Here is a 120,491-nt window from a genome sequence, read left to right on the forward strand (position 1 = left end):
CCAGAGCAGGCCAGGGGGTAGGCTGGGCTTTCTTAGGACTTTCCAGTTTTCTCCTCCATAGCTCTGATGGGGGGAAGGGGAATCCCAACTACTTTTTGCCATCACTTAGTTTCATTGCCTTTAAGGCTTACAGGGAAACCCTGAGTTCCAGGAGTGTGGAAGGCCAAGTATGGAATCGTCACTCTACCTTCTTGTTTTAAAATCATACATATGGGTCTTGCCTTTCTGGAAGGGACCACACCCAGGGCAGGCAAGGAACAAAAGATGGCCTAGATATCCCCCCACCCCCAACATTCCAGGGTGGAGAGAGGAAGAACTGAAAGGAAGTAGTGGGGAGGGAACCACAGTGGTGATGTGCCAGCCCTGGTGAAGGTGGGAAAACCGGTTTGGGGCCCAGAGCTGCCTGGCCTCCCCAAGCCCAGGCCCTCCCCTAGTTGGAACCAAGGGGGCCTGAGGGCCTCAATGAGGGAGGGGCTGGGCCCTGACAGGAGAAAAGGGGTTAGAGATCAGCAGAGGCACCAATCTTCACCTTTGGACTGGGGTGCCCCCTGGAGGGCACCACAAAGCGAGTTGCCCATTCTTCCTCAGCCTCTTGGGGGTGCAATGTATCCCAGGAATTTTATCTTCCTCCTGTACTGTCCCCAGGATAACCAGCCACCAGGCTCGGAAATGCTAATCACTGAAAGGCCTAAAGGGCTCCCTCTTTAAGCATCAAAAGTAAACCAAGGGAGGCCCTGTATGTACCTCTGAACTCCAACCTGGACCACAGGAGTTGCCCCAACACTCCTTTTGCTCTGCCTTCTGGCCCCACTCCTACAAGGACCAACTTTAATGGGCTTGATAGGCCTAGTTCCCAGTTCAATTTGGTCCAACAGGGATTGCTGGCTCCCTCCCTTCCCTCCTAGCCAACTGATCCTGAGCTTCTTCTTTCTAACCCCAAAGCAGGATAAGGCCCGACTTCCTCAAACCCAAGGAGATACACTAAAGACCCCTTCCTCCCCAAGCTTGGATAATACTTAGATATGGAGGTGGTCCCTCACCCCAGTCAGGGTGTAGGCTGTGGCCGCCCTCTCAACGCTTGGTTCCATGTCCCACCAGAGCAAGGACCAAAGGGAGCCAGGACAGGACGTGTTCCCAAGACAGACGCAAGCCCAGACCATGAAGGATGCACCCTTGGCTGTTAAAACGTTCACCCCCACAAAAGGGAGGTGGACAGATTTATTGAATTCAGACTGGGAAAGGAGCGGCTGGATGGCTGGACTCTGGGCCCAGCCCCAGGCACCCTGCCCAGGATAGGGCCCTGCCAGAGAGGGAGGAGAGGCATGGGGCCTGCAGCTACCCACAAGGGAAGTGCCCATTATCACTCCCCTGGAGGGCCTCTTGGGAACCTCCAATTTGGAAAGAAAACCAAGGGCCACAGTAACCTGGACTGGGCCAGAGAAAGGGATTGGGAAGATGGGGAAGCAGGCAGAGGCAGGCTCAGGAGCCTGCGGTGAGTTAGACTGTGCTTCTCAAGGCGGCCCAGGGGCAGGGTGGGGGGCTGCCAGCCTTGTGGCGGCCTAGGCTGGACTTTCCTCTGGAGCCCTTCCCAGAATGGCTTTGGGGTCCCCCCCACCAAACACCTGGTGTGGACGGCAGAGGGGAGAGGCACTCTCCGGCCGGGAGCCTCCAGGGCCCAACCCTGGCTGCTACTGTGGCCTAGTCCACTGATGGCACGGTGTGGTAGCACCGGACAGCTCCCCACCCTCCCCACCTGGTCCCCCAAGCCCAGGGGCAAATGGGGAGGAAAGAGGACTCTGAGAAAGAGGCAATAAGCAGGCAGTGAGGCTGACCCCAGCCCTGGACCCTACCGAGGTGGCTGGGCCTGTCACAGGGCCAGAGGAACATCACTAAAGGATCTGGAGCTCCCCATTCTGGCTCCATCCACAGCGGCTGCCCAGAGAGTCCTCTGCCCTGGGCTGGTGCTGCCACATCTGGGTCGGGCATGGCTAGGCCCAGTGGCTCAGCTCTGATGTCCAAGACCCCGAACTCCTGCCTGCCGGGCATGGTTCTTCCTGGTCACGTGGACCAGATCGTGTTCCAAATGAAGGATGTGGCTCTGCACACGGTCATCAATGGGGAAGGAAGTCAGGTACCTCTTGACCATAGCGAAGTAAGCCATGGCCTCCCCAAAGCTGGGCACAGGCACCTCATCACCATCTTCCTCCTCATCTTCATCATCTTCATCCTCCTCATCATCCTCATCTTCCTCCTCTTCCTCACTGTCAGACTCAGAGTCCTCTTCACCCTCCAGGAAATGGAGAGTAGGGCACTGGGCCTCCTCCTGGGCACTGTAGCCCCCGAAGCTGCCACCAGCTTCTACTACCCCCTGGGCCCAGTCCTCAGCCTCCAAGCCCTCAGAGGAGCTCTCTTCCTCCTCTTCCTCCTCCTCTTCATCACTGTCATCAACATCACCCTCCTCTTCCACCTCCTCTTCCTCCCCCAACTCCTCTCCTTCCCCCCCTTCCTCCTCCTCACCCTCTTCTTCCTCCTCCTCCTCCTCCCCTTCACCCTCCTCTTCCTCTTCCTCCTCTTCTTCTTCCTCCTCTTCCTCCTCCTCCTCTTCCTCCCCCTCACTCTTGAGGGCAGTGGTGATGGTGGCATTTGGGCCACCCCCGAAGCCAGCCTCACGAAAGCAGGCAGCTATGTCCGAAGGCTCCACTGCCTGCCAGGCGGCAGCCACGAAGTGCAAGGCTTCCATCAAACCTAGCTGCAGGCCTGAACGATCCTGGCCCTCTAGTGCGGCCATGGCCTTGAGTAGCATAGCCTGGCGGTAGTGGCCCTTCACCTGTTGGACCACTCCCCGCTCCAGCGGCTGCACGGTGCCCGGCGGGAAGAAGGCCAGCTGTACATGCCGCAGGCCGGAGGTATCCAGGGACTGGGCAGCCAGGCGGCCGGCCAGTAGCAGGACTCGGCGAGACTCTGCAGCCATGCGAGTGTCCAGGGCCTTCAGGTACTTGGCCAGGGCCTGCGTGGTGACACCACCCTTAGAGTTGGCGGTGTAGTCGCAAGGCAGGCCGGCTTGGCCTGCACGGGGCTTGGCCGACTTGCCGGCCACAAGCGGGGGCAGCTTCTCGCTACCGTCTGCGTTGGCGCACAGCAGGACGCTCAGGCGCTGGGTGGCCCTGCGCGCCCGTCCATCGCTGCCGCACAGCCCCGCAGCCTGGTCAGGCAGGAAGTCGTACCACAGACTGGTCTCAATGGCGCTGAACACGTCCTGGGAGGCGTAGCCCTCGGCCACCGACGGCGGCTGCTCCTCCCGAGCGCGCCAGCCCGTCGAACCCCCGCCGCTGCCCTCCGAGGGCACCGCAGGTGGGCTGGCGGGAGCCGCTGGGGGCCGGGGAGCAGCACTGCGCGACCGGGCGCGGGCCACACCGCTGCAGGACACCACACCGTGGCGCCGGCGGAAGCGGTCCAGCCAACCGTTGGAGGCGGTGAAGTCGTCCATGCCCAGCTCCTCGGCTATACGCAGCGCCTTCTCCTTGAGGATGATGCCCTTGACGGGTAGGCCAGCGGCGCGGATCTGCTGGAACCAGGCGATGAGCAGCCCCTCGAGCTTGTCGTAGGGGGACAGCTTGTTGGTCTTGCGGCAGGTGGAGGCCACACCGTACTTGCGCTCCGACGCCAGGATGGCGCGCTTGTTCTTCAGGATGGTGCTCAGCGTGGACGGCGGGATGTTGAAGCGCCGCGCGATCTCGCCCTTGCGCAAGTCCGGGTTCTCCTCCACCTCCTGGATGATCCGCGACTTCTCCCGGAACGTCAGCTGCCGCCGCTTGGGGCCCATCCCGGCGCGCCCCCCGCCCCGGGGCCCGGCGCCACCGCCGCCGCCCCGGGGCGGGGGGCCCGGGCCCGCGGCGGGGGGCACCTGGCGGCCTCTCCCGCGCGCCCCGCCCGAGACAAAGCGGCTCGCGGGGCGGCGGGCGGGGCGGTGACCCGGCCGGGCCGGGGGCACCTTCGGGGGCGCCGGCGGGCGCGGCGCCGGGCGGCGGGCGGCAGGCGGCGGGCGCGGGCGAGGGCGGGCGGCGCGGGCGCGGAAGGCAGGAAGTGCCGCGGCGCGGGGAGCAGGGAGCGCGGCGAGCGGGGCGGAGCGGGCGGAGCGGGATCTCGCGGGAAGCGCGGGGACGCCCGGCGCCGCCTCCCCGCCCTCCGCGCCCACCCCCCTCCCCGCCGCCCCGGACCGACCGCGGGGGGGCGCTGCGGCCTGCTGGACCCGCCAGCGCTCGGGCGTCCGGAGACCCGCGGGCGAACGCGCGGGCTGGGGCGCGGTGCCCGGCCTCTGCGCCCAGTGGGCACCGATCTGCTGTTTATAAAGAATAACAACTGTGTTTTGTGGTTTTTGTTTTGTGACAGCAAAATCTGCGGAATCTGAAAAATACAGGAAACTAAAAATCATCTTTCACCCCAACACCTGGAGAAATGCGCAGGTAACATTTTGGTACGTTTCCTTCCAGTCTTTTCTCTAGGTTCATGCAGTTTTCTTTTTAAAAATTTATTGCATAAAACTGGCATCAGATGTATACACTGTATAACTGGCATCTCCTGCTGTTTTTTTTCACCTGGCATCAAGTGATGAGAATTTTGCCACTTGATGAAGTATTGCCAACATGCTTTTTAATAGTTGTATATTGTTCCAGTTATGGGTGAACACTAATCTATGTAGCCTATTGTTACCCATTTAGATTATTTTTACAAGCAGCATTACAATTTTAAATCTATGTGCTAGTAATCCCCAAATCCATAGATGAACACTGGTAACATCTCCGTGTGTCACCTTCTGGACTTTTCCATGCATACAGGCATAAATGTGTTTTCAGCTACAGACATAATGTCGTTTATATATATAAAAGCATACATACACATGAATCCCTGAAACCTCCTCCTGCACCAAACAAATAAAAATGACATATTCTTAAAACAATGAATGCTTTGCAGTAGTTTAAAAAAAAATCTCTTAGAGTAGCTTGAGGTGTGTAGTCAAAGAGGAAGGCTGTGACCCAGGGGGATGGGCTAAGGACCTGGGATGATCTGGATGAGGCTACAAACAAGTGGATGTGTGCAAAGAAGAGGACCAAGGACAGTGCCCTGGGCTCTCCAAGGTTAAGGGTTCAAGAAAGGACTAACAAGAAATTCATGAAAAACAGCTGAAGAGGTTGGAGAACCACCAGGCCTGTGTGCTGTTCTGGAGGCCAAGGGAAGAAAGTGTAACTCACTGCTGTGTTACCGTGTATATTTCTTTGAATGCCATTTGAATGTGAATTTTCTAGTCATACTTTTTGTCCATGTTTCTCTTGTATTTGTCTTTTTGTGGACTTACAGGAGCTCTTCATATGCTCTGAACACAAAATCTTTGTTAAGAATATTGTAAATATTTTCTTCCAGTCTGCTACTTATCCTTTAACTTAGCCTAGGGAATCTTAAATATGAGAAGTTTATAATCTTTAAGTAAGCAGCTGTATCAATTTCTTCCTTTATTGTTTCTGGGTTTTGTGTCTTACGTAGGCCTTTTCCACTCCTGAGACATAAAAAATATTCTTCTAATCACAAGGTCTAGAAGAACATGGGAGATTTTTCCCTACAGGGGCCAGATCAGTGCTTGGCCCATAATGGGTATATGGTTCCTGTGCAAAGGTGAGTGTAAGGCTACGTGTCCGAGACTCCTTGCCACACATTTTCAGGAAACCGTGTCTACATTTTGGTGGTTTCATCAATGTACACATATGTCCCTCCTGCCTCTTCACCCATCTTGGCTTATAATCAATGTGTGTTTGGGTGAATGGACAATGGGTGGGCTTTTTTTTTTTTTTTCTACTTCGCTGAATTTTCCCATAAGCAAGTACAACAGGACCTTTAAAATTAAAAGGAGAGTGGAAAGATTGCTGAGGGGCATGAGGAATAATGATTAGGTAGGTAGAATGGGTATTAGGCCTAGTGGGTAGCTTTGGACAGCCTAGGCCAAGACGAGAGAATGTGGACTGTAGACTTCTCTAAGGTGGGGAATTGGAAAGATGGGGCTTACAGAGGGAGGTGGGGGGATCCCAGGCTCCAGATGGATGGATGTAGGAATTGCTCAGCTGAGAGGGAGTGGAAATGGGCCCTATGCCCTGCTACAGGCAGCAGGTAGACCAGATATCTGGAAATGGCTGTGCTGTCAACACAAGTGTGTGACTTCTTTTTTGTCCTGGAAGTGGCCATACTGGTATTTTTTTGTGGGAACCAAGGATGGGCCTGGAAGGTGAAGACAATGTGGGCCTATTGATACAGGTGGATACAGTTACTAGGACAGAGATTGTCTAGATATTTGAGGACACCTCTAGAGTTTCTAGAGCCAAGAGTCCCAAGATAAATACATTTCTCCCCTAATCTTCCATAATTCTACTCACACTTTCATTTTTTTTTAATTTTGAGAGAGAGTGAGGAAGAGCATGTGAGAGCAGGGGAGGGGCAGAGAGAGAGGGAGAGAGAGAATCCCAAGCAGGCTACACACTGTCAGCACAGAGCCCAACGTGGGGCTTGAACTCATGAAATGAGAGATCATGACCTGAGCCAAAATCAAGAGTCGGACACTTAACTAACTGAACCACCCAGGTGGCCCCATCCTTTCATGTTTTGAAGTTTATTTATTTATTTTGAGAGAGAGAGAGAGAGAGAGAGAGAGAGAGAGCAGGGTAGGAGCAGAGAAACAGGGAGAGAGAGAATCCCAAGTAGGCTCTGCACTGACAGCACACTTTGCTGTCAGTGCAGAGCCTGACTCAGGGCTCGAACTCACAAACCATGAGATCATGGCCTGAGCTGAAATCAAGAGTCAGACACTTAACTGACTGAGCCACCCAGGTGCTCCCCCCATCCTTTCATTTTAACAGCTTTATTGAGATATATTTCACGTATCATACAATTCACTCATTTAGCATATACAATTCATAGATACATGCAACTATCCACCACAGTCAGTTTTAGAACATTTTCATCACCTTAGAAAGAAACCCCTGCCTGGATACTTCATATGAATGGAATCAATAACACATGTCTTTTATGACTGGCTTCTTTCACTTAGAGTCATATTTTCAAGATTCATCCATGATGAACTATCTGTTAGTGCTTTATTCTTTTCTTACAGCTGAATAATATTCGATTGTATGGATATAAGACATTTTTATCCATTTATCATTTGATGGACATTTGGATTATTTCTGTTTTGGCAGTTACGAATAATGCTGCTGTAAGCATTTGTTTGCAAGCTTTTGTGTGAACATGTTTTCATTTTTCTCGGGTATATAGCTGGGAGTGGAGTTGCTGGGTCATATGGTAACTCTTATGTTTAATTGTCTGGGGAACTACCGGATTGAGTACCAGATTCAGGTCTTTGAATTAACTTGAAAATTGTACCTGTTCTTTGGAAAATATTTTAAAATACAGAAGATGTTGAGGGTACAAACATTTAATTCCACTATTCAGAGAATATTCTTGTGGGATACTTTTCTGTGCATATTGTTTTTAGTGGGACCATAGTTGGCATAATATTTTGTAGCCCATATTGTGAACATCTTTTCACGTCAATGATTATTTTCATCAGTGAGTTTCAACTTTTTTTTACGCTAGGAACCCTCTCTTGAAAAGACCATCTTCTGAGAGCCCATTATGTAATCACTCAAATATCAACAATTACTTATTGGGCCCCTGCTGGATGCCAAGCATCCCTGCCTGCCCCCATGCCCATTCTCTTTAAAAGCTGCAGGTATTACACGGTATAGAGGAGTCACCTCATTAGCTGCTCCCCTGTAAGAACACCCAGCTTGCTCTCTGCATTTCATTGTTACTAACGATGACTCAATGAACAAACATCTGTGTGTACTTTTATCTCTCTTTAAGAGAAATCCGTAGAGGTGGGGTATGGGGTCCGAGGCCAACCTTGGCCGTGGGCCCGTACGAGGTGCCTGGAGGTGAGAGAAGAGGCAAATGACTTGGTCCCTGTTCTTCAGCTCAGTCAGCTTGAGGAAGTGACATTCGGGAAAGGGAAAAGGAGATTTCAGTAAATAAAGCTCATATCTTGCAATAGTTCCTTTTTAGGAATTCATTCTGTGTGTGCCTGCCGCATCAATGTAAAAATGAATAACCTGAATTTTCAGCATTAGGGAATTGAGTAAATATATGCCTTTATGGTACTCATATGGATCCACCTCCAAGTAAAAGAAAGCAAGGGGTAAAACAGTGTTTCACATACTGTTTGTTATATCTGTAAAAATATGGACATATGCTTGTACATATATAGACCTACACTGCCCACTGCGGTAGCCACTAATAGCGTGTGATTATTGAACACTGGATATGTGGTGAGTACAAGCTGAGATGTGCTGTGAGTGTAAGATGCACATTGGACTTTGAGACTTGGTACCAAAAAAAAGTATCTAAAATATCTAATTAGGGGCACCTAATCTCACAGCTCATGCGTGGGTTCAAGCCCCGCATTGGGGTTACCTGCTGGAAGCCAGCTTGGGATTTTCTCTCTCTCCCTCTCTCAATCCTCCTCCGCTCATGTGCTCTCTCTCTCTCAAAATAAATAAATAAACTTTCAAATAAAATATCTAATTAACAATTATTACATTGATAATATGTTTAAATGATAACATTTTGAATATATTAGATTAAATAAAATATTAAAATTTCAACTGTTTCTTTTATATTTTTTAATGTGGCTACTAGAAGATTTTAAATTATGTATATGGCTCATATTTGTGCCTGCCATTATGTTTCTATTGCCTAGGACTGTCATAGACTATCTCCAGAATATGCAACAAGTTTATGATAGTGACTGCATCTGTTCTGAATGTTTGTGTGGGATGGAAGATTGACTTTTCACTGCTGTTTTGTACCATTTGAATTTTCTCCTTTGTTCAAATTTTTGGTACCATGAACCAATTTTTTTTAAGTTTATTTGTTTGTTTTTGAGAGAGGGGGGGGAGCTCACGGGGAGGGGAGGGGCAAAGGGAGAGAGAATCCGAAGCAGGCTTTGTGCTGTTAGCATGTAGCCCTACACGAGGCTTGAACCCACAAATGGTGAGATCATGCCTGAGCCAAAATCAAGAGCCCGACACTCAACTGACTGAGCCACCCAGGCACCCCAGTAACATGTTCCAATTTTAAAAAACCATTTAACATGTCACAAGCCATGACGGAAAAGGCACTAGAAAAATGAATCCCATAAAGATGCCGTGTGGATGGAGTACTATGTGGCAATGAGAAAGAATGAAATATGGCCCTTTGTAGCAACGTGGATGGAACTGGAGAGTGTTATGCTAAGTGAAATAAGCCACACAGAGAAAGACAGATACCATATGTTTTCACTCTTATGTGGATCCTGAGAAACTTAACAGAAACCCATGGGGGAGGGGAAGGAAAAAAAAAAAAAAGAGGTTAGAGTGGGAGAGAGCCAAAGCATAAGAGACTCTTAAAAACTGAGAACGGGGCGCCTGGGTGGCTCAGTCGGTTGGACGTCCGACTTTGGCTCAGGTCATGATCTTGCGGTCTGTGAATTCGAGCCCCGCGTCAGGCTCTGTGCTGACAGCTCAGAGCCTGGAGCCTGTTTCAGATTCTGTGTCTTCCTCTCTCTCTGACCTTCCCCCGTTCATGCTCTGTCTCTCTCTGTCTCAAAAATGAATAAATGTTAAAAAAAATTAAAAAAAAACTGAGAACAAACTGAGGGTTGGTGGGGGGTGGGAGGGAGGGCAGGGTGGGTGATGGGTATTGAGGAGGGCACCTTTTGGGATGAGCACTGGGTGTTGTATGGAAACCAATTTGACAATAAATTTCATATATTGAAAAAAATAAAAAAATAAATAAATTTAAAAAATAAATTTAAAAAAAATGCCGTGTGGGAACAGGCTTGGAGAAGCAGAAGGATTTTGCAAACGTGATAATTTTTCCTTCTTTTCTGCCAAGGTACTGGGGTCACACCAGACCCCCTTAAGTGAGCCCACAGCTTGATGTGTACAGTTTAGAGGCACGGTGTTCCTTTCATGGGAAGTGGAGCTTTCTGAAGCCCAGAATTGTCATTGTAACCAGGACCTGGCTGGATGTGGGGAGTTGTTTCTCATACAAAATGATTGCAAATATCTATTTTAGCTTATTTTTATTGACTATCTTTTTTTTTTTTTTTAATTGGGCACGTAATCTGTGATCTAACTGGCAAAAGGAGATGTGGGAAGATACACAGAGCTGATGGGAGGAATGCTCTGGAATGACCCCTCTGTGGTCTCGGGCTCTCCTCACTGGCCCAGAGGTGACCTCTGACTGTGAGATTTCAAAGGATTCAAGAGTGTCACACTCCCCCACCTTTTGTTGATCACACACAGATACACCTTCCCCACACCCTGTAGAAGCCTGTAAGCACATTCGTGTGTGTGTGTGTGTGTGTGTGTGTGTGTTGGGGGGGGGGGGCGGATAACACCAGCTGGGTTGATTTTGAAAACGCAACCCTTCAGTTTTATTTCTGGTCTTTGAAGTGGGAGGCCTCACAGACTGTCCTCCCCCAGTCCCCCATCCTGGGGACAGCCACAGCCTGGACTGTGAGTAGTGGCTAGAGATTGGGAGCTGGACCCTTGATCCAGGGCGGATGAACCTGAAACCTCAGCCCTGTCCAGCACTAAGCATAGCGCCTAACACATCACAGAAGCTGGGCAAAATGTTGGGAAAAGGAAAAGACATGAACCCCACCCTCCTCCTCACCACTCTCAGGTAGGACTGGGGGTCTTTGCATCCCCTTCTTCCGCAAGTCCCTAGCCACCCAACCTCCTACCGCCAGGCCCTCCCTTCTGCCACTCCCACCTACTGCACCTTGGCGGGAGGGATGGGACTACGCAAGAGGCGCAAAGCCTCAGCTCCTGCTTTCCCAGCTGTGCTCCACCCCGCCAGAGGCCAACTCCTTGCTGGGGAGGTGGGATGGAAAAGCAACTTACCACCCATTCACTTTTGGGTGCAGCCTTCCGGTCTCATTCCAGGAAAGCAGGATTGATGCAAAGCGATTAGTTCGAAGGTGCTCAGTTTAAACTAGTGATAAATTCAGTTTCCCTCGTCATCAAAGACACAAATTAAACGATATGATGCCATTGACATCACCTTAGCCAAACCGTCGGTGGGTGTGAGAAACTTCCATTAATTGGGTTCTGAGGTCGTAGACACCTTCTTTGGCCCCAACCGCCAAAACCTATGGCTAGGTCAGGCATTAGAGCCTCCTCTGGGGTTGCTGGAGAAAATTAGACCCCTCGGGGTCACATGTATCGTAGCCCCCCACCTCCGGTGTACCTCGTGTGCGAGGGGCGGGGGAAGGCGGGAGGCTCCGTTCGGTGATTTTGCTTTAGGGATGCCCCGCGCTGTTAGTCGCGAACGCAGGGAGGCTGCAGGAGCGCCTGGGGTGAATTTCTGCTCCACAACTTGCCCGGTGTGACCTTGAACGAGTTAATGAACTTCACGCTTCAACGTCCGGGTCGATAGAGTGGCAAACCCAGACCGCACCTCGTAGCCTTGTCTGGCAAACTCCTGGAGTGGAGCCTTCTCACGGTGCCTACTGGTGAGTGTAGGTGATGCTAAATCTCGGGGCGGGGGGGGGGTGGTCCCTCTGAGGCCACCCTAGCGGGTGTTGGTTCCTCTGAGACCCTCTCGGCCGGGGGTGTGTAACTCCAAACCACATCCCGAGAAGCAGAATTTGGGAAGCCAAGATCCTCAAGTCCTGGCTGGAGGGGCGAGGGGTGGCGCGTGGGGGCTCAGGAGAAACCCCAGTCCCTCAGCCCCAACCAAAGCCTGGAACTCGGCGGGGCCGGGCTGGCTAGCCTCCGCGCCTTTCACCCCGCGGGCCCCGCCCTCAGCCCCGCCCTCCTCTAACCAGAGCCCCCATTGGTGGCGTCCGGCGGCGCGGCTGCTGTTATTTTTCGAATATATAAGGAGGTGGAGGTGGCAGCTGCTGCTTAGAGGTTTCCCGGACTGGTGGCTGGTCCCTGCGTCCCTCCACCCCGCCCCACCCTCCCCGCTTCCCTCTCCTCCCTCGCTCCGGCCCCGTGGCTCTTCCTCCCTCCCTCCCCCCCCCTCCACCCCGGGCCCGCTCCCCACCTCGCCCCGGCCAGCTGTGCCCGGCGTCGCCCTGCGTCCGGCCCTCCGGCCAGCCTTCCGCGGGCCACGCCGCGATGGAGCTGCCCCAGCCCGAGCCCGCGCCGGGCGTGGCTCTCAGTCCGGCCGGCGTGCGCGGTGGCGCCGAGCGTCCCAGCCACCTCCGGGGCCTCCGGCTGGGAGCTCATGGCCTCGTGGGGTCCCCGGAGCGCGCGGCCGCTTCCTCGCCGGTCACCACACTCACCCAGACCATGCACAACCTCGCCGGGCTGGGCAGGTAGGGCGCCCCACCGACGCGGGGTGTTGGGGTGAGAGGCCCGTACTAGGGTGTTGGTCCCCGGCGTGGGAGTCGAATCGAGAGGCTGAGTGGGGAGGTGTCCTGGGTAAGAGCCTGCTTCAGGGACCCGGGACTAGGGCAATGAGGCCAGGTCTGTGCTGCTCACACCCTCCAGGTGACTTGCTCTTGGCAGCACAAGCCTCTGGAGACCACTGTCCCACTTCCCGGCTCCCCCCCCTCCCCCGCTGCCTCCCTAATCTCTGCCCTAATCACCACTATTTTGCCCCAGGCAGGGGATTCTGAGCTTGGAGTGGGAACTTGAGGGTGGCAGAACAGACTGGTTCTCCTATGTCCATGCCCCTGCTCCCTCCACCCCTAGTCCTTTCCCAGGGTTAAGGGGTTAAACACTGGTCCTGCTTCCTGAACAGGCCTGCAGTGTCCAGGCTGGGTTGCCCTCAGCAGCAATAGAGACTAAAGTATTCGTCCTAGTTCCAGAAAGGCTTGTGGATGGGTAGGGGTCTGAAGAGTTCCGATGAAGGCCCTCCAGGGCTCCTTTCCTGCCCTGCCATCCCCCAGAGTGGCCTCCAGCCCAGCTTCTTGCTCTTGCTCTGGGCTCACCTCTTTCTTAATCAACAAAGAAAAGACACTTAGGGCTTCTGCAGAAGGCCCAGAGAAGAGGGTAAGCCCTCAGTGCCATCACCTCTCTGGGGCAGTGGTGGGCCCTTCAGAGGTGTGGCCAGTGGGAACATGGGCCAGCCAGCTCTTGAGCCCCATGTTTACATTTCTCCTTCCCTGGGTCCCTGTTGCCTTCCCAGTGAGACCCCAAAGAGTCAGGTAGGCGGCCTGCTCACACGCCTATCCCTGTCCCGGAGACGAGCATCTGAATCTTCCCTGTCGTCTGAGTCCTCTGAATCTTCTGATGCAGGTGAGTCTCAAGGGACCCCGGGGGGACTTGGGGGGCTGCCTGAGTCTCCCCACTTCCCTGCCAATCACACTAACATTTTCCCCACAACCGGGAGCCTCCACCTGCCCACTTCTGGTGGGGCTCCCAACACCCAGCCCAGACTGGCTGAGCGGGCTGTAGGGCGGGGCCCACTTGGGGAGAAGAGATCTTACCTATTTAAAACCAGGCGCCAAAGTCCCCGAACCACAGCCCCACCTGGGAGGCATTAGGGCTGAAACTTGGTCATTTTATAACATTCGCTTGCTTTCAGCTATAACCTTTTCTTTAAAAAGTTGTTATCTCTTCTAGAACAAATTACTTTAAACCAGTTTAAGAAAAATGCTTAGCAAAATTTTGGTTTAAAAACCCATACAGAGGAGGGGCACCTAGTGGCTCAGCTGGTTAAGCTTCAGACTCTTGATTTCAGCTCACGTCATGATCTCAAAGTTCTCCATGCTGGCAGCACACAGCCTGCTTGGGATTCTGTCTCTCTCCCTCTCTCTGCCCTGTTTCATTTTTTTTTTTTTTTTTTAATGTGTCAAGATCTAAAATAGAAACAGGTTTTTCCTTTCTTGAATAGGGTTGGGACATGGTGGGGGAAAGTGCAGAAGATGGGCACTACTTTCAAACCAAGGTGCTCTGTCCCCTCAGGTCTTTGCATGGATTCTCCCAGCCCCATGGACCCCCAGATGGCAGAGCAGACGTAAGTACAGAAAAGGGATCTCCACTGGGGCACCTGAGTGGCTCAGTGGGTTGAGCATCCGACTCTTGATTTTGGCTCAGGTCATGATCCCAGGGTCGTGGGATTGAGCCCTTTGTCAGGCTCCATGCTGAGCTTGGAGCCTGCTTAAGATATTCTCTCTCTCTCTCTCTCTCTCTCTCTCTCAAAAAAAAAAAAAAAAAAGTGAAAGGATCCTCACTACCAAGGGGTTGGTACCTGCCTTTGGGAATCCCAGTTTCAGCATAAACCCACTGGGGAAGCCTGGGAGAATGCCCAGACCCCTCCTATCCCCATATACCTGGTACTAATTGACCTTTCCAAGTCCTGAGACTTTACTTCCTGTCTCAGAAAAGGGTCTGCTCCTATAGGAGCAGCCAACTGTGGTCTCAGGACCAGGTAGTGGGGATAGTGGCTTCTGGAGCAGTGGATACTTCAGCCAGCCCTTGGCTTGTGGGAATACAGGCCTGGTGTGTGTCCTGTTTTTCTTTTGCCTATACAGATGTTTATTTGTTTTTTTTTCTGTGAGATATAACAATTTTAAAATATGGTCCAATTGATTCAAAACTTTGAATTTGCTATAGACCAAACAAAACAGTTGGGGCAGGTTGGTCCAGCCCTTGGCCATCCTATCAGCAACCTCTGGACCAGGCACTTTATGAGAGAGAGCGTGGAGAGAGAGTTCTGCTGAGGACAGATCCCTTCCCCTTGGTTGTGGGGCATGAGTAGTATCTTCCAGACCACAGCTGTTCCCATCCAGCTGTTAGAGCCCCAGCAGGGAGAGCAGCTGCCAGGGCTTAGTGGGGACAGCTGGGCATCCCCAGACTGAGCTGAGGGACTATGGCTTTGGGGTCAGAGCAGTGCCTATCTTTCCTCCCACTGCCTTTGATCAAACTGGGCTGGGCTACAGGGTTTGTTCACAAACAGGAAGCAGGGAGAGAAATGGGTGGGGGTGGGGGGACTGCAGGTCGGTTTTTGGTGGCAACACAGAGCTGTCCCTGCTTTACTCCCGAGGCCCAGGTGCAGATTGTAAATGAAGCCAATCCAACGTGGTCATTCCTGATGCCAGGTTGTCTGGGCACAACCACTCCCCACCCCTAGGAGTCATCCCCCTGACGCTAGCCCTCAGTGGGCCCCCCCACCTCTGCACCTGCTGTGTCGGTTACAGTTTCTCAGAAAGAAGCATGTGTGTGTGTGTGTGTGTGCCTGCGTTCGCATAGACGCACAAAAGCCTTGCGTGGCAGGTGGTCTCTGGTAACATAGCTAGGGGGTGGGGCCTATCTACAGAAGCTTGTGCCCCAGCCTCAAAAGGAACATCTGTTGGAATTCTTTGCCTGCTGGCCTCTTCTAAGGCAGGAGAAGGGGGTGGGACAGAGGCTGGGTCCTGGAAAATTCCATAGGAGGGAGGAGAGGATGTGACCCTGAACATTTGTCACCAGGGGGTCTGGCATGGCACACTGTGGCTGATCCAGGGGCACACTAAACTAGGCCCCTGTCCTGGGGGGAGCCAGGAGCGCCCCACACAAGGGGAGGGAAGGCATCCAGGCCCTGGAGATACCCACATTGTTGGCCACAGTCTGTCATCATGGGATGGATGGATGCCTTTCCTGGCCACCATATGGCCCCGCTGAGGTGATTTGCATACAGGTGGAAGGCCTGTGGGCAGGCTGGCGAGACCGTTGCCTTGGTAGCGCCTCAGCAACCCTGTGACCTGCCCCAGCTGTCTCTATTGCTGCCATTCTCTGGGCCCTCTTCCATTCAGGGCAGTCTTCAAAATCCCAGGCTGCTTCTCCTCTCCCCCCTCCCCAGTACCTGGACCCCCTCCCTGCATTCTTCCCTCCACTGTCTACTGGCCTGAGTCCTGGCCTCTGGGCCTTATGGACTGGGGGCCTGATGCTGGGGGTGGGCAATGTGCTATGGGAGGAGGTGGGCTGCACAGGACGTTTCTCTCTCTTAGGTTTGAACAGGCCATCCAAGCAGCCAGCCGGGTCATCCGAAAGTAAGTGCTACAGCCTTCCTCAGGCCGGCTCTGGTAGTCTTGGTAGTCTACCTACCACAGGCTCTGTCCATGCTCCCCTCCCCTCCACCCCCCCCCACCCCCCCCCCATGTTGGGTGGAGTAGTCATGGGGAGGGTGCTGTCCCATTCCCTCCCACAGGGATGCATAGGGCTCTGCGGTGGAGGGGCATCCTGCCTGCTCTCCTGCACAGCCCTCTACTCTCCAGCCCTGACATATCCCCGTTTCCTTCTGCAGCGAGCAGTTTGCCATTCGACGCTTCCAGTCCTTACCGGTGAGTGCCCTCTGAGGCCTGACCTTAGAGGCCCAGGCATTGCCCAGGCTTGAGGAAGGGCAGGAGGGATCCAGGGTGGCCTCCCAGAGGGTGGACTTGAAGTGGTCTGGCGTCCCTGGTCTGGCTGTGGGAGATGGGGTTTTGGAGGTGGATGGGCAAGCTGGGGGATTCGAAGGAGGGATGGGAGAAGGTAGGGCCAGGGCTGATGCCAGAGGAATGCAGCCTTCAGTACCTGCTGCCCTACCTGGCTCTCTAGGTGAGGCTTCTGGGCCACAGCCCTGTGCTACGGAACATCACCAACTCCCAAGCACCTGGCAGCTGGAGGAAGAGCGAGGCGTGTGGCCGAGCTGCCCGCAGCTCTGGGGAGGACAAAGAGAATGTGCGCGTCCTGAAGGCTGGAGTGGGAGCACTTCAGGGAGAGAAGGGGGTGTGCTGGGGTGGTTCTCTGGCGTTTGATGACACCCCCCCCCCATCTTGCCCACAGGATGGATTTGTTTTCAAGATGCCATGGAAACCCCCACATCCCAGCCATGCCCATGCTTTGGAAGAGTGGGCTGACCGAAGAGAAGCCTTTGCCCAGAGACCAAGCTCAGCCCCCGATCTGATGGTACGTCAGGAGAGCCAGACCATGCAGGGTGGGCTTGCATGTAGGGTTGGCACCCCTGAAGGCAGCCTGGGGGAAGGTGGAGGGTGATCCTGAACCCTGAGGCAGTGGGAACCTTTTCTCAGAAGGATGGGGTTGGGGGCTGCCCGGGGTCCCCACCCTGAGCAGCTTGTGTCTGTCCCCTGCACAGTGTCTCACCCCTGAGCGGAAGATGGAAATAGAGGAGTGGAGTCCCCCGGCCCGATCCCGCTTCCCCCTGACTGCCACCCAGGGGTCCTCTGAGGAAGATGATGGATTTGTGGACATCCTGGAGAGTGACTTAAAGGTAACCAGTCTTTCCCCAGGATCTCCCCGAAGAGGAAAGCACTGACCTCCTGCAGGGAGACTACACCATCATTCCAATGACAGAAGAGGAATTGGAGCTAATGGAGTCACAGCCTGACCTCTGGCCTACCAGAGACTAGCAGGCGACTGGCACTGGTGATGCACTGAGGGAGGGCCCTGCAGGGCAGAGGGAAGCCTGGCACTCCACCATGGCCACGCTTCTCACGATTCTGTGCAAACAAGTGGGGCCCTGCAATTTCCTGGTTCTAAGGGACCACCCTGTGTGGACATGGCCGAGGAGGGCCATGCTGAAGGACTTAGGGCCTACGCGGTTTGGCCTTTGCCTGCATGTTAACCATATCCTTGCTGATTTGGCCTCAGGATGACAATGTGGTCCCCCCAGGCATGGAGAGCCTCATTAGCGCCCCACTGGTCAAGACCTCAGAAAAGGAGGAAGAGCAGGTGGGTTTCTGGGGGGCCGCTCAGAACTTGGAGGGGTGGAGCCCTACCCTCCAGGTGGGGTTAGTAGGGGGCAGGGGCTGGGCACTCTGACCCCCTACCTGCCACCCCTCCCAGGACCTCATCATATACAGCAAGTGCCAGCGGCTCTTCCGTTCTCCGTCCATGCCCTGCAGCGTGATCCGACCCATCCTCAAGAGGCTGGAGCGGCCCCACGACAGGGACCTGCCCATACAGAACAAGCGGAGGAAGAGCGTCACCCCTCCAGAGGAGCAACGGGAGGCCGAGGAACCTGTGGGTACCCCCTAGGGTGGGGCTAGGCGGACACTGTCCAAGTCCACCCCGCAAGCCCTTCTTGGCTGGGTTTGTGGCAGAGGGAGGGGGCAGGGAAAGAGGTACCAGCTGAATGGGGGCACTGAGGGGCAGCCTCCCCACCCCTGATCCTGGCCACCATCCACCCCACAGAAAGCCCGTGTCCTCCGCTCAAAGTCCTTGTGTCATGATGAGATTGAGACTATCCTGGACAGTGACCACCGAGAACTGATTGGGGATTACTCCAAGGTACCAGCACTAGGGACCCTCCGCAGACTTGACCCCTTACTGTATGGCCCCCCCAAGCTCAGCAGGTGTTTTGGCACCTTCCTCTCCCCTCCCAGCACACTTCCGCCCACTCCCTGCTTTGTCATTTGCAGCTTATCCTTTATTCTTACCTAGAGTCCTCTCTCTGGCTCTCTTTGGTCTCTTGACTCTACCTCAAATCTGTCTGGGGTATCAGTTGTGTTCCAACCTTGGAAAACATTTCCAAACTAACATCTAGCTTGGAGCCACCTCTGGCCTCATCCGGGCGCTTTGCAGAGTGTGGGGGCAGCAGGCAGGGAGTTCATCTCTTCTGCTCTCTTCTTCACTTTCCCCTTGGAAAGGGGTTGCTCCCTGGATGTCAGAACCCAAGAGGCACCTCTTGGTTGCTATCGGAACCAGAGCTAAATTTGAAGGTCAGAGCAGGTGTGGCCTTCTGTGCTTAGAAAAGAAACTCCATACTTACCTGACTCCTGGTCTTGCCAGTTTCACCTTTTTTTCTCCTCTCTCTCTCTTTCTCCCATCTCCCTTTCTCAAACTCTCTCTCCTCTTCCCTTCAGGCCTTCCTTCTGCAGACTGTGGATGGGAAGCACCAAGATCTCAAGTACATCTCACCAGAAACGGTATGTGGGGATGAGCCATTCTCCAGGCACACTTGGGACGTCTGCCTGTTAACCTTTTTTGGCTGGAAAAGGCCAGGGCAGCGGTAAGGTTGGGGTCAGCTCCCACCTGTCAGCCTGACCTGCTGGGACCCACCTCTGTGACCCACAGATGGCAGCCCTGTTGGCAGGCAAGTTCAGCAACATTGTGGAGAGGTTCGTGATTGTGGACTGCAGGTACCCCTACGAGTATGAAGGCGGGCACATTAAGGTGAGGCGGGCTGATGAGGACAGGCCCTGAAGACCCACCAGGTCTGTCCTTCCTCTGCGGGGAGAGTGACTCAGTGGGGGGTGGCTGCACCCTATCTTAGGGAAGGATTCTGCCCAGTAAGAGGTGGGGTCACCTGTCTGAAAGTTGGGAACCGCACAGGGAGGGACCTGCCACCCAGGCCCAGGGCTACTGCCTGACCTCCAGCTCCTCTGGCAGACTGCTGTGAACTTGCCCCTGGAACGGGATGCTGAGACCTTCCTGCTACAGAGCCCCATCACACCCTGTAATCTGGACAAGAGAATCATCCTCATTTTCCACTGTGAATTCTCATCTGAACGCGGTCCCCGCATGTGAGTCAGCCAGCTGGTGTCTGCTCCCGACCTCTGCCCAGGCTCTGGGATGCTGGAGCCATCTGATGCACAGGAGGCCTGAGCCCAGCCCCAGCCCCTCCTAGACCTGGGCCTCTGGTCTCCTGGCAGTGTGTAGCAGACCTCAGCCTCCCTTCCTGTGCATGGCACCTTCCTCCTACTTCCCTCTCCCCATCCTTCCCATCTGGCCTCGTCCACCCACCATCCATTGCTACCCTCCCCCCCCCCCCCCCCCCACCAAGATCTGGTTCTAAGTCTCCAAAAGTGTCCTTAACCTTCAAGGGCCCTGTTCCAAGCCTCGGTGATGTTGACCCTTCCAGGGTTTGACGGATCTTTCTTCTCCCCACCTCTCATCCTCACCAAGTCTTGTCCAGACCTCCTGAACAGATCTCTACAATTTTGTCTACTTCTCTCCTTCCTGTTTCCCCTTTCTTGGTCCAGGTCAGATATCTCTAACAAAGATTGTGAACTATCTTCTAGAAACAACTCCCTTGATTTACCTCCTTTCTTCCATCTCCCCAACCTTTTCTGGACCCAGTAGCCAGATGATCTAAGAGTGTTCTTGTGGCTGACATTCCTTTACTCAAGCCTTCTGTGGCTCCCCATGGCCCACAAAGGGGTGGGTGCAAAGAAGAATAGGTCCCCTGAGGTATATCCCGCTGCACGCCCAGCTCTGACCCCTACACCCCTGCTGGTCTCAGGTGCCGTTTCATCAGGGAGCGTGACAGAGCCGCCAACGACTATCCCAGCCTCTACTATCCTGAGATGTATATCCTCAAGGGCGGCTATAAGGAGTTCTTCCCACAGCACCCGGTACCATGGGTGTGGGAGGGTTGGACTGTAGGGAATGGGTTCTGCCCAAGGAGAAGGGAGGTCTCCTCCCAGAGTTAACCATTCCCTGTATTGATTGACTCTCCCATCCTGCCCTAGACCTTCTGTGAGCCCCAGGACTACCGGCCCATGAACCATGAGGCCTTTAAGGATGAGCTGAAGACCTTCCGTCTCAAGACACGCAGCTGGGCTGGGGAGAGGAGCCGGCGGGAGCTCTGTAGCCGCCTGCAGGACCAGTGAAGGCCAGCGCCAGTCCTGCCTACCTTCTCTTCCTCGTGGCCTGGGTGCCAGCCACCTAGGGCCCTGCAGGGCTGAGGGTCTGCTGCAGGCCCCAGGTGCCATCCAGGGGAAGGGCAGTGAGGGTGTCCTGTCTGTCTGCCCCCAACCCTGGTCCCCATGTCTCCATTCAATCATACTTCAGACCCTTGTCCCACCCCCACCCCAGCCCAGCCCCTGGAGGAGCCCAGCCTGTTGATTTGGTGAAATTGGATTATGTCGAGCTCTAAGGAAGTATTTTGTGTCCAGCAGGGACCTTTTTGCTTTTTTTCCTTCCTTGTTTGAGTTAACCCTTTGTCTTCCCATGTCCAGAAAAGACCCCCCTTTTCTCTAGGGGCTTTGTTTGTATGTGGCCAGAGGAAAGCCACAGCCCCCCAGGATGGGCCAAGGCAGAATTCCTCCCTGTGAGGGGAGCTGGCACTGTGGCCGGGCCCTCTCTAGCACTCCTGGGTGTGTCTGCCGTGTTTTCTTTCTCTTTCTCTTTCCTGTCCCTCCACATGAACACCTCCAGCACAAACATAACCTCTTACTCTTTCCTGTTTCAGTGTTACCCGCACGCTTGATTCATTTGTCTGATTTGTTGCCCATCTCAGGATATTCACAGGCTGAGGATTAGGCTCCCCTCTCCAGCTGGGGTTAGAGACTCTGAACATTAATTAGCCACTTGACCCTAGCTCCTCAGGGGCCCTTGGGCCAGGGCTAAGGCCTGCATCCTGAGCCCCTGGAAGCCCAGACCTCACTGCTGTGAACCCCGGGGCCTGACTGGTCAGAATTTGCTGCTGTCTTGTTGTGGATGGACAGATGGACGAATGGACGGATTATGGATGGATGGATGGATGGATGGATGGATGGATAGCCATGGATGCCCAATGCCTTGCACACACAAACTGCTGAGTTGAAGCATTTCAGTGAGCATGACAGCCTGCGGCAAGAATATATATGTGTCTGTCTGTGTGGACAAAGTCTTTACACTTTAAGGTTTGGAAATATTCAAGATGAAATGTCATAGAAGCAGCGAAGCCAAGGACAGAGCCACGTCCGGATTCCGAATCTCAGGATGTGTGGGGGGCTGTGCTTGAAGGCCCAGATGAGTCATCTGTTTGGGCCTTGGTTCAATAAAGCACTGAGCAAGCTGAGTAACCAGCATTGTGTCCTATGGGCCCTTGACAAGACCATGGCAAACGCTGGTGGCGGGGGGGCGGGGGGGTAGGATAGCCACAGGTCAGTGGATGGGGGCTGGAAGACTCCTGAAGAGGTGGCCTCATGTTCTCTTCCCAAGGCAGCCTTGCCTCTCCTTCGTGTGTCTACTCAAACACCTCTAAGCTCACCCTTTCTAAACTGCACCAAGTAACCAAAGTGACCCTGTCACTGCTCAAGAATTGTCAGTGGCTCCCCACTGCCCTCAGGATAAACTTATCCCTGCATGGCCCTTTAGGACCTGGGCCCTCCCCAGCCCCATTCCTCACCTCTTTTGACTCAAATCCCCATGCCTTGCTCTTCACATTTCCTTCCTTTGCACCTGCTGCATCATCGGGAATGTTCTCTCCCTGTTATTCCTCCTTTGAGACTCAATTTCAGATGTCACCTCCTCCCAGAAGCCTTCCTGCCCTGTCAGAAAACTGACTTTCCTCTCAGCGGCCCCAGCACCCCTCAGAGGTTCCACCACGTAGGGGGATGCCAAGTTCAAGATCAAGAGAGTGGAAAAGGGCCAACCTGGGAGAACGGGTCCCAGGACCAAACCTGGTGTCTCAGGAAATTCCCTCAGAACACCACTGCAGGTGACCCTTGCCCCCAAATGCAAGTCTGTGATTGCCGGGCCTCCTCTGCACACATGTACAGATAAGGTACTACCTGATACAGAGTGTGTACAACATGTGGGGCATCATTACCACTTTCTGTCAAAGTTCATCTACCTTCTGAAGTAGGTGGTGCTAACGATTATTCACTCCATATTGTAGATGGGAAAATGGAGGCTATTTCCTACCAGAGCAATAAAGGACTCCAGATTCCCAGGCTGAGTCTAAACAATGCTTGCCTTGTCTCCAGCTTTTCCTCCAAGATTCTTACGCCCAAAGGCTTGGTCTTCCCTCTTGGTCCAGGCCCCGTGCAAGGGCACAATGCATGGGGGGTGTTGGGGTGTGACTTTGATGGTCCGGGGGCCTGGGCCTTTGCTCAGGGAGGGAGGGGCTCTGAAAGCTCCAAAGCCCTATCTGCTGATCAGGCAGCTAACACCAAGGGTAGCATTTATTCGGGTAAGGGGACTTGCCCCAGAAAAAAAGTATCTGTGTAGACCCCTGAGGAACAGGGAGAAATGGGGAGTGGGGGGGAAGGCCCCGGGCACTGTCCTACTAAGATTTGCTTGCTCCACTCTGCTTAGGTGGTCCCAGGAAGCCCCACTCCCTCCTTCCTGGTTTATAGAGGAGGAAGGCTGCTGGATGCTCAGAGAGGGCATGTGGTTGCCTCCAAGTCACACAGCAGATACAAGCAGAGCAGCATTCCAGCTGCCTAGGACTCTCCCACTTCTCACCTCCTGCCTTGGTCCCAGAAAAGCCAAGTGGGTGGGGCTAGGTTGCCTGGTTTCTACTCTGAGTGTCCTCTTTCCACCCCATGGGTCACGGTCAGGCCACGTGGGAGGAGAGAGCCATGGGTGTTGAGTGTAAACACATAGGCTGTGTGCCAGGTGCTGACATCTGAGACTACATCTGTCCTCATATCCCATCATCGGAGCCATAGTTGTGGTCATGGGGCATTCACACTGTTCCAGACACTTATACGTTGTCTCCTAAGCTTACCAGGTAGGTATATAGCTCATTTTGCAGGGGAAGAGGAGGAGGAGTCAGGGAGAGGGTCTTGGTCAAGCTAGGAAACAAAACTTCCCCCAGAGAAGGTCCTGGTGCTCACATATACCTTGATGGGGGTGGGCCTGAGTCTAGGAGAGGGAATGCCAGAGGTTTGCCTCTCCAACTCGGGCCAGGACCCCATCTATCCCTGGAGTTCAGGGGATGGGGCAATCTCTCCTCCCCCTAGCAAGAGAAGCGGTAACTTCTTTCCTGGATGCTCATGAAGGGACACAGATCAGGCAAGGAAGCAGTTTAAAATCCTGGGCTGCTGGCCAGTTTTGAAGGTTGTTTTGCCCGGGCCAGGGTAGTTAAAGAGCATCATAGGGCCAGGCACAGGTGGGAAGCTGGCCTGTGCCAAGCTGACCAAGTCAGTGGGCACTAGTGGGGTGTGGACACCAGCTGAATCGCTCACTGGGTCACTTGCAAAAACAATTTTAAAAAATGTTTTCTTTTTAAATTGAAGAATAATCAACATCTCATCAAGGGCACACATCTTAAGCAGAGAACACAGACCCGAGGAACCATTACACAGCTCAAGATAAATGACTTTTCTAGAATTCCATGAGGCTCTCTCTTGCTTCCTCCCAGTGCCTGCATCCCAGGGGTCCCCACTATTCTGACCTCTGTCAGGTAGATTCATTTCTCCTGTCTTGAGCTTCATATACATGAAATCATACAGTTCATACCCTTACGTCTGGCTTCCTTCACTCAGCATGACTTTGAGATTCATTTATGTTTCCTTTAGCAGCGGTTTGTTCCTGTTCATTGCTGAATAGTATTCCACTGTGTGACTATACTCCTACATTGACTTATTCATTCTAAATTTTTTTCTTCTGGTTTTTACATTAAAAAATTAAGATACAGGGGTGCCTGGGTGGCTTAGTTAAGCATCTGACTCTTGATCTCAGCTTAGGTCTTGATCTCAGGGTCGTGAGTTCAAGCCCCACATTGGGCTCTGTGCTGGGCATGAAGCCTACTTAAAGAATATATAAAATAAAAGTGAAGATATAATTTATATATATCAAATCCACCCATTTGAGTGTACGATTCTGTGAGTTTTGACAAATGCATACAGTGTGTAATCACCATCACAATCAGGTATAGAACATTTTCATTCTGCCCTTGATGGATTATTTGAGGTGATTTCAAATGGTACCGGCAATATACCCAGGAGTGGAAATGCCGGGTCATAGTGTGTTTGCTCAGCTTTAGCGTTTTCTACCAGCAGAGTGAGAATTCTGCTGCCCCGTATGCTCATCACAATTGGTAAATTTTAATTTCTCTCTCTTAACCAGAAAATGTGACCGTTGTACATAGCAAAGAGCTCTGTTAAGTGCTGAACCTACACGTTGTGGTGTGGCAGCAGCAAGGCTCAAGCATTATAAGCCCAGCCTGTTTTCTGACTCTCCTACATTGAAATATTGGTCTTAATTTCTTCCTCAAGTCAGATTCTCTAAAAAGTTAAAGTGACTCCTCAGAGTCAGTTGGCTGTATGTCATTGGCTTGAGCCCATCCATTGACGACAGCTTACAGCCATCTAGAAAACTTGGGATTTCTAAAAAGTCTTCATATTTGGAATCGAACACGTAGGCGCCCACTTTCCAGAGGCAATGAAACTGTTCGTACAGAAAGGAGGGATGTTTAGACAAGGAGGTCCACGGTCTCATGGAATCTGGAAACAATCAGGAGAGGGAAGTTGAGTAATGACGGGGAAGTTGCTGTTCTGCAGCCAGGAAAGCCATGCCTTGAGAGAACGCTGGAGGACGTGGACTTGTTCACAGCCGATTGTTCAAAGAAGACAGTTGGTTACGGGACAGAAGGTAAGAAGCATTCCTGCCCAGCCCACACAGGAATTGGTGTGGGTGCCAGCCCTGTGCCGCTAGGCAGCCTCCGCCCCACCCAGCTGCACCAGCACACGCCCCTGGGAGGGCTGCCAGGCTCTGAGTCAGCGGGGCCTGAGGCAGCCCAGGGGAGGAAGCCTCACGTGGCCGGGTCCCAGCCGCCTCGTGGGGCCTTCTGGCTGTCAGCCCTGCAGGAAGCGCGGCTGTTTGAAAGGACGAATCACACATGGCCTCCTCCTCCTGGAGCCCAGCCAAGACTACTTCCACGGGGCCTGGGGCTCCCTGAGGGTGGGATGGAGCTCCCAGGGCTGGGTTGTAGAAGGTATGCAGGGCTGGAGTTGGAGGAGGCTTATGGTCTTCTGAAATTTGGAGCAGGGGCTGAGTCAGCCCCTGGGGCCACTGTGAGGGGACAGGGAGGAAGGGGGACACACAAGGTGGGGGGAGGGGCAGGCTGAAATCTACGGACATGCACATCTCCCTTAGCACGTAACCTCAGGAAAGTTACTTGAGTTCACTGTGCCTTAATTTCCTCATCCGTAAAATGGGGATTGTAAATGCCTTCCTTCAAAGGATTGCGGGTTGGATCAAATGAGTTAGTGTATGTAAAGCACTCAGAACAGAACCTGTCTACAGCGAGTGCCATACAAGAGTTGGCTATGGCTGTTACTACTTAGGGCCGGTGTGAGGATTAAAGAACAGACAGGTAAAAAGGATGAGCCTGAAAACAATTAGAAGAAAGGGGTCCAGGCTGAGGGTTTTGTCCCTTTTCTGCACATGGGCAAGCCCCAGGGTTGTAGGAGAAAAGCCCAAATGCTGTATGTAGGCTGGTGGTCTACTGCACCAGTCCAGGTAGCAGTTAGGAAGCTGTGGAAGGGGATGTGGTGGAGACAGAGGAGGAAGCCATCTGTGTGGCTGGTGGAAAGCTGCCCACACAGGACAATGCCATCTGTGAGATGACTCAGGGAGGTGGAGGGGGATGGAAGAACAAGGCTGGCCTGAATTTGGTCCCCTTTATTCTACAGCAGCCTTATCCACTTAATCTCAGCCCGCCTGGATTCTCAAAAAAGCAGATCCCTTCTTCTGCTTAGTTTGCTATTCTACTCTTTGAGAAATGGCTAGACATCCTTATCAGGGAGTCATTCAGAAAATCCACTGCCTGGGGCTGGCAGATTCTACCCAATTGCCCTCCTCACATCCAGAAGTAGGTGGTGGCTCAACTAGTCTGGCCTGAGGACTCAGGGTCTGTAAAGACCTTCAATATGGGTTCCCAGCTGTCAAAAACTAATGGGGCTGTCCCCAGGGAGTGAGTTCCCTGTCCCTGGAGATGTGTAAGCAGGACCTGGGGGTTGGTTCTAACATCTGGGAGAAGCAGCAGAGCTTCCCAAGCCAGGCTGCCCACCGGTGATCAGGACACTGCTACGGCTTGGGTAGGTGCGGAACGGAAACTGCTTTCCAAGTTGAATCAGTATCAGTCACCGTGCACACATCACAGTGTTAGGCACCAAGGGGCATTGGAAAAGGCAGGCACCAGGCTGCCTGCCACCATGGGGTAGGCCTCACCCTGACATGGGTAGGGAGCAGTGGAGGATGAGAGTGTAGGGAAGGGGCCCAATGTAAGAGGGTACAGGCAACCCCCCACCCCAGTTCAGAGGACCACTGAGAAGACCACTGGGGAGTGGGGTGATAGGCACCTCTGCACACAGCCAGAGGGAGCGGAGGGGGAATGATAGGAAGATGTGATCCTGAGCCACTTCCAGACAGGTGGGCCAGGCCCTAAATCCAGCCACCTTCCTCATTCAATCTCCTCTAGTTTTTGTGTAGTGCTTTATTTTACTTTCCTTCCTTCTCTCTTCAGTTTCTCTCTCTCTTACACACACACACACACACACACACACACTCTCCATATCCCACAAACCCACATCTGCACCTATTGTATGCCTGGCCCAGCTGCAACCTGTAGGGTAACCACTATGAAAGGCTCACACACACATGAACATGCAACGCATGTTGCTTCCACCGCACTCAGACTGTTCCATTCTGTCGTGAGGACCAGTCTTATAATTCCAGGAGGCACTGGAAGGTCAGCCTGTCCGTCCCTCTGCCTCCCATCAGACCAGAACACCCCACTTGCTTTCCAGTGCTGACCAACACCTCTCTGACACCTTCTCCTATCTTGCCTCTGTATTAAGGGTTGTCAACATGCATTGATTTACCAAGTGCCTACTATAAGCCAGGCAACACCCTGACCACTTCACGTTGCCTCAATTAGGCATGAATTAGACTGTATGTAACGGCAACCCCACACAGCTGTTTAACAAAATAAATGTGTGTGCTCCTCACTCAGCAAGAAGGCTCTGCAGCATCTTGGGGGACCCAGGCTCCTTCCTGCCTCACTGTCCTCAGCTCATGGCTTTAGACCTGGAAATCACAGGCTGGCTGAAGGCTGCAAAGAGTCAGGCATGGCACCTGAGTCTGCTCTGCTACTTGTCAAGACACTACCTCCATCTGGGTCCTCCAAAGCCCTGCATAGTAGTGGCTCAGGCTAGATTTTCACCGCTGTCTCCTTTACATACCTCGCGAGGCCAGCCCCTCAGTGGCCTGGGACTTGGGAGTGGACTCAATGCCTAAGGAATGGACAGAGGGACGCCTGGGTGGCTCAGTCGGTTGAGTGTCCGACTCTTGATTTCAGCTCAGGTCAGGATCCCAGGGTCGTGGGATTAAGCCCCACATTGGGCTCCATGCTGAGTGTGTGGAGCCTGCTTAGGATTCTCTTTCTCCCTCTGCCCCTCTCCCCCATTTGGGCTTTCTAAAAAGAAAAAAATAATAAATTTAAAAATAATTTTTTAAAAAAGGAACGGACGGAGGCTGGAATACTGTATTCCAGATGCCAGGTGGCCCCAAGCAACCACAGCCCTTGGCCAGGTCTCTGCTGTAATCAGCTGGCAGACATGGGTCCTGGCTGAGCGTGATAGGGACCAGCAACCAGGAACTGAGCCAACATGACCCCAGTCTTGTGACTGAGTTCTCACACGGTCTCTGGGCCTGCCCCTCCATCTACAAATATATGTTGTACATGTGTTCAAAATGCCCCTATGCCCTAGTCAGACCCTGCCCATTTCCTGTAGCCTTCCTTCAATGCTGCCCTGCCCAGGTCCTGTAGCCAATGCATGCCTTGCCCTTGGAGGGTCCTGGCTCCAGGGTCCCCACCTTGGCTGCCCGGCTCTTCATTTCTTCAGTCACCAAGGAGTGTGTTCTTGTCGGCTCCAGGCCTACTTTGTGCATGGCCCTAGGGAGGGAACATGTGTGCCATGGCCTGTGTATACCCCATGGGAGACATCACCACCACAGGCAGACCCTCAGCAATGGGTGCAAAGAGAGCAGCTGAATGCTAACGGGCAGTCCAGGCAAGAAAGTTTCCCCTAAGTTTTGGTCTGAGCACATTTTGAAGGGGAAAAAGCGGGGGAGGAAAGGGCATTCCAGGCTGAGGGAACAGCCAGTGTGGAAGCTCTGAGGAACAGAACACTGGGAGGCTTGAGTGGTTCACTTGCTAATAGGCAAAAGTGTACATGCATGTGTGGGGATGTCCAGGGTAGGCAGTGAGGCTCAGGATAGACCTTGCCGGGTCGCAAACACCTCTGGGCTGAGTCTCTAATTGGGGCTGGAGGCAGATGGCCTGCCAGGCCCCTTTTAGGTTGAAAGAATAAATCTCTTCACTATACCTTTGACAGCCTCCCTCAAAGAGGGGTCAACTTATTACAGGTGGAAGTACCAAAGGAAAAACTGGTCAGCCTACTAAACCCTTCATTGGGGTCCAACGAAGTGACTCACCTGCCAGGAACACAAACTTGTGACAGGGGTGGGCTAGGGGGATAGGGGGGGGGCAGGGATAAATTTGAATCATTCTACTCGAAACCGAACCCTGGCCTTAACCCACCTCAGGAACCCACAACCCTAAACCCTCCCCGAAGAAATGCCTAAATATGCATCTTTGTCCTGAAGTCACAATTTCCAAAAGTAAAGCCCAGGAACCTGCATTTTAACAGGCACCCCACTGACTCCCACGCATAATGGCCAGTTTGAGAACAAGCCCCGCACCTTTAGGCCCCACGAGCCTCAGAAGGTTCGCAGGGACCTCGGCGTCCGAACCCCTCCTGCTCGCAACTACGCGGCCGCCCGGCCTTTTCCGGAAGGTTCACATGCCGGGTCGCTGCGCCCTCTCGCGGTCGACGGGGGCTGTGGCCTGGGGCTCGGCTGGTCCAGGGGCTCCGAGTACGAACACCCATACCCTGTCTGGAAATAATGGGCATGGGCCTTGCTGGGAGCTCGAAGCAAGGGGTCTTTGATCGGAGGGCAAAAGCTGCCCTCGCCGGGGGCCCGGGTGTCAGAACACCGCCCCTCCCCACTCCCGGCGCAGCACTCCGGGCGCGCGGGCCCCGCCCACCTTGCGCGCGTCACCTCGTGCGCGCTCTCGCGACCGGCGTGCGCAAGCGCCCAGGGGCTTCGCAGCCGCCATTACTCTCCCACTGCCGGGTCCTGCGGCCTGTTAGCAGAAGTCCGCAGTCAGGGAAGGAAGGGTGAGTACGACGCCTGGAGGACAGCGGCCCCGGGGCTCAGGAACAGCACACTCAGGGCGGGGTGTCTGGCTTAGGTCTGTCTGACTGGAGCAAGAAACTACAACCCCCCAAATGCCCTGCGCCACAGGGTTGCGCGAGGCAGTGACGTGAGAGTTTTTGTCGCTACCATTTGTGGGCAGGGGGGACGCGGTGGCGGAGGCTGATGACGCGCTCTTCTTGCCGCTGGAGGGTCACCGGAGGTCAGCGCCAGGTCAGCTGGCTCCCGCTCTCAGAGCGCCTTCGCGAACCTTCTTGCTTGACCAGTCTAAACTGACGATCTATTTACCCTTAATCACAGATAACAGATATTTGTTTACTGTGTACCCGCTGCCTTTCCATCCCTGGCTGGCCACTGAACCAGCCAGACACCCTTATTATTAGTATCATTACTTAGTAGTCTTTATTTTTAAGTAATCTGAAACTTACAGAAAATTTCAAGAGTTTCTTATAAAGAGCTATCTCATACCCTTTGATAATTAAGTTAGCTGCAGATACGATGCCATTTTAGCTCAATGTTTAGAGGTATGTCAGTGTGTATTTTCTAAAAATGAGAACATTCTCCCACATTCAAAATTAGGTAACATTGGTCAAGACTATTATCTAGAATGTTTCCAGTTGCCCTACTAGTTCTGTACGTTGAAACTACCCTTTTCTTGGCCGGGAATCCCCCACACACATCCCACACACAGGCAGCGTTCAGCTGGCCTTGTCTCTTTAGTCTCTTTCAGTCTGGAGCAGTGCTCCCCAGCTTCTGTTGACTCTCATGACACTTTTTGAAGATTCCTGGCCATTTGTTTTGTAGTTTTGTAGGTTTGGGGTTGTCTGAGATTTCTTCACTTGACCTTAGCCAAAAGGCAGAGAAGCAATTGAGATTTCTTCACCATTGACTTTGTTGTGGGCAGAAGTGCTGCTGACCAGACACCATTATGGCGAGGCGGGGAATGTGTCTTGGGTGGCTGAGGAGCACCATTGACCAGCCACAGCAGCCTCTGGACATGCTGCCTTGTGGCTGCCCTGTGACTTTAACACCCATCTCACTGAGGTCTCTGGCTTCCCTGTAGTGCCTGCCCTGGAGCTATGGTCCACGCCTTCCTTATCCACAACTTGCGGGCTCCGCAGGCCCAGGACACGGGCCTTTGCCGAGTGCTCTACTCCTGCGTCTTTGGTGCCGAGAATTCACCTGATGACCCACGGCCACATGGTGCTGAGAGGGACAGGCTCCTTCGAAAGGAGCAGATTTTGGCTGTGGCCAGGTAACATATGGGCCTTCACTGAACACATGCCTGATAATGATAGGTTTTCTGCGGGGCACAGAGAATCAGACTAAAGCAGAGACAGAGTTTTAGAGTAGTGTTTCCATGAGCTGTCCACAGTTGTTCACAAGTGTTATGTGAAAAGGGGTTAAAGAAATAATAACAGTACGGTCATCATCGTTAACTATTATAGTTAGCATTTATTGAGCCTGTACATATGTGCTAAGAGTTTATGTTCTGAGCATTTCATGTATATGAACTCATTAATCCTTGTAACTGTCTATTGAGATAGATACAGTTGTTATCCCTACCTTACAGGTGAATAAACTGAGGTACAGAGACTTTAAGGAACTTAACCTGCCCAAGGTTATGTGACTAGAACATGGCAGAGCTGGGATTTGGGTGTGGGCAGGCAGATCCTGGAACATGCTTTGCAGTGCAGGACTTCTTAGGGCCATTAGTATGCCTGTAGGTTTTATGAATCCCTAAGGAGGAGTGAGAATGTCATACATGGGAATGCTGAGCCCAGAGCCTCCTGAAAGCCACTGAAAGAGCAGTGTGTGGGAAATACTGTTCCAGATGTAGTGGCTGGCCTTGGACCTTCCCATCCCAGACCCAGATGGAGCCAGCCAGTGCCAGAATCTCTTGACCTCTCTGCCTTTTGTGTCCGGGGATTAGCATTCTCGAATGGGCAGCCCTGTGTTAGCCTCTTGCCATCCCCTTGTTCCTCTGGGCCTCCACCCCCCTCCTGTAGCACAGAAAATTAAATGCCTTTAAAACCAGCCTGTGCATGGCCCAAATTAGAAAGTGATTCAGGAGGGATCAGAGAGTGATTTCAAAAACCTGAATGGCCAAGTGGACGGTCTTTCTTTTTTATTTGGAAAGGGTTGCAGGATGGTGGTGGAGAGGTTGGACAGGCCAGTTGCATTTCTTCATTTCTCATGGCTTGCATTTCTTTATGTTAAGGAAGCCTCTGTGAAGCTAGTGGTGGCAGGATCTTTTTCCCCTGGTGCCCTTTCCTGGCTCAAGGAGCTGTGTTCAAAACCTGCCTTCTCTTGAACACATGGAGTGAAATGGTTCAGGGCCTGGAGATGGGAGCCTGGATTCCTGTCATGGCTCATGCTTCCTGCTCTGTGGTCCTGGGCAGGTCACTTAGTCTCTCTGGGGCTAAGTTTCTATATCTGAGATATGGAGTTAATAGCACCTCTCAGTTTTAGGGGTGGTCATGAGGATGACAGAAATCAGTGACTCACCCACTCTTCCCAGGCAGGTGGAATCCATGTGCCAGCTTCAGCAGCAGGCATCTGGCCGGACCTCCGTGGACCTGCAGCTTCAGTCCTCAGATGAGCCAGTGCCCCTGCATGAGGCCCCACATGGGGCCTTCCGCCTGGCCGCAGGGGACCCTTTCCAGGAGCCTCGGACAGTGGTGTGGCTGGGTGTGCTCTCATTAGGCTTCGCCCTGGTGCTGGATGCCCATGAGAACCTGCTGCTGGCTGAGAGCACACTCCGGCTGCTGGCACGCCTCCTTCTGGATCACCTCCGGCTGCTTACCCCCAGCACCAACCTCTTGCTTAGGGCTGATCGCATCGAGGGCATCCTTGCCCGCTTCCTGCCCCATGGTCAACTGCTCTTCCTCAATGACCAGTTTGTTCAGGGTCTGGAGAAGGAACTCAGTGCTTCCTGGCCCCGCTGACCCCTCACTGGGATGGGGCTTCCTGAGGGGCAGGGAGGGAGGACAAGGATGGATGGACACACAGCCAGGTGAATCTTGGCATTGGCCTCCTTCCCAGCCTGCTCCCAGCTCTGCTGTGCTACCACATCCAGGACAAGTGGACGGGACAAGCTGGCAGAAAAGAGGGCTGGGCAAAGGGTGGTGAGGAGGAATCCCAGAACATCCTGTGCCTGGAGCTGCCATGTGACTCATTTAGACTGCATAGTGGACCAGTCTCACCTGTCCTTGACCCCAGTTTCTCTCATCCCCGGCAGCCAGCCCCCAAAACAGTCCACCAGTTGCTAGTGTTGGAGCATGAGGAGTGGAACTCAGCCCACTTTCTCCTTCCAAACCCATAGTCCTCACAATGCAAAAGGAACCTGAGACTCCCAGGGTGGGGGAGCTGGTTGCTGTATTTGCACTCACTTAGGAAACATTATCAACAAGGATTTTGTCAGTGAGGACCTGCTCAGTGTCCAGCCCCACCACAGTTCACAAATGTGTCTGTCGTTCATTCAGCAGGGGGATTCTGTAGCTCTCTTTGGGCCCATCCCTTGCCCACCAGGCAACTTCAAGATAATGCTAGGTTTCCTTTGTCTTCAGGGAGAGAAGATACCATCAGATGGGTGCAAGAAGTCTAGCCAGGATGAAGTTGTCTTTCTTGTTTTGAATTAAAAGCACTGATCGTGTGATTTCATTCTTCGTTTCTGTAAGTTTGGATAATGTATATTTGCTCTTATGAGTACGTGTCTCTTTGGCACTGAGCTGGGTATCTGAGCTTTCATGATCAAAGATGCCCCCAAGAAGCATCTTGGGAGGTCTCCACCTCTTGTGCCCCATATCACCCCTGTCGCCTTATGTGCCTCCTTCGGGTGGTAGTACTTGTTTTCTGTACCAAAATGTGGCAGGTTGGTGTGGATCTCTGAGAAGCAGAGCCTGAGACGAGGATTAGAGGATTAGTTACAAGTTGCTTACATGGGAGGTGATTCCAGGAAGTACTGGAAGGGAAGGCAGCCCATACAGGTACATTATCAAGGGTGGGTCGGGAGCTTAGTGCCTCTGGGGGCCTGTAACCCAACAGTCACTTTTGAGTGACCTTGCTTCAAGGGCGAGGGACTAAGAATGTTTGTCTGCCATTCTCTTCAGTCGGTGGTTTTGAGTTGGTCTTAAGACAAATTACCTGGCTCTTTCTGCCCCCAGAAAAAGGCATTGTGGTGCTGGGCCTGGCTGCATGATGGTCAAACCCAAAAGGATATGGGTGGGGCACCAAACTCCTGTTATGAGTCTTTAACCAGCAGCTCCTTGTGGTGGTTTAAAATGATTCAATTGGGGGCGCCGTCTGTTAAGCACCTGACACTTGGTTTCAACTTAGGTCATGATCTCATGGTTCGTGAGCCCCAAGTCGGCCTTCTTGGGATTGTCTCTCTCCCACTTTGTCCCTCCCCTATTTGTGTGTGTGCATGCATGCACTCTCTATCTCAAATAAGTAAACGTTAAAAAAAAAAAAAACTGGAAAAAAATTTCTTTATTCTTTATTGTCAGTACCACGCTGTCTTGAATACTGTTGCTTTAGATAGTAGTAAGTCTTCAAGGCAGATAGTGTCAGTCCTCCAACTTTGTTCTTCAATAATGAGTTGGCTAGGGGTACCTGGGTGGCTCAGTCAGGTAAGCATCCTGACTTCAGCTCAAGTCGTGATCTCATGGTTCATAAATTTGAGCCCCACATCTGACTCTGCTGTCAGCGCTGAGCCCACTTTGGATCCTCAGTCTCGCTCTCTCTGCCCATCCTATGCTCTCTCTCTCAAAAATAAATAATAATAATAAAAGTATTTAAAAAAAATAATGAGTTGGCTAATCTCAGTCTTTTGCCTTTCCATATAAACTTTAGAACCAGTTTTTCAAATGCACGAAATGACTTGTTGGGAATTTAATTGGGATTGCACTGAATATGTAGATCAAATAGATCACATTGGGAAGAACTGACATTTTGACAATATCGAGTCTTCCCATCCACAAACAGGGAATATGCACTTACTTTGTTCTCCTTTTATTTCTTTCATCAGAGTTTTATGGTTTTCCTCATAACAAATCTTGTTAGACTTGTACCTAAGTTTCATTTTGGGGATGTTAATGGTACCTGTGTAAATGGCAATATATTTTTAATTTCAAACTCCATTTGTTCATTGTTGGTATAGAGGAGAGGGAATGACTTTTGAACATTAACTTATATCCTGCAACCTTGCTGTGATCATTTGTTAGTTCCAACAGGTTTTTCTTCTTTTTTTTTTAAAGTTTATTTATTTATTTTGGCGGGGGGGGGGGGTGGTGCAGAGAGAGAGGGAGAGAGAGAATCCCAAGCAGGCTCCACACTGTCAGCAAGGAGCCTAGCCCAGCTCGGGGCTCAATCTCACTAACTGTGAGATTGTGACCTGAGCTGAAACCAACTGTTGGAGGCTTAATTGACTGAGCCACCCAAGCGCCATTCCCCCACCCCAACAGTTTTTTCTTTCTTATTCTTTCAGATTTTCTACAGAGGCAATCATGTCATCTGTGTACAGGTGTAGTTTTATTTCTTCCTTCCATATATATAGCTTTTATTTCCTTTTCTTATCTTCTTGAATGAATTGCACTTCCAGTACAGTGTTGAAAACCAGTGGTGAGATGGGACATCCTTTTCTTGTTCTTGATCTCAGTGGGGAAGCTTCTAGTTTCTTGCCATTGACTATGATGTTGGCTATAGATTTTTGTAGATATTCTGTATTAAGTTGAGGAAGCTCCTCTCTATTCCTAGTTTGCTGGGAGTTTTTTTTTTTAATCATGAATGGATGTTAGATTTTGTCAAATGCTTTTTCTGTATCTGTTTTTATGACCATATGACTTTTCTTCTTTAGTCTGATGGATTGATTACATTAACTAATTTTCAAATGTTGAACCAGCCTTGCATACCTGGGATAAATCCCACTTGGTCATGTTGTATAATTCTTTTTATACATTGTTGGGTTCTATTTGCTAATATTTTACCTCTATGTTCATGAGCAATATTGGCCTGTAGTTCTCTTATAATATCTTGGTCTGATTTTGGTATTGGGGTAATATTGCCTCGTAGAATGAGTTAGGAAGTATTGCCCCTCCTTCCGTTTTCTGGAAGAGATTTGAGAGAATTGGTATATTTTCTTTCTTAAATGTTTGGTAGAATTACCAGTGAACCCATCTGGGCCAGCCTTGAATTTTTTAACTAAATTTTATTTTCCAAATAGGTAACATGGTTTAGAAGTCAGAATGATAAAAAAATTTTCACTGAAAAACTTGCTCTCACCTCTGTCCCATCCATTCTGTTCCCCCCACTATCCCAAAGGGTGATAGCTTTCTATATTTTCTACATATCTATCTCTCTTATACAAATACAAGCAAATACGAACTTGGGTTCTTATTCCACTTCCTGCCTGCATTGTTTTCTTACACTATAGGCCAGCTTGATACAGGGTTCTGCACTTGCTTGTTTCACTTAACAGTGTTGCCTGGAGATCTTTTCATAGCAGTACATAGGATTCTTATTCTTTTTTTAAGTTTGTTTATTTATTGAGAGAAATAGAAAGAGGGGGAGGGGCAAAGAGAGAGAGAGGGAGAGAGAATCCCAAGTAGGCTGTGCACTGATGCGAGGCTTGATCTCACAGTGAGACCATGACCTAAGCCAAAATCAATAGTTGGACATTAACCAACTGAGCCATCCAGGTGCCCCTTATTCTTTTTTATTCTTTACTCATTATATGAGTATATTATAGTTCATTTAACAGATCTAAGAATTACTGTGAAATATCTCACATTTATAAAACGGTGGTTAGAATCATAATCTGAGTACCCATCATTAAACTTGCAAAAGCATTAACTCATTAATTTCTGCCATTTTTATTAAGTCCTTCCTTCTGTTTTCATTTCCTTCTGTTATCTATAACTCTTTAAGGGTGCTTAATTCTTTTGTTTTCAGGTTTTTTTTTTTTTTTAAATTGGTATTTGTGTTTTAAGTTAAGAATTTTCCTCTGACAACTGTTTTAGCTATAACCCATAGGTGCTGACATGTGGTGTTTTCTCTAATGATATTTTCTGGAAAACCTGCAGTGTAATTTCTTTCCTCTTTGATTCCCTATTTTTACATGACCATGTAAGAACAATATTCCTGAGTTCTTGTATGTTCAAAAAAATAATAATAATTTGGAACCTGTATACTTACCTTTTTGGTCTGGGTGCCCCAAAGATTCTTTATTTTCCAGTAATATTACTAGAATATATTTTGTAGTGTAAACATGGTGTGTTTTTTTGTTCAAATGTAGATTGAAATTCTTATTTCAGAAACATTTCCCTGAATTATATATATATATTTTTTTAAGGTTTTTATTTTTAAGTAATCTCTGCACCCAACATGGGGCTGGAACTCACAGTCCTGAGATCAAGAGTTGCATGCTGCACCGACTGAGCCAGCCAGGAGTCCCCCCTGAGTTATATCTTTAATAGTTATTGTATTTCATTGGTTTTGTTCTCTTCAGGGATTCCAGTGAAGCACTAGTTGGCTCTCCTTTTCCTGTTATCCATGGCTATGTTTTTTCTCCCTAATCCTTTTTAAAAATCATTATTGTTGAAGTATAATTGACATACAATGTTATATTAGCTGCAGGTGTACAACAGATTGAGTCAACAATTCTGTACATTATGCATGGGTCCCCATAAGTGTAGATACCATCTGTCACCATACGACGTTATTACAGTATTACTGACTATATGCCTTATCTGTATTTTTCATCTCTGTGATTTACATATTTTATACTGGAAGTTTGTATCTCTTAATTCCCTTTATCTGTTTCACCCATCCTTTCACTACCTAATCTTTGTAACATGGCAGATCCCTGAAAGCATCAGAAAAGGAAAATGACTTTCTCAAGATGTATCTCTTATTTTCCAGTAGGAACAGCAGTGCAGAGGCTCCACTGGAACCAGTTTAGCTTAACCTAGGAGAGAGCTTGCAGGCTATGAAGTCCCTGAGGCTCACCTGTGTGACTCAGACCTCTGCCTTCTGGATGGTTCCAGGTCCTCCATTCTGTGGAGTTGGTGCATCCCCTTAGTATTGCAGTGGCAGTTGGTCGAGCCCTCATCCCACCTGCAGGGGGATACTGAGCACTGAGCACATCATATGTGTCTCTGAGGCATCACTTCTTGTCTTCTTGGCTTCTGTGGTGTTGTCAGGCTCCCTCAGGTCCCAAGACATGTGGCTCTTCTCTTCTCCCTGTCGTGCTGTGTCTGCCCAGACTCCGAATACATGCTCTTTCCCTTGATGCCCCAGAATCAGGCATTTGGGTGGTAGCAAACTTTAACTAAAGGTTAGAGGGATAGAGAGTTTTCCTGTTCTTTAGGAGTTATCCTAAAGAACAGAGCAAAAAACTTAAGATTGATTGTTAGACATTCCTGTTCTCTGAGTCTCTAGACCATTCCCTCTAAAGGGATGTTCTTACTCTCAGTTCCTTCTGGAGCCTCAGCCACCCATCAGCTTTCAGGCTGCTCCCTTCTTTCTTATCTTTTTATTAAAAATTGTTTTTCTTCTTTTTATTGTAAAGTATATATAACATAAAATTGACCATTTTAACTATTTTTAAGTGTACAATTTAGTGGCAGTAAGTACATTCACAGTATTGTATCTGTTCCAGCCTGTTTTCTTCATGTGAAACAGAAACTGCATCCATTAAGCAGTGCCTCCCCATGCTTCCTCCTGTACTCGCTGTTCTTAGCAGCCTTGTTTTATTCGTGTTCATTCCCCCCTGTCCTGTTCATACTGAGCAGTGTAAGGCCTCATTGCCCACCCAGCTTGGTTCCAGCCTACCTGTTGATAGTATATCTGTGCCCACTTAAAAAAGAGAAAGAAAAAGACTGTTCTGGGATTCCATCTGCAGCAACTCAAAGCATATTTTCTTCCTTCCTTCCTTCCTTCCTTCCTTCCTTCCTTCCTTCCTTCCTTCCTTCCTTCCTTCCTGTTATTTATTTATTTTGAGAGAGAATGAGAGAACACAAGCAGGGAAAGGGCAGAGAGAAGAAGAGACAAAATCTCAAGCAGACTCTGCACCATCAATGCAGAGCCCATTGTGGGACTCGAACTCACAAGCCCACGAGATCATGACTTGAGTGGAGATCGAGAGTCGGATGCTTAACTGACTACGCCATCCAGGTGCTCCTCAAACCACATTTTCAATGTTCCGCATTGAACTCACAAACTCTTATAGGAAATGATTAAATTCTCAAGCAAGGCCTCCTTCCCCACTAATCTCTGTAAGCTGAAGGGGATCATAGAAAGATGTATTCTTCCAGACATGAATTATATATTCCCCTTAAGAAGCAGATACAGCGGTTTTATCAGTTTTCTCTGCCTCCCTCCACCCATCACATATGCTTATTTGTGTGTTATTTAGTTTAATGTTTTTTTCCCCATCAGGTTACACCTCCAGGAGGATTTACATTGTGTCTCTTGTTTTCTAGTTAAACATAGCACCTGGCACATAGCAGGCACCCAAAATATGTCAAATGAATGAATGCACAGAATGAATAGGTGGTTTATAAGAGACCCTTGGGGCCAGGGAGTCTGCAACATCACCATGTAACAACTTTTTATTTCTCCTGGGAAAGCAGATAGAAATAGCAGACTGCCTCTGCTATCTCTCAAGGATGGTAGGCCCAAGATCACATGTCCCTCTCCCAGATGATAAGCTACTTGTTACAGCAAAGAAACCAATGGTGTAATATTCGCAAGTTTCCTGCTACGGGCCCCCTGTGTTCAGAACTTCTGCTGGCTTGCCTTCTACACTGCTGTTAACGAAAAGGAATGATCTTTCTCTTTGGTTAGTATTATGATTGGGTGTTAGCATAGGCCTGTGATTTCTGCCCCTAGGAATGGTGAGTAAAAAAGTGGTTAGAACTCCTCCTCTCTCTGAAATAATCGCCTGAGTTTATGAAGCCTAGCAGTAGTCAGAGCAACACCTTCTATGTCCACCCTGATTATGCAGGCCATGGCAGCTTGAGGGTCCAGAATTCTTTGGCCCAGCAAAGACTCTGCCTGAAGCTAGAGCTGGCAGCACAGTGTTTACTCTCTGGGCATTGCTTGGTGTGGACACTTGATCAAGAGTAAAAGACATTAAAACCCTTTGACAGGTTTCTGGCTCATGTGTTCCTATAGTACTCATGTGATGAAAATGAAGTCAGTTCTGGCCAAGAGAGGAGCCTCTCCTGACTCAGAGAGGTTCTAAGGTGACAAAACTGATGAGCAAAATCGGTAAGTTTCCTATGTCTTTGGACGAGGAGTTAGTAAACACAGTGGAAGACATGACCCATTCAGGATAAAGACCAACATAAAATGCCTAGGGTTAGATGTAATTAGGGTTAGAGTGGATCCACACAAAGGTGCCTACGAGACACCACAACTAGTGAGTGAAAGGTTGGTGAGGGCAAGATTTTTATGTAGCCTCGAAGAGCCTTTCTATGGATTACTTACTAATTAAAAATGGGTAATAGTAAATTACAGTGGAGAGACCTGGAGGTGCCCCCTTTATCAAGTGATCAAAGTGAACATCCCCCATGATGGGATCATGCTGTGCCTCCCTGATTGCAGGAAGGACACAACACATCTGAGTGTCAAGAATGCTTAACCTGAATCTGATCAGGAGGAAACTTTAGCCAAACCCAAAGGGAAGGAAATTGTGGCCTGTGCTCTTGAAAACCATCAAGGCAGCGAAAGGCTGAGGAACTGCTTTAGATGAAAGGAGACCACAGAAACATGACACCCCAAGGCAGTGGTGGCCACAGGGTAGACACTGAGTCAGGAGAAACATTGTTACTGTCAGGGCACCATTGAGACAATTATGGGGCCTGGAAACCACAGACCTGCAAAGGATCCATAGATAGAATTCAGGGGATGATGCAGACTTGGGTGGGGGAAAAATTACATCTTTTTCACTAATCACTAACTGGAATTAATATCCCCCCCCCCCTTTTTTGAAGATGTTTGCAGTTGTATCAGGTACAAATGGCATACAATGAGCTGCCGTAAGGATAAATAAATACAATTTTTTTTGTTTAATAACAGGGAGGTAGCTGCTTCTCCCCTCACCTTAGGATGTCACCTTGAAAAATATCAGAGGCCTGACCATTTGGTCAGGAATTCGATAACGTGAGCTGGATTTTACAATGCAGGCCTTCTGGTGTTACAACTCTGTTCGTGGAGCTCTAAGAGCAATTCAGGAGTCTCTTATGAGGGGGACAGGAAACTTCCAGTTTACTCATTTGTCTCCTGAGGGGAGGAGAGAACATTTAAGTGTGTAGAATTTAAGTATAAAATGTGTGAACTGGTCCCTAGGCTTTGTAGTGTCTCGTGATATACCTGCATGTGTGTGAGCTCACTGCCTTTTCAGTAAATGGTATTTTCTGTCCTCTGTGTGGGTGTCCAGGGGTCTTGCTGTTGACAGGATTCTTTATTTCCCAACCACTACACGTATTTTAAAGTGTACAATTTGATGAGATTTGACATAGGTATGTACCTATGAAACCATTATCACAGTCAAGATAATGAACAGATCCATCACCCCCCAATTACAAAGTTGCCTTTTGTAGTTTCCTTCCTTTTTAAATGTTGGCCACCAGCGACGATGACATTAGCAGAATCTAAGACTTGGTCACTAAAAGAAATTACGGGTGTTTTCATATCACAATAAAGATACCTCAGATTATCATTTATGCATAATGCTACTTAAACATTTGTTTAATAGTTTAATGATTGTATTTCAATATAATTGGGATTTTTGGGGGGTAATCCTGTGTATCTTTAATTCCATTAAAAACACTATTCTGTCCTCTGAACTTTACCAGACAATCCAAGGGGTCATTGGCCTGAGCCAGGTTAAGTGCCCATGCTCTAAAGAAACAGAATAGCCCCATACATGAGCTCCTCGTGTTCTAGCCTGTAGGGCCTCCTCTACAGGCCAGTCTGCATCTGGCTGCCCCAAAAGGAAGCCAACCAGTGGATGTGCAGTGAACTTCCCCAGTGCTTTTTATTGCCTCATTCTTAATGCAAACAAAGTTCACCAGAGAGGGGAGAGACTGCAACACAAAAGAGAAACTAAGCTAATAGAAAAAAAAAAAAAAAAAAAGGCTTCAGAGGAAAACCATACAGGGAATATCAGGAAAAAAATTTTTTTTAAATAAAGTTTATTCATTTATCATTGCTGAGAGAGAGAGCAGCCTGCACTACCGGGGGAGGGGCAGAGAGGGAGAGAGACACAGAATCTGAAGCAGGCTCCACGCTCTGAGCTGTCAGCACACAGTCTGACAGGGCTGGAACTCAGGAACCTCGAGATCATGACCTGAGCTGAAGTTGGATGCTTAACCAACTGAGCCACTCTGGCGCCCTGGAAAAAAAAAAAGTATTTTTCAAGACTCTCTAATTGCTACCCTCAGTAATTAGATTCAGGAACATATTACATCCATAAGGCAAAGATGGAACATCAGACAATAAGAATGAATTCTCAGGAAATAAAGGCATTATTGGTTACATTAAAAATTAATTTGAAGATCTGGAAAATAAAGGAACCCAGGAAAAAGCAAAAGGAAGGAACAGAAAAGGTGAGATAGAGGGAATCTTACTGCTTTGCACAGAAAAGGAAAAGGGTACTTAGCATTCGCTGACTAGTTCCAGGAGTTGGGGGTATGGTGTGTGCTGTGGGCTAGTATGGCAGATTGCCCTGACTTCTCATTCTACTCTTTATTCACACCCTTGCACTGTGGCTTTACATCACCTTCTGGAAGACGCAGAATCTGTTTCCACTCACCTTTAACCTTAACAGCCTTAGTGACTTGCTTTGTCCAGCAGAATGGCAGAAGTGATATGCCATATTGAAGCCCAGGCCTAAAGAGCATTTTGAACTCTCTCTTGGAGACCTGTCCGGCCATGATGAAAAAAACAAGTCTAGGCGGGCCTGCTGGGGAATGACAGACCACATAGAACAGAGATGATCCATCCCAGCTGAGCCCATCTCAGGCCAGTCAGTTCCCATCAGAATTGGTAACTGGCATGAGGGAGCCCAAAGAAGATGAGAGCTGCCTAGTTAAGCCCGGTCCCAGATCACCAACCTGCAGAATTGTGAGCTAGATAAATGGTGGCTCAGTTACATTTGGGATAGCTTTTTTTTTTTTTTTTTTTAAGATTTTATTTTTAATCTTTATTTTAATCTCTACACCCAACATGGAGCTGGAACTCACAACCCTGAGATCAAGAGTCACACGATCCACAGACCGAGCCAGCCGGGCACCCCTGGGATAGCTTTTTCACTTAGTAAAAGCCAACTGAAACAAGGCTCCCTCTGCCTCCTCATATAGGGCGCTTTCCTGTGTTTCACAGAGGCTGAAAGGTGGGGAAAAACACCTTCCAGATTCCTTTGCAGCTAGAGTTCATATAAAATGAGATCTGACAATGAGATGCCCCATCAGAGATTTGGGGGATAAAGGCTATCTCTCTAACCACAGCAAGGACACAAATATGTGAAGGCCTAAAGCCAGACTTGGCATTCCTGCATCCACTTGACATTGAGACAGAGCTGTGTGGAGCTGGGGCCTTCTCACTTCCAACTATGGTTATGGTAATGTGGTCTTGAGCTCGGGTACTCCTTTGGGAGCCTCCTGCTGCCTGCAGTCCTCCACCCCTGCCCCCCAACCACCAATTTTGAAACAAAGTAATTCTCTGTATTATATTCCTTCCTGTGGGGTGGTGGGGGTGGGCGGTATGGGAAAGAAACTGGCCTTGTTAAGGGTTGGTAAAGAGCACTGGATTATCACACCTGAAACCATCAATAGATGGCTGGTGGGGGTGTAAAGTGATGAACCACTTTGGAGAATTGCTTGGAAGCTTCTAATTAAGCTAAATATACCCTATTGCCCAGCAATTTTTAAATGAGTGCATAATTTCACAAAAAGATTCCTACATGAATATTCATAGTAGTGCTATTAGCCCAGACCCAGAGAAGCCCAAATATTCCATAGAAAATAGAATGAACACATTGTGGTATATTCATATAATAGAATACTACTCAGCAACAAAAAGAACAAATTCCTGATACATGCAACAACATAGACTGACATCAAAAACATGTTGGGTAGGGGGGTGCCTGGGTGGCTCAGTCAGTTAAGCGTCTGACTTTGGCTCAGGTCATGATCTCACCATTCATGGGGTTTGAGCCCTGCATCGGGCTCTGTGCTGATGGCTCAGAGCCTGGAGCCTGCTTCAGACTCTGTGTCCCTTGCTCTCTGCCCCTCCCCCACTCATGCTCTGTCTCTCTCTCTCTCTCTCTCAAAAACAAATAAACATTAAGAAAATTAACAAAACAAACAACAAAAAAACGTGTTGGGTAGGGGAGTGCCTGGCTGGGTCAGTGGAGCATACAACGCTTGATCTCTGGGTCGTAAGTTGGAGCACCTTGTTGGGGGTAAAGATTACTTAAAAAAAAAAAAAAAAAAAAAAAGATGGGTGAAAGATGCCAGACACCAAACAGCATGTATTATTTGATTTCATTTGTATTAAATTCAGGAACAGGCAAAATAACTATGGTGATGGAATCAGAATAATGGACTGGGGTTAAGATTGATAAAGGAGTACATGGGAACTTTCTGGAGAAATGGAAATGTTGTAGATTTTGATCCAGATGCTGGTTACACAGGTATTTACTTAGATAAAAATTAATCAAGTGGCACATTTAAGATTGATACATTTCACAGAAGGTAAATTATGTTTCAAGAAACAAAACCCTTGGGGCACCTGGGTGGCTCAGTCAGTTAAGCATCTGATTTTGGCTCAGGTCATGATCTCATGGTTCATGGGTTCAAGCCTCGTGTCGGGCTCTGTGCTGCCAGCTCAGAGCCTGGAGCCTGTTTTAGATTCTGTGTCTCCCTCTCTCTCTGCCCCTTCTCTGCTCTCTCTCTCAAAAACAAACAAACAAAAAACGCTTCATGCACAAAATAACTACAGTGGTTTCTGTTTTCTGCACTGAGTTCCAGATCCTAGGGGAGGGACCCTATGACAAGAGACCTCAAAAAGGGCTGAAAGCAAGCAAGGCACCAGCTGTGTGGCAGGAAGCTGGAGCCATGGAGGGATGTGATCAGGGGGAAGGCTTCTGTATTGCGGGAGGCCTGTGAATTTTAGGAACTCTGGCAACTTGGAAACTGTGTCCTGCCCATGTATTCATTTGCTTGTTTTCCCACAAATTTCAGTAAATGTCTGTTGCCAAGCAACTTACGTCAGTGGTTCTCAGAAGGAAGGGTGAGACAGCAGTCCCTGAGTGGCAGGTGACCAGCAACACAATGCCCTGAGGCTGGTGAGGAGGCCGTGCTGACCATGGGGGCTAAGGCCTGGAGGAGCCCCCTGCAGGAGGGACTGACTCACAAGCTGACATGGACCAAGCCCTCTTCTGAGACCACTGAGAGGTAAGGTGAGCTCCTACCAGACCCTGTTATGTCCAGAGATCTCATGTGGTTGGTCAAGGCTTCCTCTGGAAGCCAGAGGACTCAGAGGCCCATTATTTTAGAAAAGAAAATACTAGAAGAAAAGACACCGGAGTGTCGCTAGCAATTTTTCTTGAGTAGTAGCCTTATGAGTACAGATTTTGGTTTTCTTCATCAGGCATTTCTGGTTTTCCCCATATCGTGTATACAAGCATATAATTTTCCTTCAGCTTTACTGAAAATAAATTAATTTTTTGGTAATGAAATTGGCAGTATGAAAAATAAAATAGTTTAAATAATAGCAGTTTAAAACCTTATCTGAAACAAGGTTATAAAGGCAGGGTTTATACTTTATTTTTCAGTCTTGGAGAGTTCCCTGAAGGGACTCAGACATGAGAACATTTCTGTTTTGGGGGCCCTCGGTCACTATTCTCTGGGTCTGACTGTGCTCTCTGGGGGGAAATGTGAGCTGGTGGTTGCTGAATCATCACATGTGAGTCACAGCCCTCCTTGGAGCACTGGCCTGGGGACTTGGGCCACCTGTTAGGTTATGAGCTTTAAAGGGGAGGAGTACTCCAAAGGCCCTCACTGGAGGGGGGTGGTACCTGGGATATAGATCACTCTCTTGCCCTTCCACGAATAAATAGACAGTGATCAATAAACTACTCATGGAGAAAGAGAGAGAGAGAGAGAGAGAGAGAGAGAGAGAGAGAAACCTAGAAACAGACTTTTAACTATAGAGAACAAATTGCTGGTTACCAGAGGGAGGGGGGGACGGGTGATATAGGTAGTGGGGATTAAGAGCACACTTATTTTGATGAGTACTGAGTAATGTATAGAAGTGTTGAATCACTACATTGTACACCTGAAGCTAATATAACACTGTATGTTAATGAACTGGAATTTAAATAAAAACTTAAAAAAAAATAACTCTACTCATGAAATAGGGCAGAATGTAGTCAACAGTAAGAGGTAATTGATATAAATAGCCAGATAGGGTCTAAATGATTTTAAATTTTATTTCATTTAAAATTTTTTCATTTTGAAATAATTTCAGACTTACAAAACAGTTGCAAAAATAATAAAATATTTACATCTTACATAGCCACAGTACGATGATCAAAACCAGAAATTTAATACAGATAGAATATTACTAACTAATCCAAGCCTTAGTAAAATTTCCTCAGTTATCCCACTAATGTCCTTTTTTCTTTTTTTTAATGTTTATTTTTTTATTTTTGAGACAGAGCACAAGCAGGGGAGGGGCAGAGACAGGGATACACAGAATCTGAAGCAGGCTCTAGGCTTTGAGCTATCAGCACAGAGCCTGACGTGGGGCTCGAACCCACACACTGTGAGATGATCTGAGCCAAAGTCAGACGCTTTGGCTACCCACGTGCCCCTTTTTTTTCTGTTTTGGGGTCTGATTCAGGATCCCATATTGTTTTCAGTTGTTACATCTCTTTATTCTTGTTTAATCAGGAATAGTTCCTCAGTCTCTCCCTGTCTTTCCATGGCCTTGACATTTTTGGAGAGTTATTGTGTAGATCACTAGTGATAGAAACGCACAGTATCTGTGCTGTACAACATGACAGCTATTAGCCATACAAAAATAGCATTTGAAGTGTGGCTAGTGGGGCTGAGGAACTGAGTTTTACATTTTATTTAATTTGTAGGAGATGGCTACTGTGCAAAATGGCTAGCGTATTGAACTGGACAAATGTTGAATGTCCCTCATTTGGGGTTTGTTTGATATTTCTTTGTGGTTGGCTTCGGATTATGAATTTTGGCAAGCATATCATAGATGAGATGATGTGGGACCCAGATAAAAGGTGGAAGAAGACTACCTAGACCAGGATTTCCATTGGGGTAACATATACATAACATAAAATTTACCATTTTAACCATTTTTAAGTGTACAATTCATTGGCAGTAAGTACATTCACATTGTTGTGCATCCATCGCTACCATCCATCTCCAGAACTTTTTCATCTTCCCCAACTGAAACTCTCTACCCATTGAACACTAACTCTTCATTCTCCATTGCCCCAAGCTCCTAGAAACGACTACTCTACTTTCTGGCACTATGAGTTTGACTATCCTAGATACCTCACGTGTGTGGAATCATACAATATTTGTCATTTCGTGACTGGCTTATTTAACTTAGCATAATGTTTTCGAAGTTCATCCATGTTATAGTATGTGTTAGAATTTCCTTCCGTTTTAAGGATGAGTACTATTCTGTTATATGTACATACCACGTTTTGTTTATCCATTCATCCATCAGTAGACATTTGGGTTGCTTCTACCTTTTGGTTATGGATGTGTGTATACACATATGCGTTCATTTCTTTGGTATGTATCCAGAAGTAGACTTGCTGGATCATGTCGGAATTCTATTTTTGAATTTTCGAGGAGCTGCCATACTGTTTTCCACAGCAGCTGCACCATTTCACATTCCCACCAGTAATGTACAAGAGTTCCAATTTCTCCATATCTTTGCCAACACTTGTCATTTTCTGTTTGTCTTATGATAGCCATCCTAAACATTTATATCTGCTATAAACCAAAGGTTTATGTTTCTTCCCATTCATATTTTGAAACCTAATCTCCAGTGTGATGGTATTTGGAGGTGGTATCTTTGGGAGGTGATTTGGGCCATAAGGGTGAAGCACTCATGAATAGAATTAGTGCTCTTTTAAAAGGGACCCCAGAGAGCTCCCTTGCCCCTTCCAACATGTGAGGACACCAGAAGAAGATTGTCTGTGAAGCAGCAAATGGGCCCTTATCAGACGCTAAATGTGCTGGCACCTTGATCTTGTACTTCCCAGCCTCCAGAACTGAGACATAAATGTTTGTTGTGAGCCATCCGGTGTATGGTATTTTTGTTATAGCAGCCCAAAGGACTAAGATAATACCTCATTGTGTTTTTGAGGAAGCTGTATTTTTTTTTTTTTTAATGTCCTGGGATGTCCAGACAAATGTAGAGACAGGGATGCAACTGCATTTGGAAGCCAGTCACCACACTTCCAATGTTGTTCCTGCAAGAATTAGATATGAGATCATGGATTTGGAGTCGGTAGCAGGCAGGAGTAACTCTTGAACCAATCGACATTCACTCTGCCTTGGCTAAACAAAGCAGAGCTGGCTTTATTACAGTTAGTTGAGTTCAGATGTGACATTAACAACATTTTTGTAAATGCTGAATGTTGTGAAATATCCCAATAAAGTAATAAAATCTCATCTGAAAGTGTTCACGCATTTTCCCGTGATCTAGTTTGGGAGGACTGGCTTTGGAGACAGGTATGTACTCAGGCATTTCCGTATGATCTCGGCCAAACCTCTTAACTCCTCAGTTGTCATTCTTTCATTTTCAAGTTGTAGTATAAAGCGTAACAATCCTAAGTGTACAGCTGATGAAGTTTTGTATATGCACAAACCCATGTACCCACCACTCACATCAAGATACAGAAGTTTCCATCCCCTGCAAGGGTTCCCATGTACCCCACCACAGAAGTAACCAGTGAATGATTTCTATTTATGTAGATGAGATTTGCCTGTTTTTGAACCTTGCTTTACCTTGCAACTGGAGGAACAGATAGCATGTACTCTTTGTGCTTAGTTAGCCATGGTGCCCATTTATCCTGGGGAGATTCATCCATGTTATGTGTATTAACCGATTGCTCCTTTTCACTGCTGTATACTATTCCATAATGTGAGCACACCACAGTTTGTTTCCTCATTCTCCTGCTGATGGACCTTTGGGTTGTTTTCAGAGTTTGCCTATTGTGAACAAAACCACTAGGAACATTAGCTATTGTGCATGTTTTTAAATTTTTTTATTTTTTTATGTTTATTTTTGAGAGAGAGAGGGACAGAGCATGAACAAGGGAAGGGCAGAGAGAGAGGGAGACACAGAATCTGAAGCAGGCTCCAGGCTCTGAGCTGTCAACACAGAGCCGGGTGGGGGGCTCAAACCCACAAACTATGAGATCATTATCATGACCGGAGCCAAGTCGGATGCTCAACCTACTGAGCCACCCAGGTGTCCTATATTGTGCATGGTTTTAGATGGACACACAGCCGGGAGTGGTGGCTGGGTGATAGGGTTGGCATGTTTCACTTTAGTAAGAACTGCCAAACATTTTCTGAAATCTTTTAATCGCTCTTTAAAACAGGAAAAATAAATCTCTGCCCGGTTATTGTGAGAGTATTTAGTGGACTCTTAAGGTATAAGGCTTCAAGCCTGTACCTGGAGCACAGTGGGGTGTCAATAATTGCTGGCCTCTACCGGAAGCAGAGGAAGGATCAGGCAGTTGGCGAGCACTGTGGGGAGGTACCTGCCCCAGACCCTTGGGCAGAGGCCTTTCCCACACAGCAGTCAAGAACCACACCCAGAAGGCTGGGCAAGCCAACAGTGGCGCCCCTGCCCTGCTCCCACCTACCCAGCCTCCGTCCACCGTGATCCTGCTTCCTCAGGCCCAGCATTGGCGTCGCGCCTGTGCGAACTTTGGTGTCACCCGATATTTATTGAGCACTAACTGTGTGCCAGGCCCTGGGCGCCCAGGTGCAAACGACATAAAGACCTTCACTCCTCAAATTACTGGGCAGGAGGAGTAGGAAGAATGGGGACCACTGACTCCGAGCTCAGCCATCCGCTTGGATTCTAGCCAGACTCTGGATTTCTCCTAGAAGTTGCCCGAGACAAACACAGAAAGAAAATAATTTTATCTTTTGCGCCCCAGCAGGAACCTAGGTCGGTCCGGTGCACCTGTCCGGCAAGTCCAGGCCCCCAAGCCAAGGCCAAGCACCCACCCCCGCCTCCCAGGGGCTCGGGGTGGCCGCGAAGCCCCGCCCCGCCGTTGGCCAATGGCCGCGCGGTCCCGCCCCTCCCCACCCTCCCCCTCCCCTATAGGGGAGGGTTCCGGACTGTCCCGGGAGGTCGGCCTGTCGGCGTGTGGTGGCAACCCGAGGTAAGATAGCCTCCCCGGGCGCTCGGTCCCGTCGGCTCAGGACGCGCGGACGCCTCCCCGGAAGGTGGTCAGCGGCGGCAGAAGCCGAGTGGGACTCGAAGTGCGCCCGGGCGCACGGGGTCTGGGGCGCACGGGGTTCCGGGGACAGGATTGGCCGCGCGGGTCTGGGGAAGGGCTGGTCCTAAGGGCACACGCGGTTCGCGGCAGCGAGGGCTCCACGAGCCTCAGCCAGCACCCAGGGTGGCTCCGGGCGTCTGCTGGCACTGGAGGGGAGGTTGGGCCGGAAGGAGGCAGGCACAGGCAGCTGAGGTCCTCCAGCCGCACCGGCAGGCCGAGGGTGACCCTGGGACGAGGCCTAGCCTGGATGGGCCAACCTCCCGGAGCCGCGGCCGCGCCTAGGGGCCAGGGCCGTCGCCCTCCCCTAGATCTTTACAGTTCTCGGTGATGATACCTGCTCAGAACAGCCTCTCATCCTCCGCGGGCCTGGTCCCATCCAGGAATCCTAGCCAAAGCAGTGAGGCCTCGCCCCTCTGGGCCCGAAGATTATTTCTTTCCGGGACGCACTCAGAGCCTCCGAGGCTGTCGGGTAGGAAATTCTCCTTGCAACGTTGGTCCGCCCTTCTTCTCTGAGACCACAAGGAGGTGCTAGGAAAACATTGAAAAAACAAAACAAAACAACCCCCCACAACAACACGACAAACAACCACGTTCTCCTGCACGCTGTGGAGCCTCAATAACTTCTAGAAGGATAGTCAGTTACCTGAGAACCGTGACTGCTGTAGAGGGCAGGTTAGAATGCTCTCAGCCTTGTCGGAACGATGTCCATTTCCCACAAGACAAGGACTAAATATTGCAGTCTCCCAGGGGCACCCCCACCCAGCGACCCCCCCTCACCCAGACAGTGGCCTTGGTCCCTCTAGTACTGTGAGTCTCACTTGCTGCAGCTGCCCCCATGTTCTGCAAGATGCATGGTGAGCTGCAAGGAGGCAACAAGTCCTGGGTTCAAATCCTGTCAGGATCACGGGTCTGCTTGTGCAGCCTGGCATCATTTCTCCTCTCCTAAATGAAAGAAACCCAGGAGGTGCCTGCCTAAGTGGACCATCAGTATGTGAACAAATGTGGTCTTCCTTTCTTTTTGGTTGGAGCATGTTATATTTCCATACTCCCCTAACTGTGTTACTAAGGGCTGAGGCTCAGGTGCAGAAGAATGTGTTACCTGATTCTGTCCTGGTACCTCCCTGGATGCCATGGGAAAGAAGGAGAAAAGGGTCATTTAGTCACCATAGAGTTGTTCTTTGCTCGTCTCCTGAAGGCTCAGAGGACTCCCACCCCACCACCTCCTTGATCCTCTTGACCTCTGTCATTAACACTTGCCCCACCAGGAATGTAGCACCTGGTGGCTACGAAGGGAGGCAGGCAACATGAGGCTCTGAGGCCGGTAGACAGGACTGTCGCCCCATTTCCCATGTGGTGAGGGACTGGCAGCTCAGCTGTGCTCTGCAGCACTGCCTCCTAGAGTCCCACCCAAGACTGACACCACCTGGCCCTCCCTTTTCTGATTCCTTCCTTCCCAGAAAATCCACTTGGACATCTAATAGCCTCTTAAGCTTTTTCAGAATGGATCTTTGGAGTCCTCTCTGTGCCACAACTTGCCCACCAGATTTTCTGGCTTGGAAAATGGCACCATCCATGCACCTAGTGCCTGAGGAATCACCTTGATTCTTCTCCCTTCTTCACCTCCCACATGCACAACACACTAGGAATCCAGCCACCTCTCACCACCTCCATGGTTGGCATTCTGGCCATACCCTTCACGTGGCTCCCTGCTTTAGCCTCCTGATTTGTCTTCTTGCTTCCATCCTGGTCCCTCCACAGTCTAGCTCCTCACAACTACCAGGGAGGTCTTTAACATAAGTCAAATCCTCTCCCTTCCTTGCTCAGAAGCCTCCTATGGCTCCCCATTTCACTCGAGAGAGAAAAAAGTAAACCCAAAACTCAAAGTCTTTTCCTGCAACGCCCCCATAAGCCACCACTCCCAACCTCCTTGACCTTGATCTCAGCCCCTCCCCTAGTTTTTTAAACCTGGACCACCGGGAACTGATTTCTGTTCTTTAAACATGCCAAACTTGTTTCCACCTGAGGACTTCTAATTTGCTGTGCCCTCTGCCCAAAACACTGATCTCACAGTCCAGAATGGCTCATCTCAAATGTCATTAATCCAGAAAGACTTCCTGACCAACTCTGCCTAGGCAGCATGCCCTTCTACAGGAGTTCTGTCTTCTTATCCTGCTTTATTTTCTTTATAACCTTGATTATTGTTTGGAATTTTTATTTATATGTATACTTACTGATTTGTCATCTGTCCCACCTCAATAGAATATAAATTGGATGATGGCAGAGATCTTATCCCTCTTACTCCCTACAGCTCTCCCTGAGGGGGGAAGCAGGTAAGAAATTTGCAGACAGCCCCATCTATAATTGCAAATTGTGGTAAGTGCTACTTAAGGCAATTGCTTGTAATTGAGGCGCTTGTAAATGTCAAGTTTACTAGGTTGAACTATTGTGTTGTCAAAATAAGCTCTCTGAGCCATTTTAGGAGTGAAGACAAGCCTGGAAAAGACTGGTAATTTGCCCCAGATCACACATAGTGATTGGAACTCAGCCTCCTACCCTAAGAACATGTATGTGGCAAGCTTTAATGGTGGGCCTGCAATCATGTTCTGGAAAGAAACTGATCCTGGAGCCTGATAATTTTCCACTAACTAGCAAGCCCTTATTCTTGGTACTTCATTTTCTTCACCTTTAAAGTAGGATGATCTTATTATTATCCTTTTGGGCTTTTTCCCCCCTAGTACACCCCAAAGAAGTAGGACTTCTTGCTTTCAGCAACGAGGGGCACATACAGACCTTAGGACAATGGCAAGGAGTCAGAACTCTCTGCAATACCAACCAACCTACAAGACAGAAATGGGGCCTACATCTTCTGGATCTTATTTCTTTTGTTCATCAATTCATTTTTTATTTTTTGAGGGCCTCTGGACTTGGGCAGTAATAGAATTGGATGATTAAAGAAAGAAGCAAAACATTCCAAAGAGTTGAGAAAGAAAGAAGTAATTGCCTTTTGTCCGATCCCACTCCCAACTCTGTTGCCATATGTGGTGTGTTTTCTTCCAGTCTTTTTTCCCCTCTCAGCCCATCCTTTTTTGGGCCAGTGCCCTCTGTCACTTCAGAACCTGGACAGCGATGACGTTTGCTGAGGACAAGACTTACGAGTATATCCGCTACCATTACAGCAATTTTGGTCATATTCATGTTCTGGAGATTCTGCCTTATCTGTCCTGCCTCACAATAAGTGACCAGGTGAGCTGGGGCATGACAGCCAGCCACTGACTTGGGCCAGGCTGGGGGTTCAGAGCTTCACCCAAAGCCAGGGCCAACTCCTTCCTTCTTGGTTATTGTCTGCATCCTGCTTCCTGACCTTGACGCTTCTCTAACTTGCTGAATCAAGTGTGGGTCAGGATGGCCTTTCCAACATGGCTGAGCGCCCTCTCGTGTCCATTTGGTGTAGTGCTAAAATATATGGTGCCAGCTGCCTGAGATTTCTGGGCTTCAATCCCCGTTCTGCTTCCATGGGAACCTTCCTTTTCTTCAGTCTGTCTTGTCATTACTCCTCCTCAGTGTTGACTCCGTTCTCCTTGTCATGGAGCTCTGTCCTGGCAGGGAGTCCAGGGCTCAGTTTTGAGAGTTCATGGGAGCCAGACCACCCTCATCTGTTAGAACTGGCTGTGGCCCCAAGTGAAGCGGGGCCAGCCGCCTCCCAGTTTCAGCTGCTCCCAGATGGCCCGGGCCCTCTGCTGCCTCAATGCGGCTGAGGTGGCAGTGGTGAGGTGGCCGTGGCGGTGGAGCAGGCCTGTGGCTGACAAGGTCTGCCCCTGCCCTCCTGCCTTGCATTCGGGGGCTTGTGGGGATGTCTTGTGACCAGTTCTGCAGTAAATGTTTTCTGTGGCTTTTCGTTTCTGCTGTCTGGTTGCTTGTCTGAATGTGGGAATTCAGTCTGTATGTGAGATTTAAAACCTTTGCCGCCCCGAGATTCCCCATCCTCCTGATTCTTAGGTCAGCTGCCTCTCTTCTCCTTTTGCCTCCTTTCATCTCCTGTTCCCTATGCACCCTTTTCCTCCTCTGCTAATCCAAACCCTTTCTTTTTGCTTTGGGGGCTGCATAAACTGAGGAACTGCCAGGTTCCTCACCAGTAGAGTAGGGGTAATGGCATTAAAATAATTCACACACAGCCCTGAGCTCAGAGCGTGGCACACACTAAAAGCCTACTTCCTGGAAGCTGGCTTTACACTTGGGCCCAGACACGGGCCTTGTCCTGGGCTCTGACCTGGTTTCGCATGGCTGCCGCACTCTTGTGGCTACTTGGTGTCTCTCTCTGCAGCTGTCCCCGAGTGGGGAAGGGTCCAGGGCCACCTGGCTTGAACAGGGCATCTGGCTGTGTTCCAGGACCGACTGCGGGCCTACTACCAGCTCTGGGGGAACCAGGGCACCCTCTGGGAGCTCTTCAACAGCCTTCGGCGGCGGACTGGCTGGGTGGAATCCTTCATCAAGGCCCTGAGGATCTGTGAGCTGGCTGGTCTTGCTGACGAAGTGGCCTCTGTCTACCAGAGCAACCTGCCTGGTGAGCTTCTTGCCCTGGCCCTCCTCATGGAACCCCTGTCATTCCCCTGGCCTCTACTCTGTCTGTCCCCTCACCCCTGTACTTCCTGCCTTCCACTGTCCCCTTCCCTCCCATCACTCCTGGGCAGTGGACAAACCTGGGTGTCAATCCCAGCTTAGCCTCTTGTTAGTCATGTCCCTTTGGTAAAGTGCCTTAATTTCCCTAAGCCTCAGTCTTCTTCTCTGTAAAATGGGGTTAATGGCCAGACATCTACGTCATAGGGCTGTGGTGGATACCATGGGACAGTGGGTGGCATGTTGAGTGCTTAGCTGGGACTGGGTGCCTCCCGTGTGCTCAGCAAGTGGGCCTTCTAATTTGTGTGGCTGTGACATTTGCCTCCCATTCCTTTCCCACTTCCTGTCTTCTCCCTCAGTTCAGCTTCCCTCTCTCCATTCCTCTCTTCTCTTCCTCCGCTTCATGTCTCCTCTTTCTCCCTCATGGGTTCCTTCTTCCTTTCCCTCATCTCTTCCTCTCCCCCTAGCATCCCCTGGAGCCTTCTAGGTCCCCCACTCCAGCTGCCCAGTTACTCCTCAGCTCCCTTTCAGTGCTCCCTGCCAGGTTGAGTGCCTGGAGGGATCTGGTCAGGTCAGGTCTGAGGGGATAAGACAGGAAGAAAACTCAAGCCAGCCCTATGTATGTTTTAGACTAGAGACGACTCCTGAGACACTGCTCAGATTTAAAGCCTTAGAACAGCCCTACTCCCCCCCTCCCCCCGCCATTTGCTTTCTTTTTTTCCTCCCTTCTTTCTGAGGAAACAGCATCAGGTCAGGGGTTAGTTAGGGGTGACAACCGCCTACAAGGAGGAGAAGAAAGCCACTGGGTTCCAGAGTGCTGAGGGACAGAGAAGTGGTGACTGCTGACCCAGTCTGGGTTGTGAGAGGCCTGTGAGGTGCCCCGCATGCTCCCCACCCCCATTCTCTTCTCTTCTACCCTTCCACTCCTTCTACCTCTTCTTGTCTTTGTCCTCCCTACCTCCTCTCTCCTTCCTGCCTCCCACTCAGTGAATCTTGTCTCTTCTAAGGAGTACATCCCACCTCAGGACAGCTTTTGGAGCTGTGGGGGGCCTATAGTCATGGCTCTGGGGGTCCAGAAGCATCCAGGCCTCTCCTGTCACTGGGAGTTCCTCTGACTCCTCCTTGACATCACTGTATCTTTGTCTTCCAGGGGTCCCGAAGAACTGCCCCCCAGCCCCACTGGAGCCACAGTTAGCTCCTGCTGAGGTTCCAGGGCCCTCCACACCTGCCGTGGCCCCCAGCACCCCCCACAATGGCTACAGAGAGGAGGAGCCAAGTTTCCCCATGCCTGTCCAGGACACTCGGCCACCAGAGTCCCTAGGAGAGGTGTGTTCTCACGCCTAGTCTGGACCCCTGCTTTTGTGTTCCTGTCTGCCCAGCCTCTAGAAGCTCTCTTCTGCCCCCACCACAAGTCATGCCTAACCTCTGCTCAGAACCTAAGGGCTCCCCCAATGGAGATATGCCCCAAACCAACTCTCAGACTGCTGACTAGGGCTTCACCCTATGGCAACCCCCAACCCTCTTATCAACCAGCTGTGAGGTCATAGTTTGGAGGTCTTTGAAGTGGTCCGTGTGAGATGTTGAGCTGGGTCAAAGGACCGGAGAATGACCACTGGAGGAGTACTGGGGAAGGAGGAGGTGATGGGGTAGAGGGTAGATGGAGTAATTATTGCCAGTAAAGTCAAGTTCAGGGCGAAAATTACTGATTCTATTGAGATGTGATGGGCAGGCAGCAGGGTGTTCAGGAGACCCCAGATCATGGACTTGAAGCCCAAGAAAGGGGTCTGTGCAGTAGCCTCAGAGAGGAGGACATTTGATAGGGCCAGGCAGATGAATAGAGACTCCCCATGGGATGGTGTATGTTCTCTGTAAGGTACGTTCCTGTGGACAGAGGGTCTGGCAATGATCAAAGCCGGGGCGAGGGGCTTCCCTGGTTTCTGTGCTCCATGGCACAGGCTGAGGCCGGTGGGAGATGCCTGCTCCTGGGAGAAGCAGCTGCCTCATTTCCATTTTCCCTCTTGCAGAGTTCAAAGAAAGTCCCACAGACACCCAGTTCTGGGACTGTCCTGAGGAGGCCAGCTGGCCCCCTGGAGCCCTCCTCTGACATGGCAGCCCTCAGCCCTCTGACCTCCAGTGGGAGTCAGGAGCAGGACACAGAACCAGGCAGTGCCCACATAGCAGGTACGTATGTGACCTGGAGCCATAGGACCTCTCGGACCTCCCAGAGGGTAAAGACTAGAGTTGCCCCTCTGGCTTCCTTGGACAGGAGGTGAGGGTGGGAGTAAAGGGAGTTTACCTCAGGAGCAACCCAATTCCTTGAGGGTGTATTAGTATTTTCTACGTAACAACCCATTCCAACATTTAGTAGCCTAAAATAGGACTATTTAGCTCGTGATTCTGTGGGTCAGCAATTTGGGCTGGCTCAGGGTAGTTCTTGGGATCTTGGCTGGATTCCCTCTTGCGTACACACCCGTGTACGCACTGCTTACTTACGCCTGTTGGCGGGGGAGGGGGGAGCACCTTGGTTCTCTTCAGTGAGTCCTCATCTTTCACCAGACAAGTCTGTTTCCTGGCAGCTGAGCAGAATTCTGAGAGAGCAGACTCCTGGGGCAAAGGCTCAAAACTGGCAGTCTTCCCTCCTGCCTCGTTCTGTGGCCCAAACAAGTCCCAGGGCCAGCCCAGAGTCAAGGAGTAGGGAACAGACTCTGTCTCTAGATGAGAGGACTGACAGTCACATTGCAGAGGATGTGGATACAGGCAGGGGAAGAGCATTAGGGCCGTTTGTGGATTCTGCTGAGGGGACCCTGTGGGGTTCACCAGGACCTGGAGGACAGTGTGGAAGAGCTGGGCTACTTACTGGCAGGGGCCCTTAGAGCCCTTAGGTGCTTCCCTACCCCTAGTGGGGCTCAGCTCCCAATGAATCACTAAAACTTCTCAGCCCCAGAGGAAGTATGATTTTCATCAGTTAAGGGCCTGGGCCCCAAAACCAGATCTCAGTTCCCACCCTCGGGAATATAGAGCTGTCCACTCTGACTTCCCGGGATGGCATCTCTCTGCTCCGTTGTTTCCTAAACTGTATGCCATGTAAAACTATAGCCTGACCAGCCTTTGGTGCCCCTGGGACAGCCACAAGGCACCTGAACAGTTAAAGGCTCCGAGAAGCCATCTTAGTGCCCTCCACTCCTTTCACCCCAGAACTCTTCCCCAAGCACCCATTTATACTTTGCAATGTCAGCTTGCCATGGGACACCTTTCAGGAAATGCTGCTGTGGAGCAGGGAGGCAGAGGGCACTTAGATTTCAATACATGCGTGGATACAGGTCCCACGAGGTTCTGTGGTGTCAGATTTTGGTGGGGGTGGGGTGGTACATCAGAATTACTTCTGGCCTTTGTCAGCCATAGGGCCTGGCACATGTATTCTCAGAGTACCACGGGGGATCTGGATATAAATGCCTATATGGACTGTTACCACCTGCTGAGCCATCGTGCTGCCCTTTGCTGTGATCCAGGGTGGCTCCTACTGGTGGGGGAGGGGAAGGTGGCAGAGGGAGGAGCATCCAGAATTCCACCAAGCTAATGAGCAGACACAGGAGGAAAGGGGGGTGTCCCAGGCAGGAGAAGAAAGAGGAGAGGATAATTAATGATCTTCAAGCTCCTAGATGCTGTAAAGGGGAGGAACCATTTCATTCTTATGAGAGAACAGACTTGACTTTAGGTCAAGGACTAAGGCTAGATAGTGCTGAGGATGCGCCTGTAGCTGTTGGACCTTGGGGCCTGGGAGCAATGACCAAAGGGACTGTGGAGACTCCATGGGAGGATGTTGGGGGGCCTGGGTGCAGTAGGGACTTGAGCTGGGGAACTGAGACCCTTCTTCAGCTCTCTGATCCCAGGTGACTGTGCTTTTAGGGTAACAGTCCTGTGGGTTTGTGTTTTCCCTTTTATTTTACCACCTGCAGGCATGGCCTCCAGCCTCACATCACCCCGTGGGCCTGTGTCTCCATCTGTCTCCTTCCAGCCACTGACCCGTTCCATCCCCAGGGCAAGCCGCTTGCCAGGACCCTCAGTATCAGCTCCGCCTACTGGCATCTCCTCCTCTTCACCTGGCTTGGCCTCTTCAGGGGGTGCTGGTGACCATGGTGAGGCTACCATCTGCCCTGGGGCCGGCGTGTTGGCCAGCTCATTGACCACCAGCATGGCACCCTCCAAAGTGCCTACCAACTCAGCATTTGATAGAACGATGCCTTCCAAGTTGCCTGCCAGCTCGAAACCCTCTGGTACAATGTCTACTAATGTGCTCACTAGTCTACCACCATCCAAACTGCCTATCAACTCCACACGTGCTGGCACAGTGGCACCCAAGGTGCCTACTGGCTTGGTGCCTGACCACAGGATGTCCACAAGCACAGCGCCCAGCAAGGTGCCTGCCAACACAGTGCCCCCCGTCAGGAGCAGCATATCCTCAGGGGTGAGTCTTTGCCCTTCTACCAGTGATCCAGGCTTTCCCTCCGAGCCCTATCCTTGGACCCTTTCCAGTCTCCATTCTGTCTTCAGCCTGGGCTGTGCCAGGGCTTCTTTTCAAGGGTATAGGGATAGCTGAGATCCAGCCTCTTCTGGACCCCACACCAAATCCTTTAGAGTACTAATAATCATTAGAGCTCTTGAGTGTGGATTCCTAGGAGGGGTGGGTGTGGCGGCCATCCCCACTGGTCATGTGCATCAACCCGTTTAGAGCTCAAAGCCGTATATTAGGCCTAGCAGCACCATTTTGCAGATGAGGGAACTGTGAGGGATAGAGCTGGATGGCCTGTCTGCCTCAATGTCTTGCTCTTCACCCCCAGGATATCCAGTCTGCTTCTCCATTATCAGGGCTTTGTAGATAGCAGTCTCAGCCTGAGACAGCCACACTGACCCAACAGCCCCCCCACAGCTGCCCCTTCTGGGCCAGCACATCTAGTCCTGCTCCTGTTGTCTGCCTGGAAGAACCAAGTCCAAGGGACCTGTTAGGCACATGGCCAGGCCTCTGACCCTGTGGCTGCTCCATGGCCTCAGCCCTGGCAGAATGTTGAAGTAGGATGGGGCCACAACTGCCAAGGGCTCTAGGAGGGCGGGGGTGAGCTCACAAGCAGGCCAGTGAGTAGGGAGAGGGGTACCTTGGAGAAAGTTACCACTGATACCACTGCAGAGGCTTGGACACCTCCTCTCTCAGTGCCCTCCTGCACCATCATTGGGTTGAGTCTCCAAGAGAGGGTGGCTTCCTCCCATACTGTGGGCTGGGAATTGGAGGGTTGAGATGCTAGTTCATGTATTGGCTGGGAATGGGGCCACCCATTTGGGTGTCCGGCCATCCCCAGTCCCTTCCAGCCCTTCCTTTCTTTCTCAGGAGACTCCTCCAGTGGCTCCAGAGCCCACAGGCACCTCCACCAGAGACAGCTTGCCCAAGCCAGACCACAACTCTGCCACCTGGGGCTCCGAGTTGGAGCTGAGCAAGCCTGGCCGGCTGGTCTCCCACATGGACAGTGAGCCGTTCTCAGGCTGCTCTGCGGACCTGGCCCTCAGCTGCAGCAAGTCCTTGGGCGCAGGGCCTGACAATGTCCCAGAGGAGAATGAGTACCAGTCAGTGGATTCCATTAGGATCCAAGTGGCCCAGGATCCCAGCATTGACCTGGTAGAGGGTAGTCCCGGGCCTCCTGCTGCCCCACAGCCCTCAGTCAAGGACAAGTTTGTCCCGGCCAGATTCTATGCTCCATGGCTTGGGGCAGCTGCAGCTGGGGCTCTCTTCGCCATGCTCTTGGCTGTGCTGTATAGGCGGCGCCTGTGAAGCCCCTAGGGCCTCCCTGTCCCGAGTCTGCTCCCTTCCCTGCAGGACATCTAGCCCAAGCACGGACTGTGCTATCTCCCCATCTTGTCCCTTTCATGGGGCTCGTGGAGCCTGGGCCTGAGGAGAGCCGGGGTGGGGGGGGGGGGGAGGGAATTGAGTGCAGACCAGATTTCTGTCCCAGCCCATGCTTTCCCCATGTACTCCAGACCTCACACACCCCACAATCTGGGCTGTGGCCTTTATTCTCTGGAGGAGGTGAGGTACCCCCATCCAGACCCTGTTTGCTCAAGTCCACAGATGAGTTGGTGCTGCTAGATCATGCAGGGGGTCAGAACCCCCCCCTCCCCCCCATCCTGCCCTGGTGCCTGGTGGCCAGCAGATGTGCAGCGTGGGGGATCCCACAGGACCTTGCTCCAGACCCTAAAAGCCCCAGGAACGTAAGGGTGATCCATTTCCAGGGACCTGGCTGCTTGAGGTCCCCCAAGAAGCGAGGGAAGTCCAGAGGTTCCCCTGGACCCCTAGGGAACCTAAGGCAGCTGCTAGGCCTGAGGACTGTCTCTGAAGCCCCTCTCCAGTCTCCTCACTCCCATTTTCCCTTTCCCTCCCTCTGGTCTCCGTGGTCTTTAGCTTGGTGGTGGTGGGGAGGGGGGTTTGGGAAGGAGAGACCTGCCAGGGTAAGCTCAGGCCAAGGTTTGGATTTCAGTTCCACCCCTTCCTGGGCTGTGTGGCCTTGACAAGATGATCAGACTTCTCTGGTCTTGTTTCCCCACATGGCCAGTGAGTATCATGGCTCATTTCCACTGGGCTCTTCTGAGATTGAAGCACACAAGTGTTTGTCAAGTGCCTGCCTTCCCCAGAGTAGGTGACTGCTGATAGCTGCCCCTACCTCTCCCCTGCCAAGCCTGGTAGACAAGAGGGTATAAGAGGTAGAATGCCCAGTGGGTAAGGGTGCAACTCTGTAGTTTGGGGTGGCCTGGACCTGTACCCCACTCGAACTTTCACTCACTCTGTGCTCTGTCACTGTGCTCTCTATTAACCTCTCTGTGCCTCAGTTTCCTCAGCTGTAAAATGAGGATGAATAGTAAAATTTTATATGTATATAAAAATCTCCTAGTGTGATGAGGATTAAATGAGTTTATCTATATGAATCTTAGAATGGTTCCTGGCATTTATTAAGTGTTGGATACATGGTGCTGTAAATGTGGAGGGGTTGGAGTGATTGGCTACACCTTACGAGGCAGATCCAGACCCTGCTACCTCCCCTCACTCCCTTTATATTTGTTTCTTATTCATCTTGTGCATTGGGGAGTGGGGAGGGAGGCATGTCTAGTGGCAAAGCAGTGCAGGGTGAGGCCTGGGGCCCCCCAGCAACCAGATGGGTTGGGGAATATCCTCATGGGTTCTTTTCAGGCAGTCATCTCTGGACAAGAAGCAGGCATAGGAGACCCAGAAGCCACTTCCATTCCTGTTCTCTGCACGAGACAGACTAGCACTCTGGGGGGATACTGGGGGTAGTAGCTGTGTACTCCCCCAAATGTCAGCTGGTAAGTCCTGTACCCTGCTTTGGCTGCTAAGGCCTTTCTTTGCACTGCCCTAGGGGGCTTCAGTGACCTCCACCTTGAATGACCTCTCCTCCCTCTGAATTTCTTTTCAACCCTCAATCCAAACCCAATAGCCTGCACCCTAAAATCAGGAGAGGTCCTTACCCAAGTTGTCTGCACCACTCCCCATCACCTTTGCTCTTAACCAGCCCTCTTTTAGCCCTACCTCATTCTCAGATACCCAGGTCAGTAAAAAATTCATGGACAGGTACTAGTTTTATTATTTTTTAAATTTTCATTCATTCATTCATTCATTCATTCATTCATTCATTCATTCATAAAGTAATCTCTACACCTAACGTGGGGCTCCAACTCACAACCCCAAGATTAAGAGTCATATGCTCTACTGACTGAGCCAGCCAGACACTAACCCCTGGTACTAGTTTTAATGTGTTACCCTCCCAGGATAGCTTTGGAAAAGAGTATCTCAAGAAAGTAATGTGTAGTCCCAAAGGATGTTACTTAGCTGGTGGAATTTCAAGCACAATGACCAGCCATGTGGGAGAGACCTTTGTGTAAGGTGTATAGGAATCATTCAGGGACCTACCAGGCATTTTTCAGATTTTTAAAGATTTTTTTGAAAGATGGAGAGCACATGAGTAGGGGGGAGGGGCAGAGGGAGAGAGAGAGAGAGACAGAGACAGAATCTCAAGCACAGAGCCTGACATGGGGCTCAATCCCATGACCATGGGAAAATGACCTGAGCTAAAATCAAAGAGTCGGATGCTGAACTGACTGAGCCACCCAGGTGCCCCCTACCAGGTAGTTTTCAAATGATGCTGCCCAGAAGCCCTAATCCTGGCCTACGTGAAACAGCATCCCTACTTTGGCTGTTGTCAACTGAAGGCCTCTAAAATGCCAACTTGAAGCAGGGTTGGGAATTGGCCAGTGCAGTGAGGCCTGTGGCCAGGAGAGGACTTGGGATAGTTGGTAAGATATGTCAGATTTTAGGAATCCTGGGGTTTGAAGTGAGGCTTTCAGCTGCAGGAGGGTGTGTAGGAGGAGGATGACACAGGTAACTCCCACCACCATGGCCTGGGCCACATGGAGGCCAGAACCCCAGGAGAGGACAGAGAACCTCTACCCTCAGTAGACTGGGAAACTTGGCACCTATACTGGGAGACTTGGTAAAGCACACTTCACCTCAGGGTGAAGGCCGGGGTGGGGCCAGAGGCTCAGTGCCATCCTGATCCGTTAGGGACTCACCACCTGTCAAAATACAATCCCTCTCTACCTTGTCTCTCCTGCTAAAACATTTCCCTCAGAACGTATGAGCCACCATGGCTTTTTTCTCCTTGGGAAATATAGACCTTGCTTGATAATCTACTGAAGCCAGACCAAGGCCGTACCTTCCCCCTGTTTTCCTTGCTGGATATGCTCAGATTTAATTGGGTTTAGGGGGAATTTCTGGTCAGAGATCAAGAAGATGCCCTTTGCCCTGCCAGGCATTAGATTATTCACAGCTTCTTTTAAGAAACATTATTTCTGACGGAAAGCTTTCAAACACACAGAAATAGAATATAAGAAATGTATATAAGAAATATATATAAGAGAAAACAGAAGGAGAACCTGCCATGTGCCTACCACCCAGCTTTTTTTTTTTTTAATTTTTTTTTTAATGTTTATTTATTTTTGAGACAGAGAGAGACAGAGCATGAACGGGGGAGGGGCAGAGAGAGAGGGAGACACAGAATTGGAAGCAGGCTCCAGGCTCTGAGCCATCAGCCCAGAGCCCGACGCGGGGCTCAAACTCATGGACCGCGAGATCGTGACCTGAGCTGAAGTCGGACCCTTAACCGACTGAGCCACCCAGGTGCCCCCACCCAGCTTTAATAATTACGGACTCATGCCATCGTTGTTCATCCCTGCCCGATTCCCCCTTTTCTGTACAGGCTCCTTTTGTAACTCAGAGTGAGGGGTTCAGAAAGCCAAGGGGCACATGTGGGTTGGGAGAATTTTGTGGTAAAGGCCCTCTATTTTTTCCCAAGGCAGCATTAGGCATTCCCCTGTTGGTTTCTTGGCCATGGGTGGCATCCCATTTGAACTAGTTCAAGGAGTGAGCAGCACTGGGTTCCTGTCCTAGTGGGAGGGGACCAAAGGGGGTTCTTCCACTGACAAGCTCCTTGGAGGTGTCTGGCTACTGCTTCTGTCCCAGAGAGGCAACAGTTGGGGGTGTCCCGTGGCAGCTTGCCCATTGCACCAGGGGCCTCCTCCAGGTTCTGACAGAGCCCTTCCAGCAGGCAGAAATTACCCAACTGGGCCGGTTCAAATTCCACAGCATGTTTCCTGCTCTAATAGGAGTCTCCCAGGAATGGAGTCGGTCAGGCCTTGAGGTCACTTGCTTTCCATTGAAGGACCGTCACCAAACCGATGGCCGAGAATTGCCCCCTACCTCCCCACAGGAAAAGCAGTGTTGGCATTCCTAGTCTGATCAGTGGTGGAAGGGATTCTATAGATGAAAATCACACACTCTCCCTGTGCTCACCTTTCTGGTCTTTTCCTTGTAGCCTAGGGCCGTGAAGTTTACACCTGGTGTTGGGCATGGTCACCCAGTATTCCTCACTCCTGCAGCTGCTGTTAATAACAACAGCAATAATAAAAAGGGCCACTGCTTACCCCGTACTTTGCTGCGTGCCAGGTGCTGGGCTAAGCACTTTAAATATATTAACTCATTTAATCCCCAAACAACCCTATAAAGGAGGTACCATTATGACCCAATGTATAGCTAGTCTGCAAGACTGGGAGGGAGGAAGGACCAGAGGAGACAGTACAAGGGAAAACTCTGACCCCTGAGCCCCCAGAGCTAGACATGTTCTACGCTCATGACCCACAGCTGATTGGATGCCTTGGAGCCGGGACCCCATTTGAAGTGAGATTTCACACCAACACATTCCTGCCCAGGGTGCCAAGATCTGCCCCATGGTGTAATAGTGTAATAATGTGCAGTATTATAATTAATAGTTTTGGAGATATTGTAACAATTGGACTATAATCGTTGTATGTGTGCTCAGGCTTAATGACCTAAGGCTGTGTGAGGCAAAGCAGTCGGCTCGAGACTAAAATGCCAGGTCTCCAGAGGCCAGTTTGGTGTAGCATACATCGTTTATTAAAGGATTCTCCAGTGCCAGGTCTAAGGCCTAATATGAGTTAAGACCCTTGGGGCGCCTGGGTGGCTCAGTTGGTTAAGCGTCTGACTTTGGCTCAGGTCATGATCTCTCAGTTTGAGCCCCACGTCGGGCTCTGTGCTGACAGCTCAGAGCCTAGAGCCTGCTTCAGATTCTGTGTCTCCCTCTCTCTCGGCCCCTCCCCTGCTCACACTCAGTCTCTCTCTGTCCTTCAATAATAAACGTTAAAAATTTTTTTTTTTTTTAAAAAGACCCTTGCTTACTCTCCAGTGGTTGGGAATGGCTCACAAAATGTGGTGGAGATGAATGGGCTTTCATATCATACTTTCATGTATTTATACAATATTTTGCACCTCCTGTGTGCAGAGTATTGGGAAATGCCTTGGAGACACAGGATAACAAAGCAAAACCCCACCCTAAGGGCCCCCTTCCACCACCTATTGTTTCCAGTCCAATAGTGAGCGGTCTAAAGGGGGATGCCTGAAGCAAAGGTGGGGGTAGGGAGAAGGGACAAGTGTTGTTTTGATCAGTTATACACTATTAATAATTACAATAACTAGGGTTGCCTGGATGGCTCAGTCAGTTAAATGTCCAACTCTTGGTTTCGGCTCATGTCATGATCTCACTGTTCGCAAGATCGAATCCAGCGTGGGGCTCTGCACTGACAGTGCAGAGCCTGTTTGTGATTCTCTCTCCCCTCCCTGCTCCTCCCCCTCTTGAACACACGTGCACGCACTCACACGCTCTCTCTTCCTCTCTCTCAAAAATAAGTAAATAAACATTAAAAAAAATAATTGCAATAACTAAACCTAGGAAAACAGTAACACTTAGAAACTATAGGGAATAAGGAGAAAATGAAGTGTAAATTTACAAAGACGCCTAAGCAGAAAGGCTATAGTGAAAGTGTCTGACAAGATCAAGTGCTGGGGCACCTGGGTGGCTCAGTTCGGTGAAGTGTCTGACCTTGGCTCAGGTCATGATTTCACGGTGAGTTGGAGCTGTGTGTCAGGCTCTCTGCTGTCATCACAGAGCTTGCTTCAGATCCTTTGTCCTCCTCGCTCCCTGCCCCTCTCCCACGCGCACGTGTGTGCTCTGTCTCTCAAAAAATGAATCAACATTAAAAACAAGCAAAACAAGATCAAGTACTGATGAAAACACAGAGCAACTGAAACTTTCACAGACATTTGGGGGGTATATAAATTGGTAAAACTGTTGGCAAACTGGCAGTACCCTACTGACAGTGACCATATGCATAACTTAGGAGGTAGCAATTCCGCTCCTGGGCATGAACACAACAGAAACAAGAGCTTATGTCTACCAGAATGTGTGCAAGAATGTGTCTTTTTTTTCTTTTCTTTCTTTCTTCCTCCCCTCCTTCCTTTCTTTTTCTCCTCTTCCTCCTCCTCCTCTTCCTCCTCCCCCTCCCCTCCTCCTCCCCCTCCCCTCCTCCTCCCCCTCCCCTCCTCCTCCCCCTCCCCTCCTCCTCCTTCTCCTCCCCCTCCCCTCCTCCTCCTCCTCCTCCCCCTCCCCTCCTCCTCCTCCTCCCCCTCCCCTCCTCCTCCTCCTCCTCCTCCTTCTTCTTCTTTTGTGCAAGAATGTTTCTAACTGCACTGTTCATACTAGCCCCAAACTGGTATGAGTCCCAATGTCTCTCCAAGGTAGAGTGGATAAGATAAGCTGTGGTAAAGTCACAAAGTAGAATGCCAGCATATAGAAATGAGTACAAATGAACCTATTGCTCTACACAGCAACGTGGATAAATCTCACAGACCCGCTGTTGAGCAAAAGAAGTCAGAACGCACACACAAAGGTCATCGCTGTGGGATTCTGTTTCCATAAAAAGTACGGAGATTAGCAAAAATGATCCATGGCTTTGAAAGACTGGTTACCTTTGGGAGGGACAGGGAGGGACATTCTAGGGGGCAGCCCTACCTCCTGATGTAGAAGTACAGCATGATTCCTGAATATGTTCTGCTCGTGTCCAGACTCCCTGCTGGAGATACAAAAATAAACCAAGATCACCCACACGAGAACACACGGAGGCTGTGCATTCAAAGCTTGCAAAAGAGTCGGCCACTATCACTTGCATTTGGCAGGAAGGGACTCCAAGGCAGGGAGGCGGAAAGTGTTCTGGTGGAAAAGAAAGGGAGCTCCAGGTGTGTTATGATTGGAGGTTGTTTGCCCCGGATGCTGGAGGCTGGCTAACTAGAAGGGGCGCCTCAGTGATTGGCTAGGGAGCATATTTGGCTTTCTCTGGTTGGTCCTGAGTTGCAGAAATCGGGACCGGGAAGAAGCTGGCAGACACAGAGTCCTGATTGTTCTGAGCCCACCGCTGCAGACGTTATGGTTTGGCTTCCCAGGCTGGTTACTGCAGACGTTTGGGGTAAGAATGCTAGCGTCGTATATGTGTTGGCCACTGTCTGTTTGCATATTCAGTCTCTCAGGGAAGAGTATGGGCTCTGAGAGGGGCCTCTGCTGCTGGAACAGGAGGAGAGTGGGCACATGCACATTTCCTTCAGCTCCCTATCCCTCCTTGGGATAGCTGCTATTGGAAGCCTTCTTTGGTTAGACCCCTCTCATTTACTAGGCTTCCTAAGTTCCCATGGCTTGCCTCAAACCCTGCATTTAATTCCCATTTCCTTGCCTGTATTTTATTTTATTAAGTTTATTTATCTTGAGAGAGAGAGAGATGAGGGGCAGAGAGACAGGCAGAGAGAGAATCCGAAGGAGGTTCCGCATCGTCAGCGCAGAGCCCGACACGGGGTTTGAACTCACGAACCGTGAGTTCATGACCTGAGCTGAAATACGAGTCGGACACTTAACTGACCGAGCCACCAGTCTCCCCTACTTGCCTGTGTTTTAAAAGCCCATACCGAATATCTTTTTTTCTATATACTCAATGCTGTATCTATAAAACAAAACAAAATAAAATCAGGGACTCCCGGGGAGCTCAGTCAGTTAAGCCTCTGACTCTTGATCTCAAGCTCAGGTCTTGAGCTCATGGTTACGAGTACAAGCCCCGCATCAGGTTCCACGCGGGGCGTGAAGTCTACTTGAAAACAACAACAACAACAGCACCCAAAATGTCTGCTCCCACCAAACACAGCTTTCTATTGAAGTAAAATATACCTAGTGGAAAGTGCACTCAGCAAGGAGGTAGGGGTCTGCGGCAGGAAGGCGGAAGTAGGCAGAGAAAGCCGGTGGGGTGTGAACAGCGGAGAAGGCGAGGAAGCTCTGGCTTATAGTTCTGGGTCCACAGCCAACTCCTGTCATCCCTTATCATTCTGCACCCACAGACGTTGAGGCTGGACCAAGTGATGTCAAATCCTTCCTCCTCCAAGCCTCAGCCCCGTCCGCCCTTGACTGTCCTTGGCACGGATGGCTGTATGGGCTTCCTCCCCCTCCTGTTTTCTCTTCCCCCATCCCCAGGTGCCATTCCATGCCATCTGAATCACTGATTTCCTAGCAATCAGTCACTGTCTTCTATTTAATCAATTCACTTGTATTTAACATAAGAAGAAAGAAAAATCCTCTCATTATCACATGCAGCTGGAAATCGGCTTCTTGCAGGAGGCTGATCCAAAGGAATGGGGAAAGAGAGAAGCTGGTAATTGTGGAAAGAATGACTTCTTCTCCTACTGGCTGTCACGACGTCCTTAGAGTTGTGAGTCCACGGACAGTCGTTTGCAGTCATTCGGCTGTCCTCACTGCTAGAACTTCAGATCCTTGGACATTTCCTGCATTCAACTTGCAGTTATGAGGGTCTACTGGGGCCAGATGTCTGCTTGTAGCAAGCTTACGGCAGTGAGCAGAAACAGAACTTTCAAGCTGGGGCGCTTGTCCAGGACCTCTCCCCCTCTTCCCTCCTGCCCTCGTTCTCAGTTTTCCACCCAGAGAGCGGCACCTCGGCTCTCAGGGGATGTGGCAGCCTGTTACCTCCTGGACTGGCTCTGCGGACTCCTTCCCACCCAGTCCAGCAGGGGTCAGTCTCCTCCCTGAATTTTCACCTTCTTTATAATCTAGTCTCTTTAAAACATCTTTTGATTACACAGGTAATACGTGAAAATGTGCTTGCTGCAAAACATCAAAGCTCCCAGCCAAACAGAGTTACGTAGGCCAGAGTTTCTCAAACTTCCGTGTAGACACAACTAGTCTGGAGATCTTATTAAAGGCGGGTGTGACTCATGGAGTCACTGCATTTCTTTTTTTTTTTTTAATTTTTTTTAACGTTTATTTATTTTTGAGACAGAGAGAGACACAGCATGAACGGGGGAGGGGCCGAGAGAGAGGGAGACACAGAATCGGAAGCAGGCTCCAGGCTCTGAGCCATCAGCCCAGAGCCCGACGCGGGGCTCGAACTCACGGACTGCGAGATCGTGACCTGAGCTGAAGTCGGACGCTTAACCGACTGAGCCACTCAGGCGCCCTGAGTCACTGCATTTCTAAGGAGGCTTTGAGTAAAGACAAGGAACAGTAATTGAAAATGTCCTTCACTCCCCTACAAGTTCGAGAGACATCGTTCTTTGTCTATGTGCTGTGCCATTTGGTAATCCTAACTTGATCCCATCCTTGGTTTGAAAGTGAGGACTCTCTGAGGTCCTGTTCAGAGCAGTAGGGGTGCGGGGTGTTCTAGCCTCTAGCTTCTTCTGTAGTTCCTTGTAGCACCCCACAAAGTATCATTGCCAAGCTTACTAGGTCTTTGTTGAATTGAATTTAGTTCATACAACAATCCAAACGGTTTGGTCCTTGTTTCAGTTGGTTGAGGTTCCTCAGGTTGTGGATTTTTTTTCCTCTCCGTGTGCGGGATGAGGCAAATCGCTGATGAAATGGAGAACAGGGCAAAGCCAGAGCGAAAGACCCACACAGTGCTACTCAAGACCATTGGTCAACTGCTGTCATCAGATGACCTCACTGTTACTCACTAAATCACGACTCTACTCTCCCTACAGTCATCCAGCATTAAGAGTATGTACAACGCAGTTCCAGTAGAGGTGTATCTGCTAATGAATGCTGGGTATAAGAAACGATGCCAAAAATTGAGTCGCTTAAAACTTAAAAGTAGCTTTAAAAAATTTAGTTATTTCGTGGTTTCTGCGGGTTAAGATTTCAGGTGCAGGCCCTGTGGGTCATCTGGCTGAGGGTCTCACAGGAAGCTGCCATTGAGGTGTTGGCTGGGGGCTGCAGCCATCTTAGGGCTCAACCTGGAGACGATTCACTTGCAAACTCACTCATGTGGCTGTTGTAGGATTCAGTTCCTCGCTGAATTGTTGCTCTGTGGGCCTCACTTCCTTGCTGGCTGTTAGCCCCGAGGCTGCCCTCCACTCCCTGCCACACAGGCCTCTCCATAAAGCAGCTCCCAACGCAGTAGCTTGCTTCATTCCGGCAAGCGGGAGAAAAGAGCTAGAGAAGAGTGAGAACAAAACAGAAGTCACCGTCTTTCAGAACTTAACATTGGAAGTGATATCTCATAAATTTTGTAGTCGCACTCAAGGGGCAATTTGCCAACACGTGGCGGACACTGGGAGCATTAATGTAGAATGTACATCAATGTACATTAATGAGCATTAATGAGCATTAATGAGCATTAATGTACTATAGGATGGGAAGTTAGCTCTGACCGGCAGCAGAGCATAAATATTAATATTTATGCTTAATTCTTAGACCCAGCATAAATATTAATATTATTCTTAGACCCAGCAATCCCATTTCTAGAAATCTAAGCCAAAGATACACTGGCAAAAATAAACAAAGATGTATGTACAAGGCTAATTATTGTGGTACACTTTGTAAATGGCAAAGGACTGGAAGTAACCTAGGTGTCCGTTAATGGGACATTGGCTGAACGAACCATGGTATCAGTGCTCTGCAGCTGTACGTAAGGATAAGAAGTATCCATATGCTGCTGTGGCGTGAACTACATGTTTAGTTAAACGAAAAAAAATAGTGGAGGGATGCCTGGCTGGCTTAGTCGGTAGAGCATCTGACTCTTGATCTCAGGGTCGTGAGTTCAAGCCCCATGTTGGGCATGGAGCCTACTTAAAAAAAAAAAAAAAAAAAAAAAAGGGAGGGGGTGGCACCTGGGTGGCTCAGTCGGCTAAGCATCTGACTCTTGGTTTCAGCTCAGGTCATGATCTCATGGTTCATGAGATGGAGCCCCACATGGGGCTCTATACTGACTGTGCAGAGCCTGCTTGGGATTCCCTTCCTCTCTGCCCCTCCCCAAATAAATAAATATTTTTTAAAAATGGGGCACCTGGGTGGCTCATTTGGTTGAGCATCTGACTCTTGATTTTGGCTCAGATCATGATCTCACAGTCGTGAGCTCTAGTCTTGAACTGGGCTCTGTGCTGCATGTGGAACCTGCTTAATATTCTCTCTTTGCCTCTCCTCACCTCAAGAAAAGTGAAAAAAAAAGAAGTATAATCTTTTATTTAAGAAAAAAACAAAGTTTTTAGTTAAGAGTTGAGGCTTGATGCCCCATGTGACTCTACTGGGAGAGGACTTTAAAATCTTGGGTCTGGGGGCTCCTGGGTGGCTCAGTTGGTTAGGCAACCAACTTCAGCTCAGGTCACGATCTCACAGTTTGTGGGTTCAAGCCCCGCGTCGGGCTCTCTGCTGACAGCTCAGAGCCTGGAGCCTGCTTTGGATTCTGTGTCTCGCCCTCTCTCTGCCCCCTCCCCTGCTCCCACTCTGTGTCTCTTTGTCTCTCAATAATAAATAAACGTTTAAAAAATTTTATTAAAAAAAAATCTTGGGTCTGGTTTCCTCTGGACTCTTCTCCACACAGTTTTCCCTTTGCTGATTTTGCTTTGCATCCTTTCCCTATAATAAATCTTAGCCATGAGTATTACCCAAACAAAAAGAATTTGGACTGGAATCTCTTGTCTATTTTCATGAAAGGGTAAACAAAAACTAATTGAAAAACTGGTTACCTGAGGTGCCTGGATGGCTCAGTCGGTTAAGTGTCTGGCTTTGGCTCAGGTCATGATCTTGTGGTTCGTGAGTTTGAACCTATACCAGGCTCTCTGCTGTTGGCATAAAGCCTGCTTTGGATCATTTGTCACCCTCTCTCTCTGCCCCTCCCCTGCTCATTTTCTCTCTCTCTCTCTCTCAAAATAAATAAATAAACTTAAAAAAAAGGTTACTTATACAGAAAGGGCAGGAACAGAGAAGAAGGTTCAAGGATAGAAGCTAGACTTTTCTGGATGTACCTTGTTTTGTAGATTAGACTTTGGAACTATGTTACTATTTTACATAATTATATAACAAAGTTAAATTTAAATTTTTTTGTATTTCTAAAAATTGAATCAAAATGGGGAAAAAATAACCCAATTGTGCATGGAATTGATGCCGAACCATACAGAGAGGAATTATTTCAACTTTAAAGCACAACAATTTGATGTTTCATCCCCAGTGCAATATATTCTAAGGACAAAAAGAACTGCAAAGAAATCTTTTTTTTTTTTTTTTCAAAAAAAATTTTTTTTTTAAATTTTTTTTTTAATTTTTTTTTATTTTTGGGACAGAGAGAGACAGAGCATGAACGAGGGAGGGGCAGAGAGAGAGGGAGACACAGAATCGGAAACAGGCTCCAGGCTCCGAGCCATCAGCCCAGAGCCCGACGCGGGGCTCGAACTCACGGACCGCGAGATCGTGACCCGGGCTGAAGTCGGACGCTTAACCGACTGCGCCACCCAGGCGCCCCCAAAAATTTTTTTTAATGTTTATTTTTTTTTTTTGAGAGAGACAGAGACAGGATGCAAGTGGGTTAGGGGCAGAGAGAGAGGGAGACACAGAATCCGAAGCAGGCTCCAGGCTCTGAGCTGTCAGCACAGGGCCCGATGCGGGGCTCGAACTCACGAGCCGTGAGATCATGACCTGAGCCAAAGTCGGATGCTCAACCGACTGAGCCACACAGGCGCCCCCTGCAAAGAAATCTTAAATAGTATTTAGTAATCACATTTTTGGTAATAATGTTGATATTTTTATCCTGAAATTATCTCTAATGATAAAGCAAATAAGTAGTGAATGTTGTTAAGAATTTAGATTTTCAGGGTAAGATAAAACCGAAGAAATTAAGAACTCGATAACCTTAAAAATGAATGGAAAAATATTAGTATAGATTTATGATATACTTTTCTCTTTAAAAATACATTTTCTAGCTCTATCTGCCAAAAGGGACTAGAAACAACGAACAACCCAGTAGCAATGTGCATGCCTAGTGTCCAAATTGTGGCCTCTAAACAACATTTCCCACTGATAGAAATAATTACTCCTTGGAGAAATGTCTGATTCAAGATCTGGGCAGGAAATTTACAGGGCTGAGGCTGGAATCTCCTGTCATAGCAGAGAACAAAGAAGTTATTTAAGACTACTAGAGCAGGGGCACCTGGGTGGCTCGGGCGGTTGTGCATTCTACTCTTGATTTCAGCTCAGGTCATGATCTAATGGTTTGTGAGATTGAGCCCTGCATAAGGCTCTATGCTGACAGCATGGCGCCTGCTTGGGATTTTCTCTCTCCCTGCTCTCTGACCCTCCTCTCTCCCTCTATCTCACTTTCTCTCTCTCTCTCTGTCTCAAAATAAATAAACTTAAAAAAACAAACAAAAAAACTACTAGAGTCATGTTTAAATGACTACAGAATGAATCTGAGGGGCTTCCATTGGCCAAATGTGGGACAATTTGAACATCAAAAAGAAGAGTGACTCCAATGGATTGAAATTCATCAAATGTTTTAAAAATGCCTGAGTTCATAATAATACTACAAAGAAAAAAAAGATGCTAGAAGACCAATTCATTCTGAAAACCGGTCAATAAAGAGAAAAAAATCAATCCTGCCTTAAAAAAAGAATGGGGTGGGGTGTGCCTGGCTGGCTCAGTCGGTACAGGGTATGACTCTTGATCTGAGGGTCATGAGTTTGAGTCCCATGTTGGGTGTGGAGCCTACTTAAAATTTAAAAAAAAATTTTTAATTAAAAAAAAAGAATCAATCTTGCTTTTTCTATACAAGTCGTACTTTAGGATACTAAAGACTTGAAGGTTCTTTATAAGAGAATTCCAGTTAATTAAGTGCAGAAGAGAGAAAAGAATTAGAATATCACAATTTTGCAGCCTCTAATAAAATAGTGACTATCACCATTAGGCGGTATCATCAATCGTTGCTAAAACCAGTCGGTAAAAAGCTGATGGACAACTTTATAATGGATGGACCAATCTGATGATCCCTGACCAAATGACCAATCTTAAAGTCTTTTTTTTTTTTAAATATTTAAAAAAAATTTTTTTTCAACGTTTATTTATTTATTTTTGGGACAGAGAGAGACAGAGCATGAGCGGGGGAGGGGCAGAGAGAGAGGGAGGCACAGAATCGGAAGCAGGCTCCAGGCTCTGAGCCATCAGCGCAGAGCCCGACGCGGGGCTCGAACTCACAGACTGCGAGATCGTGACCCGGCTGAAGTCGGACGCTTAACCGACTGAGCCACCCAGGCGCCCCTAATCTTAAAGTCTTAATGCAAATAATTAGTTAATGTTAAGAAATAAGATTTTCCTGTTCTCCTGATTAAATGAATAGGAAGTAAATAGCACCACCTATGAGGAGTTATTTTAAATAATGCAAACCTGAATCTCATCAAGCCTTTAACCTACAAGGATGGAATCATCAAAATCTGGAATGTAGGCGTTCTTCAGGACAAACAACCTGGCTTCTTCAATAAACAAATGGCAAGAAAAATAAATGGAGAAAGAACTTATAGGTTAAAAAAGATTTAAGAGACAAAGCAATGAAGTGCAATATATTGACCTTGTCTGGAAAAATGAATTTGCCACAACCATTATAAGAGCAAGATTGACAATCAGGGAGATTTAAATAATGTGATGGCTCATGGTACTTGAGTTTTGTACATTTTTTATTTTTCATAATCAGAAGTTAAGCCCACATCTTTCTTTTGTGTCCTGATAGCATGAGACTTCCCTAGGTGTCTTGCTGAAACTACAGAGCCATGGCACCCCCATCATCTCTTTGAGCTACCAGCTAGTAACTGCATCAACAAAGGAATAATAATAGCTGATAATTTGTTAAGCACTTACTACGTGCCAGAAACAATTCTAACCGCTCCACATATCTTGTTTAACTTTAACCCAAAGCCCATTACGCTTTTTTTAAATCTTTCTGTTAAAATAGACAATATATATTTTTTTCAGTGTATACTGTGGGAATCACTCCATTGCATCTCAAGATGTTACAATTCCTTTTGATGGCTGCATAGTGTTCCATTGTGTGGACCTGCCATTGGTTATTCAACTGAGGTTAGCTAGGTTAAGCAGCTTGCCCCAAATCCCTCAGCTGGTGCCTGTAGAATTAGAACCAAGGTCTGGCTGGGGTGCCTGGGTGGCTCAGTCGTGAAGCGTCTATCTGACTTTGGTTCAGGTCGTGATTTCATGGTTCACGAGTTCGAGTCCCACATTGGTTGAGCTCAAGCCCTGCTTCTCTCTCTCTCTCTCTCTCTCTCTCTGCCCCTTGTTCTCTCATGCCTTCTCTCTCAAACAAAACAAAACAAAAACAAGGTCTGACTCACTCCAAAGCCTGTATTCTAAACTCGTGCTTCCCAAACTTTAATACATACATGAATCACCTGGGGCTTTTGCTAAAATTGCAGATTTTAGGTGGGTCTGGAGTGCGGCCAGAGATTCTGCATTTCCTACAAACTACTAATTATGCCAAAGCAAGGCCAGCCTAGAAAACTCAGCCAGGGAATGAAAAACTACTGATGCCTGAGTCCCACCCCCAGAGAGGCCAACTAACTTCATTTGTCCGGGATGTGGCCTGGCTTTCTTTCCCCCCCCCACCCCTGGCAAAGTTCCCCAGGTGATTCTTGGGTGTAGTCCGGACTGAGAACTACTGTCTCAGAAGCCTGTTTGTTTTGAGGAATTCTTCCACCATGACTAATCTGCAGCTTATCAAGCTGGCTCCTGGGCAGTTAACTGGCATCAGGTGCTTTAGAGCAGCCTGGTGCCGTTTTACAGCCTACTTCAGTGACCTTATCAGGAGTTCTTTTACATTTGATGGCCTGCTGTTTGCCAGCTACATATCTATTGGGTAGGGGAGACTATAGAAAAATGATAAAGTCATGGCTCCTTCTCTCAAGGTGTTTACAACCCAGCTGTTTTTACCTCTGGGTAAGCCCCAGAAACAGTAGAAAGAACAGAGAGCGTTGAAGTTTACGGGCCCAAAGGACCATACCTATCTGTGCTTCTCTGAGAGACAGCTAGGAGTCAGTGATCAAAAAAAACTTCAGAAGTTTTTAAACTTTTGAAGCTGGTTGGAGAATATGGTTTTAAGTCTATAGCTAAGCGCTTTAAGCCTTGAATTTGATGGTCTTGTCTACCTGTTCATGGTGGTTCTGGACACTGCAGGCCTCCCCCCAGTCCCCACAAGGGTAGGCCCTTAGGCGGTGGCAGATGGCAGACCAGAAAGCACACGCCCCACAAGCCCCCTGACACCTGCAGGGGCGGGAGTTAGGGCCCAGCCAAGCACGCTCGGTTCCTTGTTTCAAATTTACCAATCAGATAATGCATTCCTCTTCCTACGGGGAGGGAAGTGTCCTTACCTTGAACCGAACAGGCAGCTGCCTTCTCTGGCCACACTTAGGGCCAGCCCCAGTGCCACATGATAGTTGTGCACATGACAGGAGCTCGGTGGCTCTTTGGGTCTGTCAGGTTGATTCATTGGCTTCCCAGAACCCCAGCTGCTCCAATCTCTGCAGTCTCCAAGAGAGTTAGGTCACTACGCATACCTTGTCATTCCGTACTGATAGGGTGTTTTAGATTCCTTCGGGCTTATAGTTAAGGTTTCATTCATTGGGAGCCCTTTGATTTGAAGACATTTCAGGCAGGGAACAATATGATTTCTATTTTATTCAGACATATACTCAATCAAATATATTCATGAAGAGCCCTGTGCTAGGCCCTTTGGGCACAGTGACAAACCAATGACCCAGGGTCCCTGCATCATGCAATTGCAGTCTAGTGGAGAGATGGGTGTGAGAGGAGAAAACAAACAAGTATACAATAAAAAAGGTTTTGGAATTTGGTTCAGGTCATGATCTCGCGGTTTTTGTGAGTTCGAGCCCCGCGTTGGGCTCTGTGCTGACAGTTCAGAGTCTGGAGCCTGCTCTGGATTCTGTGTCTCCCTCTCCCTCTGTCTCTCCCCTGCTCACACTCTGTCTCTCTCTCTCTCTCTCAAAAATAAAATAAACATTAAAAAAATAATAAAAAGGGTTTGCGTCCCTTGAAGGGAACTATGGCAAAGAAGAAATGAAGGAAATTTTCTTACAAAGTTCAGCAAACATTTACCATTTGACCCATTCCTACAGATGAGATCATATGTCCCCAGAGAGACATGAACACACATTTCAGAGCAGTTTGATTCAAGATAGCCAACAAGTGTAAGTGACCCAAATGTCCACCAGCTGGTGAATGCATAAACAAAATAAGGTATTTCCATATCATGGAGCAGGAGTAAAAAAGAACAAACTCCTGAGACACCAACAGCCTGGATGAATCTCAAAAATGTCACGCTGAAAGAAGCCAGATTCAAAAGAATATGTACTAAACGATTCCATGTATATAAAACCCTGAAAAAGACTGTAGAGAGAGAAATCAGGTCAGTGGTTGCTTGGGACCCAGGGGTGGGGAATGCTAGGGAAGGGGCACAAGGGAACCTTTGGGGTGATGGGGGAGCCTTGATGTGGTGATGGTGCCCACATTTACCAAAACTCACCAAACTGTGTGCTTAAAATAGATGCATTATATTATATATAGTAAATTGTGCATCAATAAAAGTTGATTAAAATGTAACTGGAGTAGAGACGAAGGAAATAAAAAATAGAAATGGGGACGAGCAGGAAGGAGAAGGCACATGTATTTAGAGAAGGTGGGGTAGTGGGGGGCTCTTGGAGGGAGAGGACATTAAGCTGAGGCCTATGCGTGAAGAGGGCCAGAGGAGGGAAGCACGAAGATGGGTGGTGGGCTGGAGCGGGAGAAGCTCTCCAGGCAGTAGGAATGGCAGATACAAAGGCCCTGAGGTAGGAAGAGCCAAGGAAAATTGCTCTTGCTATGATAATTAATTGGACTGAGAAGACTGACCTGGAGATTTTTGGCCTACCTAAAAGTAACAAAGTACCTTTGAAGAATTTGAGTATCACCCCCCCCCACCCAACCTGCAAACATTAACAACTAATAACGAGGCATCCTCTTCTATTCATTGGTACAGGACCCATAGTGACCTCTTGATGACACTTTATAAGCCATTCATTTAAGTTGATGTTCAAAAGGGGTGCCTGGGCAGCTCAGTCGGTTAAGCGTCCGACTTCGGCTCAGGTCATGATCTCACGGTTCATGGGTTCGAGCCCCGCATCAGGCTCTGTGCTGACAGCTCAGAGCCTGGAGCCTGCTTTGGATTCTGTGTCTCCCTCTCTCTCTGCCCCTCCCCCACTCATGCTCTGTCTCCCTCTGTCTCAAAAATAAATAAACATTAAAAAAAATTGAAGTTGACGTATGAGGGTATTGGTGAGTCATGCAAACAGTATTTCACTGAAATGCCTAATTTCACTTTAATATATACTGGTGTTCTCTTTCAGTGAATTTCACCAGTGACAGGGATTCTGAAAGGACAGTACAATAAAGTTCTATGGTAGCCTCCATCTGCCACAACGAGGTAGATGATTCTTCCTGTGTACATTTGTCTCTCCAGTTGCCTGAAATCTAATGATCCTTGAGAAATGGGCTCTGAGCCCTTTGGTGGGAAAGTTATAATTCAGGATATTGGATCATGGGAGAGGACAGGATGAGAGGCCTTGATAATCAGGGCTTGGTTTCCATCATTATTGTTTTAAGACTCTGGTTCCAAGTAAGAGAAGACAATGTCAGCTAGATTAAGAAAAAAAGGAGTGTTTTTCAAAAACATTTTTTAAATGTTTATTTATTTTTGAGGGGGGGAGGGGCAGAGAGAGAGGGAGACACAGAATCCAAAGCAGGCTCCAGACTCTGAGCTGTCAGCACAGAGCCCAAAGCAGGGCTCAAACCCATGAACCGCGAAATCATGACCAGAACTGAAGTCAGACACTTAACAGACTGAGCCATCCAGGCGCCCCATAAAAGGTTTTTTAAAATTTAAATGTTTATTTATTTTGATAGAGACAGTGTGAGTGGGGGAGGGGCAGAGAGAGGGGGAGAGAGAGAATCCCAACCAGGCTCTGTAACATCAGCACAGAGCCCACTATGGGGCTCGAACTCACAAACCACAAGATCATGACCTGAGCTAGAATCAAGCGTCAGATGCTGGGGTGTCTGGGTGGCTCATTCAGTTAAGCGTCTGACTTCAGCTCAGGTCATGATCTCGTGGTCTGTGAGTTCAAGCCCCACATTGGGCTCTATGCTGACAGCTTCGAGCCTGGAGCCTGCTTCACACTCCGTCTCTCTCTTTCAAAAATAAATGAACATTAAAAAAAGAAAAAGAGTTGGACGCTTAACTGACTGAGCCCCCCCAGGGACACCAAGAAATGTATTTTAATGTTACAGGAAGGGACCCAAAGACAGGAAAGTAATCAGCCCAGGAAAGGATGGAAATGGGCAGGCCTGGAAGAACTGGAAAAGCACTCTCGTTTTCCTGTTTCGCTCAGCGCATCTGTTCATTCTTGGGTCTCTCTGCAGACCAGCTTTCTCGGTTCTTTTGCCTGCATGGGGAATGTGGCATCACACTTGGAGAAGTGACTCCCCATTCCAAGCTGGTGGTGTTATGCAGTATGAACAGAGTCGTTGGGGCCTAATCTATAGGTGGGTAGGGGATTTCTGGGAGAAGAAGGAGTGGTTGTGAGGTGGCAGGTACCAAACATTATCTACGGCAAAGATTTTAGTATTTTAAAGGATCCTGAAATTGTTATTGCCACTGTAATCATTTGTTAACACATTGCGTGTGTGTATGTGTGTGTGTGTGTGTGTGTGTATTACACTGTGAAAGGCACTGTGGGGAATATGAAGATGCAAACTCTTATTCTAAGAGCTTTCGTAATTTAGTTGATATTATAAAACATGTACACCAAGGATGTGAAAGAAGTATGTGATACATGTCATTAAAGGTGACATATTATAAAAGATTGGAAGGTTCCTACCTAACTGTGGTCGTTAGTGAAGACTTTAAGGAGGAGGTTATCTTTTGGGCTAAACCGTGGAAGTTGGGTTGGATTTTGATAAGCAGAAATGTCGCGGGAAGGAAGTTTGTGTAGGGATGAAGGATGAGGCTTATAGCTGGGTAAGAGTCAAGTCTGTCTGGAGAACTAGGAGATTCGTTTTGCTAGAACATGCTACATAAGCATATGGGAAGTAATGAGGAAAAGTGGAAAGATGCTAAATGTGGGGCTTCTTGGATTTTTTTTTTTTAAGTTTATTTGTTTATTTTGATAGAGAAAAAGTGTGAGTGGGGGAGGGGTAGAGAGAGAATCCCAAGCAGGGATTTGAACCCATAAGCTGCGAAATCATGACCTGAACTGAAGTCAGATGCTTAACCAACTGAGCCACCCAGGAGTCTCAGATATTCAGTGTTGTGGACTTTGTTCTGTAGGCCAAGAAGCTATCAAACCCTTTCATTTATTTTTTTTTTTATTTAAAAAAAAAAAATTTTTTTTTTTTTTTTACATTTTATTTATTTTTGAGACAGAGAGAGACAGAGCATGAACGGGGGAGGGTCAGAGAGAAAGGGAGACACAGAATCTGAAACAGGCTCCAGGCTCTGAGCTGTCAGCACAGAGCCCGATGTGGGGCTCGAACTCACAGACTGAGAGATCATGACCTGAGCCAAAGTCGGACGCCCAACTGACTGAGCCATCCAGGCGCCTCTATCAAACCCTTTTAAACAGAAAGGAGATTATATGAGAACAGTGGTTTAGTACAATTAACCTGGGAGCAGTGGGCCTGGAAAGTAAACCAGAAGCAGAACAAATCTTTAGGAGGCAACTGAACTGTTACTGAGTAGGGCTTTTAATGGGTCTAATTTGATAGCCACTAGACATTTGTGGCAATTGACCACTTTTTTTTTTTTAGTTTAGTATTTCTGGGGGGCATCTGGGTGGCTCAGTCTGTTAAGTGTCTGACTTCAGTTCCAGTCATGATCTCGCAGTTCGTGGGTTTGAGCCCCACGTTGGGCTCTGTGCTGACAGCTCAGAGCCTGGAGCCTGCTTCAGATTCTGTGTCTCCCTCTCTCTCTGCCCCTTCCCTGCTCATGCTCACTCTCTCTCTCTCTCTTTCAAAAATAAATAAACATTAAAAAAAGATCCTTAAAAAGACAGTTTATTTTTTTAGTAATCGCTATACCCAATGTGGGGCTCGAACTCATGACCTAGAGATCAAGCATTGCCTGTTCTTCCAGCTAAGCCAGCCAGGTGCCCCTACTGATTTTTTATGTAGGGCCACATGTGGCCACATGAGAAAAGAATGTTTTAGATATATTGGGTTAAATAAAATATACTAATAAAATTAATTTTACCCATTTATTTTTCCTTTTAAAAATGTGGCCAAATCCTATATATACAATGTTTTTCCTGTACATACACACCTATGACAAAGTTTCATTAAAAAAAATTTTTTTTTTTAACGTTTATTTATTTTTGAGACAGAGCATGAACGGGGAGGGGCAGAGAGAGGGAGACACAGAATCTGAAACAGGCTCCAGGCTCTGAGCCATCAGCCCAGAGCCCGACGCGGGGCTCGAACTCATGGACCGTGAGATCGTGACCTGAGCTGAAGTCGGATGCTTAACCGACTGAGCCACCCAGGCACCCCAAAGTTTCATTTTTAAATTAGGCACCGTAAGAGATTAATAACAATAAAAACAAAATAGAGCAATTGTAATAGTCTATTTAAAAAAATTTTTTTTAATGTCTATTTATTTCTGAGACAGAGAGAGACAGAGCATGCATGGGGGAGGGGCAGAGAGCAACAGGGAGACACAGAATCTGAAGCAGGCTCCAGGTTCTGAGCTGTCAGCACAGAGCCCGACACAGGGTTCGAACTCACAAACCGTGAGATCATGACCTGAGCCAAAGTTGGTCTCTCAACCTACTGAGCCACCCAGGTGCCCCAATAGTCTATTGTGATAAAAGTTATATGAATGTGGTCTTTCTCTCAAAATATTCTTTTTTAAATTAATTAATTAACTTATAGAGAGCGAGTGCGGGAGAGGGGCACAGGGAGAGAGAGCGAGCGTCTTAGGCTCCATGCTCAGCACTGGAGCCCGATGTGGGTCTTAATCCCACAACCCTGGAATCATGACCTGAGCCAAAATCAAGAGTCACCGTTCCACCAACTGAACCATCTAGGTACCCCTCAAAATATCTTACTGTACTGTACTCCCCCTTCTTCCTGTGATGATGTGAAATAATACGATACCAACGTGATGCGACGAACTGTGGTGAATGACGTAGGTATTGTTGTCAATATGTATTGACATAGCAGTTCGCTACTATTGACCTTCTGACAGTATTTCAGAAGAAGGATCATCTACTTCAAGACCGTGGCTGACTGCGAGTAACTGAAGCCCTAGAAAGTGAAGCTATAGATAAGGGGGGGGGACCTACTGTAGGTTTATTTGGGAACAAAGATAGTAACAGCCGTCAAACTCTTAAAACGGAAAGAACTAGATCTCCATTGCCTTTCATATAACAGAGATGTGGGGGCACCTGGGTGGCTCAGTTGGTTAACTGTCCCAACTTCAGCTCAGATCATGATCTCGTGAGTTCGAGCCCTAAATCAGGCTCCTTTGCTGGCAGTGCAGAGCCTGCTTGGGATTCTCATTCTCTCCTCTCTCTCTGCCCCTCCTCTGCTCACGGTTTCTCTCTCTCCCTTTCAAAACACAACACAATACAATACAATACAACAGAGATGTGACTTTTATATCTAAAAATGAATTTCCCAGTGTGTCTAAGGAAAAAATTCTGTGAAAAAAGGGTTCCATGGTCAATTACATTTGGAAGATAGCTACATACCTTAGCCTCCTCTTGGAGATTTATCATGCCCTTCAGAATATTAAAGCTTTAAGAAAATGACTTAAGTTTATCTTATATTTCCCAAACTTACTTGGGAACAGTGCTAAGCCATTAGTTGTTATCTGGTAATAGTATCCAAATCAGGGATATTTAGTTGAAGATAAGATAGGCCTTGGGGTACCTGGATGGCTCAGTTGGTTAAGCTTCTGACTTCGGCTCAGGTCATGATCTCGAAGTTTGTGAGTTCGAGCCCCATGTCGGGCTCTGTGCTGACCGCTTGGAGCCTGGATCCTGCTTTGGATTCTGTGTCTCCCTCTCTCTCTGCCCCCCCCCCCCCCCCCCCCCGCTCATGCTCTATCTCTCTCAAAAATAAATAATAAAAAAAGATTTTTAAAGAGAGATAAGATAGGCCTTGAGGTTGAAAACAGAAAAAGTTTTCAATCCTTTCAATACTTGGGAAAGGATAGAATCTTCCATGTCTAGGAAACTGAGTTGTTCTAAACTCATTACATTTCATCTTCGATTTTCTATCTTTATCCTCCTGAGACAAGTTGAGCTTTATTTCTGAAAGCAGGTAATATTCATATTGCCTGTGAGCTCTGGTGAGACCACTAGAATGCCACATGCTAGCTATTGTGTGTGTGTGAATGTGCACATGCACATATAACACACATCTCTATCCCTCTTCAACAGCGCATTCTGGGCCAGGGGCCAGGCCTTGGAAGAATGTCTAGGGCTTAACAACTTCATGTTCTTCATATTTTTGTCCTTTGGGAGAGATAATAGCCAAGGTTTTCCCAAATTTTCACCATTATACTCTGGAAAAAAAGACCTTGGACTTGACAGGGGCCTAATTCTATGCTTTTCATTTTCCTGGCACTAATACAGCCCAATGAAAGGAGAGAGAACTTGATCCATAAACCTCTGTGGCTTGGTGCTCTGGTGATCATACTTCTGGTTTTTTTCACTCCCCAGTTGCTCTACTTTAGCTGCAAGAGACCTCAAGGGAAACTCAGAGAGGGGTCTGTCCCCTGGCTCTTAGGAAGCAGTAAGAGATGAGAATGAAGCTTCTCGCATCCCCTGGGATCCAGAGAGCAGACTGTGGGCCCTAAGATGGCCTCCAATGACTCTCTTCTTCCTGGTATTGGTGTCCTTGTGTAGTATGAACCCACTTTGAAGAGGGCTGATCTGTGTAATAACAGGATATTGGATATTGCAATAGGGTGTTGCAGAAACGATGGAAGTATGACTTCCCAGGCTAGATCTTAAAAGATATTGTGACTTCTGCATGTTTTTCTTTGAATCACTAGCTTTGGGAGAAGCCAGCTGTCATGTTGTGAGGACATTCAAGCAACCGTATGAAGAGGCCCATGTTGTGGGAGCTGAGGCCTCTTGCCAACAGCCAGTACCAGCTTGCCAGTCATGTAAATAACCCATCTTGGAAGGGCACCCTCCAGCCCATATGCCCTCAACTGACTGCAACTTCATGAAAGGCCCGGAGCCAGAACCACCCAGGTAAATCACTCCCAAATGCTTGACCTACAAAAACTGAGATAACATATATTCATTACTGTTCTCAGCCACTAAGTTTTGGGGTTATTTCTGACCTAGCAGTAGGCACCTAATATGGTAGATGTGTATTCTATATGATGTTTTGTCACTGAAATGGCTCTATCATTAATGGCTCTATCAATGGCAAATCACTACTTTAGAATTTGATTAGTTCCTCTGAAGCACTATGCTTACTATGACCTCTGTGCTTATTCTGATGTATATACCAGAAAACTGGTTTCTCCCCAAGGGTAAGTAACTGAGACAAATGGTAAAAAACTTAATGATTCTGTCCCTCTAAATGATGCTGTGTGTTATAATAACCACAGAGAAAGGAAACCTTTTTTTTTTTTTAATTTTAAATGTTTTTTAATTTTATTTTTTGAGAGACAGAGTGCGAGCATGGGAGGGGCAGAGACAGAGGGGGAGACACAGAATCCAAAGCAGGTTCCAGGCTCTCAGCTGGAGCCTGACTTGGTGCTCGAACCCACAGACGGTGAGATCATGGCCTGAGCTAAAGTTGGACGCTTAACCGACTCAGCCACCCAGGTGCCCCAAAAAGGAAACCTCTTGTTACTTTCATTTGACTTTTTTTGGGGGAAAAAAAAAAATGTAAGCTTAATCATGGGCTTCCTTGGTCCAGGACAAATCTTCAATTTTTTAAAAAAATAAATGCCATATTTAAGTATAACACACATAAAGTGCACAAGTGAACATCTTGATGAAATATTGCAAAGTGAACACACCCACGTAGCCATCACCTAGACCAAAGAAATTGAACCTTACCAGCCTTACAGAAGTCTAATCTGTTGCCCTCTCATGCCTACTCTCTTCCCTTCCCCCCACCCTCAAACACCATTATCCTGACTTCTCACATCATTTATTAACGTTGAACTTCATGTAAATCATATGGTATGCATTCTTTAGTGTCTGGTTTCTTTTGTTCAGTTTATTTGCATTTTTACTTTTAGGATTATAAACATCTTGCCTAATTGTCATTAGTATATGCTTCACCTGTTATTTTGGATAAACTTTAATGATAGCCACACACTGTAAGCTTACACCAGGGAATGAAGAAACATATTTATTTAAGATGACAAAAAGCCTTCCACTAATTTATTGGAATTTTACTGAATCTGTGCCTTTTGGTAACTGTAACGCAGAGGGTAGCTGAACTTCTCAGGAATCCAGGCTCTATCATTTAAGCTGTGTGCCTCTGGTTAATTTGCCTCATTATCCAAGTGTTGCTAGATGAAATGACATGTAAGGGCATTACGTGCACTGCAAAACACACACACACACAACCCCCCCCAAAAACCTCTACACCTATTTTCAGTGTCATTTTGATATTGGGGTTCATCTTGGCAGCCTTAGGTGATGATTCTTGATTCTTCAGGATGATCTATCACAGCTCAACAGGCTTGGAGGAAAGCTCCCTCAGGTCAAGGAGGACCAGATTGGTGAGGTGTAGGCAGAAAGATAAGCAATACTGGGGACTGGGATTTTGAAGGCTAGCTACAGGTGTTCTTAGTTCTTGTAGGATCCATCTGGGATGGGTTCTTGCAGGAGCCGGGATTTCCAGAGTTTGGATACAGGGTTTCCAAGGTTATTCCTACAATGAGGGGGAACTAGTTTGGAGTGAGCCTGGGTAATTCTACTCAACAAGCAAGAGAGAAGCTTATCTTTCTCGTTCTGTGGGCTACTAGCAGTTATTACGGCAAAGGTAAAAAAAAAATGAGGTCTATCACCCAAGGGACATTACAGTGTCCCGGGAGAGGCACTTAGGAATAATTAGTAAGAAAAACTAATAGTCCTGTTAAACTTGACGGACTGAGGGAGTGCCTTGAGGGTACAGAGCAAGGTGGGGTCATTCCAGGCTTGGATAATCTTTGGAGAAGGGATGGGTGGCAGGGCCTTAGATAGGTGTGAATGGTCAGTATCTCAGGGCTGGAGGTGACTGTGGTCTCGCCCCCCAAAAGGGAATAAGATGATTAACGCTCGCGCGCGCGCACACACACACCCCTTACAACCCAGGTTCCAAGGCAGCCACCAAATCCTTCTATGTCCCCCTAGTGCACCGCACGGAAAGGAATCCACACTGTCCTTCAAAACGCAAACCCTACTCCCCGGCTCCCACACCCCCTCCTTCAGCACTGAAGGGTGGCGTAGGATTTATAACCCACCTCTTTCTTCCAGTTGCCATGGAGACCAGCCCCAGACCTTTCTTTCCTTCTGGTACCGGGTACGTTTCTCCAACGCAGGCGGAATGGAGGGGGCTTAGCCCAACCACGCCAGTGGCAGTGCTGGGGGAGAGGGTAAAAAAGAGCGCGGAGGGGCTGGTGGTCTCGACGGCAGTGGCGGAACCAGGCCAAGGGACAAAGGCTAAATCAGCCGCGGTTCAAGCCCTTCGGTCTGCCAAAGACTAGCGGCCAGACGCCGGGGGGCACACTGCTGGGCTGGCGGAGGGCGCGGGCAGGGGGAGAGGGATGCAGCAGCGAGGCGGGACTCAGGGGCAGGGCCCCCCTGACCTGTCCGCCAGTGCGGGCGGGTGAGCCAGCCCCTCCACCCACACGTCCATTGGGCGGCGCCGCCATCACTCTCCCCTCGGCAACACCGCCTTCTTCGCGGCTAAGCTTCGATCCCCTCCCCCGCCACTCTCCGCCCCGCCCCGTCCTGGGAGCCTTTCATTGGACGGACGCGCAGTCGATCCGCCTCGAGTGAGGGAGGCGATTGGACGCGAGGCCTTCGGGCCGCCCCCACCCTATTTGGATTGGCTTGCTGCGCGTTGGCGCAACGGAAGAGGCGGACGGTGGAGGGGGCGCCTCTGCTTGGGCTGGACTGCCGCGGAGGAGGCGACGAGGGTTTCGGCGCTGGGGGGCTGGCTTGGGCGGCAGCGGCGGCTGCTGCGGATGGGAGCGGGCCGGCTCGGCGTGCCCATGGAGCGCCACGGCAGAGCGGCCGACACCTCCGCCTCGGCGGGGGAGCCGGCGCCCGAAGGGCCTGATGGGCGGCGGCGGGAGCTGCTGCGGCGCCGGGCGAGTAGCGCGTCGGAGCCCCCAGTCGGGTCCTCTGCCTCGGCTTCGGTAGAGGGCATTAGGCGAAACCGGCCCGGCTCCTACAGCGGCGCTCCCTCGGCCTCCCGCCAGCGCGTGGAAAGCCTCAGGAAGAAGCGGCAGCGTAAGTGCCCGGGGGGTCGTCCTCGCGGCTCGCCCTGCCCCCTTCCGACGCGGCCGCCGTTTTTCCCGCGCGCTCGTGTGGGGACAGTGCCCCCTCACGGTGGTCCTAGGTTGGTGCATGGGCTGACTCCCGGCTGGAGGCCTCAGGTCCAAGTTTGGGGCATTAGGGTCCGGCCCCCGCCCAGACCTCGGGCGCAGTGGTCCGCCCTTGACGGTGGTGGAAGTGGAGCGTCTTTACTCAGGACCCTTTCTTCCTCTCCTTAGCTCCTTGGGCATTCTTTGCCCGAGAGTCACATGATTTTATCGTCGAGAAGGCTTCTTTTGACTCATTTCCACCTCCTCCTTTCCCCCTAAATCCTTTGAATCCCCCGTGTCTGTTTTCCGTGGGTCCCAAAGAGCGGTGTCCAAGACGTTAAATCCCTTTAATCTGGAGATTTCGGCCTTCCTAAAAATGGTTAACTAGCCCTTGAGTTGCTGCAGGCCTAAAACTGGATTCCGTGTTCTGTGCACTTAAGCTTTGGCTGCTTTTCTTCCCGTGAGAATTCGGGTCAACTCTCACCCAGATATCTCTGTTTTCTTTGCATCTATTTGCTGATACTCACGATTCAGGTCTGTAGCATTCTGGGCATTAAGGCTTTTTATTTTGCGGGAATCTCGCCTTGGCAGTTGCACATGCTCTTTCTGGAGAATCGGTTTCTCCATTTTCTTATCAGGCTTCTTTTCCTGCGTTGTGTTCTAGTCCATACATTTTCACCCCTTTAAAGGTCTTCAGTTAGCATCCTCAGTCTAGTAGCTATTGCTACTGTTGAAAGTATCCACTGTCTTAATACTCTAATATAAGCTTTATCATTTAGTGACGTTTTACATATGGTTAGATTTTTGTCTTGTTGCCAAATTCCTCTTTCAGGAAATCAGTCTGTTTTAAATGCAGGTTATGAGAGTGAGGTCTTTATTGGATGGTCTTGTACCTCAGCCAGCCACCAGGTTGCTGTACTTTTACATGATTTGGATGATTAAATGTTAAATGTAGCCCTGTTTTGCTGTGAAAAATTTGGGAGTCTGAATTACTTTGTCTTTTCCTGTCTTGAAAGAAATTTGGAAAACAGATTAACTGCTCTCAATCGATACCATGTTTAGAACCAGTTACCTGGTTTGTGTTTTATTTGAGAAGCACCTGATTTTTTTTTTTTTAATTTTTTTTTTTTAAGTTTATTTATTTTTGAGACAGAGAGAGACAGAGCATGAACGGGGGAGGGTCAGAGAGAGAGGGAGACACAGAATCGGAAGCAGGCTCCAGGCTCTGAGCCATCAGCCCAGAGCCCGACGCGGGGCTCGAACTCACGGACCGCAAGATCGTGACCTGAGCCGAAGTCGGACGCTTAACCGACTGAGCCACCCAGGTGCCCCGAGAAGCACCTGATTTTTTTTTTTTTTTTAATTTTTTTTTTTTTTCAATGTTTTTTATTTATTTTTGGGACAGAGAGAGACAAAGCATGAACGGGGGAGGGGCAGAGAGAGAGGGAGACACAGAATCGGAAACAGGCTCCAGGCTCCGAGCCGACAGCCCAGAGCCTGACGCGGGGCTCGAACTCACGGACCGCAAGATCGTGACCTGGCTGAAGTCGGACGCTTAACCGACTGCGCCACCCAGGCGCCCCTAAGCACCTGATTTTTAAGCAATGCAAAACGTTAATGGTTTTGTACTACATCATCAGAGATGGTTGTAAATTTCAGAGATTCACAGCCCTCTAGCCAGCTGTCTTTTAGCCATTGACCATAAGAATTCTAAATAAGTACTTTTTTTTTATATTAAATATAATTTATTGTCACATTGGTTTCTGTACAACACCCAGGGCTCATCCCAACAGATGCCCTCCTCAATGCCCATCACCCACTTTCTAAATAAGGATTGTGTTTTGGGTGTTTGCGGAGGTCAGGCACTCTACTGAGAGCTTTAATAACTCATTAGTATTCATAACTTGTTTATTCCATTTTACAGATGAGAAAACGGGGGTACATTTGCCCCCTGTCAAATGACTTGTGAGTAGTGGGATAGAAATGTAAATTCAGGAAGTCCAGCTCCATACGTCCTCTCAACCACTGTGCTTTATTGAATTGTGTATATTCTATTAGCTGTTTCTTCATTGCTCTAAAGCTAAGCATAATCACTATCTTTTGTGTTCAAGACTTACTTGGGGTGAAAATTTCTAGCTACTGTGGAAGTACTTCCAAATTTTGAGCATAAAAATGACCTTGGGAGTTAAAAATGCAGATTCCTTGGGTCCAACTCCATCTTTTTGAATCAGAATCTGGGGAGGGTTCTAAGAAGCTGCATTTTAACAAATTCCTCATATCATTTAGATACAGCTGCTCAGAGACACCTGTGGAAAACTCTGGTTTAGATTGTATTGGGGGGTGGGGGTGGTATGTAAGGTGGTTTTGAGATGTCTTTTTATTTTTTTTTTTTGTTTTTAGAGAGAGTGCACCTGCAAGCAGGAGAGAGAATCTCAAGCAGGCTCCATGCTAAGACCGTGGAGATCATGAACTGAGCTGAAATCAAGAATTGGATGCTAGGGGCACCTGGGTGGTTCAATCGGTTAAATGTCTGATTTTGGCTCAGGTCATGATCTCATGGCCTGTGGGTTCGAGCCCGCGTGGAATGTGGTGCTAACAACTCCGAGCCTGGAGCGTGCTTCATATCCTGTGTCTTCCTCTCTCTCTGCATTTCTACCACTCTCTCTCTCTCTTTCAAAAATAAACAAACAAACAAAAAAAAACTAAAAAAAAAAAAAAAGAATTAGATGCTTAACCGACTGAGCCACCCAGGCGTCCCTGAGATATCTTTTAAGGAACCAAGACAGATATTCATGTCGGATTTATTTATTTATTTACATATTTATTTTTGTTTTTATGTCTGATGTTTGTCATGGTTGCCTTTATTGCTTTCTCTGATAAATCATGAAAAGCCATCTCTCAGGTAATGAGACCTGCCAAAAAGGTTATTTCTTTCTTCCATTTGTTTTTTCTGTTACTGTCCAGGGGTGCACCTGTTAGATGGAGAGGCAGCCTCTTGATTTCTGAACCCTCCAAGAATGGTTTCACCTCTGAGAGAATTCAGTAAAGACTAAATAAATCTCCGTATTTATTTTTGGTAAAGTTGGGTATAGGGTGGTGCCATCTTTCTTTGGAGGTTAGAGAGCTTCATTCTGATGTCCTTAAACTACTTGTCTAAAGGTAGGAGACTAGATGTCATTTGAAACTAGAAGGAGCTATTCAGTTTATCTTAGGAATTCTTGTGGGCCCTGGTCATAGTCATGTTCTGCCACACATGTTCCCCAGAACAGTGTAATTCTCAAACCTGTTCCCATCCCATTAGGGATGAGGCTAGGCATGTCTGTGTGTAAGAAGTTCTTTAAAAGTTTTAGATTAGGTAGAGTATGTCTCACAGGACAGAGAAATACCAAGTAAAGATTGATTTAAAGTGATGGAAACCAGGGGTGACTGGGCGGCTCAGTCAGTTAAGTGTCCGACTTCGGCTCAGGTCATGATCTCACGGTTTGTGGGTTTGAGCCCCGCGTCAGGCTCTGTGCTGACAGCTCGGAGCCTGGAGCCTGCTTCGGATTCTGTGTCTCCCTCTCTCTCTCTCTGCCCCTCTCCCGCTCCTGGTCTGTCTCTCAAAAATAAATAAACGTCAAAAAAAAAAAAAAAAGGAAACAAAGATGCTAATGATGGTAATGTACTGCTTGTGTTAGACACTGTGTCAAATATGTTAAAAACCTATCATTGAAGTCTCACAGTTACCCTATGTGGTAGGTATTTTTTATCTCTAGTTTCCAGAAGAGGAAACTGTCAGTGAAATTTTTCCTTTGTCCAAGGGCATGTAGTGAGTTAATAATGGATCTGTGTGATTAGGTGTCTGACTTTCAGACCCAGTGTTCTTGACTTTCCCTATTTTTGAGTAGGGGAAGGTACATGCAGCATAACCCAGAGCAGTGGTTCTTACATGGAATTACTTAGAAGCCTAAAAAAAAAAAAAACCAAAAACCCATTCAGGTCTGCAAACAAGTCTAAGAACATGCACCTGTTAATTTTTTTTAATGTTTATTTCTATTTGAGACAGAGCATGAGTGGGGGAGGGGCAGAGAGAAGGGGACAGAGGATCTGAAGCAGGCTCCATGCTGACAGCAGAGATCCCAGTGCGAAGCTCTAACTCACCGTGAGATCAAGACCTCAGCCGAAGTTGATTGCTTAACCAACTGAGCCACCCAGGCGCGCCCCCCTGCTTTTTTAATGCATCTGTTAATTTTTTAAAAAATTTTACTGAGGCATAATTACATACAGCAAAATGTATACTTTGACAAATGTATACAGGCATGTCACAAGAGAACATGCATTTTAATCAAGGGTCCCAGATGTGCAGCAGATGTGTTAGAGGTGTGGAACCTGGGATGGGAGTATCCCATGTGGCTGGTGGATGAGCTGGATTTTTGAAGGTGACTTCAAAGCATGAAGCATGTTGTAGCACTCCAGGGAGATCTTTGGGACACGTTGATTTTCGACTCCTGTTAGTCGTGGAATATCCTTAATTTCCATTGATCTAGAAAAAGCTTTTAGGGGTGCCTGGCTGGCTCAGTTGGTAGAACATGCGACTCTTGGGGTTGTGAGTTTGAGACCCACATTGGGTGTTGAGATTACTAAAAAAATAAACTTAAAACTCTTTAAAAAAAAAAAAAGTTTCTGTAGCTTGATAATGCCAGCCTAGCAAATGGTTGCTTTTCCTTGGCTTTTGGGGAGCATCAGTGTTGGCAGAAAGGAATTGGTGCTGGGGCCCTGGGAGACTGCCCCTTATTAGGTGCAGTGTTTCATCTTCAGTTAGGGAATTAGGGAAGACTGCCCATTAGGAGCTCAGTGAAAAGATTTCTGTTGCTTCGTAGCCTATGTTTGAGGTACAGAATGGGAGAGGATGCTTTTTAACCTTTTTATCAACTTTAAATCTAAATGAAATCAAAGTAAACATGGTCCTTCACTTTGGTTGTTCAAAGAATGTGAAGCATTAAGCAGGGCCTAAAAATAATCCAAAGTATGCAGCTGTGTAAAATGGTACAGTATGTTATTTTAGGGGCCATGTGTATTTAGGTAATATGATTGTTCAAACAGTGTTAGCATCCCTACCCTTTTTTATCTAGGGGGTACCATAAAGGAGAAGTGATGTATGCTATTAAAAATCTTTTGGGGCACCTGCGTGGCTCACTCACCCGACTCTTTTTTTTTTTTTTTTTTAAATTGTTTTTATTTATTTTTGAGAGAGAGAGAGAGACAGAGATAGAGTGTGAGTGGGGAAGGGGCAGAGAGAGATGGAGAGACAGAATGTGAAGCAGGCTCCAGGCTGTGAGCTGTCAGCACAGAGTCTAACGTGGGGCTCAAACCCACGAACTGTGAGATCATGGTCTGAGCTGAAGTTGGACGTTTAACCAACTGAGCCACCCAGAAGCCCCAATTGCCTGACTCTTGATTTCAGCTCAGGTCATGATCTCACGGTTTGGTTCGTGAGTTTGAGCCCTGCATTGGGCTCTGTACTCATAGTGCCCCTCTCTCGCTAGTGATCTCTTTCTTTCAAAAGAAATAAGTAAACTTAAAAAATCTTTTAGGGGCTCCTAGGTGGCTCAGTTGGTTAAGTGTCCAGCTTTGGTTCAGATCATGATCTCGTGGTTCCTGAGTTTGAGCCCCCCATCAGTGCAGAGCCTGCTTGGGATCCTCTGTCCCTCCCTCCCCCTCCCCTGCATGTGCGCAAATGATTTCTCTCTCTCTCTCCCTCTCCCTCTCTCCCTCTCTCCCTCTCTCCCTCTCTCCCTCTCTCCCTCTCTCCCTCTCTCCCTCTCTCCCTCTCTCCCTCTCCCCCTCTCCCCCTCTCCCCCTCTCCTCCCCCCCTCTCCCTCTCTCCCTCTCTCCCTCTCTCCCTCTCCCCCCCTCCCCCCCCTCTCCCTCTCTCCCTCCCTCTCCCTCTCCCCCCCTCTCCCCCCCTCCCTCCCTCTCTCTCCCTCCCTCCCTCCTTCTCTCCCTCCCTCCCTCCTTCTCTCCCTCCCTCCCCCCCTCCCCCCCCCTCTCAAAATACTAAAAAAAATCTTTTGCTTAAACACATGTTAAAAGGAGAGAAGGAACAAGACAATAGACTGTAGGCTGTTAGGACCTTATCAAGCAGAAAAGAATAGTTATTTTGGTCATTTAGAAGAACAGTGATGTTTCTTAGGCTTAAATTTATAACCTGGTGAATGTTTTTTCAGGTTCATACCTTGGGATATTTTTATCTTCAGGCACGGTTCTTAGTTTATTATGTTCTTTCTCAGTGTATGTCAGTGAGACTGACCAGCATGTGAAAACTTCTCTTGTAAATAACAGCTTAAAGTTTGCTTTCTAAAAGTGGAAGCCATCTTTAGTTTTCTAGTAGTTTATTAGGTTTTGTGGGTTTATATTTCCAAAATGTAGAATTTATTATTGAGTCTACTGGTTTGATAATATATATTATATAGGAATCTAGTCCCCAAGTTAAAACTATTTTGAGAATAATAGTTTTTATTTAATTAAAAAAAATTTTTTTTTACGTTTATTTTTGAGACAGAGACAGAGCATGAACGGGGGAGGGTCAGAGAGGGAGGGAGACACAGAATCTGAAACAGGCTCCAGGCTCTGAGCTGTCAGCACAGAGCCTGATGCAGGGCTCGAACTCACGGACTGCGAGATCATGACCTGAGCCGAAGTCGGACGCCCAACCGACTGAGCCACCCAGATGCCCCAAGAATATTTATTAAAGTAGGCCTTTTAATTGGTGCCAAAGATTGCTGCCTAGATCGGCCCAGAGATTTGGGTTTGCAATATCTTAACCACATCGGTCTGGTAAAGATGTGGTTCATAGTATTGGAAAACAGCACATTCTTATACACCATTTATTTCCCATTTGAAAGTCTTTCAGTTGTTGAGACCTATTATGAGACAGACGTGGTGCTACAGATGGTTTTACATAAATAACCTGTGAGGCAGAGTTTAAATTCTAAGTCAAGTGTAGATTGTCTAGACTGAGTGCCTTGGAGGCCTTAATACCAGGATATATGTGAAGGGTTGCAGACAGACTAAAATATCTGTGAAAATTAATGGAATAATTCAGTAATTGGAAGTGATGAATAAGTATTCTGTTGGTGAGATATGAAGACTGATGGTATAGCAGAAGTTCCTTTTCCCACCAGAAACAGTGTTTTGAACAAGGATTAGAAAGCTTATTCCAGTATTCATTCTGTTATAGTATATGAGGCAGTCTGCAGTCAGTGATGGGAATCTAATCCCTTTGGGCAGTTGAATGTTTTGAAATAACAATTATATGGCCTGGCATAATTCTGTCAGCCATTATCAGAGAACATGTGTCTAATGGACCTCCTGTGCTTCTCAGTGTTTCTCAGTTCTTGGGTATGTAAATCGTTTGATGAGTAGTACAGAGAAAAATCCAGAAACCGTTAAAGTCTGTAACAAGCATATGAACTGAGCTCTGCCCAAGACTCCTTATTTTTCTTTATATATTGTTGATCCTCCTAATTTTTTAAAGTATGTGATTTTTATTAAACTCCTAATTTTATTTTCTTATTAACTCAAGGGTGTGTGTTTTGTGCTCTTAGGTTTGTATAGACACTTGTTGAAAATGCTTGTGAAAGGATTTAGGAAATCTGGGTTTGAGTCCCTACCTCTGCCTTTTCTTGATTGTGACCTTGGACTCTTGTGCACTTCAGTTTCTTAATCTGTAAAGTGGGATGATTATAGTACTTGCCTTATATGATCGTTGCAAACATTAAATAAATTTATGCAGTCAAGTGCCTAATAGAGTGCTTGACTGTTAATAATCATTTAATACATAATAGCTATATGTTAATGTTTAAATTTTTTAATCTAAGGAAATGGGAGTAAAGCTTAAGCTTTACTCATTTTAAGCATTTAAGCATTTAAGCTTTAAGCATTATAAAATCTTCCATTGGTCTTAGGTTTGTCCAGACCTTCAGATTCCAGTCCTATTAAAAAAAAAAAAAATGTTTATTTATTTTGAGAGAGAGAGGGAGAGCAGGGGAGGGGCAGAGAGAGGGAGAGAGAGAATCCCAAGCAGGCGCTCCACGCTCCCAGCACAGAGCCTTATGCCGGGCTTGAACCCATGAACTGTGAGATCATGACCTAAGCTGAAATCAAGAATCTGACTCATAACCACTGAGCCACCCAGACTCCAAGATTCTAATCCTATTGATGTGATATGTTTGTTGGTGGAGTGCTGTGTCTGTGGTAATTACAGGTTGGTGGCCTCCTAAAGTTGATGGTTAAAAGAATGGCACAGGGTGCCTGGGTGGCTCAGTTGGTTAAGCCTACGGCTCTTGATTTTGGCTCAGATCATGATCTCACCGTTCATGAGCTCGAGTTGGGCTCTGCGCTGACAGTGCGGGGCTTGCTTGGAATTCTCTTTCTCTCTTTTCTTTCTCTGCCCCTCCCCTGCTTGCTTGCCTGAGCATATGCCCACTCTCGTTCTTGCTCTCTCTCAAAATACACATTTAAAAAAAAATGGCACTACAGGTCGGAAAATAGGAATCTAATCTCCTTGCTTCAATCCTATTTAGCACTATTGCTTTCTTGAGTGAAGAAACTTTTCTTATAGGTGCCAGGGACAGACTTTTCATGACCTGTGCCAGTTTGGGTCAGGCCTGTCATTGAGAATGGAATTTTTGTAGGTGTAAAAAAAATTCAGGACTGTCCCTGCCTGGGACTGAGGTGGAATGGCTTCTGGGGAGTCAGCCATAGTGTTCTCATTAGAATTGCATTGACATTGTTAGGTTAACTTGGAGAATTGACATTTTAATAATACTCAGTGTTTTGTCCTGGAACAGGAATCTTTCCACTGCTCTGATTTTCAGTACACTATTTTAATAATAGCTATTGTACATATTTAGTACTAAGATTTGTCTCTAAGTATTGTTGTTATTTTTTGGAATCTAACGTGAAAACCATCTTTTTGCATTCCTGAGAAGAATATCTGTTGACTGTGGTTAATTACTCTTACTGCACAACTGGACATTGTTTAGTAATTTAATGCATTTTGTTGTGAGAGGTTTCTTTTCTAGTTTATTTTTTTCCAGAGAGAATGTGGGGAGTGGGGGGGGGGGGAGAGAAAGAGAGAAAGAGAAAGAAAATCTTAAGCAGACTCCACACTCATTGCAGAGTCCAACATGGGGCTCAATCCCACGAACTGTGAGATCATGACCTGAGCCAAAATCAAGAGTGGGATGCTCAACTGACTGAGTCACCCAGGTGCCCCTCTTTTCTAGTTTTGATATGAGGTTAGAATGACTTAGGAATCTTTTTAGATTTTTCTGTAACCTAGAAGCTCTTAAAGGTTTGCCTGGAAACCATTAAGGCCTGGTGCTTTTTTGTTCTTGTTTGGTTGAAAGATCTTTCACATCTTTTTAAAATTTTTCAGTGCTTTTGATTTGTGTTTTTGATCTTATTTTGAGCCACTTTTTGTACTCTATTTTTTCTTGCTAATTTTCTGGTGTACATTTTAAACTTAATATGAAATTGTACACTCATGTAGTCTCTGGTTACATACTCTTATCTTTGATTTTTCTTTTTCTTTTTTTTTTTTAAAGAAAAGCTATATCTTCTTTCTTTTTCTTGGATATACTTACCAGAAATTTGTCTGTATTAATGGCTTTTTCAAAGCTTGATGTTATTGGTCAGCTCTCCTGTGGTGTTGTTCATGATGATCATGTTTTTCTAATTTCATTTACATCTCTTTAAAACATTTTTTTCTTTTTTTAATGTTTATTTCTGAGAGAGTGTGAGTGGGGAAGGGGCAGAGAGAGAGGGAGACATAGAATCTGAAGCAGGCTCTAGCCTCTGAGCTGTCAGCACAGAAGTTGGACATCCAACCAACTGAGCCACGCAGGCACCCCTACATCTTGCTTTTGTTCTTAATAATTCCTTTCTGCTTATTTTGGATCTAATTTATTCTTTTTCTAGCATTTCAAATTGTGTGAATTGTGTGTGACATTCCCCTTTTTATTCAGGTTTTCTTTTTTGCATCCATTTGATAAACTTTTAAGGCCAGAAATTTCCCTTCGGGTACCATGGAGGGTGTATCTTACTGATTTTGATACATAATGTTCTTATTGTCATTCATCCAAAAATAAATTTTGTTTTGGTTTCTCCTTTTATTTCAGAGTTAAAAGAAGTGGGTTTAAAAATTTTCAGGTGGAGAGATTTATTTCTTTGTGTTTGTTGGATTAATTCATAATGTTGAGTTATTGTGGAAAGTGAATGTGGTTTGTTTTTGTTCTTTGGAGTTTGAGGTTCTTTAAGCTTGTGCAGTTAATTTGTATGGTTTATAGGTATTTGAAAGGAAGGTGTATTTGTGTTTTTTTTTTGATAGGGTTATTTATGTTTCATAGATTGACCTTACTAGCTTTATATTCAAATCCTCTATACCTTTATTTTGTGTGTGTGTGTGTGTGTGTGTGTGTGTGTGTGTGTGTGAGAGAGTACAAATTTCTGATACCTGTGTCATTCTCACATTGTTGTGTAGATTTGTCAGTTTCTCCTTGTTTTTAATATTTTTGAAGCATTTGTTAGGATCACATCAGTTCTACTTCTTTTATGCTCATGATACAGTTTCTTTTTATTCCCTTTTAATCCTTTTTGTTTTGAATTTTATTTAGTCTGCTAGTATTGTACTTAATTTCTGTTAACATTTGCTTAATACGTGGAGTAGCATTATTCAGGAATTCATTTTGCTTACCCAGATTCAAGTATATATATATTTCAAGTCTGTTAAATAAATGGTGATTCTACCCACCAAATTGGTCAGTGAATGTATAATGGCAAGTGAGTGTAAGATGGGAGTTGTGAATCCTATTTCCTTGGTAGATAGCTGTTTGGAGGGGCACCTCTCATGTGAGCAAAGTAGTCCCTGTTAAGTGCGGTGCTGGTCTTGATACATAAGGTTTGACTTTAACTTATCATGGTTCCTAAATATGTCACCTGTTCTATCTGGTATATCAGTCTCCAGTGAGGTGCTTAAGATTTTGATTTGAGTATTTTTGACTGAATGCTGTTTTCATCTTAAAGCATCCAACTCTTTATGATAGGACTCTCTCTGTGTTTTGCCATATATTTACCTCAGTCTACTTGTATTATCTTAAATGTATATATAATATATAAGCATATAATCAAATTTCTTCTGTAGAAGGGTAATTTGACCTATTAGTGATTACTGATGTATTTGTGTTCATTCCTGTCTTTTTTTGTTTTGTGTTTGCCATATTTTTTTTTCTTTGTTTTTGAACTGATTTGTTTCCATAGTTGTTTGGAGGTCATATGTTCATTTTCTTTTCTTCTAGAGTTACCTGTACATTTTTGATGTATTTAAACTATCACTTTTTTCTCCTTATTTAGAATTAATCAGAATTTGTATCTTCTTTTCCCTATCAAGACAGAGCTACTGTTTGCTTCACTTGTCTCTCACTTCCCTTTTCAGCTTCCTATGTTGAAATCATATATTTTAGTTCCAGATTGCTGATTTTTCGGAAAGTCACATGTATTGTTTCCTTTGCTGATCATTGTTTCTTAAAGCTCATATTTGGATGCTTTTAAAATTATATTGGAAGGCATTTACTAATTATTTCAGAGAAGGTCCTTTTTTTTTTTTCTTTCTTTTCAGAGAAGGTCTTTGAGTAGTAAACATTGAGCTCTTTCATGTGTGAAAATTTCTTTTGCACTCCTCCTTGAAAGCTGATTTGGCTGGATATGTTTCAAAGTCTTTTTCCTTATAACTTTGAAGCTAGTGCTCCATTATCTTCTAGCATCTATGTCGCTGATGAAAAATCCATTTCCACCTTTATGTGATTTATGTATCTTTGTAGGAATATGCTTTTGTCTTTGGAAGTGTTTAGGATTTCTTGACATTTCAATAGAATGTGTCTAAGTCTGTCTGTCTGTTTGCCACTAATTGGTTCTGCTTGACACTTAGTGAACCTGATGATTTATGTCTTTTCCTCCTCTGCCTTCCCCAGGAAGTTTCTGGGACTAACAGAAGTTATGGTTCTGTATTTCTATATATATCTACTTTTCCTTCATACCTGAGAGGATTTGGGGAGAATTTCTTAGTTTTGTTTTCCATTTTTTTCTTTGCCTATTTTGCTGTTAAATACATCTTTTGAGCTTTATTTTGGAAATAGATTTTTTCCTTTTTCTTATTTTATAAAACTCTTTATTGAGGAACAATTTACATACAAGCAACTGCATCTATTTAAAGTGTATAGTTCCATGCATTTTGACAGATATATAGACACACCCATGGAGCTCTCCCTTCACCTCCAACAATCAAGATTTGGGTTACTACCAAATGTCTATCAACTGATGAAGGGATAAAGATGTGCCCCCCCCTTTCCCCCCCGCAATGGAATACTACTCCACAGTGAAAAGGAATGAAACCTTGCCATTTGCAACAATGTGGATGGAACTGGAGGACATTTTGCTAAGTGAAATAAGTCAGAGAAAGACAAATATCATGTTTTCACTCATTCGTGGAAGTTCAGAAACTTAACAGAAGGCCATGGGGGAAGGGAAAGAAAAAAATACATGAATAGTTACAAACAGAGGGAGGCAAACCATAAGAGACTTTTAAATACAGAGAACAAACTGAGGCTGGAAGGGTGTGGGGAGGCTGGGGGGTGGGGAAAATGGGTGATGGGCATTGAGGAGGACACTTGTTGGTATGAGCACTGGGTGTTGTATGTAAGTGATAAATCATGGGAATCTACTCCCGAAGCCAAGAGCACACCGTATACACTGTATGTTAGCTAACTAACTTGACAGTAAATTACATCTATATTTTAAAAAAAGGTTTGGGTTAATACAGAAAGTTTTCTTCTGCTCCTATAGTCCTTCCCTCCACTTCCTCCCCCAGCCTACAGTCTACTTCCTATCAAATGCAGAAATGATTGCTTTGCATTTCCTGGAGTTTCATATGCGTGGAATCATATAGCATGTAGCCTTTGTGTGAGGCTTCTTTTACTCAGCCTGTTTTTGAGACTGATCTCTGTCAAGTGTATACTAGTTTGTCCCCTTCCCTCTTTTTTTGGTTTCCAAAGCTTCACAACCCCCAACTAAGAAATTAACACTGATACAGTTCACAGACTTGACTTAGGCCTAACCAATTATACAAAAACTCTTTTGTGTGTACGTATTTAGTTCTGTATAATTTTATGTGTGGATTCGTGCAGTTACAACCACAGATGGCAATCATTTCTTAGTTTCTTCTTATTTTACCCCTGAGGATAATTATGATTCTTTTTAAGTCTACTGTTTGTTTCTGAAACTCTTTCTAAAGATGTTTAGTTTCTCGTTTTTGTGGTGTAGATATCCCTTTTGGTGATTCTAATTTGTGAAGTGATCATCTCTATTTTGAGGATTGCTTTTCTGTCAGTGGATGCAGTATCTCTTTACCAGTTTCTGAAGGTGGATTGTAGGGATGTATGTCCAGATACATGTCTCCTCATTTCTTCTGGGGTGATAGTAGCTACTTAGGTGGGTGCCATTCTGAGTCTTTGGCTGAAGTGCTTGTGTTTAATGAAGACTTTGCCTCTGGAGGGGTGGAGGTGTGGGGAGTGGTTCTCAGTAGAGGGAAGTGGTTGGTCTGTTCAGTTGCACCAGATGCATTCCCCACCAGATCACCCATGACCACCAGAGCCTGTCCCTGTTTCTCCATGGCAGCCACTCCTATGTACAGCTTGATGGAGCACCCGTGTACTCTCCCAGCCTTCATAGCTGCTCCCAATTTTTATTTTATTTATTTATTTATTTTAGAGAGAAATTGAGAGCTTGAGTGGGGGAGAGGGGCAGAGGGAAAGAGAGAGAGAATCTCAAGCAGGCTCCCTCCTCAGTGCAGACCCAAAGAGGGGCTTAATCCCTGGGATCATGAGTTGGATGCCCAGCTAACGAAGCCACCCAGGCACTGTTTGTTTATTCCCAGTTTTTTTTTTTTTTTTTTTTTTTTTTTTTTTTATAGCATTCTTCTTTTTAGGGTTCTGGACAGTTACTGCCCTTATCAACTTAGTTTTGCTGATCCTATCGTTTCTTGTTTCCCGGAATTATTTTGGAAAATAATACATCAATAAATCTGTATCTTTAGTCATTTCTGCCATCTAAGCTAGGAGGGCAAGGCAGTCTGTGCAGTCCATTTTGCTCTGATCTCCTGAAGCTATTTTTTGGGAAGGATTTTTTTGGGAACAGATATTAACTCTAAAATATGTTACCATAAAGTCCTTTGAAACCTTTTATTTTAGGGACATCAGGTTTTGAGAAATTGACCACTGGAGCTTACATGTTACATAAGGTTGGGAATTTCCTCTATTTCTAGTTTGCATACTAAACCAGAGCTCTGAAAAGTTTCAACATTTCTTCTTTGAGCCAAGAGGAAGGATGTAGATTTTCATTCTCAATCTTTTTTTTTTTTTTCAAAGTTGAGATTCATGGGTAGTCATTTTGTTGTTTTTTAATATTTCATTGTGTAGTTTGGGCTTATTTGTGCAAGAGGGCTGGGTTGACTCAATATTTTGATGTTTTTCTTCCTGATCTTTGTGACTTTTTTTGAAATAATACATTTCTAAAAATATGTTTTTTATTTTTATTTTTTTAAATTTACATCCAAGTTAGCATACAGTGCAACAATGTTTTCAGGAGTAGATTCCTTAATGCCCCTTACTCATTTTGCCCACTCCCCCCCCATACCCTTCAGTAACCCTCTGTTCTCCATATTTAAGAGTCTCTTAATGTTTTGTCCCCTTCCCTGTTTTTATATTATTTTTGCTTCCCTTCCCTTATGTTCATCAGTTTTGTATCTTAAATTCTTTGTATGAGTGAAGCCATATGATACTTGTCTTTCTCTGACTGATTAATTTCACTTAGCGTAATACCCTCTAGTTCCATCCACGTAGTTGCAAATGGCAGGATTTCATTCTTTTTGATTGCTGAGTAATACTCCAGTGTGTGTGTGTGTGTGTGTGTGTGTGTGTGTGTGTGTGTGTGTGTGTGTGTATACACACACACATAAAGATATGTGTATATATACATATATATACACATTTATATACATAAAAGATAAAGAAGATTGTGTGTGTGTGTGTATACATATACATGTATGTGTATACACACACACACACACACACACACACACACACACACCACATCTTCTTTATCCATTCATCCATCGATGGACATTTGGGCTCTTTCCATACTTTGGCTATTGTTGATAGTGCTGCTATAAACATTGGGGTGCATGTGCCCCTTTGAAACAGCACACCTGTATCCCTTGGATAAATGCCTAGTAGTGCAATTGCTGGGCCATAGGGTAGTTCTATTTTTAATTTTTTGAGGAACCTCCATACTGTTTTCCAGAGTGGCTGCACCAGTTTGCATTCCCACCAGCAGTGCAAAAGAGATCCTCTCTCTCCGCATCCTCGCCAACATCTGTTGTTGCCTGAGTTGTTAATGTTAGCCATTCTGACAGGTGTAAGGTGGTATCTCATTGTGGTTTTGATTTGTTATTTCCCTGATGATGAGTGATGTTGTGAGCATGTTTTCATGTGTCTGTTGCCATCTGGATGTCTTCTTTGGAGAAGTGTCTATTCATGTCTTTTGCCCATTTCTTCACTGGATTATTTGTTTTTTGGGTGTTGAGTTTGTGTGATAAGTTCTTTATAGATTTTGGATATTAACCCTTTATCTGATATGTTGTTTGCAAATATCTTCTCCCATTCTGTTGGTTGCCTTTTAGTTTTGCTGATTGTTTCCTTCCCTGTGTAGAAGCTTTTTAAAAAAAAAACATTCTGTTGGTTGCCTTTTAGTTTTGCTGATTGTTTCCTTCCCTGTGTAGAAGCTTTTTAAAAAAAAAAAAAAAAATTTTTTTTTAATGTTTATTTTTATTTTCGAGCATTTTGAGAGAGCATGAGCAGGGGAGGGGCAGAGAGAGAGAGGGAGACACAGAATCAGAAACAGGCTCCAGGCTCTGAGCTGTCAGCACAGAGCCCGACATGGGGCTCGAACTCACAGACCACGAGATCATGACCTGAGCCGAAGTTGGATGCTCAACCGACTGAGCCACCCAGGTGCCCATTGTGCAGAAGCTTTTTATTTTGATGAGGTCCCAATAGTGCATTTTTGCTTTTGTTTCCCTTGCCTCCGGAGACGTGTTGAGTAAGAAAGTTGCTGTGGCCAAGGTCAAAGAGGTTTTTGCCTGTTTTCTCCTCGAGGATTTTGATGGCTTCCTGTCTTACATTTAGGTCTTTCATCCATTTTGAGTTTATTTTTGTGTATGGTGTAAGAAAATGGTCCAGGCTCATTTTTCTGCATGTTGCTGTCCAGTTTTCCCAGCAGTATTTGCTGAAGAGACTGTCTTTATTCCGTTGGATACTCTTTCCTGCTTTGTCAGAGATTAGTTGGCCATACGTTTGTGGGTCCATTTTTGGGTTCTCTGTTCTGTTCCACTGATCTGAGTGTCTGTTTTTGTGTCAGTGACTTTTTTTTTTAAAGATATTTTCCAGATCAGACAGAATCCTGTTTCTTTTCCCAACGCCCTTTTTGTTTCTCTAGTCCTTGGAAACCTCAGGGTATGAATAAATTGCTAATCTAGTACGTATGTGTTTAGTTTTCAGAAAAAAAAAAGTTCTGACTTTTTTTTTCTTTTCCCATTTAGTTTTTCCATGGTTTGGCTTGGATATTGGTGGAACCCTGGTTAAGCTGGTTTATTTTGAACCCAAAGACATCACTGCTGAAGAAGAAGAAGAAGAGGTGGAAAGTCTTAAAAGCATTCGGAAGTACCTGACCTCCAATGTGGCTTATGGGTCCACAGGTATTCGGGATGTGCACCTGGAGCTGAAGGACCTGACTCTGTGTGGACGCAAGGGCAATCTGCACTTTATACGCTTTCCCACTCATGACATGCCTGCTTTTATTCAGATGGGCAGAGATAAAAACTTCTCGAGTCTTCACACTGTCTTTTGTGCCACTGGAGGTGGAGCGTACAAATTTGAGCAGGATTTTCTCACAGTATGTATTTTTTTTAGCTTACATACAATTTATGGTAATCTGATCGTTAAAAATAATACGAGTAGCAAGTGGTGGAATCATTTTCATTTCTAATGGAACTTGAGTTTTCACCCGATTAAGATTAGAGAGATGTAAATCGAGTCGTAGTCTGGAGTTGCCATCTAGAGATTATAATAAGCTGTGATAAGCAGTCTGAGGAACTACCTACGAGGAACAGGTCATTAGGTCTGAAACTATGAGGGGCGTCTGGCTGGCTCATTTGGAAGAGTGTGTGACTCTTGATCTTGGGGTCATGAGTTTGAGCCCCATGTTGGGTATAGAAATTACTATTAAAAAAAATCTTGGGGCACCTGAGTGGCTCAGTTGGTTGAGCTTTTCACCATTGATTTAGGCTCAGATCACAATCCCAGCATCGTGGGATCAAGTCCTGTGTCAGGCTCTGTGCTGAGTGTGGAGCCTGTTTGGGATTCTCGTTCTCTCTGTCTCTCTCCCCCTCCCCCTCTTGCCTTCTGCCCTTCTCCCCCGGTCACTCACACTCTCTTTTTCTAAAATAAAAAATGTTAAAAATCTTCAATGAGATTGGAAAAATAATTTTGGGGCACCTGGCTGGCTCAGTTGGTGTAATATGTGACTCTTGATTTCAGGGTCGTGAGTTCAAGCCCCACATTGGGCATGGAGCCTCCTTTAAAAAAAAAAAAATTTAAAAAAAAATGTCATTTAATGTCATAAAATTTTTTCCAGGGGCGCCTGGGTGACTCAGTCGTTAAGCATCTGATTTGGGCTAAGGTCATGATCTTACGGTTCATGAGTTCAAGTCCCACATTGGGTGAGCTTGAGTCTTACTTCTGGTGAGTTTGTGCCCTGCATCGAGTGAACATGAGCCCTGCTTTGGGTGAGCCCTGTTTCTCTCTCTCTCTCTTCCCCCTTACTCACTTGTGCCCTCTCTCTCTCTCTCTCTCTCAAAAAAAAATTGTTTCCAATTTTGTCTACCACATAATTTCTCTTGTCCCCCTCAATTGTTTCCTGGCAAGGTTACTATTAAAAAAAACAAGGAACGCTGGTCCAAAGCAGTGGCCTCTTGGTCTCAGGGCTAGTCTGAAATGGTTAACAGCAGAGCCTTCTCTCCCCAAATGCCTTCTGATGTGTACTGTTCTGCACTCTTGTTATATGTGTCTCTGAATCATGTCTGGATGCTAGGGGAGTGCCAGTGGGTGCCTGACTTTGTTTTCATTTAGTAACACTGTGTGCAAGGCCTTGAGGCTAGGTCCATTGAGGGTGGATGTGGTTGTGGGGTTAGGTGGGAGAGTAGACAAGTGAATTGGCCAAAACTCTGACTTTCAGGGTCAGAATAGATTGAAAATATCTTCAGTGTCTATGGTTTTTTAAAAAAAAATTTTTGTGTGTTTATTTACTTTTTGAGAGAGAGAAAGAGACAGGGGTGAGCAGGGGAGGGGCAGAGAGAGGGAGACACAAAATCCAAAGCAGGCTCTAGGTTCTGAGCTGTCAGCCAGGCTCTGTGCTGGCTCGAACTCATGGACTATGAAGGGCTCGAACTCATGGACTATGACATCATGACCTGAGCTGAAAGACACTTAACTGAGCCACCCAGGCATTCCCAGTGATTATGTTTTTAATGCCACTAATGAGAATGTTATTCTAGAGATTCTGCCTTTGCCTTTGTTGTTTTACCTTTCTTTTTTTCTCCATGTGTCAATGTGTGGTTTGTGACATCCTCTTTCTTTGTCTTCTTTCTCCTGACTTTCTCCTGTTACTGACCATAATCCTAATATAGAATTGACATGAATTTTTATCAAGTTTTAATATTCTTTGCCTGAATTTCTTTTGGTGGTTGGTTTTTAGTGGTTTCTCTTCCAGCAGTGAGGAAAGAGGAAGTTTAGTTGGAGTAGAGACGGTTCCCTTCCTTTGTGGAAACCTCATAGTGGACTCTGGATCATAACTGATGGGTAAAGGAGAAAACTTTTTGCAGGACCCTGTATAGATGCCCTTTGGAACATATTTGAAAACCATTCAGGCTGTTTCCAGAGGTTCAGCATTGTATGGTAATTCAAGGGGACGGTGCAAAGTGAATTTTAGACCTTAGAAATCAGTTCTTAGGCTTTCGGGTTTCTCATTTGAATGCAGCAGTGCTGTCCTTGAAAATTATAGGAAAATGAAATGCCTATCAAATGCTCTTTGTGCATTAAGAGTAACTAGTATTTAATAAACCACAGTGGAATGTTTTTTTTAAAATACTGAGTTTATTTTGTTGCCTTTTTTTTTTTTTTTTAATTTGAGAGAGAGAGAGTGCAAGCCGGGGAGAGGGGCAGAGGGAGAGAATCTTAAGCAGGCTCCACGCTCAGTGTGGAGCCCGATATGGGCCTCTATCTCACAACCAATCTCATGACTGAAATCATGACCTGAGCTGAAATCAAGAGTTGGACGCTTAACTGACTGAGCCACCTAGGTGTCCCTACTTTGTTGACTTTTAATGTGAATCAAATTTCTTAACATACTGGGTTTGCTTGTTGGTGTAACACATTATGTTATGAATACCTTGCATTAGTGAAATTAGCTATGCATTTATTCGTCTAACTATCACTTAGGGGCTGGGATTCATTAGGAATTAGCAGGACACTCAGGATGACAGGAATTCTAGAAAGGAAAAGGAAAAAAAAACTGTAGAAGGAAAAAGGAGACCAACTGTTTGGGCTCCACTAGGCCACCAGTGTAAAATGATGAAATGAAATGAAAATACAGAAAAGGAGATACAGAAGAGGAAATTCAGATTCACATGCAGGAAGTTGGTTTTGAATTCATCTCAGTAGAGAGGGCATGAGCAGGTGCCATAGGGACAGTGATGAATACTTCAAGGGCTTGGGTTTGGTCAGAGGAGTAATTTAATATTCTTACTTAGGGATTAAGGATTAAGATGAAGTTACCTGTTAATTTCCCTCTTTGCTGTGGATCAGAATAAATTGAGTAGAAATGTAATCAAGTGAGAGTTGACTTAAATGGGGAGGACTTGCAGGGCTGGACCCACTTGTAAACAGAAATAGGTGCTGTAAGGGGTTTAGGAGGCAGTTTTTACCTTTGTCACTCAAATATGTGGAGTGTACGTGCTTGCAAACATTCACGTGGGTTAGAAGTTCAGGAAGTAAAGTGGGGAGTTTTTTTTAATGTTTATTTTTGAGAGAGAGAGAGAGAGAGAGAGAGAGAGAGAGAGAGAGAGAGAGAGATCAAGCAGGGGAGGGGCAGAGAGAGAGGGAGATACAGAATCAGAAGCAGGCTCCAGGCTCTGAGCTGTCAGCACAGAGCCTGACACAGAGCTCGAACTCATGAACCTGGAGATCATGACCTGAGTGAAAGTCAGATGCTTAACTGACTGAACCACGCAGGTGCCCCAAGTGGAGATGTTTCTTTATGCCATCTCTCCAGAGTCACCACTGTTAGAAGTTTATGTATCTTTTTAGTGTTCTCTGCATGACTGTATGACACACACAGGTGCATGTAAACTTGGCTTTACACATAGGCAAGTTAGTTAGGGTCACGTATTATGAAGTGTTTCTCAACTTGCTTTTTTGACTGACAGCATGTCTTGGAGTTCTTCCCACCTCAGTTCTTAATTACTGAAGATCCTTTTCGTTCTTAATTGATCCTGTACATTGCTTTCTAATATGAATAATAATCGTTCTGTTATTTAAGTGGATTACATTGGTAACACTTGGGAATTTTGATACTGCTAAAATCTTCTCATCCTCCAGGGACTATAGTTGGTTTATTTTTTATTTATTTAAAAATTAAAAAAAAAAAGTTTATTTTTGAGAGAGAGACAGAGTGTGAGTGGGGAGGGGCAGAGAGAGGGAGAATCCAAAGCAGGCTCCAGGCTCTCAGCTGTCAGCCCAGAGCCTGATGAGGGGCTTGAACTCAGGAACTGTGAGATCATGACCTGAGCTGAAGTCAGACACGTGTCCGACTGAGCCACCCAGGTGCCCTGTAATTGGTTTTAGATAGTGAAAAACCTTATTACCTTCTAATTATATACTTTGCAGCCCTTTGACGTCTGTTTATTAATAACAAAGTGAGGCCTAGTTTGATACTGTTCTACAGCTTCGAAGATGGTTGTTCAGAGGGTAGATGTCTGAGTCCTTGTGGCTCCTGCCTTGTGTCACCAGGTGTTTGAGTCACTTGAATTTCTTGGAGTTGGCTTTCTAATGGGGCGGTGATCTCACCTGTGCTCCTGACTCATGGTCCCTGTGAGTAGATATCTTGTTTTCTGCTTGGGTTTTGGGCACATTTCTCTAGCTGCTGCAGTGGTTTGTAGGTGGAGTGTATTTGGGTCTGTCTAATCAGATCGTCCCTATGTTTTTTGTCTCCAGCTTTGTTCTGTAAATCATATGTACGAATAGTACACATCTGTGAGCACTTCTATGGTTTGTTTAATGTAGAGGGGTGCCTTATTAAGCAGAGTTTTTATTTTTGGCTTGTTAGAAAGTCTGAATGTATTTTTATTTCATTACAGATAGGTGACCTTCAGCTTTGCAAACTTGATGAACTAGATTGTTTAATAAAAGGAATTTTATACATTGACTCAGTTGGATTCAATGGACGGTCACAGTGCTATTACTTTGAAAACCCTGCTGATGCTGAGAAATGTCAGAAGTTACCATTTGATTTGAAAAATCCATACCCTCTGCTTCTGGTGAACATTGGCTCTGGGGTTAGCATTTTAGCAGTATATTCCAAAGATAATTACAAGCGGGTCACGGGTACCAGGTAGGTCTTTTATATAAAGGTCATTGTTCTTGATATTGTGATGAGCTAAAACTGAGTTTTCAGGTATTGCATATAAGTACACCTTTAAGAATGTGTTAAAATTATGTGAAAAGTAAAAAAAAAAAAAAAATGTGAAAAGTGGTTTTTTTCTGGAATTATGCAAACAAATATCATTTCTCTTTGAAAATTCTGATTTCTTGACTTTAATCTGTATTGTTCAATATTTCATTATCATAGTTCGGTAAAATATTTCATTGGCAGATTCGTTGAAGCCCACAGTCCCTGCCCTCAGATAGTATATTATGTGCATATACCATAAAGTTACCAAAGCTACTAGTTAGCATCTATAAGGAGAAGACAAGGCAAGATCCCAGCTTTGAAACTTGGCCTGGATTTTATACATACATGTGAACGTGCACACACTCACACACCCACGGGATGATCTGAGATCTAGAAGGTGAGGTACTGAGCAACAGAAACATGATTGGAGGAGGGTAAGCCGAAAGGGGTGGAGAAGTGAGTGGCAGGCAAGAGTGAATATGCTGTGGTTTAAGGATTAGAGATCGTTAGATGCAAAACAAGGAGCTGGGGTTTGGGATAAACAAGGTTTTTTAACAGGTGTGAATTAAAGAATGAGAGGAGTAATTTGGGGGGAGAAAACCGTTAATGGAGGAGTTCTTTGCGGGGTGGGGGACTGATGAGCCAGGATGACAGGGGGCTTAGAGAGACAAAGAGAGGAGGTGTTAGCGTGGCCTGGGTGTGTGGCGGGCAGATCTGCGCCCAAAGCTCCTGACACTCAGCAGATGCCCATACTGCACTGGGGGTGCAGGCAGGGAGGTGAGCCCAGTGTTTTGCCTCACTGTTTTTGGCTCACGTGAGTATGTACCTTCAAGGTATGTATCAGGCGCCCTGAGTTTATCTTTCTGCAGTCTTGTCTGCCAGTGGCATCTGCAGGATTGGGTTAGGGCAAGAGTGAGTTGATGTACGGATACAATTTTCAGTTCATAAATAATTACCTTCCCGTTCTTATTTTTTAAATGTTCTAATACTGTGTTGTTTGTTTTTAATCAGTCTTGGAGGAGGAACTTTTTTTGGTCTCTGCTGTCTTCTCACCGGCTGCAGCACTTTTGAAGAGGCTCTGGAAATGGCATCTCGTGGAGATAGCACCAAAGTGGATAAACTAGTTCGAGACATTTATGGAGGGGACTATGAGAGGTTTGGACTGCCGGGCTGGGCTGTGGCATCCAGGTAAGGGGGCGTGTGTGTTCTGAGAAAGACAGGAATAAGATATTAAATATTGGATGTATCTTTTTCCTTTTAAACGGTTTTATCCAGCTATAATTTACATACTGTAATGTCACCTGTTTCAAGTGTAAAATTTTGTGGTTTCAAGTATATTTACAGAATTTTGCAGTCATCACCATAGTCTAATTTCAGTACATTTTCATCATCCCAGAAAGAAACCTTCTATCCATTAGCTGTCACTTCCCATTTCCTCTACCTCAGTCCTTGGTAAACACTCATATATTTTCTGTCTGTAGATTTGCTTGTTCTGGACACTTCATATAAATGGTGTCCTATTATGAGATTTTTGTGACTGGCTTCTTTTCACGTAGCATGTTTTCAGGGTTCATCCATGTGGTAGCATGAATCAGTAGTTTGAATTTCCATGTGAATTAAAAAAAATTTTAATGTTTTTATTTAGAGAGAGAGAAAGAGAGCATGAGCAGGGGAGGGGCAGAGAGAGAGAGAGAGAGGGAGACACAGAATCCGAAGCAGGCTCTAGGCTCTAGGCTCTGAGTTGTCAGCACAGAGCCGGATGTGGGGTTTGAACTGGTGAACTGCAAGATCATGACGTGAGCTGAAGTTGGATGCTCAACCAACTAAACCACCCAGGAGCCCCTCCATGTGAATTTTACCATCACCTTGTCAGTGGCTGCAAAAAAGGCATTTAGGATTTTGATAGGGATCCTTTTGAATTTGTAGGTCATGTTGGAGGGTATTGCCATCTTAACATTATCAAGTCTTCTGATCCAAGATAAAATGTCTTTCCATTTATTTAGAATTTTACTTTCTTTTTTTTTTTTTCGTTTTAATGTTTATTTTGTTTTGAGGGGAGGGGCAGAGAGAGGGGGAGAGAGAATCCCACTGTGAGTGCAGAGCCAGATGCAAGGCTTGATCTCACAAAGTGTGAGATCATGACCTGAGCTGAAATCAAGAGTTAGATGCCTAACTGACTGAGCCACCCAGGCGTCCCCTGGAGTTTTGCTTTCTTTCGCCAAAGTTATATTTGTAGTTTTCAGTGTACGGTTGTTACACTTCTTTTGTTAAATAGATTTCGAAGCATTTTATTCTCTTTGATGCCATGGTAAATGGAATTCTGTAAAAATTTTATTTTCAGCTGTTTAGAACACTTGTTTTTTTGTATTGGGACACATTAAAATTTTTTTTTAATGTTTATTGTATTTTGAGAGAGAGTGAGAGTGTGAGTGGGGGAGGGGCAGAGAGAGAAGGAGACACAGGATCCGAAGCAGGCTCTAGGCTCTGAGCTGTCAGCATAGAGCCCAACGTGGGGCTTGAACTCACGAACCGCACTTAACCGACTGAGCCACCCAGGCGCCCACACATGATTTTTTAAAATGATAGTAAAGGACCACATATATATGTGCTTATGTGCTAATTTTAAGGGACTTTGTAAATGCTGCACATTTTATGTTTGAGTTTGCAGCTTTTGTGCACTGTTAATCACTTCCTTTTCTGATTGGGTTTGTGTTTTGATCGGTTATAAATGTAGCAGTGCTGCTCTACAAGTACTTTGAAGTACTTGGTCTTCTAGGGAAATCTGACACTCTTCCGTAGTTGACTCTGGGACGCCACTTTGCTTTACTCTGATAAAGCAGTTTCCGAGCTGCGAACGTGACCATTCAGCTGATCGGTATGGCTGCGCAGCTGGGACCGAATCGCCAATAGAGGTGTCTCCCTGGAGCTGTCCTCTGGCTGTGGAAGGCACAGTGGCGCCTTAGAGTGGATCTGATGAGGTCCTAACTGGACGTACAAAGATCTGTTATCAGTGCTAGATGTCACTGGGAGCTGTGGGGAAAGGCATTTACTTACTCAGAATGCTTGAGCGGTTTCTTCCAAGTTGCATTTCTCTTTGAACAGATGCTCTGTTATTTTGTAATAAATGGTTTGAAGATTTGAACAGTGTCGCCCTAAAAGTCGCATTTATCTTAGTAGAGTAACATTCAAGTTCCGTTGGGCTGTGTTGCCTTTTGGTTCAGTGGCCGCATGTTTTTTTTCTTCCTTCACAGCTTTGGAAACATGATAAGCAAGGAGAAGCGAGAGGCTGTCAGTAAAGAGGACCTCGCCAGAGCAACGTTGATCACCATCACCAACAACATTGGCTCAATAGCAAGAATGTGTGCCCTTAATGAAGTAAGGGGACCTGGATTTCTTTAGATGCTCTGAGGAGAATACAGAACTTACTAAGTGGGCCTCAGCCCTGTGTACAACGTCTGTCTTGTCCGCACAGTACCTGAGTATAGTTGTATGGGGTGGAGTTTCATTGGCCATGTTAAAGCTCTTCAAGTGTAGACTGCTCTTAACTGATGTTTTTTCCTCAGTGAAGATAAATATTGCCACTATGTAAAAGTAAAATCACATCTTTTGAGGGGAAAGTAGGAAGGTAGGAAGGCAGTGAGAAGTCCTGGTGATGGGGCAGCAGGGGGCGGGGGGGGGTGGGTGGGTTGTAGGCAGGGTGGACAGCAGCCCCATCGAGCCTGGAGTCCCTGGGAAGGCATCCGGAGGAGTCGCCGAGGCCGGGAGAAGAGAGCGGGCAGCCGAGGAGCGCTCGCCCCGTGCGCCGCCACGAGCTGTCTTTGTGCTTTCAGCTTCTTTACAGTGCTGCCTTGTAGCATTCGGGTCAAGCAGCATTGTACAGGGCTATGAAAGAACCGAGAGCGGCCTTCCCCGGGGTCCCGATGCTGCGGCTCCGCCACTTGTCCCTGCTCACGCGGTTTTGCTTACATTTACTCTGCTCAGTGGATCGTGTAGGCATGCGGCTTAAAAAAGAAACTTCGAAAGGCACAAAAGGGGATTGTCTCGTTTTTAATTAAAAAGCTACTGTATCAGCATCAAGTAATTAAAAACATTCTTCATTTGAATATGTTAGTTACTGTTTTCTTTATCGCTTGTTCCTTTTCCTGTGCTTTTATAAGATATATTAGTTGGTGTCGGTGTACGTGCCAATTGACATTTTTTACTCAAGTATTTAAAATTACACAGCTGTGTTCTTGGTTTGTTTCTGTGTCATAAGTCACTCCCGTAGAGCTGGGTGTGGGTTGCTCGCCAGTGATCGTTCTGCAGTAAGGCATTTTTAAGCGTGAAGCTTTTCTTTTGAATTTTACTCTTTTTTTTTTTTTAATGTTTATTTATTTTTGAGACAGAGAGAGCATGAACGGGGGAGGGTCAGAGAGAGAAGGAGACATAAAATCTGAAGCAGGCTCCAGGCTCCGAGCTGTCAGCACGGAGCCTGACGTGGGGCTCGAACTAACGGACCGAGTAATCATGACCTGAGCCGAAGTCCGACGCTCGACTGACTGTGCCACCCAGGTGCCCTGGTTGAATTTTACTCTTGATGAGGGACTTACTCAGGAGCGAGGTCTCTCATGTGGAGAATATGACTGTACTTACGCGTTTTGGTAGGAATTGCCAAGATGCTTTGCACCAGGGCCGCATTAACTTAGATCTGTTTAGGCGGTGAACGAATGGGTTGGTGTTACCACAACTTTACTCACACTGGGGTAGAATTCCAGTTAGTTGTTCTGCTGCTAGCTTTTAGTAGGTTTAAAATATTACTCTCTCGGATTACTGGTGAGGTTGAATTTTTGCCCCTTATATTTCTTGTATAATTTGCTTATTTGTGTCGCTTTCCTTCGTTTGAATTGGGGGTCTTACTTTTTTTTCTTTCCTTTTTTTTTTTTTTTAACTTTTCTGTATAAAACTTTTACCAGAAGTTATTGTTTGTCATACTTAATACAAATGTTTTTCCTAATTTGTATTCTCTTGTGACATTTTCTGGCATGGCTTGAGGTGGGTCCAGAGTTGTCTGGGTTCAAATTTAAGTAGCCTTGGACCAACTAGATTAAATGTAAATACTTTTTAAATTTTTTGCTCAGCAGTCAAGTTGCTGCTAAAAACTATGCACGTGGTGCTCTGTTTGGGGTAGCTTTTACGAGAGAACAGAAATTAAGATGAAAACTAATTACCTTTTTTTAATGTGCTCAGAACATTAACCAGGTGGTATTTGTTGGAAATTTCTTGAGAATTAATACGATCGCCATGCGACTTTTGGCATATGCTTTGGATTATTGGTCCAAGGGGCAGTTGAAAGCACTTTTTTCGGAACACGAGGTAAGCGGACTTATTTCTCGCGATGTGTTACGAGTGTAAAGGGCATGCAGTTCCCACCGCTTGGAACTTGAAGTAGATGTGAAATGGACTGCACTGCAGTTCTTACTTAATTTTTTGTAGACGTATGATATAGGGTTTAACTTTGTAATGTTCAAAAGCAATTTCTTACCTGATTTACTGCAAGGGAAATTTTTGGTTAACTGTGAATGTCAGCAATTTAAGATTAAAACAAATTTATTTCTTTATTTTGAGAGAGAGAGCACGAGCACACACAAGTCGGGGAGGGACAGAGACGGGGAGAGGGAATCCCAAACCGGCTCTGTGCTGATAGCACAGAGGGGCTCAGTCTCATGAACTGTGGGATCATGACCTGAGCTGAAATCAAGAGTAGGACACTTAACCAACTGAGCTACCCAGGCACCCCTGAACGTTAGCAATTCTAAAGAAAAAAAACCTTGATAAACATTCACCTCTATTTCTAGTGTTACTTTTTTCCAAACCATCCATTATGTTTTTCCCATTACATTTTGTAAATGCACTTGGGGTTCTGCTTTTTTCATTTTGATGTTGGCTTTTGTGTATTGATACAGTTCATGGGCCACTTATATAAGATGTGTGTTCTGAAAACAGAGAAATACATTCCAAGATTAGAACCACATAAGAACCTCATACCTAGACAGGCTAGAAATGACAGAATGGAAGAAAATCATTGAATTGCTCCACTTGAAATTCTGTATGGGAAAGTGCCTTTCTATTTTTCCAGTTTGGGGAAAAAAATAGGACCATAGCTATGGAGGGGAACCTCTCTTCTGTCCCCTTGCTTGTGGGGCATTTGAACTATTTATTTCCAGTGTTGCTGGATCTTAGTGCTATCACAAACATTTTTCAGAATTGTTTGTGTATATTTACTTAATAGTATTTATAGGAATCGGCAGAATAAGATTTGAAGTGCTACAGGGATTGCTTTTTCCGTTAAAGTTGCTCTGAGTTTTTCCTGTTTAAGTGCCCTTATTAAGTTCATTGTTAAAATTCAAGGTGCACAGATTCCCCTTATCAAAGCTTAAAGGTTAGTCATCTAATTGTTTATTTTATTAAAAAAAATTAATTGAATAAATTTGACATGTAACATTGTGTAAGTTTAAGGTTTACAGCTGGTCACTTTGATACATTTATGTGCTGGGAGGTGGTCGCTGGTGCGGCCACCTGGCCTGATGTGATGGTGCTGCATTATTACTGGCTTTGCTTGTCCTGCTGTGCATGAGATCTCTCTGGCTTATTTACTGCCCGTCAATTTGTACGCTTAAACATTTTTTGCTTTTAATGTTATTAATAAATCGGTACCAAATTATCTTTCAGTTTCTTACATCTTTTATATATATCTTGCTTTTTGTGATTTTTGACCTGTTCTGTTTTGCTTTATGTTAGAATAAAAAGAAACTCTCTTTAATGTTACATTGCAGTAGAACTTTCCTCCTGCTCCATTTCTACCTCTTGAAACTTTCCTAGGCAGAATGTGGAGATTCATTTCTTAGGTTAACTTTTCTTTTTTTTAATCTTCACACCGTAACAGTTATAATTTGAACACTTTGTGGAGTCTTGGTTTTACGTTTTGTCATTCTTACTGCCTGCTGACTTCATGTTCCTCTCTGGTTATGCTTGCTGGCCCCGCTGTCTCTTTTCCAGTTGCATCTAGGCTTCTGGCTCCAGTGTTGATCGCCGCACTTGTGGAAATTTGATATGTTAGGCTCTGACATATGAAGCCTTTTCCCCTGTGAAGTCGGGAAGTGAAAGTTTTGTATAGATTCCTCTCTGCCCTCTGTCTGCCTTTGCTGTTCTCATCTTAGCATTTTGTAGCTTGTAACGACTTACACCTTCTGCTCGGTGGTGGGTTTTGGGTCTTCAGTGGAGTGCATTACATTGGTTAACTTCATCTCTTCTTTTGTTGCAAAATAAAAGATCCAGAAGGCCACGGGAAACAGTGCGTAGCCAGCTACTAAAATGAGTGCCCGCCGGTGAGCCCACCTGAGCCCACCCTCCGCCAGCTGGTGCACTTGTGGGTGTCCTCTCAGGATGCTCATCGTGTAGCTGGCTGTTTTTAAAACCAAGAAACAGAGTGAGAGGAGAGGCTTCAGCTTCTCTCTTGTGTGGCCACGTTTCTTGGAGAAGCTTTCCTTGGAAAACGGAGTGGACTTCAGTTGTTTATGATATTTAGAGACCGTTAGCACGTTCTTTGCAATCCGTCAGCATGTCTTTCAGGATCTTCCCACTTTCCTTTTTCAGTCGTTTTTGTCTTTCTTAAAGGACTTTGCTAACTGCCCGGCTAGCTCAGTCAGTAGAGCATGAGACTCTTAAAGGACTTTGCTGTGGCATCTTATCCCTTGGAGACCTTGACGGATCCTGTATCCGGGTAGGACTGTTCTCTGAGGCCCGCAGGCACTGTCTTTTTACCAGTGTGGGTTTTGTCTCATTTTTCTGTTACAGTCCTTTTCTTTTTCTTGTCTGTTTTTGGGTTTTCATGTCTTGGTTCTTGGTTGTATTTGACCTTGGCTACTTACTTCTGGAGATGGGCTTGCATTGTCCTCCTTCAGCTGCTGCTTCTCGCTCTCATGCCTCTGCTCTCTCTCCAGGCTCTTCTGTTGCTCTTTCACATGGTGCTTTTCTGTCTGTGTCCCCCTCTTCATGTCCCATTAGGGCACGGTTGTCCACTCCTCTGCTGCCCGCCTCTGCCAGTGCTGCCCCGACCACTGCCTTGCTCCAAATGCAGACATCCAGTTACTTCCTGGGTGCGGCTGCTTGGCTGCCTGGGGCACTCCGGCCTTGCACGTGCTGTATGGAAGCCGTTCTTGCTCGCCACATCTCTTGCTCCTATACCCTCGTGGCTGTCACCAGATGTATGGGGGACACCTAAGCCTCCCTGCTGCCCTCTTCCTCTTCTTCAGGCAGGTCTTGAGTCAGTCCCAATCTCTTCTTGCTCCTTTCCATCCCCAGCCCAGTCAGGCCCTCCCCCTCCATAACCTGCCCCTGCCACCCCCACCCCTACCCCCCCAGCTTTTCCTGCCCCATCAATCTTCAGGTCCCGTCTTCCCTTCATTCCTTAGTTGTCTGGAAATGCTCTGGGCCTCTGCTGCTTCTCACATCCTCCTTCTGCAGGAGGCAGCCCAGGTACGGGCTCTTTCCAGAGGGAACTGAGCTGCCATGGGCTTCATAGCTCCTGCAGCCCTCACCGTGGGTTTTGGTCTCACATGCTGGCATGCCCGGGTGTTTTATACATCCAGCTCTCCTCCTCAGCCTGGGAGCTCCTTGGAGCTCAGCAAAATAGGTGCTCAGTATCGGGAATTAAGGGCACTGTTGGCTTTAACACTAGTAATCATATTTAGGTAATTTAAATAAGTCTAAGGAAAATTGCTCTCATTTGTGGTGTACTTTTTTTTCAGGGTTATTTTGGAGCCGTTGGAGCACTCCTTGAGCTGTTGAAGATCCCCTGATCACCTGGGGAGGGTTCCTGGAACATTGCACAATGGGATCTGTGAACTTTTGTTTTTTAAGAGACTCAATTTTATGATGGTGTGCTACCCAAATCAAAGCAAGGAAGGATGAGTGTATTTTTCTAAGTCATCAAGATAAATCCTTAAAAATTTAGTCGAAACTAGTAACCACTAAGGAAAGATACATATAAAAAAAAGTGGACATGTCCACGGCAGTGAGGATTTGCTGTAGTTAAGTTGCTCTTCAGTATAGCTTTGTTAAACCTGCCATGTGTTTTTGGAATTCCCCGTGTCACTTACTGGGAGCCACTTCAGGGGAGAGCTGTTCAGTGTTCAGCTGGCTGGTTTTGTGTCTTGTTGAACTTGCTAAATGTAAGGCAAGTACTATATCTTGTAATCTCATCACAAGTAGTCAGTATAGCCTTGGAGATCATTATCTGTGAATTAACTCTGGTGTTCATTTAGCCTCTGTGTGAACATATTGAAAAACATGTTTTATTTAAGGTTCTGCAAACTTAAGAGTAATTCTGTACTTGTAATTTTGGCAATTGAGCAACTTTGGGGAAGGGCAGTTCCAGGTTACTCTACACTGCAGATCCTGGGAAGGTGTGTCTGGAAAGATGGGACTTAGTCCACCCTGGGAAGAATGCCCTTGGGGCGGCGTGGGGGGGGTGGGAGGTAGGGAGTTAAGCGGAGTTAAGCTAGTAGAAAAAGTGCACCTGGAAGACTAAAACCAGATTTCTCGAATCGACATTTTCAGGGAATCGGGGAGAATCTGATTGTTTCCGGCTGGTAGAAAGTGAGGAATTGAAGTCCATTGATTAACTCCTGGGGGCAGGGTAGGGAACTTTTGCCTTCCTCTCCCACTCAAGGTTTTTACTTGCTGGAAGCTGGCAAGGCTGGCTCTGAGCTTGGGATAGGACTGAGTATGAGGGCTGCATGTGTGAGGCTCAAAAGGCAGCTTAGAGATTTAAGATGGAGTCTCGGTAGAGATTGTCTTAGAGCGTTTTCTTTCTGCTGTGCAGAATAAATAACCCTTCCCCTTGGAGATAGAATATTGTTTGGAGTCTTATCTTGTGTATTTTTGTGCCTGCATTGCTGTTGAAGGCCATGAAAGGTCTGTATAAAGCAGCCTTTGAACTAGAAGGTAATCTCAAGGCCCTGCAGCCTCCTTGCGCCTGGCAGGGACCTAGGTTGGAAGAGTGCAGGGCTGGGTCACCAAGGGAGGAGGGGCGGCCGGATCCCTTG

General features: G+C 47.1%; 6 protein-coding genes across 18 annotated transcripts in view; 4 read left to right on the forward strand and 2 right to left on the reverse strand.

The window, feature by feature from the left end:
• SPEF1 (sperm flagellar 1) overlaps positions 1 to 1,093 on the reverse strand; it is a 5,729-nt gene extending 4,636 nt beyond the window's left edge. For all 4 annotated transcript variants that reach the window (XM_042980841.1, XM_015535177.2, XM_015535173.2 and 1 more), the window contains exon 1: positions 1 to 1,093. This exon is cut by the window's left edge. The gene's annotated coding sequence lies outside the window, so the exon portion shown is untranslated.
• An 80-nt stretch (positions 1,094 to 1,173) lies between these two features.
• Positions 1,174 to 3,848, reverse strand: CENPB (centromere protein B). Its single transcript, XM_007073270.2, has one exon. It carries the CDS (start codon positions 3,821 to 3,823, stop codon positions 2,003 to 2,005), a length of 1,821 nt encoding a protein of 606 aa, XP_007073332.2. The 5' UTR covers positions 3,824 to 3,848; the 3' UTR covers positions 1,174 to 2,002.
• An 8,287-nt stretch (positions 3,849 to 12,135) lies between these two features.
• Positions 12,136 to 22,769, forward strand: CDC25B (cell division cycle 25B). Of its 3 annotated transcripts, XM_007073219.3 has the most exons (16): positions 12,138 to 12,409; positions 13,225 to 13,334; positions 14,004 to 14,055; positions 16,028 to 16,069; positions 16,324 to 16,360; positions 16,617 to 16,739; positions 16,845 to 16,967; positions 17,155 to 17,289; positions 17,670 to 17,750; positions 17,865 to 18,041; positions 18,213 to 18,308; positions 18,884 to 18,946; positions 19,095 to 19,193; positions 19,410 to 19,543; positions 20,263 to 20,374; positions 20,492 to 22,760. In XM_007073219.3, exons 1-16 carry the CDS (start codon positions 12,210 to 12,212, stop codon positions 20,630 to 20,632), a joined length of 1,725 nt encoding a protein of 574 aa, XP_007073281.2. In that variant the 5' UTR covers positions 12,138 to 12,209; the 3' UTR covers positions 20,633 to 22,760. The 3 variants fall into 3 exon arrangements, with proteins under 3 accessions (XP_007073280.2, XP_007073282.2, XP_007073281.2); XM_007073218.2 differs by having other exon boundaries at positions 12,136 to 12,409; positions 16,617 to 16,967; positions 20,492 to 22,769; XM_007073220.3 differs by lacking the exon at positions 16,617 to 16,739 and having other exon boundaries at positions 12,137 to 12,409; positions 20,492 to 22,763.
• A 7,055-nt stretch (positions 22,770 to 29,824) lies between these two features.
• AP5S1 (adaptor related protein complex 5 subunit sigma 1) lies at positions 29,825 to 33,618 on the forward strand. Of its 3 annotated transcripts, XR_006215566.1 has the most exons (4): positions 29,825 to 29,923; positions 31,024 to 31,215; positions 32,482 to 32,976; positions 33,530 to 33,618. XR_006215566.1 is itself a non-coding variant. In XM_007073221.3 (3 exons), the coding sequence occupies exons 2-3, from the start codon at positions 31,040 to 31,042 to the stop codon at positions 32,906 to 32,908; spliced, it is 603 nt and encodes a 200-aa protein (XP_007073283.1). In that variant the 5' UTR covers positions 29,825 to 29,923; positions 31,024 to 31,039; the 3' UTR covers positions 32,909 to 33,618. The 3 variants fall into 3 exon arrangements, 2 of the variants coding, with proteins under 2 accessions (XP_007073283.1, XP_042836777.1); XM_007073221.3 differs by having other exon boundaries at positions 32,482 to 33,618; XM_042980843.1 differs by lacking the exon at positions 29,825 to 29,923 and adding an exon at positions 29,937 to 30,173 and having other exon boundaries at positions 32,482 to 33,618.
• A 16,739-nt stretch (positions 33,619 to 50,357) lies between these two features.
• MAVS (mitochondrial antiviral signaling protein) lies at positions 50,358 to 62,082 on the forward strand. Of its 4 annotated transcripts, none has more exons than XM_042980846.1 (7): positions 50,358 to 50,415; positions 53,628 to 53,775; positions 54,919 to 55,093; positions 56,297 to 56,472; positions 57,171 to 57,327; positions 59,103 to 59,611; positions 60,527 to 62,082. In XM_042980846.1, the coding sequence occupies exons 2-7, from the start codon at positions 53,659 to 53,661 to the stop codon at positions 60,962 to 60,964; spliced, it is 1,572 nt and encodes a 523-aa protein (XP_042836780.1). In that variant the 5' UTR covers positions 50,358 to 50,415; positions 53,628 to 53,658; the 3' UTR covers positions 60,965 to 62,082. The 4 variants fall into 4 exon arrangements, with proteins under 4 accessions (XP_042836780.1, XP_042836779.1, XP_042836781.1 ...); XM_042980845.1 differs by having other exon boundaries at positions 50,363 to 50,415; positions 53,590 to 53,775; XM_042980847.1 differs by lacking the exon at positions 50,358 to 50,415 and adding an exon at positions 50,451 to 53,525.
• Positions 62,083 to 88,098: 26,016 nt separating this feature from the next.
• On the forward strand, positions 88,099 to 120,289 carry PANK2 (pantothenate kinase 2). 3 transcript variants are annotated; one of them, XM_007073271.2, is made up of 5 exons: positions 88,099 to 88,453; positions 105,221 to 105,573; positions 110,093 to 110,346; positions 111,418 to 111,594; positions 113,658 to 113,845. In XM_007073271.2, the coding sequence occupies exons 1-5, from the start codon at positions 88,186 to 88,188 to the stop codon at positions 113,803 to 113,805; spliced, it is 1,200 nt and encodes a 399-aa protein (XP_007073333.2). In that variant the 5' UTR covers positions 88,099 to 88,185; the 3' UTR covers positions 113,806 to 113,845. The 3 variants fall into 3 exon arrangements, with proteins under 3 accessions (XP_007073333.2, XP_042836782.1, XP_042836783.1); XM_042980849.1 differs by lacking the exons at positions 88,099 to 88,453; positions 110,093 to 110,346 and adding exons at positions 115,633 to 115,758; positions 119,193 to 120,289 and having other exon boundaries at positions 105,360 to 105,573; positions 113,658 to 113,781; XM_042980848.1 differs by lacking the exons at positions 110,093 to 110,346; positions 113,658 to 113,845 and having other exon boundaries at positions 111,418 to 111,560.
• The last annotated feature ends 202 nt before the right edge of the window (positions 120,290 to 120,491 follow it).

The sequence above is a fragment of the Panthera tigris genome, chromosome A3 (genome assembly GCF_018350195.1).
Source record: "Panthera tigris isolate Pti1 chromosome A3, P.tigris_Pti1_mat1.1, whole genome shotgun sequence".
In the NCBI taxonomy this organism is placed as follows: Eukaryota; Metazoa; Chordata; class Mammalia; order Carnivora; family Felidae; genus Panthera; species Panthera tigris.

Bases quoted from the DNA above. Each gene is read 5' to 3' on its own strand.
- CENPB (XM_007073270.2), bottom strand. From the start codon at position 3,823: ATGGGCCCCAAGCGGCGGCAGCTGACGTTCCGGGAGAAGTCGCGGATC.
- AP5S1 (XM_007073221.3), top strand. From the start codon at position 31,040: ATGGTCCACGCCTTCCTTATCCACAACTTGCGGGCTCCGCAGGCCCAG. The intron at 31,216-32,481 runs GTAACATATGGG...CACTCTTCCCAG, and splicing joins CAGATTTTGGCTGTGGCCAG to GCAGGTGGAATCCATGTGCC.
- MAVS (XM_007073223.2), top strand. From the start codon at position 53,569: ATGTGGTGTGTTTTCTTCCAGTCTTTTTTCCCCTCTCAGCCCATCCTT. The intron at 55,094-56,296 runs GTGAGCTTCTTG...TTTGTCTTCCAG, and splicing joins CTACCAGAGCAACCTGCCTG to GGGTCCCGAAGAACTGCCCC. The intron at 59,612-60,526 runs GTGAGTCTTTGC...TTTCTTTCTCAG, and splicing joins GGAGCAGCATATCCTCAGGG to GAGACTCCTCCAGTGGCTCC.
- PANK2 (XM_007073271.2), top strand. From the start codon at position 88,186: ATGGGAGCGGGCCGGCTCGGCGTGCCCATGGAGCGCCACGGCAGAGCG. The intron at 110,347-111,417 runs GTAGGTCTTTTA...GTTTTTAATCAG, and splicing joins AAGCGGGTCACGGGTACCAG to TCTTGGAGGAGGAACTTTTT. The intron at 111,595-113,657 runs GTAAGGGGGCGT...CTTCCTTCACAG, and splicing joins GGCTGGGCTGTGGCATCCAG to CTTTGGAAACATGATAAGCA.
- CDC25B (XM_007073218.2), top strand. From the start codon at position 12,210: ATGGAGCTGCCCCAGCCCGAGCCCGCGCCGGGCGTGGCTCTCAGTCCG. The intron at 12,410-13,224 runs GTAGGGCGCCCC...TTGCCTTCCCAG, and splicing joins AACCTCGCCGGGCTGGGCAG to TGAGACCCCAAAGAGTCAGG. The intron at 17,751-17,864 runs GTGGGTTTCTGG...CACCCCTCCCAG, and splicing joins CAGAAAAGGAGGAAGAGCAG to GACCTCATCATATACAGCAA.